The sequence below is a fragment of the Numida meleagris genome, chromosome 2 (assembly GCF_002078875.1).
Source record: "Numida meleagris isolate 19003 breed g44 Domestic line chromosome 2, NumMel1.0, whole genome shotgun sequence".
NCBI lineage: Eukaryota > Metazoa > Chordata > Aves > Galliformes > Numididae > Numida > Numida meleagris.
In genome coordinates this window covers 13,681,334-13,825,512 of record NC_034410.1, presented here as the reverse complement: position 1 = coordinate 13,825,512, position 144,179 = coordinate 13,681,334, and the positions used below count along the sequence as shown (strand labels likewise).

Here is a 144,179-nt window from a genome sequence, read left to right as displayed (position 1 = left end):
GGTACTTACATACAAATTTATTCACTTTTTTCCTCAACAGAATGGCTTGTTTGATTCTCACTATAAAAGTCTCTGCAATGCAAAAAGAAATTTCAGTATTAGAGTATCTGTCCTTTTGGGCTGTATCTTATCATTTATTCTTTGTGTTTCTCATGGGTGATTGTTCTCATATTCAAACGGTTTGAAAACGAATACAACAGGATTATGGTGATGGAAATAACTTGAATGTGAACAAATATTTACTACTTCTGCTTTACCCCTCTGCTCCTTCATGATGTCTGTCGCACGGTATTCTTTATTGTGTTCATTAGGTCTCTCATACACATTGTATGGATGTTGTCTCTGGGGGAAACAATGCATTATGATATATTTCATTGTTTCACCAAAAATAACCTTCTTTAAAACTGTGATTAGAAACTAAACTTGCGGTTGGGATTCTACAAGAAATGCACTGACACAAGGAGCCCCTGGCCAGGCTCGCTCTCGTAGCGTGCTGTAGCATGCCGACTGTGAGCATCAGGTGGTGCTCGTCCACACCTGGGTAACGTTCTCGAAGGCTTGAGATCCCCCAGGAGCTCTTTAAAGATGATGGGCACAACAGGATATAATATATATACAAAATAAACAAAATGAGTACTCTAACAACTCCATTTTGGACTTTTCTGTTTCTGAGGAGTCTTAAATTCCGATTCAGCTTTTAGATTTCAACCTTTCTGTAATGTCCTTGTCTTTTTCTCATCGTTGTGTCAACTGGGATTTGTGTTATAATTACAAGCTTTGCATCACATGTTAATTCAGGAATTAAAGGGATAAATGAGTTAAATCCTTTAAAAATGAAATAATCCTACAGTGATTTTGTGTCATTCCTCAGGAGTTTCTGTGCCTCTTCTACCCGGAATGCTGCTCGCATGTACCACGGCCTGGCCCACAGGCAGGCCCGCGTGACGGGTGGTGGTGTCCCTGGCACCCTTGAATTCGGTGAAGCTGGGGCTGATGAAGCACTTGCCTGAGTTTTAATTACGTGTAAGTTAAGTTATTGTGGAGGTCTAGAGGGAAAATTTTGCTTATTCAGTGCGCAGGAATGAAATCTGTTGGACCAAATTGTTCAAGAAATAAATTCACTGGAAATCTGTGCAAAATTCTGAAAGTTAAGATGGCTTCAAATAGCTTGGAGAATCACACTTCTATGCACAAAATGAAACTTGGATTATTGTTTTTCCCACCCTCTCAGTGGGATTAGCCCAGTTACGGTAGAACGTTGATGTGGACAGCAGTCCTTCGTTCCTTTTGCTGAGGATGAGCATTGTGCTGTATCGGTCTCAATTGCTGAGGATGAGTGTTGTGCTGTATTGGTCTCCTCCAAAGCAGGAGCTGCCCAGCTGTCTCACTGTACAAGCTTCATTTGGAGTCCCTGTGAGCAGCAAGTGGTGGGTGAGGGATAGGAAGGATGCACCTCAGTGGCTCAGGCCATGCTGCACCTTTCTGCTCACCGGCTGCTGGCTGGACTTACAGCCTGAGAAGGTCAAATGATCTCAGCTGTGGTTGCAGAGATAACAGGGCTTTCAATCAAGACGAACTGACCTCGAGGCAGCTCTTTTCCTCTTTCAGGCAACGTCAAGGAGTTCCTTCCGTAGGAGCCAGCCTCCATGCTTTGGAGGAGCTGCCAGCTCCTGTTACGTGGGCCAGGAGAGCAGCCACCCCTTGGACCGTGCATTACGAATTCCTGAAATGAGTGGCTCATGTGCCCCAAAACTTGGCATTGCCTTTTTGTTTAATTATTATTCATTTATTTGCTTTTGTATCAGGCATTTTGATCTCCAAGGCAATCTAACGTGTCAAGTGCTCTTAAAATGTCCTGCAGCTTAGTGAGGGGCACTCTGTAAACCAAGGAGCAAGTGATTCTAGCATATGCACTTGTGATGAGTGTTGTTAGTTTCTTTACCCCAGCACTTATTATGAGGACAACTTTCCGGGTTTCAGGAAAAACAGAGCATTGATGATGAATGATGCTAAGAGCTTGCACAAGGCTATTTGGGCATGTTTGGGAACAGCACAGGGTCTTGAACCTGACCAAGGTGTCTGCCTTCAACCTTAGCATGCAGTTTTTTCAGTAGGATTATGAGAAGTGCATCATTTCTGGGATTTTTTTGTGGCACAATGGAGCCCACCCTCAGGCAGCTGTACTGAAACTTATCCTGTTACAATACCGTCGTGAGGCGGTTCTGCTGCTCAAGCAGCAGAGGCTCTGGCTCTGTATACAGTAAGAGAGTATGACTCAGGGCCATCAGATGCCAAAAACATAGTGGTGGGACACTTGGCTAGATGGTTGGCTGCCACCAGCAATTCCCTTCCAGAAGTGCTTACAGAAAGCAGCAATCCTCGTGCTCTGTTACTCCCTGCATGGGCTGACGGGGGATTGCTGTGAGAAGCAAAGTGGCAAGCGTGCTGTCAGGCTGTGGGGCGCTCCAGCTCTACCACTGACTCTTACAGAGGGGAAAGAACAAAAGTGCTGCTGATTCTCTGCATGCTCCTGCTGGCCCAGCACATCCTCTTGTCCCTCACAGTTTTTTTCCTGAAGGTCTCACGTCAGGGACACACTGCCTGGGTCCTGGTGGCTCCCAACCAGCTGCAGCCCCTGGGGGGAGGGAAATTCCTGTTTTAATGTACCTTACTAGAGCAGTTCATCTAGTTCCTGGCTGTATCCCGACCGTTTCTGCCTGAGAGCAGCAGTACTGCTTTGCTTGCCTGTGTGTGCTTCAGTGATATCTGAACCTGTTCAGCTCACCGTATCTGAAACTAATTGAAAATTGCTGGAGAATCTGATGCCAAAAAATGTGGATATTTCATGACCAGAACCATATACAGGTCAAAGACCATTTACGCTTCTGACTTCTTAAGCTGTGTATTGAAAAGCACTGCTCAAGTCTGTCCTCTGCTCCTTCTGCTCCCAACGTTTCTATGCAGCTTTTGTCCTGTAGGCCCAGTGCACCCAGCCGCACATGTACCCTTTGTCATGGCTGGAGATAAATCAGGTTACACACGTGGAGCAGCCACGCTCCAGTGCAGAGCTCTGCTGCTGCTCCTTGACAGCTCCCAAGCAGGAGGCAGCCCGACTTTGTTGTCACAGCATAACTGGCTTTTGCAGTCAACCAGATAATTGCATCTAATTGAACACCACATTATCATACACTTCCTTCTAAACACAAATTTTAATCTCCTGTGGGATTTCTGATGTTTAATACCTTTCACAATTTTTTTCTTGTAATTCAACTAAATGAGCACTCTCTGTATCTTCCGACGTGCGTTGTGCTCACCTTTCTGGCCAGCCCTGTTCAGAGGTGTGATGTTATCCGTGTTGGAGTTTCTGAGTATGTGCAGGTGCCCAGCTGTTCTTGTGGAAAGCGAAGTCTGTGTTCCCCTCCGAGGGTGCTTTGGGGGCATTATCTGCAGCTGATGGAGAAGCTCTACTGAACCACCAACAGTGGCAAGGGCTGAAAAAATGCTACTGCATAACCTCTTGGGTGCTCTGAATTTGTAATAATGATGTATTCGTTAGGTTTGTTTTTTTTTTTTTTAAAAAAAAGGCAGTAATAAATTAAGCGTCCTTGAAAAATACTGCTCCCTTGCCATCTGTATCTTGTAACCATGTACCTTGGTGCTGGCCTTCGTCTCCAGGCAAATGGGATTTGTGAGCCTGCGCTCTGTGCTCCTTTCCACCATCGCACAGTTTGCAGTCATTACTATTCCAGGCCAAAACTGGCAGAAAAGGTTCCATGTCAAAGAAGATGGGAAGTCCTTGTGTGACTTGTGAAAACTGGCCACCTTGCAAAGAGGACCAAACGAGCACCGTCACTGGGCAGGGGCAGGTAGTGTCCAATACTTGCTATGCTCAGTGCGGTTCTAACCTACCTCCAGCGTGCTTCTTGATTAATGCGTCACCTTTGGAAAGGAGACCTGAAATATGGTCCTGGCTACAGTATCTGGCCACCGTTCACCAGGGACGTTGGCAGCAGGACTGACACCCTCACCTCCATCACAGGCCAAGCATAGCATTTACTTGTTCACTAACCAGCCAAACAAATACGTATGGAATTCTGACATGCAAAATAGACATAACCCAACAATAGTCTTTGTCATCCAGGAGGGCCAGAACAGAGCGCACTGATTTTGAACCTTTTTGCATAGATGGAAAAGCTGAGTGCAAGTTTCACATACCCCTGCCGAGTGCTTTAACATGGACCTATTTTATCCTGTTATTCCTGCATCATTGTGCAACTTAGCCCAAGCAGTGTCCGTGGGGGTGAGCCTGTTTCACTGTGCTCCCCAGGTGATGCAAGTGAAAGGAGACCTGGTGGTGGGCTCTGTGGATTAGCCATCATGTCAGCGCTGGTGGGCTCCCAGGAATGTCCAGCAGCAAATGTTTAGTTCTCCTGAGGGCTGTATTCCCAAACACTGGATCTGCAGTTAACAACCACTTGCAGTCAGTGTTAACAAGCGCTGCAGCAGAGGAGAACCCAGCTTTGGCCGTGCAAGGGAAAGCAGTTTGGGTAGTGACACTGAGTGTGTGCTGGCCTGCAGCCTGAGCTGCTCCGGGCATCGCTGCCCTGGGGGAAGGCCGTGATCGTGTTCGTGGATCTAGCCAGAACGTTCTGTAAAGCTGTTTTATGCTGACTGGGAAGAGTCATCAGCTTCTACTTGCCTTTTATTCTGTCCTCCTGAAATGTTCTCTGCTTCAATTTGAAGCCGGTTTGACAAACCACTCTGTGGCATTAACAGCTCACAGGTAAATCCCAAACCTTGTTCTCTGCTCTTAGTTCTGCACCACCACCTGTTGTTCTGATGCTCACTGTAACCAGTGTCTTTGTTCCCTGTATGTGTGGCTGCATGGGTTTTCATCTATTGCAAAGAGCTTCTTCATCATTTATTTTGTAAGCTAAGCAGGTCATTTTGGTCTGGAGCTAAGAGCCATTCCTCTGCTGGGTAACTGAAAGCAGTGCTTCCCCACTCTCCTATGTCAGTGCTCTGCATGCTGCTGCTTTTGGTGACAATAGTGAGCAAGAGGAGGTGAATTGCAGACATTGTCCTCCTCTGGTTTTACTTCACGGGGTTTCTGTGTGTGCTGGTGAGGTACAAAAGTGAAGTCAAGGGCTTGTAGTTAAGATTATACCAACAGGCAAAAACTGAAGTATATCACGAACATAAGCAAGAACGGAGCGGCCTGCTGGCAGCGCAGCGCTCTGTGTCAGAGCTCTCTGCAAATCCAGCAGGCAGCATTAGTCTGGTCTGAGTGACTGTCAGAGCTAGAGAAGGCCCTTTGCCCTATTGCATCCCCTCTGCCTTACTTTCAAGCTGTTAGAAGAGTAGAGGCCACAATTAGCTCTGTTACTCACTTAGCATATTCAAAATGAGAATAGGCTGGTGTTCCCTTGCTTACAGATGAGCCACTGGCAGCAGGACAGCACTGTGTGAGGTGGCAGAGTCTGTATAATGAGGGACTTGGGGACTTGAGCCTGGAATAAAGTCTGAGGATCCTTGCTGGGGGGCTCCAGAGTGCAGAGGGACAGTTGGGTGCGGCAGAAGACCAGCACTGCCTTGGCTCAGGGGTGTGCTTGCAGCCCTTTGGGCACGCATGCTCCAAAACATATCTTTCTCCCTGAGAATCTGTATTTTTTTTCCCAGACCTGCTGACCCCTCTGCTGCCCACATCCAAAAGGCAAAGTTATTTGTGTCAGGAGGAGGAAACTCACACTACATTTAAACCGTCCATCTCTTCATGTGGTGAAAACAAAATACAGTAGGAACAGGCTGCTTTAGGGCAGGGCTGATGTGCTTTCCTTTCCTTGGGAAAGATTTGTCTCTCTAGGCACCAGTTCAGGGCCTGGGTGAGAAGAGAGGATGGGGAATGTATATGCAAGTAGTGCACCAGAGAGAACCTTCGTCTGATCCCATGGGCAGAGCAGTCCCTGCGCACTCTGCCCCAAGGACCGGACCATGGACGTTCAGAAACCACAATGCAGCAGGAGATGACAAGAACCAGAGCTGTGCCACAAAGCAGAACTGTAAAGCAGGCCCTGTAAGCACGCATCCCCAAGTAACACATGTTGCAGCCGTCTGCCATATTACCTGGGCAAACAAAATAAAATCCAGTGTATTGCACGAAACCACCATGACTCTGTGTCAGCTGGATTGTGGACGAACGCCAAAGCAGGCAGGAAGGATGCTCTCAGATGAACTGAGGTTTTTGAGTGGGCAGCCCTGAAAAAGTTAACTCCTTACAACCATGGCTTCCTCATAGCTTCATCTAAGCATTCATGCCTTCCTTGTCCCTTGTTTTCAAAGCAGGGGACAGCGAGGTGGCTGTCTTCTACTCAAGTGCAGGATTAATGGGGGGAGGCAGAAACCCTGCATCAGAAAAGACACATTCAAGGGTGAAAAAATAGAAACGTCTCTCCAGCAGGAAAAGTCTGTCTTTGTTCCAACTTCCCTGTCTACAGAGGAAGGATAAATATAAATCACTATCCACAGGCATGCTGCGGGCCTGGATTTCAGTACTGCATGGCCAGTGAAGCATAGGGGCAGTAGGAGAGCAGAGCTCTCACGGTGCAGATGGGGCTGGAGCATCGCCCGTGGTACAGAGGTCACCTGGCACTCAGCTGACAGATGCCCTGTGCAATGCCAACTCTCCTATACTCGCTGCTCACATCCCTGGCCCTGAAGGGAGCACAGGGCATGGCTTTCCTGCAGCATGTTAAATCCCACATGCATTGCAACTCTAACACACGGATACAGCAAGGCAGAGGCATCAGACTGGAAGGGCTGGCACAAAACCAGTTGTACATCTCTGGGCCAGGGCAGTGCCTACAGCCCGACAGCCCTCCTTGACTCTCCCCTAGCAAGATAAGTTTGGAGATGTTTGTTGTTTTTTTATAAATGCCATATGTTCTACGTGGAGACTTGTCTCTGGACCAGGTTTTCATCTGACTTGTTCCAAAAAACAAGTTAGGGAGAGAAGAAAACTGTGTTGCCCTTTGAGGAGACGTGAGGAAGGCATTAGAGGAGTGTCCTCAGAACTATGTGACTAGAGGAAAATCATCCCTTTTCTTGCAAAGGCTACCATGGCTCCTTCCTTTTCTAAAAAAGGGCAGCACATTGGCTCTCTCCAGTCTCTTGGGTCAGCAGTAAGGTAGAGACCATGAGGGTGGAAAAGGGCCACTCTAAACCTTGTTGCCCCTGTGCAAGAAGGGGTGACAGGTGAACCAGGGAGAGGTACAGCAGAGGGGGACATTTGCAGGCCCACCACTGGGCCGTGGTGGCCACCCATGCTGGTTTCCCGCGGAATTGCTCATGCTGTCCACATGCGAGATAGGAAGAGAACATTCTGCCATTTTACTCTCCGAAATATAGTCTTTACTCCTGTTTATTAGTGCAATTAGCTCAATATTTATTTTCAAAACTAAAAAGCTCACTTCAATTTCAAGTGTTATGAGATAAAACATCATAAAGAATTACTTTAATATGTACTTCATATGCCTGTATGCACACAGATTGCAGCGCTGGAAGGCTTTTATGCTTCATAACTAACCTTTTTGAGAAGCAATGAGCTAAGGGGAAAAATTACAGCAGATAAAACTGGAGGCAGTCATACTTCAGCATTATTTAAGCTTGTTGTGCAATATGTCAGGGTAATGCCACTGGTCACAGAGCAGCAGTAATTTACCTTCCTTTCACAGATGAAAATCTCCCCTGGAATCAACCTGGTGTTTCTTTTTTCTTCCAGTGTTTCCCAGTGAGTCACTGCTGGACAACATGTTCTAGAGGCAGGAAACTGCATCTGAGAGTGATGGAGCACCCTTGTGATCGCCTCGGCAAACGAGCGTCACGCTCTTTGCGCAGCTGTTTCCTTAACTGATTCATGAAGAAAAATTCTCACTCCTTACAGCCTTTGCTCCTCAGTGCCGGTAGCTACAATTTTGCTCTGTGAAGACCTTTGCCACTGGAGTAGCATGCTTGCTAGAAGAGCTGCCACCAAGACCTCCGCTCGTTGGCACACGATGGCCTCAGCGCAGTGACACTGGGGCTGGGCACCATCCTTTACCTCCAGCGCTGGGTGCTGTCCCACTCGTCAAGCTGTGTTTCCTTACTCTGACTCCAAGAGGGAGACAAAATACAGCAATAACAAGTGTGATAACTACGGAGACCCACAGGAGAATAAACTTCCCTGAAATCTTGCACAAGAAACTGAGGCAGAGGTTCGCTGAGGTTCTGGAAGTTGCCCACGTTGCCTTGTAGATTGCTGCCAGTGTCCACATCTGTGCACCATATGAGTAAGTGAGAAAGTGTCTTTGAGAAGGGTGTAATGTTGGTCCTGTGTCAATAATGGACCTAGTCCAAGGTACTGAAGCATCTGCTATATATTTCAGCATTTTATTTCTTACACTTGTAAGGATATTCAAGTAGGTGTGCACCTACACCTAAAAGACTGCATTTGAAAGAGAAGCTCAGATGTGGTCAGCACCAGCCAAAATACTGGCTATTCCAGGAGGCACTTTGGACTGTCCTTCAGGTAACATGTCAGCATTGAAATCAAATGATCACCACATGTACGTCTATAAAGCTGCTAAATTAGCTGTGCAGAGAGCAGCTCTGCAACAGTTATTGCTGGATGGTTAAGTGCCAGTGCAGGTGAATTAAATTATTATTGGGTCCAAGCACGACACCATATGCTGCTAATTCATTACCTGCAGATGAATTGCCAGCAGTGGTGCAAATCTCTTTCTCATCTCAGGGAATATCACCAAAAAAAAGAGGTGATTCATCAGCGGATCATCAGCAGGGAGGCCCAGAGGCCATCTTGGACGTGGGATCACATGAGAAGGCAGGTTTGGAAAGCAAAAGCTTCATCCCTGTCCTATGTGTTCAGTCCAAACGAGAGCAGAAACTACAGACTCTTACTCTATGTGACATGGAAGGAAATGAATCTAAGACACAGTCATTCCTTCATCTCTACATCTCCTATTGACCTGAAGAGGGGAGTTTCCTTTTCTTACTTTTACAACATAATTCGCTGCACCCTGGGGAGGGGCAAGATGCTCCTTTGTGCTGGGGTCTCCCCAGAGCAGCACCAGCGGAAGGCAGTCATGATGCTGGCAATGCTCTCTCCATCCCTGAAAAGTTAACTAATTCTGTTCCCTTATTGTTGCTCAGCTGGGCTTTCCCCGGGACTCACGGCGGGGCAGGGCTTGCCGTGCTCTGAAAGGGGTTTGCTTCCTGGTAACAGAGCCATCCATTAGCTCTCATAGCAGTTGTGCTTGAACTGAAAGCTCTGTGCTCTAAAGCCCAGCAGGAAGAGATAATTAGCACTAGATTGCGTATTCTGGGCAATATCCATCCACTTCTGCCAAGACTACACAAGGCCCTTGAGTACAGTGGAAATATATGTGGGGTGGATGCTTTTTGCATAAATGTGGAAGGAAGTGTGCATGATTGCACTCTTGGTCAGCACGACCCAGAAACAGGATCTGAGCTCAAAGCGATTCTGTGCCAGCTCGATGCTCTGGGTAGGCAGAGGGCTTGGGAGCAATGGATCTAGCAAGGGAAAGACATGCAGGGCCTGCAGAATATGTGGATGCAGCAACGTGCTGGGGTAATAGCCCATGTAGCACCTCTTGTCCTGCCGCCTTCCCTGGCTTTCCCACTGCCAGCCCCACTCTGCACCACGTTGCACCTGGGTTTTGCCCAAGCTGTGTTTGTGAGTGCTCCAGGCCTTGCGTTGGGAGACTCTGCACCCCTGGTATAAGTGACTTAAAAACTCACTGCTATTCCAGTGCTTCTTTTCCTGCTTAGACAGTGGGCACAATTCAGCTGTGAGTCCAGACTAGTTACCGTTTCTCCTAGGAAGTGCCACCTAAGACATGCGGGTCCAGAAACATGAGTGCCTTCTGTATGTCCTATGTCCTGCCTGCCAGTCCCAGTAGATGCACCACTGGAGGTGCCCATGTAGGAAATAACGCAAGCCCTGTGTGTCCAGTTTGGGTTTCCTGAAGCAAGAAGTCATTAGCTGTCCTGACGCAGTAAGAAGCACAGCGTCCCAGAGCTTGTCTCAGCTTCATCGCAGCATACTGTGCAGTCTCCTAGGCAATCGGTGTGTTTAAAAGGAGTTGGTTGTGATGAATGTCTGCTGCAAAAGCTGATCCTGAGGGGAATCTTGAGACACTTTGATCTGAGGAAGATCTGGTTCCTCTAAGGGCATATTAAAGGTGAAAATGCTCTGACAGGTGATCTAAGTTTGCACCACATAAGCTGTCCTGGTGTGCCCGGCCCATCAAAGGAGTGCAGAGTGGAAGACAGCACACTTCACATCTCCAGTTTATAATGGGCAGAAAGAGGTCGGGTTTCTGTCTTACAGTAAATGTTGTTAGGTTTCCTCATCTTCCCATTACCACACTGAAGACACTCACTCCATCAGCATTTTGTCTCAGGCTGCATCTTCAAAACCTCTTGCCTTTCTTATGAGCTCCTCTGGACCTTGTCCAGCTTCCATTTTCCTTAAAGCACGGTGCCTCGAACAGGACACCGAACACCAGCTGAGACTGCACTGGCGCCAAGCAGAGCGCGGTAATTTCTTCTGTGTCGCACATAAAACACTCTTGCAGGTGTGTCCCAGGATTACGTTTTCCTTTTCCTGTGTTGTGGACACAGCATACCGAGGACTTCCACCATTTCTGGATCTCTGCGGGCTGTGGGTCCACCTCTGTCCACTGCTGCCTGGCAGGTTGATGAGGGCCACAGGTTGGGCTTGTTCGCTAGGGACATTTTGCATTTGATGTTTCTTTCTGAAGTGCTTTCCACTGTCATCCATTTGATGTCTGTTTGTTCCTTGGGCTTTTCAGGATCAGTTTGAATTCAGCCCTTGCCTTCCTAAGGGAAACAGTATGGATGACTCATGGACAAGATGATCATTTATCTTAGTTTGGGTACTAAAAGAGTTGCCAAACTGCACGAGCTTGTGCTTGAGAGGCAGGGAGAATCAGTTTACCCAAAAGACCATAATACTTTAGCTAAATCACTCTTGGTTTCCCTTACCTATTAGAAGTCGTAATGATTTGGATGTACCACTGTTATATCGGAGTTGTGCTGTGAGAATTCTTGTTTTCTTAGCTGATGCACGATGTTCAGTGCCAGCTTTGGTTTTTATAACAGCATTTGGCCACTGCGTCTGCCTACTTTGCGCCAGATTTGTAACAAACCTTGCTGGGACATTACTTAATCCTCTTGATATGACACTGAAGTGATGATTTAAGAAAAAGGCAGTCTGTTTTCCAATTAATTTTGCACCTTTTTAATATAAATCTAGACCTTTTCCTCCCAGTTTCCATGTGTGATTGTTTTCCAGCCTGCACTGGAATTAAAAGAAATTAAAGCAAGAGGATGTGCAAACATGAGCCTCCAGCAACTGGTTGCTGCTTCAGTCCTGGAAGGATTGTTTGTATAACATTCCAACAAAGTTAGACATTGATTTTATTGTGGAACAAATTTTTTTCTATTAAAAACAATTATTTTTTTAAAAAAAGTTCTTACTGCTTGGGAAAAGCAGTAACAAACAAGCAAAGAAGCTCGATGACAAGAGCTCTCAGGTGCTGTGAGGGTGGGAGGCAGTGTTTGTTTGAAGAATCTGAGTGGTATCACACAGATGGGCTTTCAGCAACATAAGAGCCAACACAGCTCTTCAGAGCTATTATTGTGGCAGTGTTGTCACTGACTTCAAAGGTGCTGACTGGGCTTGCAGAGGGTTATCAGGGCTTTCTGAGGAGTGTCAGCTACAGGACTGTTACGTCCATCTTGACTAGGCACCTCACATCCCTGTGAAGGTATAACCTCAAGTGCATCACCTGGTATGATTGCTGAGTATCTACCTCTCCAGTTACTGCTTGCTTATGGTACTTGAAGGCTTCAGGTGCCTGAAAAATAGAAATATGTTATGAGAGGGTTTTTTAGTTTATTCCTGTACCCATGTGCCACTTCCCTCCCCTCCACTGTTTCAGGCAGGATTAACAGCACCCTTCTGCTGGACCTTCAGCATCTACCTTCAGATGGGTTTTAAGCATGTCCTGCAACAAAAGACATGGCTGCAGCAGAAAAAGGATGGAAGAAGCGACTTAACTGGGTCCATCTGGGCTTTCAGAGAAACCTTTGGCCTCAAGGTAATCCACGAGTGAAGAACTTCCTCACTATGGTAGTGCTACCAGTGTGATCAGTAAATAAGACCTTTCTCCAGCAATGCAATTTGTCATCATTTGAAAGACAAATCCTCGTGAATTAACGCTTCAGTAAGGGAACTGGCAGCTCACTTTAACACCTCTTCTGTGTTCTGATTCCTCAGTGAAAAGCAAAGACACTGGTGTTTGCCTGGCTCCCTGGGACACGTCACTGAACCAGCTGAGCTCTCCCCACAAGGGAGCCCATGTGAGAATGACGTGCCATGATGTTGCTGTTGGCAGCTGTAGCTTTTCGTGCAGTGTACATTTAAAGGAATATTTCTTGAAAATACAGAGAGTTCTGCAGAGCTCCACCATCACCTACACCTGTAGTGCTAAGAGAAGGAGAATCAGCAGCTTGGGTGCAGCAGCCTCTCCCCGGAGCTGTCATCCAGCCCTCTCTGTGCCACCTTGGACCATACTGTCTGTACTATGTGGTGAGAGCTTCCTGCACTGCTGCGGCATTGTGTCCACAGCCCTGTCAGAGCCCCAGTAGTTAGAGATTAGAGGACCACAGCTTGGTTTGTGCTTTTCATATTTTCCTTCTTGTTGCTCTGAGGCTATCAGTGTTGTAGAGATGTGGCCTTCCCTTGCCAGATCCAAGCTCCCAGGCACAGCTCTGACTGTTGGGCTGCAGCTCAGGACCCCCCTTCCCATCCATCCCTCCTCCCCTCCCTCCCATCAGCTCCTTCCAGCCCCACTGGGGTTTGGAGCTCTTGGAAGGAGATGCTTTGTTTAACCCTCATCGCCCTTTCTGCCTGGAAATTAAAAATGAAGAAAAAAAGTTAATGTTTTGAGTAAACACGTGAAACAGTTTTGAACCCCCTGGAGCTAAGCCGTGGCTCACAATTAATTATATTTCTCTACAAAGAAATGCGAGGGGTCAAAGGGCAGGGTGAAGTAATACATTACAGGGAAGCTGACAGGAGAACAGTAAGTTTGGGCTTAAGTGAAAAAATTTTTGCTTTGCTGGCTCTTGGTACAAAGCCAACAACAACAGAGCAGGAGCTGGCTTGAAATGTCCACACGAACAGGTGTGCTGCAGACATCACTGCGACTACTGAAATAATGCTGTGAGTTAGTGCACGTCTGCTCAGTGTCTTTAGATAAAAACAATGTTAGGACAGTCTTGTAGTGAAGATTTGCCCTTTGTGGGATTCACAAGCACTGAAATGCTCTCCTATTAGCGATCGCTTTGCATCCCTGGGAGGGGTCGTGTTGGGCAGCACATGGAAACAAAGAGGTCCCTTTTGTTGAAGTTCTATTCCGTACACTGAGCAATTTGCTGGGGAGCCAGAAGCCCAGTGCCACCTGAATGAAGAGACCTGCTGCCCTCCATAGAGCCAGGCAGTGGCCACTCCCCCCGCGCATGTGTGGCAATGGGAGCCCAGGAAGCACCTCTGTGGCCGGGGCAGTGGCTGCTGCTGCAGTGAACCCCAATCCCTGCTGCACACATCCACTTTGTGGGCTGCGGTATCTTGCATTCTCCACCCAGACGACCTATTTGTTAAGTAAAAGCCTTGTGGGCAGATCCTGAGGAATGACGAGCAACTGAAGCCCTCCTGAAGCCAACAGGAATTGCTTGTGAAGGCTTAGGACCTCTCTGGATTTGGCTGTGTGGGCTTAGCAGCCGACCCACCAACATGCTTTTATTTCCCCCTAGTGTCTACTATTCCAGACCCTGTACTTGCCGCAGCATATGTTTCTCCTCCGGAGTCACGGCACACAAAACCACTTTGATTCCTGATACAGTCCCAGCTGGTCCCTCAGCACCGCACTGCTGACAGATGCCTTCAGAACGCCTGCTCTGTGCTCCTGCTTCAGCTTCTGCTGCGCCAGGACAACACTGCAGGAGCCACGGGGAGAGCTGCGTGTTGGGAGAAGGCCTCAGCGGCCTGTGCGGCCATCAGAGCGGAATGGTGGAGTCCTGTGCCGGTAACGAGGAGGTTTGTGTCTGTAGTTAGGCCGGGGACTGGAAAACGACATGAATAGCAATCCTTCTCCTTAGCACACTGCTTCATTGCCAGGTCAAGAAAGGAAAAAATTGCCTTATTTCAAGCAAGCAAAGCTTGGAAGTACTTCCGACATGTCCAACTCCGCATGCACCAGAGAAACACTCCTGGACGGGGCACTCTGTTCCAACTCAATGCAGCTCACACGTGGGCTGGCCGCTGGGGCCACACAGCAGCAGGGGCTGAACGACGGGGAGGTGAGCTGCTGTCCTGCCGGTCACTGCCGGGCGGCTCTGATGGCTTTGCTTGATGTCATGGCAATCACCATCAAATAAGATTACTAAATGAGCACAGTGCCAATTGCATGACGGTGCTGTATTTGTCACCACGGCACTTCATATCTTTCTTGAAGCGTTCTGCAGGAGGAAACTACAAATATGTAAAAGGAAACAAGCCAAGTGATTTGGTTTCATTTCAGCTCTGTTTTCTTTAGGCTGGAAAGAAAAGCGCAATGCCAGAGGCTTAAGAAGAAATATAATTTTTGCTAAGAAATGAGTGATCTGCTGATATGGGGGCAAGGGAGCGGGCATGGGAGGAGAGATGTGGTCGGTATCAGGAATAAAAGGGTGAGCGTGGATCGCGCTTGGGATAAAGAGTAACCCCGGGGAGACGCGGTGAAGGAATAATTACATCAAGCCTGGCCGCCTCCAAGTGCGTGTCACAGCTGAAGCAGGGCCAGAAGGCAGGTGGGGAGCCGCGGTTTCCCGGGCAATAGATAAATCTGTTACAACATCACTAAGACTCATCTAAATATGGCTTTGAGCACAGGATGCAAGGGGGAGGAATAAAGAGAGGGAGGAGTCCCCAGAGAGGCAGGCCCAGGGGCAGGCAGAAGAGCAAGGAATGGAGCGAGAGGAGAAGGTTTCTAACGGGCACAGAAGTTCCTGAGAAAACAACATGTGTCTGGATCAAGAAGAGGACGGAACTGCGACCACTCAGATTGGACTGAAAAATCAAAGTGGGGCATGCTGACACATAAAATCTGTGACAGAGTGAGGGGAGGTGGGGAAGAAGGAGTGGAAAGCCTGGCAGGCAGAAGGTCGGCTGGGACCAGGGACAAGTCCATCCCCATTTTCCTGGCAGTGTCCTTCCACCCTAACCAGGAATGTTGCATTGACCAGCAAAGCAAGCGAAGCGCTGAGGTCAGAGCCTTCTCCTATGGATCTCCCACTACTGCCATTTCTTACAGCACTTGGTGACACCTCTGGGAATGGAGCCTACAAGACCAGATTTCCCCCTGACAGCCTCAGCTAGAAGCCTGCTTATCCATATCTGAGCAACGCTCTGGGTTTTCTTCCTTGTGCCCTCTCTCACCTATGTGCAATTCCACTGCCCTGCCCAGATCCCCCTCACTTGGACAGTGCTGAACATGCCAGGATGCCAGCTGGGAGAGCGGTGCTGCTGCTCCCTGTCTGCCCCATGGAGAAGCACAGATGGTCCTGAGACAGGGAAAGGGGGGAGGAAGCTGGGGACTTCTGCCCAGAAATGCTGGCAGTTACAGGAGTGAGAGATTTGGGCATCCTTCAGCCTTGCTTTTGAGGGGCATTGTGGCCAGTGTGAGTCAGAGTGACAGCGGGAGGCAGATGTGTGCATCAGGTATGGGTGATGCTGGCAGGTGCAGAGGACATTCATGTCACAGCGCGTGACCGAGAGGCGGGGGTGCTGCTGATGCCTTTATCATCAGAGCACGTGGACATCCCCAGGGACTGTCAGCAGGGGACGGCTGGGAGCTGGAGGGACAATGGGAGAGAACTTGAAAAACCACAAGCAAAGAGAAGAGCTGAAAAGTAGGAGGAGGAAGCAGCCAGGAGGCAAAGCCGTTTCTGCTAGGGGAGTGGCCAGAGTCCGTGGCTGAAGGCTGAGGGCTCCTCACAGGCCAAGCTAAGAAGCTCCTTCCAATTCCCGGCAGGAAAGAGGTGCTCTGCCTGTGCCGTGGGCTCACGCGTGGGGCAGGGAGAGGCCACCTTCAGCCACCACCAGTGACCACCAAATGAGAGAGGCTTTACCCCACTCCATTTTTCACCATCAGCTGTAACACTGGCAGTGGCAAAACAGACTTCAACGGGCCTTCAGGATAGAGGAACCTCTTTCTCCCAGCTCTTTGTGCAGGGCGGGCTGGGGAGCAGCAGTTTCATTTCTTCTTTCTGGCTCTTGTAGCTCTGTGCATGTCAGCCCTCAGTCCCTGACAGGCTGCAGGGGAAGCTCAGCCCTCGCAGACAGTTCGTGGGCAGCACTCTTACCGGAATGAAATTATGCTCCTGTCTTGTGACACTGCCCCATCATTTAAAAGTAAAAGTCACTTCAAGTTGAGCTGCTCCTGCTCAGGTGCCATCTACTCCCTAACAGCCTGCTCTGGCAGTACAGCATCTGCAGCCCCGTGCTCCAGGGCTGCGCCTTCCAGCAGGAGTAAAATCATTAGCCAGAAAAAGCAAATACAAGCTGAAATGGCAGCTTCTTGAGGCAGGGAAGAAGGGAGAAGAAAAGAAAATACAACAAATGGAATGGCTTTAAGGGTCTACATCATCTTACATAGAAGTTCTTTCTCAGCAGTCTCAATTTAAAAGCGTGGGTGAGGATTTAGTCAGGCTTTAAAACTGGCATTTAATTTTGTCACACTGCTAAAATGAGTCTCAACGATCGTTGGAAGGAGACGCTGATAGTGATTGGGGCCCAGATAACGGTAACAGAAAAGATGAAAGATTAAAAAACTCCAGCCAACAGCCAGTAGCCAGAATCACTATTTCAAACAATAAAGGTTTGCATGGCAAGACATTTTATTGAAGGTCATTATGTTAAGGAAAATGAACAGTACCACATCCAGAGTGCTTTTTTGTACTTCGGGGGTAACTGCTGCACGGTGCCCATCCCCAGACACCGCAGACTGCAGCCATCCAGCTCCCACGGGCTGTGTCCATGCAGCGGATGGACTCGGTGCGGGACCATCAGTGACCAAGGCACATCAGTCAGATCGTGCAGCCATCAGTTGGATCATGGTGCCAGCCATGGTGGGACACCAGAGGCACTGCCTGCTTCCAGCAAGGCTCTGCCCCTCCCTCACTCCCCTGGCCACGGCACAGGCAGTGCAGCATTCCCCACAGCACTTGTCACAGGGACGGGGCAGCTCTTCTGCACTGGCTCATGATGGAGACAGAGCAGGAAATACAGCCTGCAGCAGACTGCTCTCCTGGGCTTAAAACACCCGAAAACCCAAAAGAGAAGTGAAACCACCCTTTCTAGAACATGGAAATGCTGAGGGTGTGTTTTATGCTCCAGCAGCCGATGAGACACAAAGGGCAGCAGAAATCCCCCATGCTGCGCTAACCAGAGCGGTAGGTGTGGGAGCAGGGGCAGCATCTCAGATGTCAGAAAGGAGCACCTGGTTCCTGGGGGTGAGCAGCTGAGGAGTGTGAGGGGCCATTCAGGCCCTTCTGGCACTATGGAGGGTGCCCCAGGCCCTGGAAAGAGCAGTGCAGTGGTGAAGTGTGAGTAGAAATTGATGCACTGCTGGGTCCCCTGCAGCAGTTTTCCCCTATTTCTCCTTGCAGCCTCCCTGCAAAAGGGATTCCAAACAATAGTGCAGGATAGGTCCATGAGGAAAAGTTTTCAACATTGGTTCTTTAATCTGTGGATCCTAACTGCCCCAGATTTGTGTATTGTAACATAGCATAACATTTAGAAGCAAAGAAGTGTCTAAGACAGAACAAATTTTTTGTGTAATGATCAAATTACAATGTCTGCAAGGGTGTGTGCCTGAGATCATAAAAGAAAACAACATGCAATAAATCATAAATGTATATATATTTAAATAAATAAAAGGAAAGAAAAGGAGAAGGATCTATGGAAGGAATACTTTTTGCATTAAGAGATTATAAGTAATAACAACCAGCTGTAGAATGAAAGATCTCAAATTTATGTAGAGGTTGTCAAGCTACCCAGACACAGCATGCCAAGAAGATAAACCTCTCTCTTCCAGGTCAAGTTACTGCCAGGTAAATTATGCTTAAGCCATATTTTCAAGAAGCAATAGTGACCTCACATGGCTTACTAAGTTATTCCAGCAGACTGTGATCCTAGACCTTGTTATTACCTTGGTAGAATAAACTGAATTCAAACCAGAGTCTGATCTGAATGCCAGAGCAGCCCTGCTCTCCTAGAAATGAACCTCCACTACATTATGGGATTGCTGGTGACACAGGGCTGCAGATTGGAACTACTCTCCAGCCCCTGAAGTATGCTGACTGGCCACGGGTGAGGACTGATCCAAGAATCCAATATTCATTTTGCATGGAAGATCTCATGAGCAGTGATCCTTGTGGCTCAGCTGGGACAGGGAGGAGCAGTGTCCAGGCTCTGAGGGTTCTCTACCGAAAAAAACTTTTGGGCAGCGTTTGGGGAATGTCTATTCAGAGGCAAGCAATTCTCATCACAGCTCTTTTGGTGTAACTCTATTTCCAAGCCATCGCTTACCATGCAGCTCGAGGCATGAAATCCAGGAACTGGGGAAAACTCCCATTCTGCTCCACATGGCCTTCTGTGGATCAAAGCTCTGACAGAGACTGGGCTGGGATCGTTCCAAATGGGGAGCAGTGCTCTCCAGCACCTTGTCCCACTGCAGTCAGTAGCATTTTTCTAGGGAAAATGTGAGTTTCAGTTTCCTACTAATGCCATATAACACCGCTACAGCCTTGGGGCTGAGGTTTTCTAGCCATCCAAGACCAAGATGTGAGCAATGAGACTTTTTGCACCTGAGTCCCCACTCTGAGAGAGAAGGATTGTGATGGATGGAGAGCAGACAGCTCTCCAGTGTACTCAGAGCTCACCATCAGAGTTACTCATAATGATGGAGGTGATGGTGATGATGCAGTCAGTGCTTTGTCCTCTGGCCAGGAGACTTTGAGGTGTGACTGCAGCTATTTCACGCTTAGCGCTAAGCCCTGCTCCAGCTTCAGTTGGGTTTGTACAGGGGATGTTGCCCAGTGGGTCTCTGTATTGCATCCCACATCAGCAGTTGACAACAAAGAGGGGGATCAGAAGCCAGGCGGGATTTGCAGATGCTCAGACCTGTTCAAAGCCTTCTGGCAGATCCACGCATTGGAGCCACAACTCCGCCCTGAGCTGGGCTCCTGCCTGAGGTATCGCCTGCTGAAAGCCGCTCACATTGCAGCGAGCGTGCACAGGGTTCAGACCGGGAGATCTGTGCATGACAGTCTGCGGAGGAAGAGGAGAGGTGCCAAGGTCATCCCTTGTGCTGAAAGGAAGATGCTGGAGAAAGCCTGTGCCACATGTGCAGCTCCCCACCACCTCTGCCCGTACATTCCTGAAAGCTGACACCGCCAGTCATTTTTCGTTTGGTTCCAAGGTGCTCATACTTCAGATGGCGGCATCTTGACATCCCCATCCATTATGTGAAGGGATTGCGGAAATAACTCGGCTCTCCCTCTCGCTGTGACATCCATCCTGAAGCACGGAGCCTGCCTTCCTCCACCTCAGGCACCAGGCACCCCGAGCTCCCTGCTGTGCTGAGCCCTGAGGAAGGCAGAGCTTCCAAAGTCTGGCTTGTCCTGCCACAAAATCCAAGTCCAGCTGCCACATCAGAGCTTCTCTGCTTGCACAGCAGCCACAGGTGTTTGGGGTGAAGTATAAAGCCTTTAACAAGAGCGTGGAGATAATATAGTATCACATTATGGGACCCAAGTGTCCTTCGTTAGCCAATAGCTGAAAATTGTACAGTTGAGAAAGGAGTCAGAAAATTAAGATCCACAGCTCTTATACATACAGCAAAATATCATTAACTTTGAGGTGGAGTACTGTGTTACCTTCTACACCCTGTTGATTTTTAGCATTTATGTTCTTAAGACGCATACAGCAGGCTGGGTCAGGAAACACAAACTATGGTAATTGCTCCAAATTGTCTCATCATTCCTGGTAACAGATGTCACCAGGGAAGGGACCTGCAGAAGGAGGAGGGGAGGAGCAATGGGAAGGCCTGGAGAGAAGAGAAGAAAATCAGAGTACTTTCGCATTAGTGAAATGGGATACCCATCTGGACACACAGAGAGGGCTGGTAGCGCGCTGTTACTGCACAGGATCTGGCCATGACATCTTGTAGTTGCTTTTACCAGTGGGCATTTGTGTGATCAACAGTAATTAGAAGAAAACACGTCAGATGGGAGACACACCAAAGGGTGAAAAACAAACACTTCCTTTGCTTAAGCACTGCTGGAGTTTAAACCTTTGCCTAGCCATAAAAAGCAGAGGGGATTCGTTTTCTTTCTGTCCTTCTTTCTTGGAGCGGGGGGGCGGGGGCTCTGGAGAGGAGGGAAGGAAGACCTGAAGTGGAAAAACAAAACTAAAAAAAAAGCAGCTGCAGAGCCACATGTGCGAATGTTGCAGAGGAAAGCAAAGGCACACTGACAAAACAAGCCAGGAATGCTGGGGCCCGAGCTCTGAAACGCATACGGTTTATGTTGTTCTTACCACAAACCAAAAATATGTTCCCATTTGAAATGGTTGAATCCACAGCTGTTTTAAAATCCCTTGGTACTTCTGAGACAAATGATCCAAGTCAGACTGTGCTAACAGGGTCAGTTTGAGAGCCAAGCAAGAGCTGTGACTGATGCAGAATCACTGCAGCTCCATCCCTTTCCACATCAATCATCTCCCAGTGAAAATCCTGTGGGGCTGTCGGACTCTCTTACAATATTGTTTACATTAGGAGATGATGTAAAGCTCCTCCAGCGAAACCGTGCTGCTGGATGATGATCCTCACTAACAGCAAACGGGCTTGAGCTGCAGCTGCAGGACAGCACGGAGAGATGCAGGAACATACCCCGGAATTTACATCTACAAAAGCAGTCATTAATGTTTCATAAAATACACTCATTGATTCATCTCTGCAGGCAAATTCTCTCCCTTTAAACAGATGATTATAAAGCACCTTGGGGCAAGTCTACATCCTAGGCGCTCCGTAAAGTAGCCGCGTTGATATTGTCATAAAAGCTGAAATGGCTTTAATACATTTCCTCACAATAGCAGTTTTAATTCACTCGGAGAGAACTGGCTGTCAGGAAAATAATATTTTTCTCAGATTCACACCTGAGGTCAAAACCTTGCCCTCCACGCCAGAGCTAATAAATCATGCTTCTTTTCTCCTGCTCCCTGTGAATTGCCTGGACGGTGTCTTGCGGGAAGACAAAAAAGGGCCTTTGAGGGAGCGCGCGGCACGGAGGGGGAGGGCATGGAAAGGCCCCCGCGATGTACTGTAATCACGTATGAGAAGGGGAGGCTCACAGCTGTTCCCAGCCTTGAAAAGAAAGCCTTGGCACCTGTTTAATCTTGACTGAAAGGTCTTAAGTTATGGCCGTTATGCTCTAATACACCCCATTAAATAATTGCATATTAAACGTGCAGAAAAGAAACTCTGCTCGAAGCGGTGGGGAGAGAGCAGCATGGCAGCCTCCCTCTCTCGCCCCATGTGCCCCCACTCAGGCCCTCCTTTCCTCTTTCTCTGCTGCTCATCAAGATGCCAGAATGCCCATGGTGCACAGTGCCCTGAGGCTGTCAACAGGGAGGGCGGTTACTGCTGAACTGCTCCACTTCTTGGCCCATTTTGGACCATCCCTCCCCACCTCCCATCTCATGAGCCAGCCAGGTGCCCTACGCAGCCCGGAACACCCCTGAGGAGCAGCCGCCTGCAGGGGAGGCCTCACAGCAATGAGAGCATTTGGAGGTGCCCGAGGCTGCTCCGTCCTCCAGACAGATGAATGCTCTGCTTCATGGCACCGCAGCACCCTGGTCCCAGGGACAACAGGAAATGAGGTCACATGAGCCATTTGGCCATGCACTTTTGGCAGATTCAGTTTAAAATCAGGTTTTACATGTGGTTTTAGAGGTAACCAATGTCTGGTTTGATATTCTGTTGACACAGTCTGTTTTTAGATGTGGTTTCAAGCACAGGCCTCACAAGTGTTCCTCTCCTGACAGCGCACTGTTCATCTGGGGAGGAGCAGCAGGAGGAGCTCCCTCAGCTCACGAGATGGACTGGTGTCAGAACATTTGAGTGGACTTGCAGTGTTGGCCCCAGAGGTGCTGGGAGAAGGAGTTACAGGCTCCCAGTGTCCCAGCCATGCCTGGCGTCCTTGCCAGAAGGCCCCAGGACACCTCTGGATATGCAACTGCAGTTCCCAGCCTCACATGGCCCTTCCACTTTCAGAGATGAACACGCATCACCAGGTATCACCACATCTTTCATCACGTGCCACCAACTGTGGGGAAGGGCAGGTGACACAGTTTGAAGGTCTCCTCTCCAGCAGTGTCCCGACCGGAGGAGATGGAGGCTCCCTCGCCGTGCCTTGGCAGAAGGAGCAGGTGCATGAGAAGGCCTCATTTGGTAGCTTGGTTCTCCAGCCTTAGTGCAGCTCTGTGTTTAGTGTAGAGGAAGCAATGTCAGAGAAAAACTCCTCACAGTGGGAAAAGGAGATGGTGAAAGCCTGATGCTGCCTGGTGTCCAGGGCTGTTCCCTCCACCACGGCACGCTGGCCCCTGAAAATGCTCTGCTGTCCGCACAAAGGAGCTTTATGCTGATGAGAGAGACTTTTATTGTGCCGAAGGAGCTTGTCAATACAACAGCCCTCTTTGTGTGGCTGCTTCACCCATCAGCCATATGCAGTCCCAAGGCAAGGCTTGCATACTGTAGAGGGCATTACATGATCCCTCTGCACAGAGATACATTCAGCTCAAACACTGCTATTTTTGTCTTATTTTTTAATGCCTGCTGAGGAGGGGGCAGATGGAGACAATGGCAGGGAAAGTGAGCATGAGCCCTACAGATATTTTATGTATTTCACTTACAAACATGGATAGAACAAAAAAAATCAGCGAGGTCCTGATGTGCCTAATTGCCCAGCAGTGGCAGAAAGTGAGTTGGCAGAGTTTGCTTCAACCTGCACAGACTGGTGCTTCACCTCACCATATGTCTGCTCAGCCGCGCACTACTCTCCCAAACAAGCCACATGGCAGCTTGGACACTCCAACAGGGCTGTGCACGCTGCTCTGGAGGAGTAATCAGAAATAATTCCAAGTGTTCAGGGTTTCTGTCCTTGCTGGAGACTAGAACTGGGCAGTTATGGTGCTTTCCTATTCCCTTCTTCATTGTAAGCATTGCAGACGTTGGGAGTGTCACCCTGCCCTCTCACCAGTCACAACTTTGAACAAGAAGTTTGCTTACAGTGACCAACTAGATTGGCATTTCCTAATGCTCTTTACTGACTGGATTATCTTTCAGCCTCAGAGCATCTGCAGCCACGCGTTAGCTGGTCAGGAACGCCCTCTGTGTCAGGCCTTATTGCTAAATTACCCTGAGCTGGAATGGTCATGGGCTGTCAGAGAGCTACAAGGTTCATCTATCACTGACACTCAGCTGCAGGGGGATTTTCTGGAACAACACAGCCTGCAGATCCTTGCTTCCAGCTGGCTCCTGCCCCTGTTCCACCAGCAGCAAACTGCACTGCTGGCTGTTACAACAGATCCTCCACCAAACTGACTCATTTCAGCATCACACTCAGCAGTACTCTGAGCACATAGCACAGAAGGACGTCTTTACCAGGATATATGTATTTTCACAATCCATGCAGAAGGCTCGGCTTCTTGATTCTTGCTGCTAGGGGAAGGAGAATACCTGCAAAATCTTCTGTCATTAGCTTGTTGTTATCAGCGTATCACCATTAGACATTCCAGGATGGTTATTTCTGCCTGATGCAGTGCTAGCAGTGGCAAGAGTTAATAAATGTCCTGGAGTAAGTGTTGCATACCACTATATCTTTTGGCATTTACCTTCCTTGCAGCAAAAAAGTTGAAAAGTGCTTTTTTCTAAATGTGCTGTCCTGTTAGGGGCTCAACCAGGCAAAATCTCAATTTGTTTTCTTAAGACAATGAAACAAAAAAAACTTCACTGGAAAATAAGACCCTCAGGTACAATCTTGGACATTTCCGTTATTCACTGAAGGTTCAACATTTTTTCTTTTCCTCCTATTTTATATCACACCATTGTCACCCATCCTCGCCTGCCAGGATGTGGGTGAGGAGCCTCCCAGGGATGGCAGGTGGTGGAGGCTGGTTGCCCCCAGGAAGCCCAAATCCTGGCTACAGCTGAGGAAGTGAGTGCTGTGGCTGTCTGCAGAGCTTTGGGTCTACTTCTAGCACTTTAGTTTGCCGTTTCAGCCTGCCTTCTCTCCTAATCCTCTCACAGCTATCAGTAGTGCAAGAGCTGTTCTGACTGAGCTGCATTTCTTTAATCTTTTCAGGCTGCTAAAATCCAAGCTGTCAAATACAAGTTAGCAGACTGAAAACACAGATGTCCATTCTTGACTGAGTTTTCCACGTGGGCTGGACATGCTCAGAACAGCTTTTAAGGGCAAAGCACCAGTCCCTTTCATGATGCCCATCCTCTGCAGCCAGTCACTTGCTGCCTATAGCATTCACTGCACTCCTCTGCAAGCATTGCTTTTCACTCCCACCAGTTTCATGCAGTTCTGGCACATGACATGCATGGTTGCAATTGATTACAGATGAAAGCAAGAGCTTTGTGAAACATCTATCATGTCACAATGCATGGAGACCAAAGATTTCCCAGATGAAGTGTTTGAGACTGGCCTGAAGCAGGGGGCATTCAGAATACAAAGAATAGAAAGTGTGTCTAACACCATTGTTCCTCACCTAGAAACAGAGATCCCGCTTGCTCACAGACCTGAAGAGACCTGACCTGCGCATGTGCAGCCAAGGATGCAGCATACTTGTGCTCATCGTGTGCTGCCCATGAAGAAGAAACCATTGGATGTCCCGAAGACTCCATAAGAGCCTTTATTTGCCACCCAAGCCTGTCTGCAGACTGCTTTCTACATCAGCATGCCCTAGACCTGCTCCAGAGGGCAATACATCTCATATACAATGAGCAGATTATGCCGGCCATTCCTCGAGTATGGGAGAAGCCTGTAAATTTTATCCTGATGAATATACTACTACACCTCCCATCTTCCCTGCTAGCTTATGAGTTTTCTTCGCTTGCCACAATTTCTATTCCGTGCTGTAAAGTGCTTGAGGGCAAGGACTGTCATATCTGAGCCAGGCTTGCACATGGACCTGCACAGTGAGTCCTGAGGGGTGGCACAGAGAAGCCTTAATACTGGATAAGCAAAGGTAATAAAAGCAGAGTCTAGATGCTGGAATCAGACTAAGCCTACCAATCCATTTCTGCCAAGGCCATCTGAGGTACTGACTTCAGGGCACTGCCTAGCTCACTTGGATTTAGGCTGCTGAGATACAAGAGAAGGGCTGGTTTAGCATGTCAACCTGCCAGAGCCAAATCTGATTGATTCCTCAGTCACCCACCGGAATTACCCCTGAGAAGCAGCAGCTCATTTTCAAAGGTTTCAGGGAAACTCAGGAGCTGAATAAATATTAAAGCAAAGTCTCTCCTAATTAGGTGATCAATAAAGTGAAGTTGAAATTATGTGAATACAATTATTCCTAGCAATGCTTTATGCAGTTAGTTTGTTCTCAGCAAGTCTATCACCAGCTATGTTGAGATGAGGTAATAAGGCTGAGTGAAGTATCCACATTTGCAGACAGGTGCACTACTCTGCTGGGTTTTTGTTGTTGTTTATTTGTATTGGAGGAGGTTTGGGCCCTTTTTTTTTTTTGCCTTTGTCTGAAGCATAAAGAATGGGCCACTGCCAGAGGGAGGGTACCGGGCTTGACAGACCAATGGTCTGATCAGGTCTGGCATATCCTTTGTTCCTCTGTTCCAATTTAATGCCTGCTGGGAGTGAATTCCAGTCATGTGGGGATGCTTTCACCAATGAATATTTACCAACATCCTGATTACCCTGGAAATACAGTTAAAAAAAACAACTCCAGGTGAACACATGCTAGAATTAGCGCTCAGAAATAAGTCATGAGCATTTTTCTTTAACAGTGAAATAAACAACAAGAACATACTGCTTTGATTCATGCATACATTCAGGACTAAAGCAACCCAAGGCAGCATTCTCCATGACTTAGTGGTACAAGATCTAGATTTCTGACTATTGATAAACCTATCATGTTGTAATAATACATTATTTTAATGATGCACTGCAGTAGTCAAATAGGCAAGTGGTAATCTGATTTCTTTAACTGCAGAGAAACTGATGCAGTAATAGTACCAGGAACACCTCAGTCACACTGAGGCCATGCGTATGTCATTATGCCACCTTTATCAGTGGCTTTCCCTGTTACGGTTTGAAGATCACTTGGTGCTCATCTGCAGGAACTGGCTGACAATGCAGTGCTTGTCGTCCCTTCCTCCTAGCTGCTAAACTCCACTAAAACAAGCAAGGAATCAATGATCCTCTTCCCAGGTGTCACATAGATGAGTAAGTAATTGCAGCAGCTATGGGAATGGCATGACAGTAGCTGAAGACAAGGAGGTGGGTTCTGTGACTGTGTGTGGAGGTGGAGGACATGGCCACTGGGTGATCTCTGCTCCAACCTGTTAATGAGTCTCAGCCCCCACACTGGGTTGTTTCAGCTATTGAAGCAGTGGCAGGAGGAGACAAACAAGAGCTGTTCCTTGCCTCAAACACATCGAGTGGGACCTCTGAGGACAGAGGGCAAGCAAGGTCCTCAGCTTTCTCTTCTTTAAATGAGGTCTACAAGAAAGAAGCACATCTGGAGAGGAACTTTGCAGCACAGCACTATTAATGCAGTGGTGGAAGGGACAGACTCATCCTCATGGACCAGCAGAGGCCATGGGTTATTCATAGTAAGGGGTTGTTCTGCTTTGTAGACTGGGTCAATTCCACCTCTACATTCTGAAGTACAGAATTGCTCTGGCCTACACAGTACTCAACAAGAGTGCAGCCACAAGACCGGCAGCCACAACATTCAAAGGCCTATTTGCCTAAAAATCACAAGATTTTACAATGGCACATGACAAGAATGTGAGATCTCAGTTTTAAGGCTTTTACATTGCATTTCATTGTCTTTTCTGGTATCTTTCTTTAAGAAGAAGGGTTATAGATTTGATAGGGAGATTTTGTGTGTATTTTTGTCCGAAAATATTGTATAAACCCTTAATTCCAGAGTCTATGACTTGGGGGAAAAAAGAAATCTGTGTGAAAGCTCTGTGCTGGCAATGCAAATACTCTGTTCCACTCTGTGATGCTGATTTGCTGTCCTGCATGCAAATCCCCAGCCTCTAGAGGGGAGAGAGTTTCTCCTTCCATGTGCAAAATGATGACAGGGTCAGGATTTTCTCAGCTGGCTGAAGTTCTGGGCTGGGAGTCAGGCAGGAATCCGGAATTGCCAGTTTCACTTTGCCTTATATACAGCTCTGGAACTTTAACAAAACCCAGGCTCTTGGAAGGGTGTGCCTCTTGCCATCCATGCCCTCGCTGGTGCTGCCCTTCTCCCTTCCCATGCAGAGACCTCACTGCAGGTCAGCAAAGAGGAACAGCTATGTGGGGTTTCTCCTTCTTCCTCCACCTCATTTGGATCCAGTGTGCATGACCGGAGAACACCTGCATCCCATCAGCAAGAGCAAGTGAGCGGCACAAGTGAGTTGTGAGCAGGCAACACCACACAGGGATGAAAATTTACACCTCCTCCAGTCCTAGCTTATTTGGGGGTTGTGAATGTGACTTGCAGAATGGAATGGGGCAGAGCTCAAACATTTATACAGGTCACCATATAATTGCAGGAAATGTAGGACAGACATTTTTGCATTAATCTGTAATGTTAAGCACTTAATCAACAACTTAAATATTCTTCAAATTCCTGGCTTGAGTGACAGCACCTGAATAGTTTTCTATAAATTAAGTGGGCTTAAATTTAAGCACATTAGGGTTCCCTAATTAGTACTGACAGTCATAACCAGGCTTTCAGAAATGCATATTTATGTTGCAACACGGATAAGGTGTTCAATCTAGATTTGGAGGATTTGAGAGTATAAAGAATTCCAAAAATATATGTAATGGACCAAAGCATCAGAGATATGACATCTGCTCCAGTGCATGAAAGAGACTATGCTCTGATCCTCTGAGAGCAGTACAATTGCTAGAAAATATTAACTCCAAATAAAAGTGTCAACTGTTATTTGCAAGCACGGAGCCACATTCCTTACTCGGGGCTTTCCAGGCCAGCCTGTCTCCTTAGTATCTGTTTAGGATGCTTCTCTGTTTTTAGTGTCAGATAGTCTCACAGTCTCTACTGTACGTATCTTCACTAACCTTGCAGGGTAGCAGAGTGCTGTCACTGGTCTTTAAAGATGGGGATCAAGAGATTTTGGCTTGCTCAAAGTCTCCGAAGTAAAGCAGAGATTAGAAAGGCCATCTTCAGAATCCCAGCTTCTCTTCTGTGCTTCCTGCTGGGTGGCTTGTGCTGTTCAGCGGCAGCTCCATAACACGTAGGTCTGCTGGTGACAAGTGCATGAAAGCAGTGGCTGGCTCTACGGCCACAGCCATCTGGGTGCGTACTTCTGGTTTAAAAACAAGGGCCATAAGGTTGTTGGAACTGTCAGTGTCTCTGTTTTTATACAGTGCTCAGCAAATAACAGACAACTTGCAACTCATTAGTATTTTAAATGTGTTGTTCATAACTCTGCTTGTCACTTACTTGGGTGCCCTAAGTGTTATTGCTATTTTTTCATTCCCAAAGTGATCAAATCTGAAGTCCTATTTACAGGGATACAGCTTTTGGCACAGCTTCCACACTGTTAACAACCAGGCTTATAACCAGCAGCAGAAAGGAACCACACAGAGGGCTTTGCAGAGCTTGGGAAGGCTGTTGTTAATGCCTCTCACCACTCTCCAGCTTGCCAGAAGATACAGACCCAGTTAAACACATTAAACATTGCCTCCACAGTGCCTTTCAAAGACTTTTTTTTCCATGGTTTTTACCAGCACCTAAATGATAAACATTTTCATGGTCTTTCTCTCCTCCTCCTACCCTAAAGTCTTATCAAATATTTGACATTTGTTACTTCTCAAAGCCTAAACTCTACCATACAGGACATGTATGCTGATAGACCCTGAATAGAGCTGAATGAATAATGGATTTTTTTAAATCTGGCAGCTAAAACTGTTACAAAAGTGTTAACCCTCAAATAATTCCCTCAGATCAGTGTTGAAGTTGTTTTATTTTCTGAATTATCTGTCCTTCCTGTTCCAATAAGTGAATGTTAAAATAAAAAGTTCCTCTTTTTTCCCCCAAATACAGAAATGAATTATCCAGGCTTTCTTCCTGCTCAGGGGAGACGGTTTGGCTTGGCTTTGGCCCAGGCTGCTCATGGAGCTGATTGCCCCACACATTTTTGGACCCCAGAACTGTGGGGCCAAACTGTACAGAGTTGGCGCAGGACAAGCTCAGGACAGGGCCACGAAAGGCCCAGGACAGGCTCAGAGTTGAGGGGTGACACTTGGATGGCAGACCTTGTGCCTGTGAAGGGCAGGGGCAGAGTGCATCCCTGCCTGCAGCTGGGCGGCCTCCCTGCTGCGCACCCAGAAGCACCCGGCTTTGCTGTCGCTCCCTGATGTCGCTGCTAGCTGCCACCAGCAGGGAGCCAGGGCCTGTGGCCTGTAGGCCTGTGAATGTTTTAAGTCTAATTGAATTTAGCACTTGGATGAAGTGCATGCTAGTTGGAATTCAGCAACACCCATGATTGCCGGAGTCCAGTAGCAGGCAGAAGTCTGTAGGGCAAAGCTTGGAGCCCTGCGTGGCCAGCGCTGCCAGGACCCAGTGTGCAAAGAGGAGGTTTACGTTGTCTAACCAGTGGAACGTTTATTAACAGGCAGTGAGAGCGTGTCTGCTTGGCTTTGTAATCACATCCCTGGGAAACATCATAACCTTTTGTGATGAATAACATTTGCATGAGTAAGGAGCAGTGGTTTGCTCTTGCTCGGCGGTTCCCTCAGGACACAAAAAGCCCTTCCCACTGCCCACACAGAAGGACATGGCAGGATCCACACCGTGCTCTGTGGGCTTCTGTGTGTTACTGGCTTCCCTGTCTAGACACTGAGACTCTTATTAGATCAAATTCAGATCAGAGACATGGCTCTGGCCAGGATACCTGAGCAGACATTGTCAGGGACAGGAACAGACGGAGCCTGAGGATTTGCACCCACACAGATCTTGTCAGAGGAGAGCTGGTCTTACAAAAGACGTTTAACATCAGGATGAAATGTAAGATAGAGAAGTGCCAAACTCAGGGGGAACCACCAGCTCAGTTAGAGTCTCAGCTACTCTGACACATTTGGTTATTAAAAATTTGGCAGTGCAGGCTGATGGCAAAAGGACTGATAACAAACATAACGACTTTCTGTCTCCTGCTTACTGTCATAGTGTTAGCATTATTGCAACAATATATTCTCTGGATATAGCAGAGCATACCCTAGGCATTCAGTCACAGCAGTCCTATACTTGTGGCTATCTAAAACAGGACAGGCTACGGGAAAGACTTATCAGTGGTGCACAGCAACAGGGCAAAGGTCTAAAAGCATGAGATGGAACATGGGAAATTCCAACCAGACACTGGGAAAACAGTTTTCACTGGTGTGTGAGGGTGGAGGTCCTGACACTGCAGCTGGTTTCCTAGGGAGATTGTCGAGTCTCCGTCCTTGCAGATGTTCAAAATCCAACTCATCAAGTCAGTGAATAGCTTGCCGTGGGTGACCTTCACAGGGGAAGGCTGGACAAGATGACCTCCAGAGGTCCTCCCTGACCCAAATCATCCTGTGGCTGTATGGCACTGTCCTGCCTAACCAGGCCAGCTCAAATCTCTTTGCCATCAGGGCAGAGAAGCGAGTGCTCCAGAGCAATGAGGTCCTTTGGTCTGATCGCTCAAGAAGCCATCCACTCTTTCCCAAGACCTTCAGGAGGTTAGGCAGGTAAACAGATGTGCATTATTGGAATGTTGGAATCTGCTCCCTAATTATATTTTATGACAGAAATACATCTGTGAACAGGTAATTCTGCCAGAATGCTAGTTCTACGTTTCCTTGAAATCACAACTTAAATCTGAATATTTTTATTACAAAATGATTACCTGTTTATTTTTCAGCTTTCCAAAAGCCTGAGTTAAATAGTATCAGTGTTGCAAAGCTTTTGATCACGTGGTCAGCTTCATTAATATGGACATAATAGGTGAGACCAAAGCATTTGTATCTGCCATCTTCAGTAAAGTCAGAAGTGTGGAGTACTTCATTTTTCATAGGGATTTTTTGTCAATAGCTTTTTTTCACTCTCCAAATTGAGTGTTTGATGCATGGAGAATGACGAGATGTGGAAATTGTGCTAGTTTCAAAACTGCAGAAAAAGGCAGCAAATGCTGGAGTTAAAAACTGTTTGGGATATCCTAACTTTTTTTTCTTGATCTAGCTCAATTTAATTTACTAGGAATTTTGAATTACTTGTAATGTAACTACCACTGCTTAAACTATCTACTGGCCAGTCCACATTGCTAGTTAGCTGAAGGCTGAACTAGGAGCGTTCTTCTCCTGTGCTCCTCTAAAGGTCAGCCTGGAGTTGCAGTGTCACTGACTATGAGGATCAGGATCTTTCTAGAGCTCCGGGTTCACTGGCAAGTGGGCTTGCTGAGAAAACCAAACTTTTCCCCTAGGCACCATTTAAAAGAGGGTATTCTTCCTTCCTGCAGAAGAGAACAGTCAAAGTCTGGAACATTCAGATACCTGAAGTTATCATGAGTATATAAAAGCTCTGGCAAATTCCCGTGACTGTTTATCCTCAGAGATAAAGACACTTTGTTGTACAACAAATATGTTTTAAGGCTTCATCCTATCACTGCCCTGCACAAGAGCAGTCCCAAGAGCCATGCTTTGCAGGACGTGTCTGCAGGCTCATAGCACGAAGTTACAGAAACCACTCTCCTGTGCATGTTCAGCTTCACCTGTGTCATGGTTTTGTGATTTTCGGTTATTGGTATTCCACATCATAACATCATGTAGTGGACATACCTAGTTCTCAGAAGAGAAGGACTACTACAGTCCCCACGGTACTTTGCTCCTTTGTTACCATTTTCCAGCCGGAGGGAAAAGATAGAAGCTCGCAGTATAAAAACTTGCAGATCACGAGACCTCGTCCCTTTTTCCGCCGTCTCTCGTCTTGGCAGCACCTCGCTCTCCAGCCGTCTTATCGTCGGTAGTAGAGTAAGGCCTACCTTGACTTTGGGACATTCTCTCTCTCTGTGTTGGATTTATCAGCTTAAATTGTAATTATATTGTATTATAGTGTGTTGTTTTGCATTCCGATATTTTATTTAGTAAATTAGTTTGTTTCTCCTCAGATTGTTGCCGCTGTTCTTTGCTCTCAGGGCCATCTCCCTACCCTTTTCCCCTTTCCCCTTTTCCCGGGACGTGGGCCCTTGGGTCCCCCGTCCCCTTTGTCACGGAATCGGGCCTAACGCCCGTAAACCGTCAACAACCTGAAATTGATAGCGGCTGGCAGGTTTTGCCCCAAATCAGGACCCAGTCTCCTTCTGGAATGTAAGTAGGTGCAGGAATTCACAGCTGCAGTCAGGTGGTGAAAAAGGAAGAGAGGAAGCATCTCCAGAAGCAACCTAAATATCAGTTCATGGCCTGGCTCTGATTGTCTTGAAAAACAGAAAATAGCTTCCTTGTCCATTAGCTTTCAAAGAGCAAAAGCTGCAGTTAAGTACTGAGGTACCTCATGTGCTAAGGGTGTTCTGAGCAGTGCTTTCATTCTTCCAGAGGTGAGTTTGCCTATCATTAGAAAATTATAAACCATAAAGGCCTGTTAGGTCTTCCTACAATTTCCCACTGATGAAAGGTAAGGAATGGAGTGAAAGAGCAGCACTATTTCATCGCTTTAGCCTAGACAGGACTGATTGCAGCACAGAAAGTCTCTTCTTTGGGCTACCCTGCATGCAGATGCTGGATGCACACGAGGTGGGAAGACGTGTCAGCTCTTCAGAGACACTTTCTGTACAGCAGAGAGCTCTTTACCAAAGCATTTGACACACGCAGGGAGGAAGGTGTTAATCTGCTCACATCCCAGGCACAGGCTGCAGGCTGGCTGCTGGTAATTGCTGCCCCATAAATGTGCCTGTCATGCCTCCTTAGTCTTTAAATATCCAAACTCAAAATAGATGTCTGTGCAACATGTTGAGCCCGGCACTATTGTTTGGCGAGGCAGTGTTATTCATTTAGCTCCAGCCAGCTGCTCTCTATATTCAGCCCGGAGGAGCAGACTCGAATTTGTAACCAGACAGGCAGGCTGGGAAGCCATAACTTATTCCCCGTGCTGATAAACCTGTGCATCAAAAGTACAGTAAACGAACGCCCGCTGGGAGCCCGTTCCAGCACTGCATCCTCTCCTTTCCCCTGCCACAAATAGCAACGACTGCAAGGGAAGCCGCCTTCACAAACAAATGCCCTGGCCCTCAATTCTCTACCAGCTGCATGACATAGCGCGGCCGGTATGTCGAACACGGCGCAGAACAGCAGGATACGCCGTTAGGTCACACGCGGCAACGTACCACACGCGGCTGGGGCCTGCGCCTTCTGCTGGGCGGGGACGTGGGGCGGTCCGTTAGTTGTAACCATATTGCCCTCTGCTGACACATGCACACGGAGGCTGAGCCCGGGTCCCGCCGAGCGCAGCCGGGGACAGGCGTCCATCGCTGCGGTCCGGGCCTGCAGGCACGTGCTGGGCCTCGAGCTGATGCTCTCTGCTGAGAGCTCTTTCTTTTCCTTCCTTAACACAAACAAGCAATTGTCTGAGATGTTTTCTCTGCATTCTTCAACCCCTCGCAGGCATGGTGCGCAGCCACGAGCGCAGCCCAGCTGCGGGCTTGCAGCTGCGGTGTGTGGGAGCGCCTGCTGCTGTGGGAGGCCCAGCGCTGCACAGCCCTGCGCCCGCGGCACTGCTGCTGGGGGAGCCGGGCTCCTCGGATGACCACGAGAAACTCGGCCTGCTTCCCCGTGCCCTGTGTGAAACATCAAAGCACCTGATGACTTCTCCCAGGACAACAGCGGTGGCTGTGGCTGCAGTGGGGATTGCTAAGCGGGCTGAGTAAGTCTCGACTTCGTCTGTAAATCACAGTCACCATCCTTTGGCTGTTTCCTGCCTTCAGAAGCGCTGCTGTCCTCTCCTTGTGACGGGCTCTCACTCCCCATATGTCTTTGAACCACCTCCAGCACCATGTGGGTTGCAGGGAGATGGCAGTCGACTGTGGGGCTGTAGTTCAAAAGGCTGAGTGCTGGCATATGTTCCCCTTCTCTGGGTTCCATCTCACTGGGGTGGAAGGAGAGCTTTAGAGAAGGCAAGTGCAATTCCACAGCAAGGAAGTCAGGACAGCAAGGAGAGTTGTGCTGAATACTCACAATTTGCACTTCATGCAATCAAGACACATTTTTGATACTTTCATTCACATGGGGGAAACTAGGTGCTATGCATTTTCCCAAGGAAATTTTTCATCTGTAGCTTTGCTCTAACGATCCAAAGAACACAGACCTTGTTGGTGATACTTTCTATCTCAAAAGATATTGCTTTATATCGTGAGTTATCATTAGGAAAAATGTATTACTTGCATGAGAAAACATGCATACATGCATTTGTGTGAAAAGTGTGTTTGTGTTCCCTCTTTAACAGGATGCTCTGAACTGGACAGAAAGTGACATTTTAGTACTTTAACAGAGTCTGGTGCTTATAAAGATGCTAGGCAGAGGAAATGATGCTACTAGTTATATATGTGTTATAGTAGTTACATAAGTCCCTGCATGTCTTCAGTGAGCACACTGGGTGCACAGTAAGGGGTTTCCCTTCAAGGGCAAACAATGGTTAAAATCAGCACCATTCCTTGGGGCCTGGATTATTTTCATCCAACTGTTGATGGTTTCAAAATGTTTTCAAATCTCCTATGAAAACAAAAGAAGCGGGAACATCTGTGAAGCTGAAGCAGCACAGTGCATGCGGGATGGGACGAGAGAAAAGGAAACCAGCCACGGGCCAGCTCACTGTCAGGTGTCATCTCTGTCGCTGGAAGTGCTGGCAAGGAGGGAAGCTGGGACGGGAAGGAACTGAAGAATCAAGCACTGAATGAAGCCTGTGAATGAAAAGAATAAAAATAATGAAGCTTTGGTATTGGGAGAACTCCTGCCATGTAGGAAAAGGAGCAGGCTGTGACTCATCTATCCCAGCCTGGTCACTCCAGGGCAAGTGTGCGAATCACATGAGCGTGCACCGAGGTGCTATTTATAGCCAGTAGGTGAAGCACCAGTTATTTATTGTTGTGTTTGTGCAGAAGGAAACTCCCCAGCACAGGAAAGATGCTACTCGAAGTCTCCGGTGTTTCCTGCTGCTTTTATGTATCTACTTTCCCCAGCTTTATTTATGCTCATGTTCTTTACTTAAAAGCATATGTACTAACGATAGCAGTGTTGATAAATAATTACCAGCACCGGTTTGATCCCCTCCAGGTGCTCTATGAATGCAGTGGTGTGGGGGTCCTCTCCAGCAGCACCCCCCAAGGGTGCAGGGCTGGCTGGAAAGCAGGACCCCCTTTGGGGCAGCCCTGCTGCTCCTATCCCCTCTCCTGCACTGGGGAGCTCTGCTGAATCCGTCTTGAAGCAGACATGTCAGCTCTGTCCTTCCTGAAAGCATCACATGGGTCTTAGCTATTGGCTGAAGGTGTCCACAGTACAGTGTCGTGCACCTGTACTAATTTCAAACTGTTTGGCCAGTTAGTGCACACAGGTGAGTTTGATTTCCACAAGTATAACCTCTCTGGAAGCTGAGGCCTGGCTGGCCCAGCCGTGCTGTGGTAAGTACAGACTGACCATGCTCACCTGTTCAGCACTCGGTCCAGGTGGCCTTCACGTTGCTGCAGCTGAAGAGCACTTTATTTTGGCCTGCCCAGATGAACTTCCCCGGATAGAGTCAAATACTTAAATAGATGTGGATCTTTTATATGATTTTTCTCCCTTACTTTGCCTTTTCCATCAAAACCAAAGTGTGAAGAAGGTGGGCTGCTCCTCAGTGGGAGAACACTCCCTTTCAGAATCACACAATAAGGTGGTTTAGAAGGCATGGGGGGAGATCTCATGCAAGCCCCGCTCCCAGCAGATAACTTCCAGCTTACCAGCTAATGGGTTCCCCACGTTCCAGCCTGTGAGCTCCTGGGAGTCCCTCTTCAGTGGCCAAAACCTGCCTGGGAGCCTCCATTTCCAGGAGAGGATGCAGTACAAGGGCAGAGGAAAACAGCCCCTTCTGACTTTCTTTTCTACACCTGACTTGCCTGCAGAAGCCAAAGCAAGACTCTTGTTTGATTTCCTGTGAAGAGGACCAGGTGCTCTATTCTCTGTACACAATTTTAAATTGCTTGCATTAATAACTTCATGTTAATAAAGTGTAGTTTGTGCAAAGAAGAAGTTCAATCTGCTTTGCTCTCCCCTGAAGTGAAAACATTTCTCTCTCTGCTGGGTGCACTTCCCAGCATTTCACCAACATATGGTCCTGTAGGTTTAAGTGATGCTCACCTGCATTGCTGTCTTTAGCAGAAAAGAACTAGATGTGTAACAGATGCTTAAGTACCTGGAAATTAATGTATAGTGGAAAAGGAACTGTCACCACGCACCTTGCAGACACTTTTTTCACCTGTTGCATTGTTGTTTACCTGCAGCTTATTTTGATAATGTATTATATGGGTTTTTTAAATCATTGGGAGTGCTCTCAGGTTCAGCACTGGGCTGGTAGCTCATTCCCTCATACCTGGCATTTTCAATTCCAGACTATTCATTCATTACTTACAAATCAGATAAATGCATTCCACTTACCTCTCTTTAAAAAACTAATAAACAAATGTGTAAGCATATGCTTGGTAACAATTTGGCAGATAAAAGTGACTGATCTTCAGACAGAAGAGAATTTGACTCTCTGGGGTTTTACTTGGGGTGGATCCAGATACAACGTCCGGACCTGAATTTGAATGTCCTGCATTTCAGAAGCTTTCAGATCAGAGGTCAGGTGTAGACCATCACAAAACTCAATCCAAAGCACACATTCTGGGCTCAGACTCACGTTTGATTTCCTTTCTCCTATCCCCATCAGTTTCAGCACGTGAGGCTTGGATTTGCATTTCCCTGCTCTCCTACTGCTCTTTGCTAAACTTAACCTATGTCTTGTCAGCAAGTGAGCAAGGTCCTCAGCACAAGGGCTTCAGAGGGTTCGCTTACAATGAATATTCCCTGTTTGTGAAATAAATACATACTATATATGTCCTTCTGTGGATCACTTTCCAAGGACGTTACTGCTGCTGGGATGGTGGTGTAACAGCTGGATCCAGGCTCTTCTCCTCATCTGTTTCATGACTGCTCTGTGTTCTACTTGTGATGCATGGCAGGTGTACTGCAGGGCCTATCCATCCTGTTTCTCTTGTGGAAATGGGGAGGTAAGAGGTTCATTTCCTCTCTGTATAAAGCTATGGTGGAAATGATGGGCAGAACTCTGCAATCTTTGATACGCTGGTAAAGTATATAATATTCTGCCTGAATACAATTTCCAAAGAGCGCTTCTAAATTTGAGTAACCATGACCTAAGTTAAGCTGACCCTTAATCTCCTGCATTTTTCCAAACACAGATTTCTCTGGCTGTAGCTTAACAATAAATCAGTGCCATTACTGATCAACATAGGCACGGATACCAGCAAAAGTACACCTGATTGTAACTCTCTGATAACCCAGAGGAGCTGCAGTTTAGAAGCGCTTTGCCTTGTGGGCCTGCTGTGATTTACTGGCCTGAGAACAAGTTCATGAAGGAATTAAGCCTGCTTGTACAGCACCGGTGCAGATGGGAACAGAGCCAGGCCAGGGCACGGGCAGCACCCACACATGGAAACTTGCCCTGCTCTTCTGCTCCCTCCCACAGCAGCACAACAATCATTTTCTTTGCAAATCCGGAGTATGATTTTTCAACCAAAGCATGTCTTATTTCCAAAGTCCATTATGGTGCACCTGCAGATGTCAGTATAGCCTAAAAAATATATCCTAAAAAGAGGACTCCCAATTAGTGAAGGTTAAGGCTGTGCTTTGGTGCCTCTGCACAAAGCTTGTGGCTCTGCTCAAGGTCTGGGTGTTTTATGAGGGAAAATGTTCCTGTGGTAAGTTGCTCAGGGTTTCAGCAGTATCTGCTACCAGGTTTGCAAAGGAGCCCACGGAATCAAGGCAACTGAAAGGAGAGAAATGGGAGGCAGGCTGTGCCCAGCACAGGCAGGAAGGGCTCTTGCCTTGAGGTTTGTTCAGCAGCGGCGGGTGGCTCTGCGGAGCACAGGCTTGGCTTCTCCTGGCGGTGCAGCTGTTGTCCATTGGTGCACCTGGTACTTCTCTTTTGACCATACTTCCAATAGGAGCTCATGCTGAAATAGTGTTTCAGGAGATGTAACGTGCTTCAGAGCCTGTGCCCCGCTGGGTCAGCATGTGCTGTCTCAGCCCGATGCAACTTTTGCAGATTAGAAGAAGGGCTTTGGGCACTGTCTTCATGTGTTTGTAAGAAGTTAAAAAATGTGTCTTTGGGTGAGAACCGGCCTCCTTTTATTTCGTATGGTTTCTTCCTTGACGGAGAAAGCAAGGGCTGAGGGCAGGGCAAGGAGGATGTACGAAGCAGCCCTGCGATGGAGCAGGGTGATGAAAAGCAAAGGTGATGGCCATATCACAGCGCCCTCAGGATGCAGCTCTCTTGGAGGGAGGTGTCTGCAAAGCACGAGGCACAAGGAGTGATGGTCATCCAAAACGCAGCCCTGCTTCTGCCAGGAGAGCAGGCACACTGGGTGCTGAGCTGCAGGTCCTGAGGCAGAGCTGAGGCGGGTCTGTAATGTAAAACCTCATTTAATTACATCCTAGCCCTGTAGCCTTCCTGGAAGAAGGCAAACCACTTTTCTAAGAGGGACTGCACACTGAGCCCTTTAGGAGCCTGGCTTATAGCAAATGCCACCAGGATGTCAGGCAGCAGCAAGCAGCGAGGGGCTGGAACAGCTCAAGCGTGGTTCCCCAGAGAAGAAAGCTTAGAGGAGAAAGAAAAAGCTCATGTGTGTCTGAGCCCATACCTGGGCAAGAAAGAGTGTGCATACGTGAGTGTGTGCATGCACGTGTGTATGTGTTGCTCTCCTTTCCACTCTTTGTGCCCCCTCCTGCAGCCCGGAGCTTGGCACAGGCCTGTGTGGGGCCCTGGGTGCAGGCAGCCACAGCAGCACACACTCCTTAGTCGGGGCTCGAGTTGGGCAGGCAGCTGGCTGCAGCATCTTCTATAATGCATAAAGGCTTTTATAATGCTTTCCCTACTTAGAGTAACCTGCTGCCATTAGTGCAAGAGGGAGCACTACGGCCATGCCATCCACAAACCAAATCAATAAGTAACCACTGAGCAAAATACAAGATTTTTTTGTTGTCTTTTGTTCTGGTTAAGGGTTAGGAGGTATAAAAATGAGTGTCCCCCGACACCCCCAATCCTGCCAGTTACCCACTCACTAGCAAACAATTGTCATGCTGGTATGACATGCCCAGGGCTGTCTTAGATGTAAGATCTGTCCTGTGCCAGTTATCCGCTGGCTGAATAAGGCCCCAGGAAAAAATGTGAACAAAAGCCTGCATGTCCTATTTATAGTTGCTTTGTGTCCCAGGCCCCGGGCTGGGTTCTCCTGAAGCTTTGGCCAGGTCAGACATTGCAGGTATGCTGGGATGGGCTCCGGGACAATGCCTGCGCAAACACTGACCAACAGGACCACGCAGGACAAGGCTCTGGACGAAGGGGACGTGGCTCTCGCTTGGCGACCTGCGGGTACCCCGAGGTGGCTGAGGCACAGCCACCTGCCCCAGTGCGGGCTGTGCTGGCAGCGAGCACTATGCAGCCATCTGCTGCAGCCCCACGCAGCCCGTGGCCAGCGTGCCAATTAGCCTAGTCCCTAATCAGTGTGCCTTAATCCAATAAGCCGGGACATGAGGAGCCAGAGGCAGTGGCGGAGTAGAACAAAAGCTGTTTATCTGCCCCAAACGGTCCCACCGAGCAGTTTAAAGCTGATGGTGTCACAGTAAACAGGCAGCATCTTGGTTCTGAGAACATGCTCTCAGCCGAGGGAACCCCCCCCCCCCCAGGACGGGATTTGCTTTCTGCCTCAGCTGTCACCTGTTCGTGGGACAGAGAGGAGAACCCTCGGATTTCTTCCCACCAGCCTCCCTCCTCCTGCTGCGTGGGAGCAAACTGCCTGCTGCTCCCGCTTTGAGATGAAGGGTAAAGAAATGACTGCAGGAGCAGGAACCTGAGTGACTCTTGACTTCCTGGCCTTGCCTATGAGTAATGTCAAGGTGTGCATTAGATCCAGCTCATACCCTGAGCCCCAAGTCATCTAGATCTGCTTGTGCTGTAAGCCCCTGACCCTTTTCCCTGCCCATTCTTCCCTGCATTCCCTCCCTGATGTCCCCAAAACTCTCCAGCTGAAGTCGAGTCCCTACCAGCCTTGAAATCAGCATTTGTCCCAGTCCCCGTCGCTCAGTGTGTGTAGTGGATCTGTCCCCCATTGCCCCCTGGGCCCAGCTGAGCACTGTGCTGCTGCTGCGGTGCTCCTGCAGACCCTCAGCCACCCGAGCTGAGCAGAGGGGCAGAGACCCAGGGCAGCACTTCTCCACATGGAAAAAATGCACCAAAAAGACACTTCAAACTGCTTTCCTCTTATGAGGTTTATGGATACCAGGTGTTTCCCTCTGACATTTCACAAAACCTCCTCTATGAGGCTTTTGTTGCTTTCAAGCCAGTTTCCAGTTAAAAGAAACTTATAAAATTGCCTACCATTTAGCACCTGTTTAATATCAAGGAGAGGGGAAGATCCCGGAGGCCGTGCTCGTGCTAAATGACCGCTCCCTCAGCACATCGCTCCTGCGGAGCTGGGAACCAGGGCATGGAACGGTCCTGGTCTGGGCACAGTGCTGGCGTGTGTGCTGGGTGGGAGCGCTTGCAGCAGGCAGAGCTCGGGCATGGGCTGTGCCTAGCAGGCAGCCAAGAGCACTGGAGGAATTTTGCAGCAGGTAATTACAGAACAACCTCACTGAGCCTTGTCACTCAAAACCTTCCTGGAACTTCAAATGCATAGGCTTAAATACAGTGAATGATGTGGCCTCTTGTTGCTTTAATGATATAAATATATAGCATGTTAACTTGGAGGCTTTGGGCACATCAAGCCCGTAACTTTGTGGGCTGTGCTGCAGAGAGCAGAAAAACACTGTGTTTTCCACCACCAGTGCTGCAGTAAGAGCAACATGACAAAGTAATTGCTGTTGTCTGCTGCGACTGCTTCCAGCTCCGCTTGTACTCATTGACCCTTTCCAGCTCCATTTGGCTTTTGCCTTTTTCTTTCTATGTAACCAATTCTTGCCCACTTTGATCTCCTTCTATTGCTGCATTTTAGGTACTAATCTCTAAGGAAGAAGTATGTCAAAACCTTTCTTTAAAACCCTTTCTGTCAAGTTCCAGCATACTTCCAAAGAGCACCAGCACACGGGAGGAGACTGAACTGCTCTTAGCTAGGCAGAATCTGAACAGCTTCGTGTTAGCAGCCCTGTTCTTCCTGCAGGATCGTTTCCTACCAAAACTGTTGAATCCATGGCCCTACAACACATCCTCCCCCTTTTCCTTGCAGTCCTCTTTCCTGAGGTTTGTTTTGATGTACGTGGAGGGGTTTGTGGTGTTAAACCACAGTAAAAGCAAACTTGCACAGGCTTTGTATTGTCCTTAAGCTGACATATAGCTGTCTTCTTTCTGTAAAGGAGGTGATGGTCAGTGAGGTCTCACCAGCTGGCCCTCTCTTCTTCAGACCCTTCCAAGTGCCCGGAGGAGGCATGAGAGGGAAAGAAGTCTCATGCCTTAATGTGTAAGACTTGTGATGTTGGCTTTGCTTTCAAATTCAACACTGCATTTCAACACTTCAGGAGACCAAAAAATGCAGGCTTAAATCCATCCATGCAAGCTGAACTGTGCTGGCACGACATTGCAGCATTAAACTCTGAAGGAAAGACCACTTTAGGGCTTGAAGTGCTTTCAGAGATGTTCCCACCAGCATCTGTGAATGGCTCCAGTAGCCTGCGAAAGGGAGGTAGGACGGGCAGCAGTGGACTCACCACGAGCCAGACACAGGGACACCCAGCTGCTTGGGTTTAGTTCCCTCTGTTGCTGCTTTTTTTTGCAAGAACCTAGAGCCAGTGTGCCCAAATGGCAGTCATTTCAGCACCAGGACTTTAGCCATCTTTAAGGTAAAGTCCAACTCTTGTCAGCATTGCTTTCCCTATGAGGGAAAGCTTATGCTCCCCATAGAAAATATTCCCAGATGGATTGCATGCCATGGTGCCCAGGAAGTACACTGCTCAGGGCCAGAGATGTCCACGGGCTGATGGACAGGTTTGGGGCACAGGTCCTCCATAATGCCTTGGTGGCACTGTAGAGGGTTTGAGGTTTGTTCTCTTCCCTTTTGAAGATTTTCCTTCCATTAATTTTTTTTTAATTAAGTAGAAATTAATTAGGAAAGGCTGCTTGTTACAAGAGGCACAACGGGATTTTTTCCCTTGTAGCTTCCCATAAATGACGTTTTGTCAGTCGTGTCCCACCGCCTCATGTCACCCACTGGCTCAGCTCTCACCTGGTGTGCAGCTCAGTGCCGGGGGGTGCTCCTGGATGCCCCCAGCTTCATTCCCACCACTGACCCACGTGGACGTGCTTGGCTCTGCAGACAGCGCCTTCTGTCAATTTTGGTTTGCTTCTGCAGGTCAGTCTCTGCCACCTCCATTACTTCTGCAAGCTGTAAAAGCAACGCAGCACCCTCCTGTCACCTTAGTTAGCTGCAGCAGATATGACAGTGAAATCCTCCCACAATCAATGCACAAGCAGTTCTTTTCTTTTTTTAGTTTATTTTTTTTAACCAAGCTGTCTTATCTGCAGAAACATTTCCTGAGTGACTCTCACAACTGGCTGTGGAGATACTCTCATTTCCTGGTGCGGGTATTTTGGTTTTGTGTTCATTTCATGCCTTGCTATTTCTATCCCTCCCTTCCCTTTTATACTGACTTTTACTGAGCCCCAGTCCCAGAGCACTCACTGTGAGCAGTCTGTACCCACTGCCGGCCCAGCCAGCCCAGCCCACCATTGCCTCCTCTTTGCTACATATAATGGTCTTAAGTTGTGCCAAGGGAGGTTCACGCTGGATATTAGGAAAAACTTCTCAGGAGGAGTGGTGGGGCACTGGCACAGGCTGCCCAGGGAGGTGGTGGAGTCACTGTCCCGGGAAGTGTTCAAGAACATGAGGATGTGGCACTGAGGGACATGGTCAGTGGGCATGGTGGGGTTGGACTGGATGGTTTTAGCGGTCTTTTCCAACCTTAATGATTCTGTGCTTCTATGCCCCATGATTTCACAGTACAACCACACAGCCCAGCCAATGTGAGGCTGAGCCAAGTATGGGGCGTTCTCTAGAAGGACGTCCTCCTGCTCCTTTAGCAGCTCTGTCATGTGAAGAGGTGTGTAAATCTCAGCAATGCAGTGCAGAGTTACAAATTATTTTGATGAAGAATACATTTGATTCTTCTGATATTTTGGTGACTTGAATGTGCTTTTCACAGAAGCTTTGATTTTTGCACATTTTGGATGCATTTAATATTGACATCTTCACTGGCCTGGCTGCAGTGGAAATCTCTGTCTGTTCTGCACACAAAGCTTCCAGAGGGGTTGTCGGGCTGAGCACTGAAAGAAAGGGATTCCTAAGATGAAGGTTGTTTAACTGTAAATCAGCCCCTTTCTGGGCTCATGTCTTTGCAGAGGCCCATCGCAGACACGGAGGGAGCTCTTGTCAGGCTTCTGAGGCGCTCCCCGAAGAGAGGCGTGGATGCTGCCTTGGGAAGATCCCACAGAGGGGTTCCCTGCTCCCTGGGGACAGAGTACCATGGCTGCATGCAAAGATTGCGACCCAAAGCAAATTCCTCTCAGAAAACCTTGCCAAGCTTTTCAGCTGTGGGTGGTTTTATAACCCTTTGGAAACTAGGCTTGTGCTGAAGGATTCTGGGTGGCCTGCAGTGCTGCTGCTAATAACCACCGAGATGCCTTGGGAGGTGAGTGTTTCCTGCTGAGGGCTGGGAAACACAGACTGAGGAGTGAGGACAAAGAGATGGAAGGAGATGGAGCAAAATGAGAACAGTTAAAGAGAGCTGAAAATGAAAGCAAACTGTAGCCTTCTCCACGCCTGCAAAGCCCCAGCCTCACGACAGGATTTTAAAGAGCTCTGGAGCCACTGCACACACTTCCAGGTAACCATTTGTTGTCTCTGTTCATTGCTGTGGACCAGATGACCTTTAAGGGTCCCTTCCAACTCAAATAATTCCATGGTTCTGTGATTTGGTCGTTTGTGGCAGCAATGACAGCTGTGCAGGGCCAAATCTGTCCCATGTGCCAATAGGAGAAGGGGGCTGATTTTAAAGGTAAGGGACTAATCCTTCACATTAACCATGTTCTTCTGCCAGCTTTGGTTCTGAGAACACGGTCTCCAGATTGTGGAGCCTGCAAATAACAGCCATGACTGCCACATTGCTTTGCCCTTTGGAATTGTCTCCAGCACGGCCTGTCCTTCCGAATGCCCAGAGGTGGGGTGGGCTGTGAGCACGTGGGGCAGTGGAGCCAGGCCATCACACCGAGCTGCCCCACCGCCACGTGGTGCCGTCACAGTGCGCTGCGGTCCCGAGGCTGAAGCTCAAGTGCCAAGGAATGCTCTCCGTAGCTGTGACTCCCCCAGAGGAGCAGGACTCAGCCACGATTCGGTGCTGCTCAGCCTTCTGTAGCGAAGAAAAAGTACAGAAATAGTAACTTTTTTTTTTTTAAAGAGTAAGGAAGGGGCTACCATTTAAAAACAAACAAAAACACATCTGTAAAAAATCACCTTGACGTATAGAATGATTGATAGGTTTTATTTGCTTTCTTTCCGCCCTTTAGGGACACTAAAATGATTCTTTGTTGAGCAGTGGGGGCAGATCACAGAGCTGCTCACTGCATCACCTGAGCTCCCTTTCTTCAGGGTGACAAGGGCTTTATTAAATGCTTTCACTGCAGCGTGGGAGTGCAGTGGCACAAAAAGTGCCGTAACTCCATCCACAAGTGAGGAGAGTGCTTAGAAGCAATGTTCTCTGTCCAAGCAAGATGGAATTCTGGATGTGGTCTGCTCCAGGGCATACTGCTGCATTGAAAATATTTCGTCTGGAGAAGAAGTGGATTTTCAACCCAAAATGTGTACAATAAATAAGCAACATAAAGGGCCACAGGAACCCAGAGTTATGGATAAATAAATACACATCCATTCTGTACATGAATGTGTACCTGAAACAGGGTTTGAGCCTTGGGTGGCTCTGTGTGGGGCCAGGAGCTGGATTCCATGATCCCTTTGGTCCCTCCCAGCCTGGGATATTCCATGGTTCTATGCTGAAATCCATGCTGATGATTTTCCAGTGGCAGGAGCCGAGCGCAGGCCCAGCAGCAGGGTAGCAGGGCATAATTAATGTTTACTTATAATCAGCATCTTTCTGTGCCAGCAATCACGGCAGGCTAAAACCAAGCAGGGGAAGCAGGAGCCCCGCTGCTTTCAGCTGTCTGGAGCAATAATTGCGCAGTGCCACAGCACCTCTGGGAGTCTGGCACCATCCGTCCCCGCTGGTGACCGCCACGCAGCCCGGCCCCAGCACATCTCCAAACAAAAAGTGGGGGAATATAATGGTCGTGCTATCGCTCTGCCTTCGGAAAGCGGGGCTGATGGCTTAATTGAGGTTAAAATAAGCTCCAATCAGAGGGGTAAAAACCTAACAGGGCTACCTAATCTTATATAAATACAAGAGAGACGCAAGTGCATGACGAGAGAATAATGACTGACTCCAGTAGGGTTTCTATGGAGAGCAGCCATTCGCCAGGCAGCCAACAGATTGGGCCGGAGCGGGCTGCTTAGCATTCACGCCCGGCGGTGCAGGCCGTGAGCTGGAGCCTGATTTGAATTTTAGGGCTGGATTAAAAAAAATGCCTGGCCTGAAGCAAAGCATTGCCAAGCTCATCGCTTTTGCCTGAGTCTGTGGGCAGACCTTTGCCCCAGTCTGGGCAGCCTGATCTGGTGGGTGGCAACCTGCCCGGGGCAGGGGCTGGAACAGAAAGGTCTTTAAGGTCCTGTGCAGCCCAAACCATCCTACCACCCTCTGATTCCACAGCCCTGCAAGCTACAGCAACTGCTAGCAGGAACTCACAAGGCAAGGGATGAGGTTGGCATAGGGAGCATCACGGGGCGAAGAGGAAACAGGGAGCGTGCTGCAGGTTGTCTCATACGCGAGCGCCAAGGGCACGGCCTTAAGGGGAGCATAACTGCCATTGCCCCAGCTCACACTCTGGTCAGCACGCTGCGGGACAGCCAGGGGAAGATTAAAAGGATTGGGATTGCTTAGTCTGGAGAAGGGAAAACAGAAACACAGAAGCCTTTAATAGCTTCGTAGGCTGCTACTGGGTGTGCAGAGATGAAGGGGGAAATGGCTGCGTGTGCACGCTACGTGGAATAGACAGAATAGGGAAGATGTAAGCGAATTGCAGTCACAACTGCTCAGATATGCAAGAAGAAAAACTTTCTAAATGAGAACAGAGTTATGTGCTAGAAAGGAGTGCCTGCAAGTTTGTACCCCCTCCATTGGTGGGGTCTGGAGAATGAATGGCTTCTGGGACACGGCCCTGTGCTCCAAACCACTGCTGGGATGCAGCAGCGCTGGGATGCCTATTAACACCGACAATGCTCACTCGTGGAGCAGGGCAGGGGCTGCGCAGAGTGAAGCACACCGAGTGTCAGGGCCGTACAACGCAGCAGACATAACGGGGTGCAGGTAGGAAAGGGAGAGCTGAGCGGTGTAAGGACAAGGCAGAGGTGAGGCAGACTGCAGGAGGGATGAGGCAGCTCTCGCCGCTGAGTCCAAGCACAGGGCTGCAGCACACGATGAACTAGCAGAGGAGGAGAGGTGCTCAGCTTCCAGCGCCTGGTGCAAAAAATGAAAGCCTTTCCTTACAGAATTTATTATTACAGAAGACAGCTGTTTCTTTTTGCACTATCAATTAACATGAAGAAAAAAAAGGAAAAAGAAAACCACCCCAGTTCCTAGCAGCCTGGCTTCCTCCCAGCTCTGCCTGTGCTCCTGCAGATTTTCTAAGCAACAGTTCCTCTGCTGTGCCGGCTGTCCATCACACCTGCTTTGTCCTGTTGCCTGCCCTGCTTTGCATTTGCCCATTCCCACACTCAGGACCAGCTCTCCCCTTCCCTGTGAGTGACAACTCAGTGCAGTAAGCCGCAAAATTCAGTCACCCCCGTGCTATCCCATAACTGTTCCCATTTGCAGTTCTGAGCGTGCTGAACGCAACGTAATTTTCTTCTTTTGAAAGCAAGCAGCAGCTAAGCACCTTAACAAACCCGGTGCATCTGGGGAAGTCCTAGGAAACTCTAATATTAGAGCTGCCATTTAAGTCTCAAGGAAATAAAAGGGTCCAGGAGGCCAAGCTCCCTCTGCACGTCTTTCATGTTGGTTTGCTACACAGCGTGATCTTGTTTTACAAGTGCTCTGTTTACAAGAATGCTATGGAAAAAAAAAGTTCATTTAAGTCGCACAATCGCATAGGGCTACTTTTGAAAAAGGGCCGATCCAGCCCTACCAGCTGCTGGCCCACAGAACTTGGCAATTGTGGAGGCTAATTAAGATTCCTCAGAGGAGCTCTCCTCTCCTCATCAGACATGCTGAGCCTCCCCCCGCGCCCCAGCAGAATGCCCAGTGCGCGGCCCGCTCATGAATTAACCGATTGATTCTGAAAATATCAGTCCTCTGGGGCTAAATAAAGCCGTTCCCTTTAAGAGGAAAACGTCAGCGCTCCCCATAAGAATGAAGCAATAGTACGGTACCCGCAGCCTGCCTTCATGCTGCGAGATCCAAGGAGTGCCAGAGGGCTCGGCGCACAGGGAATCCGTGCTGGCTGTCCGTGAGGGTGGGTGCTGGCAGCGAGCACAGCCAGCAGCCCGCACTGAGCACACTGGCTTACCTGCATCTTTGACTGAAAAACAGCCCATTCTGCAAAGCAAAGCATTAGAGCTCCAGTCCCTCCCCACAGTTATTACTGCTGTAAAATAGGTTTTATGCTAGAATCCAATCTGGTTCATACTTTCCTCAGTTCAAGCTTTGTTTCATCTGACACAAATAGCTTTCCCTCCCTGCGTTTGTGCAGAACTCTGGGTTTGATTTTTACAGGAAAGCTAACTGTAGGAACGAGAAGACAAGGCAGTTCAGGTAGTGAGCAATCCCCGTGTGCTGCCACGCAGAATCTCAAGCATGCCCTCAGGCCGGACAGCCGACGGGCTGAGTGTTTAGCTGCACCTCTTTCAGTTAAGAAGTACTTTCCCCTTCCCAATTGAGACAATTAAAAAAGGTCGATTTCACTGCACAAAACCATACTATATATTGTAATAACAAAATGCTTTATTTTCTGGGAATACAAGGAAAAATGCGATGTTCATCCCTGTTATCAAATGGTTCTAAGGAGGAATTCTTTCTCTGAATACAGAAACACCGATACAGCTTATCTATCTCCTTTAGCAATGGGAATTCTTAATTTTACAGCTGAAGTTGGGATTTCAAAAATCTACAACAACAGATTTCAGCGTTGCTTGTATTTTGTAGTCGATGGGGCACATCTGCCACTCGGCACTGCTCTCATTTGAAAGCCTAACAGGAGGCTGAAAAGACAACACAGATGTAGCTATCACAATTCTCACCCAGGTTGCTTTGCAACAAACCACAGAACTTCACCATTACCACAATAAAACAGTGAGAAAGCCGCAAGGTAAGCTGCCTTCTCCTTTATCTACAAAGACTTCTCATTCAAGCTTTATGCTTGTGAAATTCTCGTACCATTCATCTGATTACATCTCAGCACTTCGCCAAACATCCCCTCTGCTGGAATCTGGAACTTTGTTGTGAGAAGAATACAACAGATTAAAAGTGAAGGTGACTTATTTCCCAGTGTATCTGCTATCTGTACAGTAGGAAGAGAGCTGAGATGTTTGAAAGACTGCAACCCTGTATCCATAAATTACTTCTGTCTTCTGCGAATCTTATGTTAAGAGTTTAGCTTGTTAAAGAAAGGGACTGGGAGATTCCTAAAATTGTCAGATTATAAAGTAAGCTTGCACCTTTTAATGTGGCGGGACAACTCCTTGCTGCAAGCAGTGTCCATGCTAAGCAACAAGACGCATCGGTCTTACTCTGTGAAGGGGTTCACGTTGTCTGAAGCGGGAATGGCAGACTCCAAAATAACTAATGGTTTTCTTTATTCAGGTTAGACATAACAAATATGTCAGATACAGCAGTTAGTCTAGAAAAATACATTTAAAAAAATCTTCAGCAGACCACGCTCCCTGTAACAAAATCTTTCAAAACCAATTTTACAAATTATTCTACATTAATGTAAAAAGAAATTCTTAAATTTAGCATCATGGATTCCATCAAACTTCTATCTGTCAGAACATGAGTTTCACTATTTGTAGATGTTAGAATTTGCAATACATTTTTCTAACGTATCCTGTACACATTAAATAACCTAAAAGGCTCCTCTTGTAGTGCATTAATTTAGCAAGCACACTCTGTATTTTTCCAGTACCATTCGCGTTACAGTTATTTGCCCGCAAATGTAATTAATATCTAAAAGTGCACACAGTTAGGTTCCCCCCTCCCTCTCCATAACCTGCTTCGCTGCTGAAACCCAGACGTCAACTGGAAACATTATGCTACTGCAGCTACTCTACCCATCGTTAGAAATGTGTGACTAGAACGTTCTTAAACTATACAAGAACTGAATTATATACAAGAACCAACAGGACAGTCTGTATTTACATAAGAAACTTCCACTACCACAGCATTACACCAAGAACTCAATACAGTGTTACAGTCGGAATTTACTTCGGTTTTAGCTGTAAATCAGTATAACACAAAACCTAGCTCAGGAGACACCCTGAAAAAACAAACATGTGTATTAAATATGACTTTTGTTATGCCACAAGACAAATATCCATTGCTGGATACTCTTACAAGTTCAGTGTTCACAATAGTATGCTGTTCTATAAAGCGACTAAGAAGTTCCAGAAATGTCGCTGGGGGAGAAAAAGACAAAAAAGGAAAAAGGATAGCAGGTGTCAAGTGAGGAATCAGACCTGAATAACTAAACCAAACTGTTAGCGTAAGACAGTCACTGCATGCAGAAACCCCTCAGAAAAGCGTCACTCCGACCTGCATAGCTTGCTTGTAACACACAAGCCTAAGATGTAACTTCACTGATTATTTTCATAGAACTTTTCCATACCAAGTGGGAACGTTTTAAGATTAAATTCCAGATTATCCAGTTTGAGATTAATAGCTTTACTCTCCAAGAAATCCAGTGTATGAACCTATACTGTAATTTGCAAATGCTACTTAAAAAAAAAAAAGGCAAACTATAAACTTTTAAATTCACTTTTTACAATGAATTTTTCAAAGAAATCCAAACAATGAAAGTGTTGTCTTTAATCTGCATTAAAGTGGTAAAACATTTCTCCTGTTTCTCCCCTCCCCCGAAAGTGCAAAAATCAAGTTGCTTCTTGGTCCACAAACATAATACATCACGTACAATGGGAGATTTTCCTCCTGATGGAATACTGCTGCCAACCCATCACTTCCAGTTTCCACTCCAAGAAAAATGTCAGCGTCCAAAGATGGCATTCAATTCCAGTAGGATTAATTCTACAATCTGGTTCTGGTACACCGTGTGGACTGCTATGTTACCAGTCTCTTTCTCTGGTTTTAATAAGGTTGGACCAAAAACTATTGCTACACTCTGATAGGTCATTCGGTTCTTTTCTCCATTTTCTACAACTCTGAAAGGAGAAAAAATACACAAAAAGAAGATCTATCAGTGCTAGAGTAATGGGATGACAGAAAAGAAGTCCAAAGCAAATGACTATACATAATATTTCCTTAATGACTAGTCTTGTCATTAGCACAAAGCCGCTGTGATTCCCTTCTCTACAAAAAAGTTTGGTTCTGGGATACTATTCTCGAAGTCCTAACAATTTCTGTAACATAAGACAAGCATCACAATTATGCCACATACTGTCCGCTTGCTGCTCTGCAAGCTTGTATAAATACAGACTGATATATTGCTTTTATCAAGTCCAATATATGCAAGAAAAGCACAACAGGCACTGCCACCTCCTCTTTTTAACTTGATTATTTGGCTTTAAGGGAGTATCAGCAGTACAAAGCCTTTCCTTCCTTCTGATTCTTACCTCTTCAGGTGTCTAAAGAGTACTTGCATAGTGTCCTGATTTGGTTTTGGCAACTGTTTGATTAGATCTTTAACAGCATGGACACGCTGTCTCGGTTCTTGCTCTGCAGAAGGAAGAAGTGTAGAAACAAAACCTCAGTATTTCTGTACAAAACTTCATGATAAAAATTAACAGACTGGGGCTAAAAGCTTAGATTTCTCAGGGCTGATATCAGAGAGCATGCTGCCACCTCCCGGGCAGCCTGCATATTACCGACAGCGACACGCAAGCCTTGCAGACACTCACAGCCAAAACATTCTACAACAACCAAAGTGCTCACATTGAGCAGAACTTGTACCAAAAGCACAGCACTGCTTCCCATACTTACTAATCGCATTGACAAAGTCATTGAAGTGGTTATAAGTGAACAGCGGCTCCGGCAGTTCTCTGAAAAACATCTTTAGAGCTCCTGTGATGACATGTATATCTTCCCATTTACTGTCATTCAAGTCAAGTTTCTCATCTGAGAGAAAAAATTGAATAATTAATATTAATAAGTTAACTATAAAAGGTTACTTAAAAAAGTTAATTCCTTTTCTTTCCTGTGTTTATTGTTTTTAATGTACGGAAGACTGGTAACCTGCTTCAGCCTCTTCGCTGCTGGGTGCAACAGTGTAAAACCTTTTACATTTGTAGGTGGCTGGGAGAATACTTTTCAGAACAAATACACTGTGTGAGATGCTCATAAGGCTGCATTACGACAACCTTGCATGCTCTCTGAGCTAAAACACTATCAACAATCCAGTCCTCGGGAGAGCTGCAGCAATGCAGAGTGCCCCAAACTACTCCAAAAGGAAACAGCAAGAGAAAATTCAACAGTAATTCCACCTCAGCCTGGAAGCAGGATCTTTTCTGAACTCCTATGGACAGAGGTGGCCAAACTTTGCCTAGTGCACTACATGCAGCTTTCCTGCCAAGGAGGCTTTCCAGAGGAGAATCCCAACTCTAGACGTAACACAGAATTTACTTTTAGACCTGATTAATTGGGAAATGAGTGATGAGATCATAGGGCTCAGATAAGCCACTGTTCTCTTCCCAGCTTCAGTCTACCTACTGATTCCCACTGAACCAAACACTATGGTACAGATACATGAAGAGGTTTTGTACACCACAGTGCTGTAAAGACAAGCTAGCAATCCCCATACTAATCTTGCTAAAAAGCATCAACTTACAAGTTTAACACTAGCAGAAGCTCGATACTCTTACTGTTTCCCCATAAGGTACGCAGTTTGGGGGTTCTTTGGTCATTTTTTCCTCTTGAATTCTATTACCACCTTTCTTTAAGAAAAATGCTCTAGCGATGCCTCCATGTAAGACCAAACCAGCAGGCTGTTAGGGTGGTGGTTTTTTGATTACTTTGTTAGGGTTTGGTGGTTTCATTGTTTTGGATTTTTTTATGGGTGTGTTTTTACACACTAAATTCTGCAATTTTGAAGTAACTTTAAGGATGGCAATCATTTCTCAAGAAAAGCTGCGTTATGCACTAAGAAATCTTTTCTCATGAGTTCTCTACAAACTTCAAGCAATCTGAAAAGCTATGCAACTGTAATGTAGTTGATGAAAACTTACCATGATTGACTGCAAATCTTAGCTTCTGTATCACTGCAAGATTACCACTAACTCGGTATAAGCCATCAACATCTAATCCTAAAATAAAGGGATAAATCAATTTTAATATCTTTCATGCATACAGGTTCTGAAATCATTAGGCTCCTTGCTCATAGGTCTATTCTGCAAAATTAAAACCAAAAGCAGCCCTCCTAATCTTGTGCTAACAATCACTTGGTTCAGCAAAAAAAACCATTTCACTAGCTTTTTGATGGGCAGGGCACATCAGAGAAGGCTTAGTTTGCTGAAAAAGATTTTGTAGTGTCAAGTTCAAAGTAACCTTTAAAGCTTCCTATGCAGAAGAACAGGAGTAAATGAGGTAACAGCTTCAAGTTTTCCCAGTGAGACTCAGGATGCCATTTAAAATGCTGTTAGTGGGTAGATGGATGGATATATGCAGAGTCCAACATGCAAGAACCAAGTATTTCGTCGATGTTCCATTTTTTAATGATGGTCAAGAAAACTCAAGTCAGGCATAAGAGGGCACCTCAAAGTTGCCAAGTGACCAGGTTTGCAAGAAATAATGATGTGCCTGCGCACTCACTATCCAACAGCCTTCAGAAGTTAACAGGTAGCCCCTGCCCTTACAGTACTGTAACACACAGCCAGGCAAAGAAGAAAACTGTCTCTGTGGAAGCTAATGCAATTCCTCATTAGCAGGTAAAGAATTTAACTGAAATGGCACTTGAATGCAGCGTGCAAGTCAGTACCCCCAAGAGGGTGAGTGTTGCCAGAATACCTTCAGTCCCTGCAGCTCCTGGAGTAGCCTGATGCAACACAGCACAGTTACCAGCACCATCTGACACATCCCTTTTCCCCATAATCCACTAGTCATTCCTTTACAGAAAGAACTGATTTGACGTGTGCTGGCAGAAAGAAGAGTTGAGGAAGTGGGGAAAAAACCTGCTCGTTTCTGTCAGCTTCCCCTCAGGTATTTAAAAAGGGAAAACTTCACCACTATCTTCACTGCAGTCCTGTCTTTAAAATACAAAAAAATTAAAAAGGAAAAATAGCCCCTTTCTATCAAACTGCAGATCACAAATGGGACAAAGCCTGCCAGGACGGTACTACAGGACGGTAGTTTGTTGACCAAGAGTAACGCAGTGGAAGCAGTTATTTTTCCCCTCCTGGGACACAAGGCAACAGCATTGAGAAAGAAGACAACATGCTGCAAAAAATCCTCAGAAATGCCCATGGAAAATGCCTTAAAATTCACTTATGGTACTCCCTTGTAAACACCCTGATCTCAAGATTATGTTCTCAAATTAACAGACCATCTCAGCAACGGTTATGGAGATTCTATAAATCACTCTCAGTTGATATGGCAATGGCAAGAGACAAGCTAGAAGCCCAACCCAGAGTACAGACAAATCAGGAATCTCAACCAAGAAATTTCTTACAAAGAAAAAAAGTGAAGAAGTCCTTTGTATCAGACAACCCATGATGTCACATGTAACTTCTGAAAGTCTCTCTTCACCTGAAGTAAAACTTCAATAAAATAAGCTCTTCTATGACTTCTTGTAATTTCTCCTCCAAAAAGCTGTTCAGCCTTCTCCTCCTCTTGAAAGATACTGAAGTAGATCAATTCCTCCAATGTAAGACTTCCTTCCTTCTCCCCACACTGGATTCCACCTACCTTACCACCCTCAAAATCTCATTGCTAACTACAGACACATGTCAGATTATTTTCTCTAACAATCAACAGCACATTAAGGATTAAAACATTCAAAATTAGACAGCATGATGAGCAAGAGGGATTTAAAAACAAACAAAAAATTCACCATACCATGTTCCTCAACATGCTCAATGCACAGCTTCACGAACTTTGGCACCGTGCTGTTTTCTCTTTGACACAAGCTGGTGAGATTGGAACCAAACACTTGATCTGGAACCAAGTAAAGAGACTGATTTACAGTGGAACAGGACTCGAGTGACAGAACTAGTGCAGGTTAAAACAAACCTCTACAAAGAGCAAAAAGTACCGGATACAATTGTTGCATTATTAGAGCGAAAGGGGGGAAAGTTCTGAAAAGAGTTCTCAACAGCTCCCAGCAAGAAAAAGTGTCAGCAGTTACCCAAACATGAGTCTTTGAGGGAGGAACTTTTGGTACTGAAATCATTTTAATCCATCAGAAGAAAACTCAGAAGAATCATGCAGTCATTACTGCAGTGAGAAATTGAGCCTGTTAAGATTCGTATGTTCTGTTGTACTTCATTCCTATTCGGAGTTCAAAATACATTTATCTTAATCTTTGATAAAAAAAATCTGAATGGAAACATTTTAACCCAAATGAAAGCATGCGGGGAGAAAAAAACGTTATTCTCCATTGCATCTGTTTAAACCAGCATTACATGTTCATTTACAGAGAAAGGTTTTAATACAGAGTTTAGCTTCTCACAGGTCTAAGTTCTGAAATGACTTCATAAATGATAGACCTTTACATCACAGAGCTCTGACTGCATATGTGACTATGCATAGGCAACATGGCCGCAAGGCTGGAATTTAAATACAAGTACTTATGGACAAAGTCCATCTTCTTTGATATTTTATGTCTTGCCCTCAAAATTACACAAAAGCCAGTGGGAGTGCTCTCTGTCATAAACTAGAGCAAAATGAAAATCAGCTTCGGCAGAGAACACGTTCTTGTAAAGTCTTAGTGTATTTCATCAGCATGTTAATTCCTCTTGTTCAGATCAGATGTTAGCACTGAAACGTTCCCCAGACTCATGGTTTCATCGTATGCCCACATAACAGATGACATCGCAAGTTCAGATGCATGAGACTGAAACAAGTCTTGAAATAGAGAAGCAAAGCTCACACTCCAAGGGAAGAAAGTTTTATTTTATCTTTTAAAGGCAGCATGTAAGTGACCATCTTTGCAGTATTTAATACATTTTATTTCAGAGCTTATGCGAGAGAGAAACTGCTCTTGCATTTGCATCATGCATAGCATCTAGCCCATTTTTCATGTTTAGTGACAACACTTGCATTTGATAACTGCTTTGGGAAATCCAAACAGCACACCAAACCAATTATACAGTGAGAAAATTGGTAAACAACGGTATTATTAGCTGTATGCATAAAGGCCAGTGCCCCAAAACATCTCATTCCTGCTGCTCCTACTCACACAGCCAGCTGTATAAGCAGAATCAGTAGCAAAGGGTTGAAAAAGGCCACGCAGCAGAAAGCCAGACTAGCAAGCAGCTGTAGCAGGTAAAATAATGCAGATTAGATAGGACAAGAAAATATTGGTATGTAACAAAATTATTTGCTGCAACTGCTTCTGACCATAACTATTTCCACATAAAGGAGAACCGTATTTGTTTCTCCCATTTTAAAGTAGCTTTTGTAATTCTGTTTTTCCATGTAACAGAAGTTTAGCACAGTTACTTCTCAGCTTGATGCATGCTGTTTCAAGGGTGTTTTATAATTTTTTTTTCATTTTTTTCAGCTGATATTGCATTTGCCAAGTTTTCATTTACTAAGCTTAGTAGCAGCCACAAAGTACACTGAGCTTCAGAAAGACTTCTGTATTTTTCACTCATACAGTAAATGTAAAACTGTACAGCACGGATCCAACTTTTAAAGTTTACATCATGCTTTTAAATAAAAACAAACTCTTTGTTCCTTAGCGTCTTTATTAAAAATCCAATCATCAGCATGCACGTGTACAAGTTAAACTTGGCTTAGCATTTACTGTTGCTCATGTCAGAAGTTACGTCATTGAGAATTCACACGAATTCTAAGCTGTAAAGCAGGGCAAAACATCAAAGTCTGGGAAAAATGCCTACTTGCTTCAAACAAAAAATTCATAGTTTACAGTTAAATGATATTTGCAGATACACAAATATATCAAATGCTACATGCAACAGAAGCACATCTGTTAAAGTATGCAGTTAGGCAAATCACAGTCAGATTTGGTCTGATATTTGCCTACCCATATGCTATTTTGACCCTAGTAGAGCACCACCTATGAATCCTGCTAAAGCATACAAACAAATAAATTAACTTTTACAGTGAGTACCAGGAATTACCAAAAAATTTACATAATCACATTAATTTAGACCTGTGCAAAAACCGTTCTCTTTCAGAGTTTCTACAAGTGTGACAGATGGAAGTATATATTAAGCTATCAATTGTTTCATAAGTTGGCTTCAAGAGTATCTGTAAAACTCATTCTTTGTGGAAAAAATCTCCAAAAAAATGTCTACATTCAAAAAAAAAGAAGGTTAGGGAAAAAGGATGTTGGAGTTTAGATTCCTTCAGCCTCATCCTTTTTCTGCCTAAACATTTTGTTTCTAATGAGATGGCACACAGTTCTCCAGTTCCATTCAGATTAAAAACACCCCTGTGAAACATGAGCACGTGTTCAGCTCTGTAACAAAAGGACAGCTTTCCTTTCCCTTGTTTGCACAAACGATTACTTGGCTATACAAAATTTCCAGCTCAGAGCAGCAGACCAAATGGACTTTCTAGCTCAGAAGCACTCCAAGTCCATAGAGGCTCCTGTGCTCTCATTTTCCACTTCAGTTTTGCCAATAATGAGCTGAAGAGGACATCCTTGGCAAAGTTTAGTAGCTAACAGCATTGCTCAGAAGACTCAGAAGAACGACAAACAATCACCAATTTCACTATCCATCCAAGATACTGTTAAGCAAGCTACATTCATGTTTTACTCTAAAACTAGACAACATGAACCCCATTGTACACCTGAATTATCAAATTCAGTTTCTCAAATTATTTCCTTTGTTAAAAAGGTTCATTTACCCTTAATGTAGCCTTTTTCACGGACAGCTTGTAATGTAGGTCGTCGTGTGAGAAACTTCTTGAGCTTCGTTTTGGTCTTTTTCTGATCTGTGGCATCTATGTTGCTAGGTACTTTCACTGCTGGAAATAAAAATATGCTTAGCATCAATATGCACAAAAACAACTTTTGAAGATTAACTATTCAAATTCACATTGCATCCATATTCTCTCTTTTTTTTTTTTTTTTAATTTCTTGTACATAGCATCCATTTTTCAAACTGCCAGAACACTAACCTGTCACCAAGTGCTGTATGCAAAAATATCTAAATAGTAACTTAAAGTAAGCATGGAATTTAAAACATATAGCTATGTTTCAAAACTAGCTCTGGCTCTCACTAACCATCTTAACTGAAATAAATACTTTCTTGCAAATTACTTAAGGCCCAGAAGTAAAGGACAAAACAGTCTGCCTGATTGATATATTTCTTCCACAGAAAAAAAATTCTGTGGCTAAAAGAAATTTCTTTCAAATTTGAGAGTGTGATTAAAAATGTTTGGTTTCTGTAAAGGAGCCAATATAGCATTAGCAACTTAGTGAAACTGAAGTTTTCGTTAACAGTGAAAATATTTACAGATGTTGTACCGTGGACAAAAAAGTAAAACCATCCAAGTCAGTTTTGAACAGGGACAGAGATTCTTATTCAAAATAATTTATAAGTCAGAGAAAACATCCAATTACTTCCACACTTTTGACAAAACCTTGAAAACAGATTATTTCACTACTGCCTGTTTTCTCCTACTTTTTAAGTAGGATTAAGAAAACATAGATAAAAGTTAGTAACTGGCAGCAAGATGGAAGATGTCCTCTTGAATTCTGTCTTGTTTACACGAGTGAAGAAGAGGTAATTTTTTTTTTTTTTTTTTTGCATTCCTAAAATCAATTATTGGAATATTTTCTACTCACAACGAAGTTTCTTAGAGTCTTTATTCTCTTTCTCTTTTTCTTTGTCTTGTTTTTCCACCCCAGGAGAATCTGGTACCTCATCTTCTAATGCTTCATCAGATTCTATTACCTATTAGATTTAAGAAGATAAAGGTAAGTTTACCAATTCACAGAACACAGCACTAAGAAATACATTTCATGCAGACTGCTCTACAATATACTTTTATTTTCTCTTTCACTTGATTCTTTCCTGAACTTGAGATGCTAACATTATCTTCAGAGATGATACCATTCTTGCTGGCAGTAACTTTGAGAAGTAGTATTTGGTCATAAGACCCAATACAGACAAAAACTTAATTACATCAACTTTTTTTTCTTCCTCCCAAATCCAGTAGACAAACATCAGCTATTTCATCCAGATGATCTGCTACAGAAGCACCTGAATGATAAGGTCAAAACCAATTTCTAGAACATTTATCCTGTTTCTAATCTCTGTAATTTAAGTTTTCTGTGATAGAAAACAGACCATCAGTTGGAGAACTTGATCGCTGTCGAAGTATACTGAATTCAGGCCAACAGAGTAACTATACCAGGGTCTAAAAGCATATTCTCAAAAAGAATAAGAAACCCACATTGAAATGAAAATGCAAATCATGTTGTTATGTGACAGCAGATGCTGAAGTCTGAGAAATTATCTGCAGCCTCACACGTATGCTGCATATGACCTCAGACACACCGAGGAATAAGAAAAAAACTTCTTTTGGTCTTAATGCAACATACTGCATTCTGTAACTGCACACATCTTACTTCTACTAACACAGACTTGGTTTCTATGCAATTACAAAAATAGCAGTGTCTTTTCTTACAAGGAAAGGTATTTTAAACATAACACAAGGCTGTGTACTCCAGAACACTGAATGAGCAGAAACAAGACTACGCATAAAATCAATTAATTTGCACTTTAACTTGGAGGGCAGATGTGAGCTTTTAACAACCCTCATTTTGTACTGGCTTTCAAAAGCTTCAGACAGACTTTTTTATACATCAACAGTCAAAATATTCAGCCATTCAATTAATGTCCCTGCTAAGGATCCCACTGTCACTAACATCATTTGGACAGGATTCTCTTCCTCAAAGCTTTTCAGGATTGTTAAATTTCGAAACTATGAATTGCTCTGGAGATATCACCTAGAATTTACGTTTGCATAACGGACCAAGTCTAATCCAACAACTTCAAAATTTGTGTGTGAAAAGACAACTTTCACAGATACTCCTTCTATACAACATATTGATGTAATAGTTTCCTGAAGGAGCAGAGAGACTTGAATCTAACCTGGAGCATTCTTCTGGGAAAGGCCTCACATTTGAGCAAGCCATAGCCATCACAGGAAAAATATTCACAGCTACTATTACCATGGAGGTTTTTTTTCCAAACTTAAGTTTGCTTCAGATCTGACAGATTTTTGTACTCAAAAGTTTCAGTGCTCGAAATTATCAGGTGGTCTAAACAAGGTACACTTTGCCCTGCACAGTCTTAGGTCTCTTGGCTTTTGATTTACGCCTTAATTTAGTCTGAAGGGAATAGCAATAACAGATGCTGACTAAGGTAAGCATTCCTTTGTCAGTTGTTCTCCCTTCCGCTTCCTCCTGCCAGAGCCTTTCAGCTTGCTGAGACAGAACAAGTATGTGGGGGCAGAAAGAAGCTCATTGCTGAGCAGGAGATCACTCCACACCTCCTGATTCTTAGCCCAGCAGATCATCCTTCTTCCCTTGGCACAATTTCATTTCATGCCACATCACCAGGAATCACCATATCCTCAGCCCATGCTCAAGAAAATGAGGAAATGAAGAGGTATATGAACTACTCGGAGTAATTACGTAATTAATTCTGCTAAATAATACTACCTTGAAATCAGAGCCTTCGTGGTTCAGATACCTACCTGATTGTTGATGGTGTAGTTAAGAACCTTATACCATTCATTAATGAAGCTGTCATTATCAGACTGAATTAAAAGCTCAGTTCCTTGGCGGGTTTTTAGCTTTAAAGAAACAAGAACAGATATTATCAGAATTGAGAAACATACTAGAATTCCAAAATTAAATTACATCAAGTTAAACTTCTCTCTGGCACGACTTTCAGATGATAAATAGCTACTCCAAGATCAGTAAAAGCAGAAAATAAGTCTTTGTAAAATTTAAAAGCATGTCCTGTACAGACATTAAGAATGGACATTTCTTACAGGTACCAGAACAAACATACATGTTTGATCTAGAGAGAAGAAATGCAAAAAACCTGAACTAAGTTTAGAGATAATTTTTGAAGTGCTTAAAGTTTTGCATTTAAATAAAATAATTTACCTCAATAACATTCTTTTTGCTGGATTTGTCCTTTGAAGCCCAGTCAATCAATGCCCCTTTGAGATCCACTGTAAATTCTGGCTTGGACTGATTGACGCCAAACTTCTGGAAAAAAAAAGGAACAATGATGATGAACTTAAAATAAAAATAATAAAAGCTTCCAACATATATGGTCTTGCAATCCCTAAACGTAAGCACTGTCACACTTGATTCACAGCCTACACAACATAACAGAAATACAGTATCCTGCCACAAATAAACTGACATAATATCAGGAAAACTGAAACAAACGAAAAGCACCAAAAACTCTTTACACATGCCTATCAGAAACTGCTCGGCCTAAAGACTTTAAAATTCCAGCAGTTTTAAATGCTGATCAGATTTCAGCAGAGACTTGTTCCTATTGAAAATGGTAGAAGTCTATAGAGAATTTGATTATAGCTTGATTCTTGTCAAAATAGTCTCAAGCACCTTCAGTTTTTATATTCTCAGAACAACTTTTCGTTTTAAATGTTGCCAGTGATGCTTTTCATACTAAATCTATTTAGTACTTTCCTTTAGTGTCTCTAATGCAATACTGGAGAATACCCTAGTAAATAAACAGAAATCAATTTCACTGTCTATCTACTAAAAAACAAGTAACCGAAGCGATAAAGAAGCATTTAACCCACAATCAATCCTTCAAGTAATCTGGAGGAACACAGCAGGAAGAAGGGCTATTTTTCCTTCCTACTTTCACAATTATGCTGGGTATAACCACTTCTGCCAGGGTCACAGTCTACATCCCCTAGCTTTAAAATATAATTTCTCAAGGAAGACAATTCGCAAACAAAAAGCTCTAACCGTTAATAAGTTGTTGGCTGCTTGGTTTTTTTTTTTAATGTATAGAGAAAGCTTTAAGTCAACTAGCTGCAGAACAGAAGACCGATGTACATTTGGGGACAGTCTGCAGCATCGGATCCATCACAAAAATTCTTTTCTAGTTCTTAAATATTAATAATTTAAAAATATAAATTTTGTGCTCATGTGATGACTCAGGATGACCCAAGTCTCAGGACAGCTTCCTTGCTGCAAACACCACAAGGCTTCCAGCCTGTACTACAACAACTGTACCTGAGGTGAGAAAACACAGTTCAGAAAACAGAACTAATCTGCTGCTTCTGATTAAATTCACAGCAAGGATGTTAACTAATGCTAATTGCATTTTAGAAAGGCTGTTTACCGCTAGAAAATCTTCCTGCCTGATTCCTAAGGGCAATTAAATGATGATCAGAATGAAACAAACTAACCTGTGAAATATGAATTTGAAAGAATACTTCTAATTTACCCAATGCCAACTAACATCCGAAAAAACCTTCTGCTTTCTATCTTGATTCTCAGATTTCTCATCTACGAATGTGTCTTAATAGCTTTTGGTAGAGACCCAGTTCAGAAATGGAGTTCACAACAACCTTGGTGCACGTTGAAAAACATTTAAGGTTTGCCACTGGAGAGAGCATGAGACTAGTGCTGAAGTCCTCTGCAAGATGAAGGATTTGTTACAAATGCCTTCCCCATGATGCTGACCAGCAAAGGAGATGACCTGCAATGGGTGAAGTCAGTTAACAACAGCCATTGTTTAGACCACAAGGAGCACTGCCCTCCTGCCCTCTGGTATGCCCCAGTTTGCAGAACTCCAGGTGGCAGCTCCCACTGCTATCTCAAACACCACTGTACTTTATCCTTTTTTTTTTATTATTATTATTTTTTTTATTATTTTTAAAGCCTGGCTACCTTCAGAATGTCTGAGAAACACAGGACAGTCCCCCCAGAAAGAGGAAAAAAGCCAGATATTGCTAGTGGCAGGAGGGAACAGCAAAGCACTCTAAGCTTCTCTACAAAGCACCTCTAATATACCAATGTATCATAGACTTGTCACAAACTAAGAATTTCCTCGAACGAAAAAGTTCTGCCTTCTGTCCCTCCTATGAGCTTCTCTGCCACAGTTCTTTTCTGTGCCTGGCTATGCGGAAATGAGAGGTCAGCAGCCATTTCCCTCTGCAAATGCTTCCAGGAGTAAATTCTGTGCAGGGCTGCTCAGGTGCTCAGCTTACAAGGGTTTGCAAGAGGCAACTGAATCCTCCTGAAGCACACAGGTTTTCTTGAGTGCAGTAAGAAAAGTTGTCCCTTTAGCATCTGCTTCCACCTAGACGAAGTCTGCTTCCTGAAAACAGAGCGCATTGCTAGGCCAGCACTGGTCAGGGTACATTCAGTCCTTACTCTCAATTCTGACTGGAGTTCTCTTTTCAGCTGTCAGGGAAGTTTCAGACAGCAGAAATGAAAGAGGGAAGAGGTCTAGAACATGGTGCTGAGAAATGCCCTAACACAGTAAGATGTCCTAGAGTCTCTTCTGACAGATTTTTCTAGGAAAAAGAAGTAGTCATGGGATGTGCTTGTGCAATTTTCAAAGCAGAGAAAACTTCCCCTTTTTGGAAAGCATAACATTTTTTTTCTTCATTCAGACACAGATGCTGAGTTGCCAGAAGACTGCCTTGAAGGTGTGTGCTGACATCAGAATCACACTTTCCAGTGTTTTCAGGAGTTGTCTCCACATCATGGGAGCCTGCACAGGACAAACCACACAGTCTGTAGCGGGATATATTCCAGCTTGTTTTGGAAACAGAACTGGGTATTATGTATAGGAAGGCTTTAGGATATACAAATGACATCTGCCTTTCTAATAATTCTGTTCCTAATCAGTTTAATAGAACTTTCTAATCCCACGTCTCCTTCAGAAATAGTACTGAGGGAAAGATGCTTCTTTGGGACTGGTAACGGACCTTCAGAACTTACAGCTTGGACAAGAAAAACACGAAGATATTCTATTTTACCATAGCAGAATTATGGAGCTTTTTTGAAATGTACCTCCAATAGAAGTATTTACATTTCAAACATTTCTCATGATTATCAGCTGAGCCCTGTATACTCAGCTGTGCAATACTGGTGAACTGTGGCAATATACACACAGCACTCTTGTACGCTATAAGGAGTGGAATGACACAGTAAACAGAGCTTGCCCACATCAACCATGCACTTATTCCCTTGATCTTTAAATGGGAAGTTTACGCACTTCTGGTTTACCACCACCATACCCTACACTGAGGAAATGCAGCTATGTAATAATAGGGTTGACAAACAAATCTTTTAAGTAATTGCTATTTGCTGTGCTTGTTTTTCTTTCTGATGCCCCATCACTAATACCTGTCAGTAGCTATTACAACTCATTCACAACAAAAGAGAAAAGCTTTCAACATACAGAAAGAACTGCAAGAAAGGGGAGTGAAATCCACTATTTCCTTTATGGAAAGTAGCATTTTGAAGAATATAATAACACATAAAAATTATGCGGCTTCAACACACACAGGTTCACTGGACAGAAACAGAAAAGGCAGCTGCATCATTCTTAGCACAAGCTTAACTGAAAAAGCCTACCGTTACTGCCTCCTTACAGATAATAATAATAACAGAGCCATGGTAATCAAAAAGGTCTAATATTTTCAAGAGTCTTAACTGAACCCAAAATATTTAGCACTCTCTCCACTCTGCAGAGAACACAGGAGAGATAGCAACGTAGTTTTAGTGATCACCATTATTACAGTCCTCAAAAAGTCAAAGAAATTATACATTGCTTTTAATGTTATATATATATATATATATTATGTATATATTATACTTTTTTTCTTTTCTGTGAAAGCTTTAGTTTGATTCTGGTTAAATTAATAATCAGCACTAAGACATTACAAACTGCTTATATATTAAGCTTATATAGCCAGTCAGGCCTTTTTCTTTCTTCTAACAAGAGCCTTAACTAATTTCTTCTCTTCTACCTTGAAACTACCATATTAGCTACCAACATTTTATCAGTTTCCAATAAAGAGTTCTTCCAAGCTTCAAAATATGACCAATACAGATGCTTAAATTATACTTAAAAGGAGTCCTACAAATTTACATCAGCTTTCTGTATGTAGTATATAGCCAGAACATCCTTGAGCGTTTTTCTTTTCAGGTTTTTTTTTTCTGAATGTGTAACATTTACATTTTTATTTCAGTTACAGTTGAGATTAACTTATATCATGTACATCATTGTATCAAAGGCACCATAGAGACCTTAAAAACAGTCTGAATTAGTTCTGTTAGAAAGAATTAGACACTGTACCTATTTAAAAAAACCCAACCATACCATGCTGTTTATTAGTTAAGACACTAGCGATTCAAACATTAGGCAAATTTGGGATTATAATTCTGGCACTGATGAACCAGATGATCTTTGTACTTTGCTCCATTAAAACAACTACAGCATTATTGCAATACACTTTTGTTAATTTGTATCTTAAAAAAAAGGAAAAAAAATTGAAAAAAGCAAACTGGATACATAAGGTGTTATTTGAAGTGATAAAACTTAACAAACCTTGGGAAAGTTTAGATTTACTTTCAATATTAGTGGCAAATAGCCTTACAGGGACAAGAGGCATGCAACAAGAACACATACACTGATAGCTGAAACTTGGGCAGAGTTTACATAGGTGACAGCAGGTCGACGACTGAGAGCATTTTTCCAAGAAGAAAGCAGCGAGAGCAAGAGCTCAGGGATTGAGCCCCCTTGGCAAAATGACTTGATGAGAAAAAGGAAGAAAAGTGATGAAGTCACAAAACAATGCACAAAAAATGATATGGTTATATCAATTACTAGACCACTGCTGAACAAATATTCTTCCGTTAAGATGAATAGGCAAAGAGGAAACGTAGTTCTTCTCTCATGTCAGACAGACTTGACTTTACTCAACTAAAACACTGATAAAGATCAAAGCTTCTGACAAGAGAGTTGGAATTTTCAATGTCCTCCAAAAATCTTGTGCGCAAAGATCAAAAAGAGTTGAGCAGGCCAAATGCAAACACACACACTTTTGATGCCCTCCCTTGACATTCTCAACTTAATTATAAATACAAGTAGGACCAACAGAATAAAGTTGTGTGTACCGTCAGGTACTCAACAATTTCACACAGAAATATTCTATATAGTGACCACGACACTTTGGCTGCAATTAAATTATAAGGATTTGGTAACTTTTTTTTCCCGACTGAACAACTGTTTGAAAGGTGTAACACAACTAACACTAGTCTCCCTACACAAGCAGAGTTACATGACTGTCTTTTTACAGATCGTTCAGTCTGACATACATCCATTTATAACCGTATCATACATTCAGAAACAGTGATATAATAAGCATAGTTAAAATAATGCGTTGGGCTTTTGTTTTGCTTTTTTTCCATCAATTGTTAAATTTGGATTAAGAGTATTAAGAAGTTTTTTGGTTAAAAAAGAAATAGTATTCTTTGTGCACAAAGACCAAATATCAAACCTCATCCCTGAATGGCTGGGAATTTTCCAGTTCATGAAGTAGGACAACGAAAATGAACTTGACTGAACAATAGACAGTGACCAAAGGGCAAGAAGGAAAACAAAAGAGCAAGTTTTAAAGCCTTCCAAATCCTAGCACTTCCTGCTTTGAAACTCACCTTTTAAGATTCTCCAATATTTCTTCAACATATTTTGTTTCTGAAGTTGATGTATGAAAAGTAGTGCACAAGTTTTTGGTTTTTTTTATTATTATTTCTCTCATTTGTGCATAATACTAACTATATTTACCTAGTGTCCCAATGTATACAGGTGGGAAAGCCAGTAACTTTCAGATGTACATGTTTCTGTTCATTTTTCTGCGCTTGACCCTCTGATGTGCATCATATTCCCTTCCTCTTCCCACACTCAGTATGGGCATATCTCCTTAGGTCATAAAATCCACTTTCTACAACAACAGTGCAATTCACCTTATCTCATGCTTCTAATCCTTATTCTTTTTTCCTTCCTGTTTTCCATGTGTTTGACCACCTTGTCCAACTTCACCATTTCCATTCTCTGCTACCCTCAATGTTGATATTTGTGCAACTTTACCCACTTTCCTGCAACGACCCCTTCTACAAAATGGCAGAAAAAAACAAACTCAGTGCTTTAGAAAAAAATGGTCAATATCAATTCGCTGCCCAAAAAGAACTGCAGCAGAAGAAAGTGGGTCAAGTAAGAAGGACCAGCAAAGCACAGCAGTGCAGTGTACATCAGTAAGATGAAATTTTGTTGAAATCAGCATGATAATATCCTAGAATAACCAACACCATATCTGACCTCTCTTTAGCTATTATAGGAGATCTACATTCATTTTTAATATCAGACCTCCAAAAGTGGGTAAGTAAGCCATAGATAATTAACCATTTTTATACCGACTAATGTAGGAATGTAGCATGATAAACATAGCCAATTTAACTATAATGCTATTAAACTAGAAATTAAAAATTGAATAATCATCACCAGCATGACATTTTTCTTTCAAAATAGATGCAAATACATATCACACATTATGTGGATATAACACAAAGTTTGAAGCCATCACTAAACAATAATACAGCAATACTACGTGAGCATTTTCTCTTGCAACTTAAACATTCTGCTGCCTACCAGCTATAGGAGTCCTTTTCATTTATATTATTATTTAAATATTCCCATGCAACAAGCTAAGCCTCCAAGTGTCAGATTATTTGTTTTAAAGTTACATCTGGTTATTACCTCATTCTGTATTAAAATTATTTTTCTGTATCCTTCCCTGACTGCCCATCCCATACATAAATGCTTTTTTTTTTTTTTTTAATTGTGCATACATATTGGTACTTAAGACCAATAAACAACAAGACTTTAATTTGTTGTGCTTTATGACGTTAACACTGAGAAGAAGGTGAGGCCTTGTTCCAGAGCTTACCCAGCCAGTTCCACTTCCTTGCGTTTTAGTGAACAGCAGCGATGAACCTTGTAACACCGCCCAGGATGACATCCAATTCTTTCTGTAAATATTTGTAAACAAAACATAATACATTGACTTCAAAAGCAGATATTAAAGCTGTCTATAGTTGTTGCCCAGCTGACTTGCATGTTAATATACTTAACCATATATATTGTCATTAGTGCCACCAGTAAGTCTTAATTGCTCGCATACTTGCAGAAGGGAACATATGTTAATTGTCCCAGCCTGACCATCAAAATCTAAATCAAACCTAATTAGTAATGGAAGCAGTTCACCAGAAGGAATGCCATACAATTATAATTTCAAAAGGGCTAATCTGGAATGCTCAGCCTACTGTGTTCTAAGGAGATTATGCCAAAGTACTGCATAATTCTGAAATTGACTGATCACATCCAACTGGGATCTAAGTGTCCCACTTTTATGCAGTAAGCTCATTTACACTAGCAACAAAATATTTGTTACACATCCAAAAAAAATACAGAAAAGGAACAGATCAGTTCTTTAGCTGACAGTTTTTGTGCCCGAATATCTGCCCCGAGGTTAAAAAAAAAAATAAAATAAAAAGCTTTATAAGCCCTAACAATCCATTCACACTGCCTAAACATGAATTATTATTGAACTGCTCTCAAAGTGACAGGACAGTCACGTTGCATCTTTCTGTAAAGCAGTCCAATAACCCAGATCAATGATTCCAAACAGATTTGACCTAAGTGATGAGAGTGTAGTGCACCAGCAGCAGCTTGCATGAGCCACCATCTACCCCTTCCTACCAGGCTCCTAGGAGCAGCTCTGGGGAACTAAGCTGGAGATCAGATCTGCTGCCCACCTGCCCTGGAGTAGGCCAGAGAGTCTCTGGAAGATCAGCTGTGTGCTAACAATTTACTCCTCAAGAAAATAATGCTCCATGTATCAGAAATGTGGGGATGTTGATCTAGACATATACAATTCTAGACTTAAGAAAATCCCTTTAAAAAAATTAAAGGTAAAAAAGCAAACCTAAATTAAATCTGAGGAAAAACCACATTTAGACAGTATTTGGTACTAACTCCGCAAACACTAGAATTAAGTTAGACAGTATTAGTTGGTTTTACGTTAGCATTTATAATGCAGGTACCTGCCTGTGAAGCAAAGAAAAGAAATTAGAAATGAGGCCATTCATCATGTACAGGTAGACTAGCATTTACAGATATAAAATATCTTGCCCACTCATATGTACATGGACTTCTAAAAGTTCAAGACCTACCGAACTTTCTTTCCATTTTCTGTAATTTTCGTCACATTCAATAATCCATACTTCTCTTGACCCTGCAAGATGGAGTAAGGCAAATTAAAAAGAAAATTTGTTTTTATTGCCATCACATCACTGAATTCAATCCCCTCAAAGAGTCAATTTCTGGCAACAAGCCATCTTTGCCAGTGTTACAACTTCAAGAAACTGCTATAAGTATATTTAAACATGCAGGATCGGTAAAATTAAGATTTTCCTGGGAAAATATTACAGTATACCAATTACTGTTAAGAAGGTATAAAGCTTTCCTTCTTTAGGGCCTATGTTCTTTTCAAAGAAAACTTAAAACTTTTGTGGTACAATACAGTGGAAATTTTAAACAAGGAAATATTGATTTGTATAATAGTAATTTTGTGTTTGTGTCTTTTACTAAAAAAGGAAATATTTGACAAACAAACAACCTAAATTCTTCAACAGAATTCTTCCAACTCACGTTAAAGTAATTGTATATTTTAAATAAATCATGCCTGAACTGCATAAGACATTAATATGAGTTTTCAAAACAGATGAGCAAAACATTCGATGTCCTATCTTTTCTTAACCCCCAGTAAAAGATTAGAATTTTAAGCTACTTAATTATGCACCGTTGATGAAAATCATTTATGTTTGTATGCCACTGTATAAATTTGGAGATCAAGCAGTGAATGGCATAAAAAGAACACTGAACAAGAAGGGTACGTTTAACGAACAGGTGAATATTTCTAGTTTCTGTGCAAGAATAAGAAAATAAGGGATATTCGGAAAAAAAAATAGTGCAGGATAAAAAAATTGTCACTTGTACTACACTCAAAACAAGCTAACAAATCCTACCATCTCCAGTCACTCCAGCTTTGTCCCATCAGTTCTTGTGTTTTTCTTTATCAATTCCTTTCAGTTACACCTCTTAACAATTCCCATTTCAGTAGTAATCTATTAGTTGAAATAGTCAACTAGGGCAAAGATCTAAGTTAACTTTATCATAACACAAATGTCCTCAATTTTAGATCCAATGAAAATAGAAGATATTTAGAGGAGAATGCTAGAGGAAATATCTCAAATTTAAGTGGACCACAGAGTAACTGCAGAATACAGTACAGAGAGGAAAACTTGACTCTGACAGCATCTTCATCAGACACACAGATCTGTATTTCACGAACCTTACAGGTTTTTATTCTTGTGTTTCATGCAGTCCACATTAAACACAAGAGATGCGTTTTCAAAGATAGCATTTATCTGGTGGTTCACATGCTGTTTTGGTCCATTAGTAATTGCTTGTCTTAATCTAATATCTCTCTTGGGTCAGAGTGCTTTCCTAAGCCAGTGAAAATAGACATTATTTTCCAAAACTAGGATTTCACTGACTGAGTAATCCACGCTCACTTTGTGAAACATTCTGTGATATTAAAAAATTACACATGGAACTGGTAGCAATGTTCCAAAAAAGAACTACTTGGAAAGCCTATCATAATGCCTTACCCAACAGCAACACTAGAGGGTACTAACGAGAAAATAACAGTAATATTTGACTAGGGGGAAAAGGAGGAGGGATGTCTAAATAGCAAAACAAAAATTCAATTTTTTTCTGGTAATATTAAGTTCCGGAGACAGCTAAAGAAAACGGATTTTTTTTTCCTATTGTTTAAAACCAGTAGTGAGTTCTGCTACAAAATCCAATGTTTCAAGATCAAGCAAATGTTCACATTTCAAACTTCAACTGAGGCAAAAAAAAAATCTGTTTAGCATTCGTAACAAGTCTTTATCAAGCTTAAGTTTCCCTCCTGTTAGTTATTCTATGAAAGCAAAAAGACAAGTACTACATCTTTTCAAGGAGATGAAAACAAGTGAAAAATAAAGATATCAGATCATACGAACTACTAGTGACTAATGACGACGATAAACACTGTGGATACAGAAAGTTTATTTCTGCTTCTAACGTTCCAGGTTGCTAGGCGTGAAGGCATGACTTGGAGGAAAAAGTCAATCCTACATGATTTGACATAATTAAGCTAAACATTCACTGTGGAATAATCCACTCACACAAAGCTGTTTTTAAATCAAATATATCTATCCTTTTTTTTTTTTTAAAGCACAGTTGGATGCAATACATTCCTTTTATAGAGTTATCAGTTTAATCCCATTATTTTTCCTCAATAACAAGCAAGTTTACTATCAACTATCTAAACATGAATAGCATGTTTCTACAACATCTATTTATTTATTTAAAGAATTTCCATACTGACTGTGGCTTGATGCTTCGGTGAAGAAGGAGAGGACTCATTTTCAGGAAAACTGGCCTTAGAAGAACTTGATGATTCCTACAGAATTTAAATAATCAGTGTAAGTTATCCTTTCTCACAATTCTTTTTTTTTTTTTCCCAATTAAAAAATAAAACCTTTTCCACCGCTTAAAGGCACACTCTCCAACTCCCTCCCCACTCTCACAAAAACAGGTTTTTTTAAGCATTCATGATATTCTGAAATACTTGTATTATAAACCTGCTTAACTAAACAGTGTTCTTACAATACTTACAGACCAATAAAACCAGATTACTAAGTACGTACCCATTTGAAAAAAGAAGTTAATACATACTTTATAAGCTTAAATCAAAGCTTTCACCCATATTAAGGAGCAGACTTTTTTGTATGACTGCAATCAAATAATGAAGCATGGTGCCTGTAAGGGCATCACGTGAAAAACAAAATTTGAAGAACAGACTGCTTCTGTGTGGTCAATAAATTTAAGATCAGCACAATAAATAGTTAAACATGCAGAAAAGCATATACCAGCTCTGTTAACTTTTCTGAGTCGTGACAGTTAATTTCCTTACAGTAAAGGATGAAAAACTTCTAGAGATTCGCGTTCTTCTTTTAAACTAGACATTAACGATGGATCAAAAGAAAATTACCATGCCTGAAAACTAGAAAAAATGCTGGAACCAAAAAGGCATGTGTGTTTCCTCTGAAGTACTGCCTGCTTTGCAGAAATATACCCCATGAAAATCTGGTAAAGAATTTCAAATAGAAGAAAAACAGCATTTGGTCTTCATTACTTCCTGTGTGTTTCTCACCCTCCCCCCTTTTAATTCCCTTGATAGCTCTCCCAAATTCTGAGCTTCCATTTGAAGAGAAGTGTTTCTTTTTTCCCTGCACACCTGCACTGTAAAATCCACTTAATACATCTGCCTACAGAAGCGGCACTCTGACTCTACCACTATCTCTTTGACTGTTGCACTGACAAACAACACTAGCATTCTTAAGAACAGACTAAACGTTCCACATTTTCAGATGCTCACAGGACAAAAATGTTCAAATTCAGGAAAGACAACAGGGAAAACATTAAAAAAGTAGCTTCCCTAGGTGACAGCTAAAAAGCTAAGTACGGGTTGATGAAACTACCTATCCGAAAACCAGTTGCTGTTTTTACATTTATTTCATTCCATACTTTTCATACACTAAGCAGCTCTGGAAGAAGACAGACATTAACTAACGCTTTATCACACACTGCCTCTAAGCAGTACATGTAATACTGGTAATAGAATGGGTGCATCGATGCACGAAACAAATGAATGGTCTCCCTTTCCTTACGCAATATTACATCTTTAATTTTCTTGAAGCATTAATCTTGTGCTTTATATAAATTTACATACAGATTCTTTATCATTAACAAATGCACGCCGCCTGCATATTTTGAAGCTGTTAGAATTGCAGTAACTTTAAGCTACTGACTTAAGACTTCAGAAATGTGGTTTATACACAGTTTCTCTTGGTTACTACACTAGACATTTGGACAGTTGCACATTTGTTTCACTGGGCTTAAGGTCTTGGAACTTGACCACTGGGTATTGAAGTAAACAGCTCCACCAATTCAAGGCTTTACACGAGCATCTTCATTCAGTGCTGAGCTACATAAAGGCCAATCCAAAGCAAATGTAAAACTTGTAAAAAAAAAAGTCTTCCTTTAAAAGCATGGCTAAAATTTTAATTTATTGCCAGCAGAAGCGTTCATATCTGTGAAATGTAAACTTTACATGAAGCTAGGAGATTCCCCTCAGCTTTGATTTTGCAGGACTCCATCTAGCCATTCAAACACATGCAACAACACATTTGATACAGAAAGATGCATAAGAGGAGCAGGGAGGATGAAGGAGGGAAAAGACACCATGGAATTGCTAAAACTAAACTGATGCATCTAGATGCAGAGTGGGCAGCTGTCAGCCAAGCATAATCTCTGGGTCCTCAGCACTACATAAGACATATTCTAAACTGACCGCTCCAACGCTTGAAATCAAATCCAATAAATTCTGTTCTGAAGAACTAAGTCAACACATGGTAACTCACTTGCCTCCTTTTCCACAACACTCCATTCCTACAAGAACTACTGAGATATCCCAGAAGTAACAAGTCAGGCATGCAACATTCTGCGCAGTAGATCATTTTCATTACTACTACTGTGTTTTGTCCATTTGTCTTTGACGTGTGCAATTATAAATGCCCACTTCGTTCTCCATACTCCTAAAGCTACACTAATGACATTTAATTTCTCCATGTATCTTTGCAAAAAGGAAGTTTACAAGCCAGTTCGCTGGCATTTTACTGTCAGTAGCCAGTGCAAACACTTCAGCATTAAGATGCATTTCTGTTTCCATGAATCTTGGGTCTGACTGCTGCGAATTTACAGAAATCAGCAAGTCATTCATTCCCCCCCACAACACCAATTTCAGTTCCTCTCTGCTTACATCAGCTCTCCTCATGCACTGGCAGAATGTCACAGTGCAAGCAGGAATGGCTGTGACAGAAATCAGAAGAGAGACAGGCAGAGGAGGAACAACGGAGAGGCTCTGTCCCCATGTTTGCTCAAACAGAATCTGTTAGCTGATAGTCCTGAACAGACTACAAAGAATGTGCCACAGAGAATGCATAGAAAACAGCTTCTGTTATTACTGACTCAGCTCTGTTCTAACAAAACTCCCAGCTCAACTCTGAAGACGAGTTAAAAACCAAGCATTTTAGCACTTTCAGTACTGTGCTCTGCCCTTTAACAACAATATTACAACCCTGCTGTAATCAAGCACAACTTTTCCTCTTTGCATATTACAATGGACATTTGAACTGTCATTAAAGGGATTCGCTCACTACATAACACCACTAATTGTATCTTTAATCTATGAATACCTCAGCTAATATTCTGCCACGTTTAAGGTGGATTTAATATCAATATACCTTACAAGGGAACCTTGCCCACATTCACATTTCTTGAATTTAAAACCTGACTACATTCCCAGCCTAAACTGAATTACAGGAAATTCCCAGTTTTAAGTAAAATGACTATAAACATCAAGCTCCAAATTAACACCAGTTAAGATATTTCAAGGTTAACAAGAACAAGGCTACCACTAACAAAGAAACAGTACTAAAATTATCAAACAGTTCTTGGATTTTCAGAATGTTACCAAACAGTGATACAACAGAACATAAAAATGAGATTTCAGAAATTCATGCATGGCAGTTTCTTTTAAATACTTCACAAATTGAAAACAGTTCACTTTGCAGCATGCTGTTTAACTTGCTCCTACCTTATCGTTGGTGTCCAACACAATTGTGCTGTGCCTCCATTTTGTTAAAACTATTGGTTCTTGTAGCCTCCTGTCCAGACTCCTACTCTTTATTATATCTCTTTGCTGCTGTGGTGAAGCATTATACTAAAGAAAAGAAAAATTGAGCTATAAGTAGGATCTAATTCACACAAAAAAAGGCCTACATCTTTACAGTACAAACTTTCAGATTCCTGATTTCATCCAGGCGTGTGAAAATAGCCTTTTTCAAACTTTGCTTTTAGTCTTCAGAACTGTCCTGTCTATAGTAGTCCTCTCTACAGACAGATGTTTGATAAAAGCTTACTGCAACCACCTGGCATATCAAGAACTAGCAGGCATCAGAATAAACATAAGAGTTAAACATTCAAATCTTCATATTGCATTGACAGTAAAAACTGCCTGTCAAGTCTTACATAAGATGAGGATAACCCTGCTATTCTACAGTAAGCCATGCAGATTAGGAGCATTTAACTGAATATAACTCTATTTGGCCCAAAGGTTTCCTATGCTTAAGAGAGTAGACACTAAAAGGTGAGGACTTCCTTTTTCAGAAAAACTACACCAACTACTGTTAAGGGGATTTGCTATTGCGCAACATATCTAAGTGTAGAAAACAAGCATTTAGTAGGAAATAATTTTAAGACTTGGCAGAGTTTTAAGAGCAAGGGAGACAGACAGAAGATCGATGATCCGATAAATCCAACTCAACAACATCCAGAGATGAACAGGTTGAGAAAACATGAAGGCCATGAGAAAGATCCAGCATTTAACTTTGATTCAGCTTTGCAGCATACATACAAGTAGCAGAGCCATTTACGATCATCACCAACACCACTGAGGTAGCATTATTAAGAACTATAAGAATATATCAAGTGAAGTTTAACACTGAAAGTACAAGGAAGAAAAGACTACATAAGATTTATTTGCTTTTTACAAAGTCAATAACAATCTCATTCTCTCTATTCAGTGTTAGTAGACTGAAATCGATACACAGAAACATAAGGAAGTATGCGTGACATGTAAAGGACTAGAATCCAGTGGGTAAAATGTAACATAGGAAAGTCAAATATTCCTTTTACTGAAAAAAGGCAAAAACTATCCTTGACATCACACTGAATTCTACAGTTTCACTACTGATTTACTACTGTAAACCCAGAGCCTCAGGTCTTCAAAGATGGTAACAGATACTGACAAAGTACAGCAAAATTAAAGTTGAATAACATAAATGCCAAATTCAAGCTGATTAACATAATGAACTTAAACTTAGTGTCAAAATAACTAACATTACTACCACCATGGCAGAGACTGAGATAGAAGCTTTGTATTTTAAAAGGAATAGAGTTCATGCTCCAATAAGTCAACAGATACTAACACGGTAATGACAACTTCAGCATTTAAATTATTTCAACATGCACTACAGTGTTAAAACACTCCCAGCTGAATAAATGTTGTAGTACAGAGAAGAAAATTCAGTACACCACGCACAAACAGACGTGTGTTGGTTGGCACTGTAGAGATTTGCAACTGAGATTGCACTGACTTTGTACTGGTTTCAGCACATTTACATTCATACGTCAACTGTTACCTTACAATGGTGAGGTTTAAGCAATTCTGAGTTTGTTCCTGCATTAAATCAAAGATGAACAACCATTCACGCTGCAAGAAATCTAACGCCAGCTTACTTTCTTTACTATCCATACAGATCCTCCTACAACTCAAACTGTGTCAGCAAGATAAGCAATATGCAGCAAAATTGCCCACATTGCAACTAAAATGTAAGCAAGTTTCACTGAAACTATGCCTAAACAGCAGAAGGCTGCTACAGTGTTCCTCGCAACAGTTCTAAAGCACTGAAATAGACAGTTCAAATATGTTTTTGCTATGAAGTGAACCATTTATTTAATATATATTAAATACTTAATATTGACTAAAGTCAAAGACAGACTTTAAAGTATCTTGAATTAAAATCTGTCTTAAGAGCTAGAATATAGTCACAGCCTGTTTACAGCTGATCAATATTTAAAAAGTGCCTTTGATAGCATCACAAGCCATTGGGAGCAGGTAACTCCATCCCAAGGGAAAAAGGGCCTGTAAGGCAAGGCTGACACTCCAGTTTTATAAAACATACTGCACAAGAAAGCAACAGTATATAGATCTAACTAACAAAGAACTGCTAACAGTTCAGGAACACTGAGCTGTGCATCTTAGCAGCTTCAGTACTTTGTGCTGGTGATACAACCAGTGTTAATAAACTGACAAATCTTAAAAAAGAATGTTTGACATCTTTTCCTGCATTTTCTCACAACAAAGGTGTCAGTTTTCACTCAAGTGAACAACTGAAAGTTCAAGTGAAAGGAAACAATTTTCACTCAAGTGTTCATGGTTTGTCAGGTATTTTTTCTTCTCTGTGAACAGCAGAATAAACTACTAGGGGAAAAAAGAGAAAGCTAAGTACTTCTGGGCTCATTACGAGCTTCTGCTTCTAAAATAAAGGGACTGATTTGTGATTTCCAAAACAAATTACAGTGAGATATAGATACTGCTTCGGACACTGGATTATCCAGGTGAACTAACCATGCACCACAATGGATAGATGCCACTGGTCAGAGAGAAGCAGCCAGGATGCCAGTTATGCAGTCAGATATCTCCTTGGTGTCATCTTGAAGACCAAGACCAGGCAAGGGCCATACAGAAATTACCCTATGACACCACATGCTTTAGCATCACATCTTAAGAAGATGCTATCATTTTCTTAATTCTCAAATTCTTAATAATGCAGCAGAGAATTCCAAATATGCAGACTACTGCTCCTTGAGAAATTTCCCCAGAACTCTAGCTCGTCCCAGTAAGTCACCCCCTCTCTAACACTCCCAGTTTGCTCCTCATTTGACTGCCAGTTCCTCTTATCAGTAAGTGAGGACATCAGCAAACTGGTCATACTCCTACAGCAACCATGGCTTCTTGTTACACCAGCTCTTGGTACAGGGTGAGGACACTGATGATATTAATTTAGTTAACACAGAGTTATTTTCATTGTAAAAGTCATTCAGTGCTTTCACTAGCTAATTGAAAGCTTTCTTTGCCTCACTGTAAATTTTTCTAACCCTCTCAACTGGCTGAATAATTTATATTTAATCTTAAACTGATAATGTGGCATGGCTCAAGGCTCTGTCCTAGCCTAATTGTGACTGAAATAAATGCAACACCTCCAAGCTATTTGTAGCAGTTGTCCTCATTCTTAGGGAGATGACACAGATCTGTCAGCTTCAAGACAGAGAACAAAGATTCTTCTTTGTTTGTGCTAATAACAGCCACAGCCAAAGACAAGGAATTAGGTGGGTGACGGGAGAAAAGGGTGGGAAGCAGCTGACAGCTGACAGTGAAACTTGGTTAAGACCCAGTGATAGAAACAGGTCAGGGATTAAAACAGGAACATTTAAGAATATTCTGATATCCCATTATCCATTACTACCTTATATACTCTACAATATTATTTGAAGTTTTCCCCAGTAAATAGTCTGAAATTAAGTTTTTTTTTTTTATTACAATGTTGCTTCAGAACAAAAGGATTTCTCCAATGCTGCAACTGTGTTTGGCTTTGAATAAACTTTTCAGTGCTGTGACTGAACTAACATCAAAGCAAACATTTTGCTATTCCTTATGAACTAAATAAAATGCTTTTCTTACCTTACATAAATAGAAATGAAACATTTCTTCGCTGCCTTTTAAGGACCTTGTCCCACCGCTTCCTTTCTTTCCTTGGAGAATTAAGGCTCCTCATGTTCCATCTGTACAGCAGCAGAGCTTGAGGCACCAGCTGTACTGAAGGAACAGTGGCTGTGCAGGGCAGGAGGCTCCTGCAGAACACAGCTCCACTTGGAGCAGAACTGATCGGAAACCCCTCCGGAGCCAGCCTACTGACTTGACTGTCCTGGGTGTTCTTTGTTTCACCTTCTAATCTGCTGGGTTGCTTGTCTTTTTTTTTGCTCTGTGGTTTTGTTATTTTTTTTTTTAAATAATCGTCAAGAACAATTGAATGTAGCAGAATCCGCAGGAGAAAAGACAAAGTCTTTTGGAAGATGTATTACAAGATATAAGTAAAGATTATTATCCAATTTAAAGAATAATTCAGCTGTCAGTAAACTTCAGGCAGAAAATAGAAAAGGTCTGTGCATTGCCTGGGTGTGGTGAGGGAAGGGACTGTCCTGCCCTGCTCCACACTGTGCAGCCTCGCCTCAAGCACTGCATGCAGTTTGGCCACCACAATAGCTGAAGGACATAATACTATTTGAAAGTGTCCAAAGGAGGGCTGCGAAGATGAGGAAAGGTCCAGAAGGCATGACTGAGTGGCTGAGGGTCCTGGGTTTGCTCAGCCCAGAGCAGAGGAGCTGAGGGCAGGCCTCGTGGCAGCTACAACTCCTCACAGGGAGCCTCAGAGGGGCAGCGCTGAGCTCTGCTCTCTGTGACAGAGACAGGGCCCGAGGGAACGGCATGGAGCTGTGTCAGGGGAGGGACAAGTGGGGGGTCGGGGAATGGTTCTGCACCAGAGGGCGGTGGGCATGGAACAGGCTGCCCAGGGCACTGGGCATGGCCCCGAGTTCCGGAGTTCTAGCAGTGTCTGGACAGCAGTCTCAGACACTGGGTTTAAACTGTAGGTAAGTTTTACGTAGTGTGGAGCCAGGAGTTGGATTTGATGATCCTTGTTGGGTCCCTTCCAACTCATGCTGTTCTATGATCCTATGTTCTTCTGTTCCACTACAAAAAGTTGGGTCACACTCATCATAGCATTAACAGAATTTTTCAGCAGTTGTCAAAGCTACTCCATCCAGATGTTATTTTAGCCAGAAGCATTCAGCTCTTCCTAGATGTTATATAAATGTATACGACTGGAGGGCTTTCTGCAAGACTGTCTGAAGTAATTTGTATTGTAACTCACCGTCCTCCCCTAACACCATCAGATACTTGTTTTTATACACACACTGCAGCACTACTCCAGAGCACGTTCGCATTTCCAGCTAATGCTATAAAAGTGAATTTTTTTTAATATTGGATCTCAGTACTGTATCCAAAAACCTCCTGGTTCTTGTTTTAATGATGTGCAGATTACCAACAAGCATCTAAAATGAAAAGCATTATCTTTCTTCTTTCATGGTTTAACAGCACCACGTGACCATACTATTCCATACATTTATTTTACAATTAATTTCAAATGGCAACACAGGAACTAAATATGTCGGGGGGAAAAAATGATCCTGAGTATTACTGTAGATTACACCTAACTTCTTTTTAAAGATCTTTTTCCAAATAACTTTATTTTTATTTAAACAAGAGTGGCAGTGCTGATGCCTTTCTATGGTCTTTTCTCTGAGCATTCACAAGAGTTTTCAACAGAGATCATTTTTCTTCAAAGCCATTCTGCACTCTATGCTGTGTTTCCAGTTCATTTGTCCTAAAGCACTTTTGGAACCCACTTCAGTAAGCTTTTCAGGAGACTGATCTTCAATCACGCCTCAACTACTCACATCTTTGTAACATTTTTCCTATCTATTCATCAGATACAGTTATATAGGCTGGCTAAATATTTTGCTGAAATGTTTAATATATTCCACACCATTTAAAGCTAAAGGTAGGAATTTCTGTTAAAACATAGGACTGTCAATTGAGAAGTAAACTGCTAATTTACTTCTGTTAATCGTATATTTGCTGCCACTCAAGATTTAGTACTTTCAAAGATCACTCAGTAAGGAATTAAGAATACTCAGATAGCTCAAGAGAAATAATTTAAGGAAAGCTCCTAACAGCAATATTTGATAATTCTTGAATAAACAAGAGACAAAGCGTATCAGACCACAAACTCTGAAAAACAGAGGCTAGTTTTCATTTTGTAGGAGGTTAATAATAGGAGGGAGCTCAGAGGCTTGCACAGAACCACTAGAATATCATGTACTAACACACTAAACCTCATCTCTTTGTATTAATGTGTCTCACACAACAGCTCTGGATTATCTTTGTGACTTCTTATAGTCAAATTAGAGCCAACTCAATTTGCTATCTAGTTCAAATCCAAAACCAACCTATTTTAGCAGAAAGCAACTTCTTCATTGTCAACTTTGTGCAGGAGGCAAAGAACAATGCGCCAAAGAAATTATTACCCTAAATTACTTCAAATTATAAATACCTAACTATCAATTGCTTCTGCTAAAACCTGTTCTAGCAGATTTTCACACTTTTACTTAATCTAACAACCAATCAATTGCTAAGTAGTTTTTAAAAACTATAGTTACAGATTAATTAGCTTTATTTATATATTAGGAAATTTACAATATTTAACACATCAGATCAACATAGGAGAATTCATGAAAATAACTCAGCTCTTCAGCAACTTGGACAAATTCTTTAGCTGATCTAACAGAAGTGTCTAGCATTTAGCTACATTCCTATGTTTAAATACTTTTCCACAAGCACTATATATAAATGTTGCTCCTTTCTAAGTAAAAAGGACACAGGCTTTTGGAAAATAACAGCTGAGAAACACACTCTTTGAAATACTTATGGATGCAATTCTCTGAATATTTATTATGATCACCTTAATGTGAAAGATTGAATAAACGTCCTAAGAGCCCAAAAGACATATAAAAGCATAATTATGACAAACATTCTGAAAATGAGAATTAAATTATTAGGTACATCCTCGGGCTACCTAAATCTGTCAATTTCCTACAAAATTTTATTTTTACTCCAATATTATTAACTACCAGAATATACTTCAGTTGAAACTCTTAAGTGTCATCCTAGAGACACCATAAACTGTTGAAACTTCTGTTTTTCAGTATTTGTGTGTAAATATGAATCATCATGTGTACAAATACGTGGCAAAAATAATGTGTTTTGGAGTGTAGTAAAAAATAGAGTACAATTTTTCAGGAACATTCTGTAGTTTAGAAAAATCATCTTTTTTTCCCTACAAATTCTTTCTATTTCACAGAAATGTAACGGATACTACTTTGCAGTCTCACGTGAAAAGGTGGGTTCAGCAAAGACACAGTATCTTTTCTGATATTTGAATAGCTACATCATCCATTTTTATTATGTCTATCACTGTGTTTTTCCTCTTCACAATTTGAAATTCCACAAAAATGACAGAAATAACAAAGCGAAACACCTAAGTCCTCTTGTTGTGTATAACTCCCACTAAAAGCCTCACAGAACACCTCCTGGGGGGGGAGTGGAACAGTCCAAGCCAAGTTGTCAGCATTTCTTTTTCAGGTCACTCACCTTTGGTAACTCCCATTCTGATCGGGAACCATCAGCACTGTAGTAGTATGGTCTACCTTGCTCATCTGCATGCTTTAACCACTGTAGAAAGAAGTGTGATAACGGGAAATGTAATTAGTATGACAGTCATAACATAGCTAGACTCTGATAATTGGGATTTAAAGTGAATTTTTAATAAAGTTCCATCCACTTCAGCAGGGTCTAGTAAGTAACCTCCGTTAACTAACTTATTCAGTAATGAGAACATTACAGTTTTCAGCTTCCTGCATTCAGCTCTCTATCATTTTTTCCTTCTGAAACTACTCAGGAAAAAACCCTGCAATAACACAGATACTGAACTCCTGATGACTCACGTAATCTACCAAGAGATTGTGATAAACAGATATTTTGAAGATTACGCATCTCACTCTTATCATCATTATGATGTCATTTTAAGGAGGTACGATCTTTACACCAGATCTGTGTAAGGATTTTATACATAAGATTACAAAGTTACAAGAAGCACAACTAGCAACTGTTGATAATTTAACAAATTACTACACAACTTGAACTCCACTTTCGTTGCATCAACAGCAGCATGAGTTGTAGTCTAAGAAGATAATATAAATTCTGTAACCTCTATCAGCAACTCTGAGAATCAAAGAGGTAAAACCATGGTGACTATGTCTAATGGTGCAGAACAGACAGAAATGTAAAGACCAAAATTCTACAGGACGTTTGCACAAAAATATGCATAGAAAAACTCACACCAACATTCTCAGTCAAGTAGGTTTCACAAGATTACCTACCAGTAAGTTGTTTGTCATCAAAACAATAGGTCCTGATGTATTTTTTTTAATGTTTGCATATTTGCCAAAACAGAGCATGCACTACAGATTTTTAATAGAAATAGGTTTAAGAAGGACAAAAACACAAAACTCACATAAAACTCAATTATTTAAGAGCTTCTTTAAAAGAACTTGCATACCTTAAGTGGAGAACGGGTGATGCTACAATAAATACTTGTTGAAAGTGAAAGAAATCAAAACACAACTGCAGTGAACAACTAGAAAAATGGACTGCTTTACAAATATAAACAAATATTGTCATTTTTCCTGCATGGGAGAAAATTCTAGGATATATCCAGAATCATGCTAGGTTGTCAGTAGCAATTAGGTAATTAGAATAGAACATAAATCTGTTGATACAGCCATGGTTTAAGTACAAAGTTTGTCTACATCTGAAAGCAGTACTAAAAAGTTAAAATAAAGGATGAAACTGAGAAAGAAGCATTTTCAGTTTGAAACCATCCCATCTGGAAGACATATGTAGACAAGAACAACACTTAAAGGATAATAAGAAGAACATTATATTGGTAGGAAGTTCATTTCTGAAACATAAGCATGAGGATGGGAGGTAGGGAAAAAACATACAGATGATATACTCATTTAAAATAATGTGATACCAATGAAAATAAGAAAACCTTCCCTGAATGGTGAAGTACATATGTGAGGGAAAAAAAAATAGTTCATTTGAGAAAGTTTCATGCATATTTAAAAACAAAAAGGTAGATACCACTAAGGAATGCTATTCACTTCTAGAAATGAAATCTGCATTTCTACTAGTGAATTAGCTGAAGAGATTTAGAGCATGTGATGAGAAGAAGGAAAAAAGTACCTTTTCATTAGTATAGTCATTGGTATATAAGGTTTGACCATGTTCATCCAACTCTTCTGACCAACCCTTTGGAGGAGAACCATACTGACTATCTGACTGGCTGTAACAAGAACTGTGGTCGTTTTCTTCTGATGAAAGATGCTACAAGTAGTCAGAAACATACAAGGCAGTTTTGAGAATGAAAATGCTTTAAAATCTGAAAGATCAAAGATTATTTGACTAGAAAGAGAATAGTAATAAGCGCAGGAAGTTCACATTTTTATATCTTACATAAGAAAATGAGCTCATAAATGATCAATAATTGCTTGTTAATTTAAAAAAAAAAATTCAGAACACAGTTTATATCATTATCTTTTCTTTACTGAACCAGATTCCAACTTCTCAAATTCAAGCAATGTCATATGACAGATTCAAACCTAATTTACACTCCAAATCTGTTGTGAATGTAAATTTTATTCCCACCAATCTGTATTACTGAATGATGAAGGAAGCTAGCTTTAGTTACCTCTACTGCCCCAGAATACCTGGAAGATGTACTACCTCGTTTTTTCTGCATCATTCCAGCCTTCATACTTAAATTCCCTCCTTCTCAAATAGTACATGGAAACTGAATGATCATTCAGGATAACTTGAAACTTCAGTTGAATCTGTCTATGTGTACAGTGCATCCTACAATGTTAGCAATTTCCAGTCTTTACCTTCCAGTGACACATGAGAGAGTTCCAAAGCAAGACATTTTTACCAGCTCAAGACACAGCTAACTGAACTGTAAGATTAGCTTCTAAAGGTAAGGGTGAATTATAACATGAAGAACAAGTTTGATGTGTGAAGCAGAAGAAAGGTTTTGCACACACATCAAAACTTTTGCTCCCCAGTACCCTTTGTTCATCCCTTTCCTAAGTTAACATAGTTACTATAGTAGGTATCAATTCCATGTACAAAGAAAAAAAAAAAAAACACCCTCTCTCTGCATTGGTCTCCCACAGCAGCATCTCTAGACTTGAGTCTCCTGAGGATTTCAGTGAGGAATTCATTTTGCACAATCTTGGATCATAGGCTAGTAGAAGGCATAACTCTTTAAGAGAAAGCACATCTTGCTATTTGAAAATTATGGTTAAATATCTACTAAGGTCCAGCAACACAATGTAATGGTTTGGGAGAAAACAAAGCAAGAGGAAGGCAGAATTTCAGTTTGAAACTAGAAAAGAAAAAACCTCTCTCTCCTGAAAACCTCAATGCTTACAAAAAAAAAAGTCTGTATCAGAAATTCAGCAGTTTCCAAGTGTCAGCGTTTTTAGAGACTGCATATTTAGTGACATTTTGAAGTGATTATTATTTAGGCTTTTGGCATCACGTGAGTAACTTACCACGTGCATGAAGGAAACTCCCTAAGCTGACACAAGCTCGTTACTACGCACAGTAAAATCCATAGATTAATTGGTCATTAATAAAGCAACACAAGAAGTGTCCTCTGCAGCCTACAGAGAGTGAGCATTTAAACTAAGCATGAAACAATCTCATCTCTCACATATAACGCAAAAATCTGACTTGCTGATTTCTATCTACTGAGGCAAAAAGAAGTCTTCAGTCACATTTTTACACTTGGACTTGAGTCTAGCAAGTTGATAACGCTGCTACAGGCCACATTTGAATAATTGTTTTATAATATAGCTGTAGTGTGTACACATATTTAAGTTTTCATTATATTTCATGTTCAAATACTGATTAGAGAAATGTCAGTGCACTTAAGGTAGCAGACTTTGGAGTTTTTTGTTTTTTTAATAAGAATTATGGCCAAGCAAGATAATGTTTCTTCCAAGTAATTCCTGATGCTAAGGAAAGCACCATACAAATTAAAACTAAGTAGAAGACTTAAAAATGAAAATTCTCCTAAGAGAAAAATAAAAACCAGCCTGTTGCTCTGTAAGAATGACTTACATGGCTGTCTGTAACACACCTGTAACAGAACAGTCCTGACGCTCCAAGGCTTGGCTAATCCCACCAGCACACTATCTGGGAGTTTAACTTTGGCTGAAACGCTTAAATGAAATTCCTGAGCTGTTACAAAGTTCATCAAACCAAAGGCATTCTTTTTGCAGGAAAAAAAAAAATGCTGAAGTTGCTTAAATGGGAATTAAAAATAACACTGGACAAACCACACTCTACAACTTCCAGTTCCTCTTCCAACACCTTTCCAGTACTAACTGCCTATATGCTTTCTAATTCACTGTCTTCACTTAGCCTACGTATTTCTACTTGTGTCCCATCCCCAGTCATATTCTACCATAATCAACTAAAAACGTCTCAAGCAGACAACTACCAAATCTGTCACCTCATAACTTTGCTGTGACATTAAAGAACAAATTACTGTATGGTCCACTGCATCATCATTTCTACTTTGCCTTTTTTTCCCCCTCTTATGCGGAAAACTCTTCAGAGCACAGACCAGTGCATCACCGCACATATAGCATTTAGAAGAAAAATGAACGTTAATTTTTTTTTCTCTTCTATCCAACCTAGTTTTAAAAGTTACTACCACTTCCAAAAATAGAAATGATAGAAAAAAATACTGAGTCATTAGGGAAGCTAGCATTTCTTTATTACTCAGTTTATTCTGAAACAAAATAGGCTATGAAATTGCATCTCTGCCACATGTTTTAAATTTAAATGAAATCACATTGCTTTTCTGCAGAACCTTGGTTAATTCATTGGTCTTCATTTCATGTTCAGGTCTCCTATGTATTTGAGGTTTCCCCTTTTTGATGCGCTATCATGTTTCATTCCATTTACAGTCCACTTTACTGAAATCAGCTTATAGTTCGACCATTTCTCCCAATTACCATTTAGTGCTTTTCACTCAAATATATCAACAAGTTACTACCTCTGCTAAGTTTTACATGTGCTTAACCTTACTTACTTTCCTAGAGGTCCTACCTTAAGGATTTAGAATCACAGAATTGCTCGGGCTGGAAAAGACCTTAAAGATCATCAAGTCCAACCTCATTTCTCTGTTCTATTCCCTCCTCAAGTCCAAATAACTGCCGTAACTTAAATCTGTTTGCTTTGAATCACAGAATCATTTGAGTTGGAAGAGACCCTTAAAGGCCACCTGATCCAGCTGCCTTGCAATGAACAGGGACACCTACAGCTCAATCAGGGTGCTCAGAGCCTTGCCCAGCCTGACCTTCAATGTCTCTAAGGAAAGGGCAACCACCACATCTCTGGGCAGCCTGTGCCAGTGCCTCACCACCCTTACTATAAAAAACTTCTTCCTTATATCCAATCTAAACAACCCCTCACCCTGTTACAGCAGACCCTGCTACAGAGTCTGTCCCCTTCTTTCTTATAAATCCTCTTTAGACACTGAAAGGCTGCTCTCGGGCCTCCCCAGAGACCTCTCTTCTCCAGGCTGAACAGCCCCAGCTCTCTCAGTGTATCCTCACAGGAGAGGTGTTCCATCTCTTGGATCACTTTCGTGGCCCTCCTCTGGACTTGCTCCAATGGGTCTAGGTCTCTCCTGTTCTGAGGACTCTACATCTGGGTGCAGTACTCCAGGTGAGGTCTCATCAGCGCAGAGTAGAAGGGCAGGATCACCTCCCTGACCTGTTGGCCATGCTTCTTTTGATGCAGCCCAGGATACAGCTGGCTTTCTGGGCTGTGAGAGCACATTGCTGCTCATGTCCAGCTGCCATCCACCACCACTCCCAGGTCCTTTTTGGCAGGTCTGTGCTCCACCCTTATATCCCCCAGCTTGTACTGACAGTGGAGGTTGCCACAACTTAGGGGCAAGATCTTGCACCTGGATTTGTTGAACCTCATGAGGGTCACCCGGGCTCGCTGCTCAAGCCTGTCTAGATCCCTCTGGACGGCATCCCATCCCTCGGGCGTGTCAATTGCACCACACAGCTTGCTGTCATCTGCAAACTTCCTTAGGGCGCACTTGACCCCCACTGTTACTGTCATTGATGAAGATGTTAAAAAGCAGTGGTCCCAGTACTGACCCCTGAGGGACACCACTCATCACTGATCTCGATCTGGACACTGAGCCATATCTTTGTGCCATATCTGTTATCAGCTTCAACACATTAAGTACAATTTTGCCTGTTCTTAATTAGCCAATTAAAAATAAGCTATTTTACATTCTAATACATTAAATATGAATATACATAAGCCACACACAGTCCTTATATCACCTTGCCATTTTGCTGCGTAATGACGCAAGCTCCTCTGAGGATAGATCATTAGAGATGCAACTAGCCTTTAGCCTTTCTGCATATGCTTCTTTATTACTAAATCTGAAGGGAATGAAAATAACTCTGACTATTGTGTAAAAGCCAATTTAATTATAAATTAAATTCAGTTTTGCTAATTATGAAGACATTTGCTCTAACAGCAATCACAGAATCACTTGGGTTGGAAGGGATCTCAAGGATCAAGTTCCAATCCCCCGCTGCAATCTAAGTCCTCATAGTCTGACAAAATCTAGGATGTTCTATATTTTACTGTAGCTTAGCCAGGTATCTCTATCTTTACGGATCTTGGTAAAAGTCGTAAAGGTCATAAACGAAATGCTGAACACAAACAGTGGGCTGTGAAACACACTCCCAAATGAAGAACTGAAAAGAAGAAAAAAGTGGTTTCAAAAACAACAACTAACAGCATAGCCATAGCGGACAAATTATGGAAGAATCTTACGCTACTTGAAATTTTTCAGCTAGATAAGTTTACATTAAACAAAGCACATATCAACATCCCATCCACTGATCTTGAAAAAAAAAAAGAAATTTTGATGGATAAGATTGTTTGATGGATAGAACTGGTAAAGTTAACACAGACTGGCATTCAAACATCATAAAAAAGTGAATGAACTGAGCTATCTGATATAACACAGAAAAAACAAAGCAGTAAAGCAGTTGAGCTTTCTGAACATGCAACTACATGGTGAAGTGGTGGTACAGAGGTATGAGTCAGAGGAATCATCTGCAGATGGTGGGGGAAAGAATGTTTGGAAGTACTTCCATGAGAAGAAGGAATAACGATGACACTAGGAAACCAGTTACACTTATTGCTAGGTGAGTTACTACTCGAAAAAAAAAAAAGTTGCCTTCTCCAAAGAAGAAAATAGTATCTAGCAAAAGAACAGCGAAGTGTAAAATTAATAGATAATTGTCAAAGACTGACAAACTGACAGTTTCACCAGTTTACCTGTTGCAGCCGCTAGCTGGTGGCAAGAAGATAAGACTCTAACTGCTTGCAAACATCACTGCTGCTCAGAAGGCCATTCCCAGTAGCAGTGAAGTGGTTCCCTTTTCCCTGTCTTTCCCATTTCTGGCACTAGTGGCCCAGAGGCAGACTTCCACAACAGGACTCTTAGCAATCCAACATTTCTGAGCAGTATACAATTAAATTTTAAAACTAAGCATATATCGCTCATGAGGAAATCCACCTAAACTACACATACTTGAAAAAGGTAAATGGAAGATTTCTTGATAAATGTTTGCTTTTTCTTTCAAGCTTGACACTGACTAACCTCAGTACTGTTTGAACACAAGAGCACTATTTTAACCATATTTAAACAGTAATATTCACCTTCCAATTATTCCTTTTCATTATTTGAATCACAGCAAGCTAAGATGGACTAACGCCACTGTTTGGTTTTCCCTCGCGATCAGCTATACATAACATATTAGCAACTCAAATATTATCCTAAATAATCTTTTAATGTAAATAACTTCACGGTAAGCTTCAACTCTAAGCAAAATCTGTGGGAAAGCCGAACAGCAGAAAACAGCTTTAAAAGGTGATGGATTTGCATAATGAGAAAAATAACATTTATAGCTGGAATGTAACCAAGTCAAAAGTTCCTACAGCCAATTGCCAAAAGTTGGGAAGGATCTTCACCACCCCAAGGATTTTCCACCATGAGACCTAGACACTTGATTAGACAAACATTTCAGCACTGTAATTTATGTTCTCTTCTTCTCTAGGATATCTAGTTATCACTCACAGAATTAAGAAAACAATTTTCTCAAAGTTCACAATTTTCCCTAATGAAGCATTGCTCTTTTAACTGCCTTTTCACGTAGTTTGCTCTACAACTATCCAAGGCTCCACAAAGAAATCATTGACAAGTGTGTAAATTAATTTCACCTAAGCAAACAGTTAGATAAAATGAATGGATTTGAGCAGATGCCTCAATTACATCAGTGTTTTTGACGCTGGTGGAACATGCTACAAAACATCATTAAGTCTAGTTATGGCTCTCAAACTCTCCTGTGTACATGTACTGCCACAGCATTAACCAAGCATGAGCAAATACCTGCATGTCCCTTTTCTTTGTTTTACTGTGTATTTATCTGATACTGATAACTCCCCACTATATTTTATCCCCCTTTCCTGTTTCTAGAAATGCTGCCTCACTTCCTCTCCTTCCCCTACTCCCTTAACCACTCCAGAAATGTGCAGAATACACTGAAAAAGAGAACATATTCCATCTCAGAAAAGTTCCAATGGTTTTCTTACTCCACTGTCATTTGAAGTCCTGCTAGTTACAAGTTTTCCTTTATTTTTAGAAGTAAACCTGCAACACCTGATGAGGGACTGCCAGGTACTTCGACAACTAGTACTCAGTCTCATGACCCATCTTGTACACATTTCATGTACACATCTTCAAACACAAAATTGACTGAAGTGAAATTCTTGATGGTTACTACATCCCACCAAGCCACGTGACCGAAAAGACAAATCAAGACAGTCCTTGATACCTCAAAATTCAGAGATATCAAGTTCCATAACAAAACAGTATTCATATGCATTACAATCTCATTGTTTGTGATCTCAGAACAAACTACCTCATGATCTGCATGGCTCTGGGAATCCCCTTTATTAATGCTTGCATCTCGGGCCCAACGTGGAGGTTTCCAGGTTCGTTCCTGTGATCCTCTGTTGTAGTAATAACAGCGTCCTGTTGTATCTTTATGGGTTTCCCATTCCCCATTTATTTGGACTGGAGCACTTGTAGGTAGTGGTGGAAGTGCAGACTGAGATATTTTCAGTTCTTGTAAATTAGCATAAACTGGTGAATCAGGCCTCCCTTGACTTGGTGGAGTAGTTGGCTATTGAGAGAAGAGATGTATTATTACAGAGCAAATGAATTTTATAATGCTCCCTTACAAATAAGCATATGTTACAAGAGTGAAATTAACCAACAAACTCCTTTTTTTGTTGTTAATTACAAAAGCACAAAGGAAAGCCACAAGATGCTGAAAACATTAGATTTTTTTCAATATTAAGCAGATATTCTGTGATATTAACTTTATAGTTAATGTTTCAGCATTTCTCCAAATGACAGTCGATAAATGCCTTGCAATGGATTTGAAATACACTGAAATCTTCATCAAAATAATTATATATTTTAAAACTTCAGCTATACAATTCAAGGATTGTTCAGTAGTTGTAATTAACATGATCTTGTTTAAGACAAAACATAGTATTTCTTACATGTTACTTATCAATTAAAGATGGTTTCCCAGTCTTTTTCCTCCCCTACTACTACTATATAAATGATGGTGAATATAAAACAGCACTTTTGCTTTCCAGTGAGGCCTAAACAGACAGTTCAGCTTGAAAGACGAGTACAATGTTGTGATGCAGGAACTCCAGAAAGCACCTAGGCGGTTTACCTGTATGCGTTTCCAAATAAATGCTTACTTAAACTCTTTTATGTAGTAACACTGAGAGCATTCTGATTACCACTCCCTTTTTAAAGAAATTATGTGGATACTTTAAATCACCCAATTTTATTCATATGTGCAAATAAGGAAAACAACAATAGTCCACAAGGAAATAAAAATTAAGGACAATTTCACATTCATAGTTTGTGGATATGAAGACCTGCAAAAAGCATAGTTAAAAGTCTGCGGTACTTACTGAAACCATGAGTACTTTCCATTAAGTCACAGAAGTGGTTAGAAGAAAAATATACTTTTTGATGTTCAATTTTTAAAGAGCAATAGAAGTGCAGAAAACACACCATGCAAAGGATAAGAGTGCGTGTTTTCAAGAGAACTGTGACTATGAGATGGTGGAAGCAGCTTGCTATTAAGCGAAACTGAATGACTGCCTGTTAAGGCAGAGTCACCTCTCTACACCAGGGCATTTATTTAGACACTCTAAAGAAAGTAAAAATACCATGCAAAGCATCCCTCCCCTCTGCTTGGTTTTAATTTAGAAGCTTTGCTGGAAGCAAGCCCTTGTGCCTCTTGCTGAATCTTTCAAAGGAAAAAAGAACGTACTGTATTACATAAAAGATTCTTTATGATGTGCTTTTAAACACTAAAATCTTAGACTGCTAATCATGGCCACATCTAATCATAAATTATTGGGGTTTGCTCAGGCAAGACAGGATATTGTACCACACCATCAGATATAAACTGCTTGCACCACAGCTGGAACCAAATATGGGCAATATCCACAACCAGAAGGGGAAATAGCTAGAGAGGAACTTAATGAGATTAAAACAAGCACAGACCTGTTTTGTGAGTCTTTAAAAGTGAAAAGACAACTTACTAGATACAGCAACTACAGTGTGCTTAACAGGAATATACAGCAAGCTTAGGGAAAAAAGGGTATCTGCAGCACTTGCAAAATCAGCCGAAAGCACTTAGCATCTCCTCCATCACTTCAAAGGAAAGAAAACTACTACAAAACTTTATGAAAACACTATTTTTCTACTACCCAAGTCTGTCCTTTTTAAGGGGGTGTGGGCGGAACAGCTGGATTTGGTAAAGTTCTGTTTCTTGAGGACATTAATAGCACAAGGAGCACAGCCATAAGTACTCTCAGGAACGTCCCTTGACTCCACCAAATGCTGAGAGTGACTGGTCAGCTCCCAAAGAGACAGTGCCCCAGCCCCCACCAGGCCCTCTTGCTCCGAACTGTCCCTCCACCTGCGTCCTGGCAGACCCGGGGAGCAGCGTGCCCAATCCCCTGCAACTTGCACTGCCAGCCCATGTGAAGCAGCAGCAGCAGGCCCAGGCAGCAGCACACAGAGCCGCTGGCTCTGCCTCCCCTCAGGGCAGTGGCACCCTGAAGTGCCCTGCCTGCTGCCGTGCAGGCCTCGGCCTTGCACAACACTCCTTGACTTTTGCTTCCATGAAAGACTAGAAGAATTAATTTCAGCACTGTAACTAGAACAACTCTGGATGAAGCTGCAGGACCCACATTACACTAGAATGATATTGGAAGCTCAGGCTCAGTGTGCCACCACACAGCTCAAACAACACATCAATTATGTTTCATACACTAATTGTGTAATGAAAGTATGTGTTTTTCTTCTGACTGCCTAATATTTCTAAACTTAAATTTCTGGTTTACAAGTGGAGAAGTCAGAATTTCTACCCAGAACAGCACACAAGGCAGCTAACTACCCTTCCAGCCAGTCACCTTCGTTCCCTGCCACTCTCCCTGAGAGACCTTTTTGGTAGAATTACAAGATTTAAAAGATGCCCTCTAAGTTATTGTTTTCAGCAAAGCATGAAAAATGCAAACCCATAAATCTACCTTCAGCACGCAGCTTAGCTTTTAAGTGTGACTATGGGGATCTGACATTCTTATCAGGAACCGCCCTGAACAACCACGCCGCACGCAGCAGCACTTCCCCATACCTCAGGGCACGCAACGAGGTGCGCTGCTGTCGGCACTGCTGAGTTCAACAGCACCCAATGTTACCAATGCTAATTTCACCTGGTAAGAATTTCTTGTTTATTGATAAAGCAACTTGTAAAAGCCCGATGTTCCCTGAAGCGACCTCTGTGCACTGCCCCGCGGATGCCAGCAGGAAGGCCTGTCCCTCCCCTGGGCAGCTCCCACCAGGTGGCCCTGCAGAGCTCCCAGGCCGCCCACACCCTTGCCATTGTGATGAAGGTGACTGCCGCCAGTTCACGTCTGTGCTCTGCAAAAACCCTCACTAGTTTCAAGTCAAAAAGCACGTTTAAATAATTTAACTGTGCTCCTTTCATTTACTAAACTCATTGCTAACATGTAAATAGAAGTAGATAAAGCATTACCTAGATCAAAATCATTTACAACAACTTCCATGGCTGTTTTCCCAAATCCAGACATAGACAAGTTTGCCAAAAACCAAACATTTCTGTACATACATGTGGACTTCCAGTTAGAACTTTCCTCCTTGACTCTTTTTTTGCCCTAAAGAACTCCTAATGCTCATACAGGCAGAATTAAATCTACTGAAAGAGACTACTTGTTCTTGCAACTCTGATAGTGAGAAAATATGTAAAACACGTCCTTCAGCATGCACACGCACGTACATATAAGGTGCCTTAAAACATTTCAAGCTTCATCTGTCTCTTGGTATGATTTCAAGCTTCTTCCTGCTACTTTCTCCAAGTAAAAGCAGCTAAGAACCCTTGCTAGGTAGAGAGCGACAAGGAAAACTGAGAAAGGAGAAGTACTTCTGCAATGCCACAATGTGAGAGAAAATCACACAGTCCTGTAAGCACAGTGACAACCTTATGAATACAAGGACCTCTCTCTGAACTCAGTAATGCTCGACAGTTTAACACATTCAAGGTCTGCTGTATTTAATTCAGTAGAGTTGCAGTATCTGCAGATGAAGTCCGTGCAAATTGATAATGAAGACTTCATGCAGGACAAAGTCTCCAGGATCAACTCAAAACGTTCTTCAAAAACAGACAGGACGCGTGGCTTTTTTGGAACTTAGTTATTACACTGGCACAGTAGGAATCAGACACATGCCTTGAAATAAATCAACTTCTTAATCGTTCATGAATGAGCAGTCAATATTTTCAAATGCCAGCTATGCGATCAGGCCTCTGAACACATACTTGAACTCAGTGCAGTGGAAAGCAATCTTACTACACTGCACAAGGTACTTTTTCATTATCAAAATGCATAGGAGCTTCTCAGAGAATACCTTTGGTTTTAAAGTTACTTTAAACAAATGGCTTTCTTCAGATGGCAATATTTGTTCAAGCATTCAATATTAAAGCAAACAAAGAGGTTCAATGCACTGCAGCAGTCTAAGACTGCAGTTCTGGTAGAAGCAAGGGCAACAGATCTCTTCCTATCCGCTAAAAATATGTTGTGGGTTTTGGTATTGTTTGTTTTAAAAGCAATGAGAACAGACTGTATCAAGGATGCGAGCAGTTCAGAGATGAAAAAAATACCCTGAATCTGACAGTCACCTTTTACAGCACTCAAATCCAAGACAAAAGCTTTTAGAGCATAACTGCTTCCAGAACAAGTCATACGCAATTTTCCCTCCATTACAAATGATTGCTTTGTCCTGCTTCTGTTCACAGCTCTTCTGAATGCTACAACCTTGAAATTAAGAGCCTCCATTTCAGTATCAGCATTCAGATTGCTAAAATTCACCGTTAAAGAGACAAAAAAGATCACATAAACCTTATCATAATGCACTAGATTACACTCAGCAGATCACCCATACTCATATGTAAGAGCAGCGGAGGGAGAACGAAGAATCCCAGTTCCCTCAACAACCGAGCTTCTTGCCAAGGAATTGCCACTGTCCTTTTAGTAAGGCCTGAGACTTCAATACCAGCTTTATTCCACAAGAATGACATAAAAGAAATCTCAGAACCTCTACATTTTCATTTTCAAGAAGTGACAGCTTCAACTGGAATCACCAGCTTATCTCCTCCTTCCTCTTCCTGCTCAAGGCCCGGGTTTCTACAAACACGCTCGGAATCCTACTTTCTTCCTAACACGTTTGGGCACATCCAAAACTTCCTGTATTGTTAGGTGTTACATGAGGGAGATTTTCAGCAAGTTCCTATTTCACAGGTAAAGATAAACTCATTTAAATAGCAAAGTTAAAACAGGAACCCAAACAATTCTGTGTGCGCTGACTTCCCCTGGCTAAATATTTAACTGTGTAATACCTTAGACTGTAAGCCTACGATATGCATAGAAAGAAAAAATATTACAGGCCTGTTAATACCTGACCATGGATTTTCAGCAAGCCACAGTAGTGCAAATATCATTTAACAGTATTGAAGTTCTCCCACTGATTTATCATTATAAAGTGATAAAAAATAAAAGACTTAGTGAAGCAATATAGAATTAAAAACATCCTGTAGAAATTTCTCAAATATATTTGGTAATTAAAGGCCAATCAATAGTTAAATGTTTAAAGCATCCCACTTACAGTGCTTGGGGCACTCTCAAGGAAGTACTTTTTTTTTTTTTTTTTTTAACAAATGGCTGGACAATAACATCCCAACAAATTGATAATAATAAAGCATGTCATTTATTTTTCCTTGTTACATTTTTGATCAACTTTTGTATTTTAATATAAACATCTATGTACAAAACTAGATTAGGAAATAAAGCATCTTAGAGCACAGGCCATCATGCTCTGCCAAAAAGACATCTGTTATTTAAGCCATTTGAAATATATGTTTTTCCCAAATTCTTTATCCAGTGATATCATAATGCCTTTCAGCAAAAAAAACTCCAACACTCTGAGAACAGCAGTAAATAGAAAATAAAATTTATATATATATATCTCACACTTGATAAGGATTATTTGTGCATTATTTGACTAATATCCAAATACATACATTCCCTTCACTTGGTAGCCCAGAATAACAGCTTCATTTTTTTTCTCATTAAATTGTACTGCAAAAGCGCTGCGGCACAGGCAGCCAGGAGGCCCATGCCCAGCACACTCACACCCCGCTGGGAGCAGAAGCACAGAGCCTCTGCAGCAGGGCAGCTCCAGCACGACTCTGGCTGCTGCTGACAGCGCTCGGCTGCTCCCAGCCCATCCGTCATCATTGGCCGATCACAGCAAACTGGTGGAAAACCTTCCCACTCCTGCTCTCCCTTTACATTGTACGCAGTTATCATTCGCATTTCTATAGCACTCGTGTGTTCCTCACTGAGACGAGCATATGTAAGCTTACGAATTCCATAGCAAGAAAAGACAGTATATAATTGACCAAAGGATGCGACAGTGATGTCAAATATTTTATAAAAAACGGAAATAGGATTTTACAATGGGATCCTTTGTATAATACGGACAAAGATGACAGTGTTTACCGTACTTGTTCTCTGCCACTTGCACAATGTAGCTTGTCCCTTTAATAAGAAAGCTTTTGTCCCAGGCTACAGACAAAGCTGCTTCTCCTATAGTAGGAAATTTAAATACCATACAAAACACTTCACACACGCTTACAGAGAAAGTTTACACCAATTAAGACAGAGCTGGGAAATGTAATGTGTTACAGAGTCAGCCAGTAACTTTCTCTCTCTGCAGCAGGGGGAGGTGCTTTCTTTTTCTTTTTTTTATTCTGTCCATCCACCATAACAAACTTTCAACAGACATAATGTAGTATCTATAACATATTTCCAAAGTTCAGCATCTTCAACAACCTGGACGTGTCATGCAGCGGTAACTTTACACATTTATTTTTCTTCCAAGTTTCATAAAAGTGACAAAGTTGGTTCCCTAGGAAGGATGTTTCAACAACTCTAACAGAAACACAAAATGTATTCTGCTTTAGTTTAACTGCTGCCAATTCCTGACCTCTGGGGAACCTGAAGTGCAAGGCTGAAAGCTGGTTTGTGAGGAACAAAGCTGCTGGGAACCATTTGTGATGTCTCCTGAGGATCATTTTCTGTAAAATCGAATCACACTAAGAGAACAGCACAGAAACCTAACTCCAGCAGAACACTGGTGTGTACCATGCTGACAGCTACTGCTTTTTCAGCAGGGCAGGATCACAAGAGCTCACGTTCACAAGTGCTGCAGCAAAGCAATTGCCACAGTAGAACAATCTCTAAACAATGGATTCAGGAATACTGGAAAGTTCTCCCTTCACAAGCCATTTACTATTCTGTTTAATGAATTTAATGTATAGCCCTATATCTTATTTGCTTTATAGAGGTCAAAGTTTACAGATTATCAGCTTCCCTGGACGACTTCTATGCTGTCACCATTGCAGTACCGCAGCACCTCTAAAGAGTTTCCTCCTGTGAAGTATAAATGGGGGCTGGAATGGTGTTATTTGAACTCACGGCAGCTTAAAGGTCAAAAAAATGTTTCCATTAGTTTACGTCATTTTACGTTGAATAGCAATACTTCCCACAGTTTACATTTTTCAGAAGTACAGATCCCGCAGCATTTAAGTGTACTTTTGAGGGTTCGATGCTTACACAAAGCAGCGTAAAGCTGCATACCCTCAGAAAGGGCAGATGGGAAAGTAAACATCACCTCTGGTAAGGTGCCCGAGCTACTGAAGTTGTATTAATGGGCATGCTCAGAAAGGCTGAAAGATCACTCAAGTACCACTTGACAAACACACAGAGAAATCTAATACCACACAGGATACCAAAGAACAGGCTTCTTGTTCAAATGAATCATATCTTACTATTTTTAAGAGAAAGAAAAAGCCAGAGGCATTCAAGTTTTCTTATATGTATTTATTAATGACGTGGTTATCAACTTCTTTTTTAAATGAACAATCTGCAAGACACTGTTCTAGAACACAGCAGTCATCAAAACTGTGTTCTTCAAAAAGAGCATTCATTTCCAAAGGCTTTACAAGAAAATGCAGAACTCCCACACAATTTATTTACAGCTGTTGGCCTTTTACACTGCTTTTGCAGCAGATTTCGCTTGTGTGAAACTACTTCAGAGAATGTTGCTTGTAGCAGCAAATTCTGCAAGCACTTGTTAAGCTAGTATTTCTTTGTTAGGTGTTGGAATAATTTCAAAATATCTTTTTGAGCTTATGAACTGCAGCATCTATAAGGTTTTAAATAACACACACAGCTGCAGGACACCACCAGTTTTCAAACAGCATGAAAAATGCTGTGGTATCAGTACACTTAATGGTATAAAGAAAGCAAAACCCTCTTCGAAACACAGCTAACCAGTCTAGAAAGCAAACGCAGTACAGTATGAAATCAGACACTAGGATAAATCCGTTGGCTTACCTTCCTAATATACTAACAAGAGTATATTCTGTTGGGTAAGCAGCAGGCTTGATCCCTTCCTGAACAAGCAGGCAGCTGCCTCCTGCCTGGCTTCACACAGCTGCTGCTCCCAGCTCCCCAGCGGGCAGGTGACTTGGGCAGCATCCCACTTGGGCAGGAATGGAGGAAGTCACTTCAAAAAACAGCTACTGTGGGTACTTGCGTTAATTTCCATTGACAATCACATCAAAAACTGGAGGAACAAGTTTGAGTACTGCACAATGTATTAGCTGAGAGCAATGTCCAAGCAGCACGCTCTGAGTGTTTTGCAGAACTATACAGTTTCAGATATATGGTGACATGCCACATTTTACATAATGCCATGCTAGGTCTGTATCTCTACAAACCTAAAAATCAAGTTACACACCCAAAGTCTGGAAAAGTTATGACGAATCCTCTACATCAAGTAATTAAGCCACACTGTAACATAAAACAGAGAATCTTAGGGTACAACTGTTCTCAATTCTGTACATTGTATATGCAAAGTCCTGACTACCTCCACACTTCCATTTGCAGGCAAATTTTTCAGGTGTCCTTTTAAACACATCAGAATAAAGAAAAAAAGGTTTCTGTCCTTTTTTCCTTTTTAAAAACTGGTTTGTTTGCTCATCTTAACAGAAAGAGAAGCCACGAGAAAAGTAATTTGCTGCTTTAAATGAGTGAGTTACCCTAACTCCCCGTGCACGCACAAGAAGAATTTCCTTTGTGCACAAAGGCAGAAGCTACACTGACACTTCTGCTTATACCGAAAGCTCAGCAAATACTTTTGCTAATTCAGTTCGTGTCACCAGATTAACACAGTACACAGCTCAGAGGGCTCAGCCAACACTTTAAAGTTTAGAAAACAAGAAAAAACCCAATTAATTTATAATCAGAAAATAAGAGACTAGCAAGTAGGGTTCCAGACAGAGCCAGGCCAGCTGGCCGGCTCACCGCTACCCGGAGCGAGCCCCTCCCAGCCCAGGGGCCGGTGCCCACATGCCCCACAGCGCGATGGGGGCAGGAACCAGCCTGGCAGTCAGTCACCCCTCTGCTGATTGCTCCTGCCCAAGGACATGGGTACAAGGTAGCTGAAGGAGGTGCTCAAGGCCGGGTTGGACGGGACGCTGGGCAGCCTGAGCCGCTGGGTGGGAAACAGCCCACGGCATGGGGACAGAAGTGATGGTCTTTAAGGTCCCTTCCAATCCAAACCATTCTGTGATTCCATGTTCTTAGCTATGCCAACTGCTGTGTTTGTCAACTTTTTATATTTAAGAAAAAAAAAGAAACCACAATGTTTATATAGTCATTCTTGTAAAATTAACAAAACTCCTGTTACTAATATTAGTAAAAAAAAAAAAAAAAACACTGGGTCAGGTATGCTGGGAACATCTTCATCAATCTAAACAAGAAAAGTTGCTATATTTTCATCTCTTCTCCAAACCTCCGGAGTATATCTATACCTAAAATAGTTTATAACCCAGAAGAGTTTCAAAGCATTTGGAAATATCCATAGGGAAAGGGGATACATATATATATATTTTTTTCTTAAGCAGAAGACAATTTTCTTCAGCTTGTAGCAAGACTTCCACTGGTAGAGGAACAAGCTCCCACTGGGTCTGGTCAGGCTGATGACTCTGGCCATTACGTGAGGCTACAGAGCACAGTTCTGGAGAACCAGGCTGCTCAAATTTCAGACAAATAACAACATCTGCTCCATCAGTCACACCAACTCTGCAGTGGTTCCTGTTCTGTTCACCAAGGTGTTTAACAAAAAAAAAATGAGTAAGATGATAGCAAAACAAAGCAAACAGGAAAATAAACACAACACTGTACTTCGGAATTGATAGGTAGGTTTTTCAGAGCAGGTAGAGCTCACCCATGGACAAAGACACCTCTGTGTTCTACAACGATCACAAAGGCACTACAATCACATATATTAGAAAGCTTTTTAGCATGGAATTTTAGTCACCTATACTGATATCCTGTAATATGCCAGACAACTGGAAGCTCAAGTTACTCGTCAGTAACTACAAATTATCACTTCGCAGCCACCAGATATAGAGGTTGTAAGACAATCCTCAGATACAATTAGTAAAAAAAAAATCTTAGAAGTTAGATGGCCAAACCACCCATTTCATGACCAGGAGCTTCCCTGAGACCTGCAGCATCTTATTTCCCCTCCGCTGGCTCTCACAGCTGCAGCGCTGACAGGAAGCTTCAAGTGGCTGTTCTTCCTCAAGATGTTACAAAACACAACTTGTTTCATCATTTGCTTATTTGTAATACAAATAGAGGTCTTGCAAACTACGTGAACTTGGGGTTTTTAGAGTGCAGGGGAGCCTAGTCTCAAATATTTATCTTTTCAGAAGCAGTTAGTCATATTTTTCCAGTTCCAATATAATTTTAATACATCCATTAAGATAAACGGGTTTGAAAATTGTATACTACGGTAATCAAGAAAGAACCACAAAACAGCATCAGCGCGTACAGCCTGTAGCATGTCTATAGCATCCTAGCTACAGCAACCGGCAAGGGGACAAGGCAGTGCCACAGTCTAGACATTTACTTTTTGAGAATACGAAGGCATATGCTGAAATACTCCAAGAATAACACATCTGTCTACTCCTCTAACCTTAACATTCAGCTAAACTTCATGACCAAAACAAACACTGAGAACAGTACGCTAGTATGACAGCTCGTGAATATGCAGCCACACGGTTCGGTGGTCAAGCACCACGAGAATCAAGACACTACAGGCCCACTCCACAAAAAAGCTAATGCCTTTTTTAAAATGAAGTGCTTTGAGAATTAGCATCTCATTGAGTTCTCAGCAATCAAATCTAAATGCTGATTTTCTACTCCTCAGATCTACTGTAACAGGAAACAGCTCCACTTCAGTATTTCCAACTGTATGCTAGGAAGAAAACTGAAACGGAAGTTCAAAAGCTCAATGTCAGCTAAGTTTCTCATAGAATATCTCTACACACTTTTTTTTTTTAAGCACTATTTTAAAGGGTATATGGAGGTGAAAATAGATTAGACGTACAATTAATATAGTCAACAAAAATATATTGTTTCACTGTGACTATCTGTACAACATTAGTGAGAAATCAGACTATGAAGTTAATACAAGCATTACTGACTGCTATCTTGAGTTATTTAATAACTCAAAGAAAATAAAAAAGCCTACTACCTAAGGTTTTTTTTCCCCTACGCTGAACTTTCTCATGTAAAGTCTTGGAACTACTTGTTCATCACAGAAGCAAACCGTTGAGTATCAGCACACAAAAGCAGAATAATGTTTTTGAAATTTGTATCTTTCTGTGCTGATTTCATTTCCTCATACAAGTATCAGCAACTATTCATAGCTAAATGTTTTAACAAATCCTCCTGTCAGCAAGTCCTTCCCAAGCAGAGCTTTCATACAATAAAAGATATCTTAAGAAAATCAGTAACAAAGAGAGACAGCCAGCCAGAAATACTAAAGCAAAGGAAAAAAATTAAAAACCCACAGATATTTTGATATTTCTAGTAAAAGCTCCATCTCTGAAGTCCTGCTGTGCCAGCTGGATCAATCCAGCAGGTCTGTTACTGACGCGTGGATCAGAAAGTTGGCACTTTGTCCTCCCACTTCTGGTACTGCATTCACACTGGGGAACTGCAGTGCAGGATTCAGATTGTAGAACTCTCAATGTCTGACTCCAGAAGCTAGATAAGACTCCAACTGAAGACATAAATGGGTTAATGTAGCTGTAAACAAAGCAGATCTTGCAATAAAAATCAGAAGCTTCATTCCTTGCCACGCTTCTGACCACAACACAGGAGTCACGGTGCATATCCAGTACTAAGCTGGCAAGGGTGGGGAAAAACGTGGCCTTTCCAGTTTCTGCCATGATTACAAGCGATCGATTTCACAAATTATTAAAAGAAGCAAAATAAACCAACATAATTAAATTGGCTGTCTGACGTAACAGTTTTTCCACTGTTGACAACTAGAACCAAAAACTGGTCCTCGTCTCTAGATGTCAGAGATCCATTCTGATCGATCAGTAAGAGGAAGCCAGGACTGAACCGCCACCCAACCTAAAAATGAATGCAGTCTCAACAGCAAAAGGCAGAGCAGAGGCAAAAGACAAAGACAGATCAAGACAAGTGGCCCCAGCCCTCTCTGAAATTGCTGATGATGGGGGTGGAAAAGGCAACCCCAGTCCTATGCACTGCACACCCCAGCTTACAGAGAGCTCCCTAAAATACTGGGGATGGGAGGGAGCTCAACTGAAAAAAAGAAACCCCAGAATTTATAACATCTTCAGACAAAACCTGGTCAAAATTAAGAGACTGCTTTAAAATGAACTAATTATACATAGTTTTTTGTTGCCAAGAAGCTATGCAATACATTGTAAGTTACATAGAAAGTTTTTACTTAGTAACTTGTATCTTTTCTTAGGAAAAGTTCTATCAGCATTTTGTATACCAAGAGTACAAAAAACTCATTTCATGCATTAAGTGAGGGAGTTCAGAAAATGCTGTCAGAAGTCATTAAGTGGCATGTTGTTGCTATTTCACATTACTAAAACATTCCAGACTTTTGACTGGACCACGCAATAATACAAACCTATTAGCACTGCATTATAGCTGAGATAGGAAGAATTTGCTAACAGCTTCATGCTGATTAAGCGATGGGCAGCAAACGTGGCCCTCCCCCAGGTGAGCAAATGGCAGCCCCATGCTCAACAGTGGCATAGGCAGAACGTTCCCATGGAAAGCATAAGGGTAACAGAGTGCTGCAGCACTGTCTGCCAAGCTACGAGGAAAAATGCTGTTAAGGATGGCATGCAATCCAATCTATACGTACAACAAAGCTCAGCACGTACAACTTTTCTTGAAAGCTGACAGAAAGCAGCTGCCCAGTTGCAGAGAACAGGTTAAATGAAGGCTGAGCTTTCTGGGAGTCTCCAAGAAAAACAGAAGGCAGTGTAAAGGGCACGGTAGTTCTCTCCTATAGACACCAGTAAGGGATGCACCTTCCCAAGGTCATCACACATTGGAAAATTCATCTAAAGCAGAGCATCACGAGTGTCATTCACAGCATTAGCACGTCTAGAAAACTGAAAATTTGCCATCAATTAAGGCAGACAGAAAAACAAGCTCTTCAATGTATTTAAAACTACTGAATATAAAACTACTGTAAAAGTTTTCACAATAATACTTTGCCATTGACTTCAGTGCTGTTTTCTAGAGACATTTTCAGTATTTCCATGGAACTCCCCTAGAAAGGCAAACCCCACCCCAGGCACTGTGAGAGGCCACGGCTCCATCCAGGGTGCAAGTGGGTGTGCAAAAGCAGCAGCGGTGCTGTGTGCTGGTGAGCCAGAAAGCCAGAACACTGCTGTCATTCCATAACACGTGGCTTGCTGCTCGGTCATATTCAACAGCAGCTTTATTACAATATACGGCTTGTTTGGAAACGTTAAAAACCTGAGCGTGCTTTAGATCAGCACTGCTCCAAAGTCCTCCATCTTCACAAGAGGGTGGTCAGCTCTATCTGGTAAGGAATTCTTAATGAGATCCAATCACGGAGATCGAATTGCAATTCAGTCGCTGGCATCAGCATTAACAGTTGTAGCAACAGAATGCCATTGAAATCAAAGGACTGGAGGATGGACAAATCCAGCACAATGACAGCACAGCAGTCCTAACGAAAGCTGCAGTGAGGCTGCTCTGTTGACGCAGGGGGACCTTGCAGCCACCACCCCTCCTGCATTTCTCTGTGGTACAAGAGTCAGAGGAAGGCTTTAGATTGCTCACTTCTGCCAAGAACACCTGTGCATACTTCACACTGGCCTATCAACTCATCTAGGAGCAAAAATAATGTTTCCTGCTGCCTTCAGCCAAGGCAGCACAGAGGCTTTGGCCTCTCTGGCACATAACAAGATAGGTCTAGGAGCAGCAATGTTGTAAATACCATATTGAAAAAACATACACAACACATTCACATCACTACTAGAAAGCATGACTTCATTGAGTGGGTTAATACAACTAGTTAGTGTAAGAAGAGTTCTCTGCTTGAGAAGATTTGGGAACATGAAGTTGCTGGACACCTTTGTGACTGCCTGTTTCCATCGGCTTCTCTCCCCACAAACACCTTCTGCCAAGCACCACTGAAGCACACAGGCTCGTATTTACACACACACACACTTCATTTTTCACACATGTAAACAGTATTTCAACTAATGTTTAATTTTTCATGCCATTATAAATATTAATTTAGAATTAGATGCTAAGCTCCCCCTTAAACACATCATATTTCTGTATTTAAACATTAAAATTCATTTTTACTAGCAGGTTCCAACCAACAGCAAACAGGCTGGACTCGGTCTTTAAGCACCACTCGCCTTATGCCAGTCCCTGTACTGGATCATCCTTTCCCAAACCTGCGTTCTTACACAACAATCTCTCACACTTTTACTGGGTAACACTGAGTGCAATTAGTGGGTTCCATGACAGACAGCAAAATTTTAGATGGTACAAGACAAAAATCACCATGCAACTAAGAGCAGAGATTGCAATTTAACTTTCAAGGGAGCTTAGCACTGAATGACATTTGCCATCTGCAGTGCCGAGGAGTACTTATGAGAGGAACACCTATCAGCCCACGTGAAGCAAACTTTAAGGCAAAAAAGCAAACGATGGCAAGAATGTTTGGCATTGAAACAGGTTTTAGATGTGTTTTCTGCTTAAAACCCTCTCCGACTGGGAAAAATACTTCTCATTTTGACGTGTGCAGAAATGAAGTTCTCAGTAAACCATAAAAACCCCACATATAGAAGCATTCATCAGGAAGAGGGGGGGAAGGAAGGGAAACTATGAATGAAGAGCTGATTTAAGACAGAGTGCCACAACCCTCCTAAATTCAGCAGGCGCTGCCTACACAACATATTTGCTCCAGCACACAACTGAAACTGCAGTTTTGTTGGGGCTGTTGGAACCCCCTCAAACTCATTTATTCGAGAGGCTTAAGACAAAGAACATCTGCTGTTGCAGCAGGGGGAACTTTTTTCTGTTTATGAAGTAGGAAGGCAAGTCTCATGACAGAGAAGACATGCACCCACCATTTCACATCAAGATTTCAGTTTCAAATTCTGTCTTAAAAGACAACAAGATGAACAAACGCTGTTAAAATCACACAAAAAAAGCCTATGAGAAGTTGTGCCACATTGATTGTATTTTTTTAATTCCTCATTTTTAATTAAGCGAGAACGGGCTCTCTCTGGTTTTAATATTCTGATTCCATTCCACAGAAGCATACAAAACACAACAAATATTTTCATAAATACACCCAACACACAGCATGCAACTTCAAGAGCTTCAGAGATTTCCAAGAACCATTTCCAGGTGTTTTTAAGTGCTAAAATCAAGCACACAACTGCACTGTTAAAAGCCACTCTGAAATCCCATTGAGGACTCAGCAACAGACTGCAGTTACAGCAGAATGAAGAACAGGAGGAAAATTCTCACGGGAACCTCAACCAGGTTGCAGCTTTCTTCCCCTCGCAACAACTAAAAATACACATATTTGTCCCTTGACTGTATTTCTGACTGCTTTGCTCTACTTGCAGACAGTTTGTTGGCACTTGGATTTGGGGCAGAAATGCAACACTCTGCCACGCTTTTCTGTACTCTTTCTTCCCCTTTATTTTCCTTATACAAGCAAGAATTTCTTTTGTTTTTAAAAATGGTTATTTCTGTAATTCAGCATTCAGAATAAATACACTTGTTGATGTTCCATTTTTTTGTTCCAACTTTAAAACTTTAAAGACTTTCAAATAAGCCAAGTCTGGAGCTACCACGTTTCTTAGTTCTAGCTGGCCTCTGCATCCGCCTTTATCACCCAGTTGCTCTGAGACTGAGGAGGCAGGTAAGTTTCTAATCCAAAGGGAAACTTAATAACAGCCTTGATAGATAGGTGAGAACGAGACCAGCACTGCAGGGCTAGGAGCTGCAGCATCACACCACAGTAGTGTAACTGGATACTTTAAGCACAGCCACAACCAGGCAAGAGTAAAGAGAAAGCTGATGGAAGCGAGAAGAGCGGTATGATTTTGCTGTCCTCACTACTATGACTGTCCATATAACGCCAGTACGCAGAACTAAAGATGTGAAGTCCTGCATCTTTTTCTCCCACTAGGAAAAAGACAACGTGCCATAAAGAAGTCCACAAGTTCTTGCCTGGCTCACTATACAGTGCTGAAAGAATAAAACTGGGAATACCTCATTAATGTTTTCTGTTCGTTACAGGAAGCGATGTTACAAGAAGGCAAGGGAAGCACCAGAAAATGGACAGTGAAAGGAACAAGACAGGGAGAGTTAACTGGAGACTTAACCAAAGGGTTAGCTGAAGGGTAGGAGAGGAAAAAAAATCTCTTTTGCAATCAATTGCAAAAAAAAAGAAATCGCCAGTGTAACATCTTTCCCCATAATGCTCCTGTTATTTGTTTTAACAAACAGCATGCCAAAGACTGGCAGCTGCTGGAGGGCCCTGTCTTGCAGCCTTCATCCATGCCAAACAGAGTTTCATCAGACCCTACGTTTGGGCCAAATCTGCCGAGGCTTTACAGCTTTACAAAGCAAGAAAGATTTTAGCAGAGCACTTGGGATTTGGCTTTTTCTGGTTCTCCATAAAAGAAAGAAAACTTGAGCACAAGCGCATGCTCAAGTTTTGTTCAATTGATGGTGCAACAGCAACTTGTAAACTTGGAACAAGGGACGCAACACAGTTTTAACACACACGTGAACTGAAAACAAAATTAAAGGAAAATATTCCACTTCGGTACATCGCAGCCCACATCCCGTGATATGAACAAGTGCTCTAAAGCTTGGGGAGAGAAGGAACAGAGACAGGTCTCTGCTGGGGAGAGGGACATAGACGAATACCAAGAAAAAGTTTCTCCTAAGTATTATTTCCCCCACAGTAAATGCCCTCTGTTTTCAGAGAGGGCTCCTGAAGAACACAGCTCTCCAAGCTGGCAGAGATGAGAGGACGAAGCGGGTGGCTGCTGAGGACCTCCCCTGGCACAAGCACGAGCAGCTGAGTGTTGAGAGGCCGAAGGACCACGCTACATGACAGCTGTGCCACAGTCCTGCCATGCTGCCCTTCGCAGGGCACATCAGGCTCCAGCTCCCAGCCAGAGCCCAGCTGCAGGAAGCTGGCCAGGCAGCAGGTGGTTATGAGCTCCCAGCAGCATCAGCATGGGCAGAAGCACAGGGACCAAAGAACAGCACGGGCTGCGTGCAACATGGCAGGACAGCATCCTGACAATATATCAAGCCGCCTAGAAAAGAAGTTTATATACTACACTGTTACATGCATGGAACAACCAGCTGAGAAAATTTGCTGTGAGTAGTTTTTTTTTTTTTTTAAATCAGTGTTTTGTTAGGGTATTCTTTTACATTACTCCACTTGTTGCAGAAGTCTCATCCCATTAGCCACACCGAAAAGGCAAGTGTGCCCTTCATCCATCAGACCTGCAAACTTTGCATGAGGCTATTTATAGCTACTCAAGGTACCACAGAGGAACACGCATGGCCTTTGGTCCTGCTGCACCAGTATTTACACACCAGAACGCAGACTCAGCCAGCACCACTCCTTCTCTGTGCTATTCCAGCAATTAGTATTGATAAAGCCATGCAGCTCCTAAGGCAGCCAAGTCCTTCAGCTGAATGGTAATCCACAAAAGTAAGGCAAAGAGGGCATCTGCTTACACCGCTACACCAGGAAACATGCATAGCACTCTGCTCTGCAGCACTGCCTTGAAAGAGAGCACAGGGAAGCTGCTCAGTTTAACTGGGTGCTGTGAAGACCATACGGAAGCCTCAGGCAAACCATTTAAAAAAAGGGAAGAATTGAACTATTAGATTCATAAGTCATACGTAATTTATTAATGAGGCGTGCCAGAAAATTTTATTCAAGAACCTTGCTTACGAAGAGTAACTGAAGCCAGATAATGTAACATCAAAAATCAACAGCAGCAACAAGCTCAGTCCATTCAGACAGGTCCCTAACTTTCAGATCTCATTCACAAAGCTATTTATCAGAAGAACTAGAATTCATTGAAGTTTAGGCTCAGAATATGCACACCAATCTTCAGAACATCATTGTACACAATCTTTCATCTGTATAGAGCTTACAACAGAAAAGACATACAGATAAAGACTAGTGAAAGAAAAAAATAATCAAAATTAAGGTTACTTTTCTTCTCAATCATCTTTCAGCATTAATAGCAATACCTACTCAAAAGCGAGAAGTTCTCTGCATTCAGTACTAAATGCACACCTAGAGAGAAAAGGTTTTGTCAGGATTTCGCATGGGAACAACTCCATGCTTCTGCTCATGCCCTTCTGTATGCTGTTTTCAGCAGTGCTCATTTTCAGGAAGAGAGGCCTTCAAATTGCGCAGTAAATAAGATCCAGAAATACCATGGATTTAGCTACAAACTTCTGCATTTTTGTTCTGCTCCATTTCCTATAACAGAAATTCTCTACACTACTCTGATTGCTTCTTTGCACTAACCTATCATTTTCATAATACCCTCTCCTAAAAAGTTCCTTCTGATCTTTCCCCAGAAGTAGCTCAGAAGCCACACTAACATAGATCAAACTCAAAATTGATAAATGTATTCTAGCAGTATTCTGCCCAATCACTCACCACCACAAGGCTTTTGAAATTCATCATCCGTTCTTATTATTTTGCTTAAGGGTATTGTCCCTCAGTATTAGAATAAAAATCCATGTAGGAACAAACCCCATTTCTCTCTATCATTTTTAAATCCCACACCTCTGCCAAGAGGCAGAGAAATAGCAGCTGCCTGGGTACCAGATACGCACAGATTTTACTTTTCTTTTTCAAGCACAAATGCCTACTATTCCAGAGAGAGCTGCCTATCTGAAAACAAGCGTTCTGCATTTTATTCTATCCAGTCATACATTCCCTACTGTTTTGTCACACTGCTGTGAAACAAGTGGTATTTTCTTTAGAATTCTACAAAATAACAGCACATTTATTTAATACATGAGCCCTGCAGTATTAAACAACTGTCTAGATAGCAGCTAGGTAAAGATATACAGAATGCAATTGTTTATTCTGAGAGTTATGCAATGTGCAAGAACAAGATATGATCAAACATTCTCAAGTAGGGTTTGTTTATTACAAAGCAATTTGAAGTTTGTTCTATGTCTGGAAGTTCCTAAGCTAAAAACCGACAGAACCGCTGCCAATGGAGAAGCAGCAAGGCCCTGGTATTGCCTGATGCTTTAGGTTTAGACAGCACCCGGACAAAACATCAGTTCATTTTCCTGGTGCTGCTTCTTCATATAAGCACTTACTCACTTACACCATCCACAAAGACTCTGCTGTTTGAGTAAGCCAGTCAGCTAAACCCAGCTAGTCCCCCAGGCTATGACTTTTCCATAGTTGCTTCCTATGGTTTGTTTTGTTTTTTTAATATTATAATCTTATTTTTTTTTAATGAAGATCGCCCCGATTTGCAGCAGAGAAGTTCAGAAGGGTACAAGAGCTGTCAGCAGTGTCAGGGGGACATGGTACCACTCATCCCAGAGCACCTGAACCCAGAACTGCTCATGCAGACAGAGAGGGATAACTATCTGCTAGCTGACTTACAACTGTTGCACGTTAACATTCACACAGAGCTGCTCACAAACAGCCCTCAGAAATTCACACTAGGATAGGAGAGGAAAAAGAAACAGTTTCTTCCGTAGACCCTTGAGGGGTCTTAACAGACAACGTTCAGAGTTACTGCTACAACACGAGAACATTTCAGGCTGGTTACAAACTTCTAACAGCAGCTACTGCAATGGAGTAACACTAAAAAATGTTCTAATACTTATCAAAATTCCTCTGCTTGCAAAGCTTTTGGTTCCTCGTCATTAGAAGTTGTTCTTCACCTCGTTATATCGCGTATAGCTCAGTATATCCTAACTCAGAATCACCAATGCCGATTTTAAGAAGAGATGAAGATGACGGTACTTAAAGCTAATTCAAAATGCTGCATTATAAATGCCATCGTGAATCTGATGGGATGTGCAGTCTCACCATGAGTACCTTTGGCATGCTTTCTTCATCCTGGCAACTTACTTAATGTGCACAAGCAATGAATAAGTAAAAAAAGGCATCAAACTTCTTACCACAAAAGCAAGCTGAACCCGGTCCACAAAACCAGTAACAGCCTCCTATTTAGAGGGTTAGTATCTGTCCAGTGCAGTAGCCTAACACTACTGATGTGCTGCTGGCCCTTCAGTAAAGTGACAGAGTAGTTGAGAATGCCAAGATCCACTCTCACACTGCCTATGGAGACATAAAAAACTTACGAATTCAATTTAAAGAGTTACAGCAATTTCCATAGAAGCAGCAGACGTAAAACAGAGATCTCTTTGCAAGATCTTTACTACTTAGAATCAAAGCAAAACAGCCATCCTAGCAATAATCCCCTTTAGCACTTGACAGTTTATGCAATAGTCAATTACTAAAGAGGATGAAAGACAGAACAGTCTTTGCAAATGGGTCACTGTCTATATTTATAAATGATTAAAAACAGCCTGCTACTAAAAGTAACTTTTAACGAGCATACAAAGTAACATTAAGTGGAAGCCAATCTTCTGCTCACGCACATGTATATTCCGTGTCTCCCAGGACAGAAGAGAAGGTAACGCTAACGCTCGTTCTCATAGGAGAAAGTTTTTCAAGCAGGTTATGCATTAGCATGGCTGAAAGCAGATTTTAATTTCTGTCTGCAACTATTTCATCCCCAAGTTGCATCTGCATATAAAGCTTACCCCAACCATCCTCAAAGCGATCTCTAAACACACCCACCTCTTCCATGTCTGCACATCTTATCTCAAGACTTGTTAGCAGAATTTACCTGCAAACACTAACCAAAAAGCCTTTCCAAAACCACTTTTAAACACCTTCCCCTTTTGCTTCAACTCTTTGTTCCTAAGAAATTAGGTGTGCCTATATATGTATGTTTTAGATAGGCCATTTCCTTTCCCCACCTCGCTTCAGAAGAATTACTCAGGACTCCTAAGGCACATCACTCAATCCTTTCAATTGCTCAAGTACTGCGCATCCTCTGCTACAAAGTCCTCTTCTCTGTTTCCCTCTTTCCCATCGCTGGCCTCTCAAAGGATTATTTTCTGCCCTTCTGCCAGGACCATGACATCACACTTGATATGACTGTCCTAAAGTTTCATTGAGCAATCTCACTGACTCTCACTGAAGCACCATTAGCACACCTGTGATTCCATCTGTGCCCTCCTGATCGACTTCATTCAATTCCAGTTCTGCTGGCACTTACCATCTCCACCAGAGATTTAAATCTGGTGCAGCTGGAATGTTTCCTCTCAGGCCCTGCTTTCTCTAATTACCTCCAGCCTTCCTACAGCTCAAGCCCACAAGCAAACTGAGTGATACCCAATACTTCGGATAAAGGGTCGAGAATTACTTTGTACAAAGGATCAAGAGCATGCCATTGCCCTTTTTTTTTTTTCTTCTCTTGATGAGATCATTTGCCTACATCTTCAATAGCAAATTTCTCTGCTCACATTGTCACCACTCTATCCTTCACCTCCTATCAGATTGCAGCCATTCAAGAAATCCTTCCTTTATACTGTACGTAGGAGACTGGATCTTCCAGCATTTCCACAGCCCACAGACGTCTGAGCAGAAGACTGTTCAGCTACGGAACCTGCACTTTGCTGGAAAGGACAAGTAGGACTATCCTGTGAGAATGAGGAACCTATCTCTCAGAAGAATCTCATTATAAGCAACTCCTCTGCATCTCATAGACTTGTACTCAGTGTACTGAGAAAACACTGAAGGTTGGGCTAACAACGAGTAATTGCCATCACCTCCAGCTAAGCCATCCCTCATTCCAACAGCTGGATGGAAAGCTTGAGCTCGTGAACCCAAGGAAAAAAAAATCCCCCCTCACAAAGACATTATCATGAAAGCCAATCCAGTCTCTAGCCTTACAAATTAAAAAGAAAACACCCGCAGATTAGAATTTACTGTAACTCAGCATAAAACTGAATTTCACAGCAGCAGAGGGAAGGAAGAGCCCCAGTCACGCTGCCTTGGGAAGCAGAACCCTGTTTGTGTGCAAAAGCTGGGAACTTGATGTTCTCACTACAGACTAAAAGCAATAAAAACAGCTTTCTGAGCCATTAATTTCTGCACAGCTGATTTCTACTAAACAATGCTCATTATTGAAAGAATTATTAAAAAAAACCATGGGGCTGTTCCAGAAGAGAAGGCTGGCACTCATATCTATACTGAGCTAACAGTGACATCAGCATTACTACTGCTTTCATCTCTATGGCTACTAAATGTCAAAAATTTTCTCTGTCTTTCAAGAGCCTGTGATTCCACACAAGATGAAGTGACTTCACAGCTGTAAGATACGATGACTCCAAGGCCTATCCAGCACCCACTCTCTTGCTGCCCGAGACAATGATCACAACAAGCTCTCCAGTGACAGAAGTCAAACTCTTCATGATTTTCCTACAGCTGAAACTTAACATCTTCAGGATCTGAAACTTCAAGCATTGTGAAAACCTCCATCTTCAGATCTCCCACGCAACTCAGTGAAGGCTGCACATACGTACATACCTGTCCTGCTGAAGTCCACACTTACAAATAGGTTTTCGTGTTGAGGCAGCACATTTGCAGGGTGGGATGGAGGTGGAAGATGAAGAGATTATGTGTCACCACATCAATAGCCACAAAAAAAATCACACGGAAACTGAACAGCTGGCCTGGATGGTTATTACTGTTTGCCAGAAGACACCCATGTAAAGTGAATTTCATCTACTTTAATTACAGAAGGTAATGCATATACACCACAGTAGAGGAGACTGCCTTAACGCACCATATAAATATGTGGTAAACTATTTGAAGTAAAATATATTTTCAAAATATTCCTTAGTATTTTGTCATTCACCCGGAAATCAACGAATATGACAGCAGACGAGCTACTGTACATGCTTCTGAAGCAAATATCTAAGCATTATTTTATCCTAACAAGTTCTAAGGAGCTTCTATCAGCTACAGTGAATATTTGTTGGTCTTCTCCACTTTCTTTATCACAACCTTTATATTAATGAATTGAGAAATGTTTTTATCAATGAAGAAATTAAATTCAGTAATCTCATTTTTTCCTTATTATTTGCAGGAAAAAAAGAATATGTGAAAGTGAAACTGTTATAAAAATAACAAATATTAGAGGTGTGAAGTTCCATAACTATAGAAACTGACTTTCAAGAAAGGGGTCAAGAATAGAGTACAATATTTAAGAACTACTGATTCTGGCTACTTCAATAACTGATATAAACATATATGAGTTCATGACTGCATTAATCACTCAATCTTTAGGATCTTCCCATACTCACTCATAATGGCTAAGCAGCTTTGTTTTAATTGTGTCTTATCAGAAAGCTGGTGCTGAAGCACATCTCTCTGTAGGAAGATTTTTATTTCTGAAGTTAGCATCAACTTCCATTTGCGCACCACCCTTAAGTGAGTTCTGACTGCGGCAAGCGAGTGACCAATTGGCACTCCATCTATCTATTCAGACACAGTACAGCTGACAACTAGCACAACTATCTTCCTCTGGTTTCAAAAAGCCAAGAAGTGAGTTACTGCAGTAGGCTCCCTTCCTCTAGAAGACAATATAACCCAAACTCAGTGTTATCTCAGAACAACAAGGCAATGTTTCTGTAACACTCACTCACAGGATGATGAGAATGGAAATAATCCCCAAACTTCTGAGAGCATTAGAGCCGTTCACACCAACTGTTTAGACTTCCATCTCTAGCTGATGTTGAGACAAGACACTGGTACTTACAACCTCAGTTTATCAGGAAATAAAAATAAAACTTAAGACAAACAATTATGGTAATTAGGAGAAGGAAGAATTAAAAAAAAAAAAGAAAAAACCCACAAGTCTACAGAAACTGTTTTTTAAGCTTACCTGTGCTTGCTCTGTGGAGCTGCTACTGAGCTCATCTCCAGATTCTGAATCCTGGTGAATTTTTTCTGAGCCTTCTCCTGCTGAATCACAAGATTGTTCATGCAAAAAGCTGGTCTTCTCTATTTCCAAGAACTCTGGACATGGGAAATGACCCATGGAGATGGTTCGAAACTGATTGGAAATCTTGGGAGACTGCAACTCATTAAGTTTTCCATTGTTCTGAGTAAGGTCCAGACTCAAACCAAGAGTTTGACCAGGGCTATTGTTTGGTCCCAGATTTTGATTGGCATCTCGAACTAAGCAAGACACTTGAACTGGAGAAGATTTCCCAAAACTAGAAAGCTCTGGTGACTTATTCACATTTTCTGTCGACCTCTGTAATCCATGTGTCAACTTTAAAGCATTATTTGGCAGCACGCCTGCCTGCTTAACAGGTGGCATCAGTGCTTTCCGTGGTATTTCTTTCACATACTGTGCCGGCACGTAGAAGGGTTTGGAATTTTCATCCCTTTTCACTTGCCACCAATCGTCATTAGTCTTCTTCACTAAGATGTATTTCTCCCCCTGTTTAATCACAATTTTCTTGTCCTTGGCCTCATATTCATAGTCATACTCCACTTCAATGTACAACTGTCCTGGAAGGATCTTTGCACTCCTATCAGCCATCTCCACCCGAAGAAATTTCACCTCTTCCGGCAAACACTTAGCCACATTCTGCTTCGGAAGTGTTAGTTTCCTGTTAATAATCAGAGCTGTAGGACAAAAAGAAAATGATGTCTGTATAAAGAAGTAATTGCCCAAGAGCACTTCAGAGGAAAATAATGTCAAAAATAATGCTGCAAACTCCACTTGTGTCAACCTCAGTCAAATAAATTAATTAAGGACTTTCAGATACTCTTCACAGCAATAAAACAAAGCGAACACAACACCAGAATCACTGATTTAAGTCCCATATTCTCACAAGCCTCTTGCTATCAAGTTCCCCACTAAGCCTGCTGTTGCTACAACTAAGCAATGTTAATTACCATTGAGGGCTTGGTGGGAGGACTAGTCTGAGTCTCTCTTGCTTACATACAGGCTTAATTTCTTAAGAAACTGTGCCATTATTCTGGTTTTAATCAAAATATTTAAAAGGAGAAGATTAGGATTTGTTTACTTTGAGTTATCCTTCAGTTCAACAGTTGCTTTAAAGCACTGAGAATTCCTTACAAAATCCTTCATTCTTCCTCCAGTGCTGCATCCCAGCTCAGCACAGGCTGGCTATCCTGGACCCATGCATTGTACAGCCCCTGCCGACCTGCGCCCAGATGCAAGAGCTTGGGAGCTGTGCAATCTGCAAGCTTTATGCCTAATGCATCTGGCCAGGCATTAGGACTTCTGAGTTGCTTCTAGAAATTGCTAGCAAAATACAACATTAAAAGTATTTTAAGTTTCCAAGATACTTTGGCTTTAGTGGTTTAAATTCCACTTGTTTACTTTGCTCTTAAAAGACCTTTTAGCAATATTTACATCATATAAAACCCGATATGCACCTGATAAGTGTTAAAATTAGAAGAATACATTGGAAACAACAATAATTAGACAGGATGATGAATCAAAACCAAAAAAGGATAATCTATAAAACAGTATTATACAGAATCATAGAAACCTTTAACGGTCCCCTCCACCTCAAACAATTCTATCACTCTTTAAAGGCCATCTGGCCCAACTCCTCTGCAACAAGCAGGGACATCCACAGCCATATCTGGGTGCTCACAGCCCTGTCCAGCCTGGCCTTCAGTGTCTCTAAGGCTTGGGCTTCCACCACATCTCTGGGCAACATGTTCCAGTGCCTCACTACCCTTATTGCTATTGTTAAAAAAAAAGACAACTTCTCCCTTATATCCAATCTAAATATCCCCTCTTTTAGTTTGAAGCCATTTTCCCTTGTTCTATCACAGCAGACCCTGCTTAAGTGTCCCCTCCTTTCTTACAGCCCCCCTTTACACACTGACAGGCTGCTCTCAGGTCTCCCTGGAGCCTTCTCTTCCCCAGCTCGCACAGCCCCAGCTCTCCCAGGCCGTCCTTGCAGGGAAGGTGTTCCGTCCCTTGGGTCATTTTTGTGGCCCTTCCCTGGATGCACTCTAACAGGTCCATGTCTCTCCTGCACTGAGGACTCCACACCTGGACACAGTGCTCCAGGAGAGGTCTCAAAACAAGAATATATGAAAACGTAGCATTCAGACTTACAGCACCTAATACCCTAGCCAACTACCACTGTACCCATATTCATGAGTTAGTTTCTCCTCTACTTAATCACCTAACATCACAACTGGTGAGTCGGTAAGCACCAGTCTTAGCAACTTACAATAAAAACAGCTTAATAAAGGAATAAGGAAAATACAATTTCTTAACCTTGAAAAAAAAAATCAGAACTGATAAGAGTGAGATCTCTAACATTCAAATAGCATACAGAAGAATCCATGTAACAAGCTGCTGTATTAACCTCGAAGACTAACAAATAAGTAAAAAAAAAAACTTTCATGAATGACAAAAACAGAGATTTGCTGCTCTGCAAGTTGAGACTTCACAATGAGATCGTCAGTGTTTACCCTGCAACTCAGTGGAACTAATGCAATTCCATGCAGGCACACAGATGCAGACCATAATAGGGACTAAGTGCAGAAACAACAACAAAGGAGACTTGTGCCGAGAGCTGAAGCAAAAACCCCTAACAGTTCTGCAGTTTTCCTTCCACCATTTTGGAAGCTGATCCTTGAAGATAATATATTTCCCACTTAACTCTGTTGAAGACAACACCTGAAAGTTCAACTATGAAGCTTAGAAACAACCACCTTGTTTAAATCATGTCTTTCTTTCTCCCATAGACCGCTTCTACACCCAGGACACATTTCCTACAGGTAGCCTTAAAGCCACAGTTGTTTACAAGACTCTAAATGGAGTCACAAGATCAGGCTTACAATTTATTAAAGGACTTGGCAGAAAGAAAGATGGTGCCACATGCAAACAAAGCTGGCAACAAGAGGAACACAAAGAGTAGAAAATAATGCTCAGATTGTCTGGGCTGGATTTCTTACCCCCCCCCCCCCCTTATTATTCTCTCCCCCATAAAACAGCACCCTGACATTTGCAGCATTAGAGGCTGTTTACAGTCTCAGCACAAAACAACCAGCCCACCTGCCGTTCAGCACAAGCAGGTATTTTTAAGCGCAGCTCTGCATCTGCTCCAGCAGCAGGTAAACGTGCCCACACTGCAGCCTTCCCCACTCCCATACAAAATGTTATTTTCTTCCTTGTAACTAAATCCGACTCCTCCCAACACTTCCCCAGAGCAGATACCAATCCCTCTCACAGCTTCAAGGTCACAGACCAGAAAAACATAAGCGACTCTGAGTTACAGGCTACCACGGAGGTATGCCGCCTTGGAAATGAAAATTTAAGCAGACAACCCACTCGCGCTGCCTTTCCTTCTTCCATACAGAAGTAAAACAAAAGAACGCATAGCCATGGCTTCCCACAGGGCTACCATGTGCTTAAAAGCTTGACGTTTTCATTCTCTTGACTATTTAATGTAACTATTTAGTGAAAATGCATGCTAAATATCTTTTCACTATAGATATGCTCAAAATAAGTTTTATTTTATGCTTTAAAAAGTTAACAGGATTTTAAGAAATAGAAGTTAAATAAGATACAATAGCTACGAAAACAGTTTTGTAACCTCAGCCCTTTCCCCCTAAGAGAAAAGGGGCATTTTTTTTTTTCTTTCAGCCAAGCTGCAAAATTATGAAGTCAATAGTAAATATTTGGTAACATTGAACGTGATCAAAAAGAAACCAGTTGCGTTCTGTGGCAGGCCAGAACACTAAGACAGTTGTATAAACAGATCACATCATCAGGATCAAGCAAGGCTCTGCTCCTCCGCCTCCACAGAGCAAAACACCAATGGCACAGGTGGGAAACCTTCCTCACTGTTCAGCTAACATTAACACTTTAGGTTTGCAGCCAACTATCGGCGTGGCCCCTGCAGCCCAGGGGTCAGCAGCCAGGCTGTCCTCCCACAGGCTCAGTGCCAAGCGGCAGCGGGCACGCAGTAACTGGGACACGAGTGCACAGTAACGCCATTGGGGCCTGTGACTTTGGTGCTACAAATCAACAACTGCAGTCACACAGCAGGTCAGGCCTTGTAGCCCCTTTGTGCTTTCTGTTTTACTATTACTGGTAAGGCTGGATGACACTCAGTTTGGAAACGAAGGTTAAGAAACCCTAACTGGAGAATGATGGACACAAAATAGTGATTTACTTCCACAGAGGACATCTGCAACCTTTAATACCTTAAATGAAGTCTTCATTCAATCCTCAACAGGATTGAAAAGGGGGCCCATGTGAACCTAACGAGGTTCAACAAGGGCAAGAGCAAGGTGCTATATCTGGGATTGCTCTAACCCAGGTATGCGTGCAGACTGGGAGAAGAACTCACTGAGAGCAGCCTTGTGAAGGACTTGGGGGCTTGGGTGGATGAAAAGCTGGACATGAGCCAGCAGTGTGTGCTTGCTGCCCAGAATGCCCACTGCACCCGGGGCTGCATCAAAAGATGCAGGGCAAGGGAGGGGTCTGTTCCCCTCCACTCTGCACTTATGAGGCCCCATCTGCAGAACTGTGTCCAGGTTTGGGGCCCTCAGCACAAGAAAGACATGGAGCTGTTGGAGTGGGTCCAGAGGAGGGCCGCAAAGATGATCAGAGGGCTGTAGCACCTCTCCTAGGAAGAGAGGCTGAGGGAGTCGGGCTTGTTCAGCTTGGAGAAGGCTCCACAGAAACCTCACTGTGGTCTTCCAGCACCTGAAGAGAACTTATATTCAGGAAGGAAATCAACATTTATGATAGTGACAAGACACAAGGGAAAGGCTTTAAACTAAAAGAGGGGAGATCTAGATTAGATGTTAGGAGGAAATTCTTTACTCAAAAAGAAGTGAGGCCCTTGCACAGGCTGCCCAGAGAAGCTGTGGGTGCCCCATGCCTGGAGGTGCTCAAGGCCAGGTTGGATGGGGCCCTGGGCAGCCTGAGCTGCTGGGGAGGCAGCCCTGCCCATGGCAGGGGGATGGAACTGATGGTCTTTAAGGTCCCTTCCAGCCCAAGCCATTCTATGATTCTAAGAATGTCTCCTTAACAGATTAATAACAATGAATGAACCCCTGTGACAACAAAAACACGGGAAAATGTTTTCATGAATACCAAAAAAAAGGATTCAGACCACATTTTTAGAAGTGAAACCCAAATGGTCCAGGGTGACTAATTTAAGGTGGGCCACGTGTCCACGAGGAAACACACTCACACAGAACACGTTTGCTGTAACACACACACACACACCCCAGCTGCCTACCAGCACAGAGACCGGCACCAACCCAGCCCCAGCCATGCTGACAGAGGCACTGGGTCAGGGATCTCCCACTCGATCCCCTGGCACAGAGCTTCCAGGCTCCGCTTCCGATGGGACCAGCTCCCAGTGGAACCGTTCCCAGCCCTTACTCAGCAAAGGCCACACAGGGCCCAGCAGCCACTGTTTGCTAAGGTCAGCCCCACCCTGCCCGCTGCCCACACCCCTCCAACACCTCCTCGGGGTGGGAGCTACGTGCAAAGCTCAGCAGTCCTCCATGCCAGCCTCAGCCTAGCTTTGTTACTAATACAAAATTCTATTTGCACACTTCCAAACAAACTGGGATCTTTTCTAATCAAACCTGAATAACTGCAACAGCAGCTTCAGCCCTTCTTGGAGTGGTTTGCTTTAGGTATCTTCCCACTTCAGCAGCTGGCCTTTCTAGTGCAACTGAAACCCTACAGCATCACCCAGTGAAAGCACCCAGCCCTCGCTGATCCCAAAGCACATGTGAATAAGAAGAGAAAGAAGTGTGGCCCATGAATAAGAGCCTATATAATCATACTATATACACACCGTATTAGCTATGGTCACTACCTATTCCAGCATTATCTCATAAATCAATAGGAAATAAAAATCAGGAGGTACACAACAGGAGTTCCCCACCTCCCCTCAATTTGTCATCCACAGTATTTTCTTCTGATCTCCTATAACCAGGTAATTAAGAAAAAAAGTCTTTGGGATTTATCTCTTTTTTGTTTACATTCTGACTGAGGAAAAAAAATCCCTTACTCGCCATGGCTCAGAAATTATTTACTTAATAATACAAACAGATCTCAGTTATTAAATGCAGAGCGCTGAGGATCTCAGATCTCTCCTGTGACCTTGGTCCCATGTCCTACAAAGGAGCAGCAGTTGCCTTGTGCAGTCTTTTTTCCATTTTCAGCATCAAACTTCACCCGCTACTGACAGGGAGCCTTCTGTGGTGCTGCTACAGAAATAAACTCAATTACCAGCGCTAAATCGGGATAATTTCTTATTGGTTCGGGCCGACAGCTCGCCAGGTTCCACGAGCGCTCCCCCAGGGGCAGCGTTCTCAGCAGCTCAGTGCATACACACGGCCCCTGCTCAGCAGCACAGCAGCAGCGTGTCGGGCCGCCCCTCCTGCCCAGCACACCTCCACCTCGCGCCGCGGCTGCCCTCGCCGAGCCGGTGCCTGGACGCCCGTAGGCACCGCGTGTGCGTGCAGCAGTTGTACGGAAATAGGTGCAAAGATGCAAACGCGAGCAACAAATCAGACAGAACAGGCGAGTTAGGAGCTTTTAAAAGCAAGCTTAATCCCTGTTTGCTCGGGTTAGCAATCCACTGCTACTGCAACGTAAAGTGGCTTCCCGGAGCTCGGACTTCCTTAAAAATTAAAGGCTTAATCAGTAACCACGCAGCGCTGCTCGCTGCTCCCTGACTCACGGCGGCCGGTGCCCGGCCAGCGACTGTCAGCGCACCTCGCGGAGCCGCTCCGCGCCGCTCCCGTCCCGCGGAGCTCACCCCCGGCCCCGCTCCCCCCTACGAACAGCCCCGCAACCCCGCCGGCGCCGCCCGAGTTATTGAAAGGCAGCCACAGCCCCGAAGCGGAGGGGGCGGGCGGGGGGCGCGGCGGCGGCTCCAGAGGCGCTGCCCGGGGCCCCTTTGTTCGCGGCGCGGCCGCGCAGGTGAGGCGGTTGCATAAGGCGCTCGGCCCGGGCCGCCCCCGGCGCCGCGCAGCCCCCGGCAGAGCCCAGGTGCGCGGCCGCCCCGAGCCCGCCCCGCCCGGGGGATGGCGGCGGGGGCCGGGGAGGGGGCGCGGCCGCGTGCTCGGCCCGCCTCAGAGGAGCCGCCCGCAGTGCCGCCGGCGCCGCGCTGCCCCCCGCCCCACTCACGGTCCGAGAGGCGCGGCCTCGCGGCCCCTCACCTGCCCCGGCGGCGCGGGCCCCGCTGCGGTGGCTGTGGTGGTGGCGGTGGCGGCCGCGCGCCCTGCCCTCCCCGCCGCTCGCGGCGCGACCCCTGCGTCGAGTGTCAGCTCCCGGGCACGGCGGCGTCACCCCGCGTCACGTGCCGGGGGCGGGGCCGGAGCGGAGGTAGGGGCGGAGCTCCCCCCCTCCGCGCGCGAGGCCGCCGTTCGGCCGGGCCCGGGAGCGCCGCAGGTGGCGGGGCTGGGGCTGGGGCCGAAGAGGCCGTCTGAGCTGGGGGAGCCGCGGTGCTGCCGGGTAAGCGGCGGTGCCCCGCGGGGTCACGGTCGTTTCCTGGTCCGACAGCAACGTGAATTAGCTGAGCCCTCTCCGTCGGTTATAGCGAGGACAGATGGAACACGGAATCCTTATCCCTTCCTCAAAGCGAGTGGGGACCCAAGTGCCGGTGAACAAGTGAAGAAATCGCGACACTTGAACAGCTTGACCAAAAATAAATAACAAACAACAGGCAAATTCACTTCTTCAGAGTTATGAGGACATCCCTTACTATAGCAGACAAAACTGCCAAACATCCCGGCTGGGAGCATCTATGTGACCTTCACAGCGTTGTCAAGCTGTCGGCAATCTTATCTTTCTCCTCAAAAGAAATAGTGCCTGCTCCTCGTGGTGGCAAAGGGAACCTTGGGAGCACGAACTGAATGAGCGGTGGTGTCCGGCTGAGCCTGCGGGCTGCCTGAAGCAATGCCCGCAGGGGTGTGTGCTCTCTGCACTCTGCTAACGCGATCAGGACTAACGCTGGCCTCGTGTTGAGTATTTTAGCACGTGGAGTAAGGAAGGAGGTGGTAAAATCCACAAAAAGTGGGAAAAAAGGGGTATGAAAGGGAAGGAAAAGGAGAAAAGTGGCATAAATACCTACAAATGAACGTGTGGCCAGGTTGTGTACAAAATAACATTTCTAATAATGATACTTCCTTGGTATTTTGTATCTGGTGATGTGTGATGACATGCTGGATGAGTGGCAAGCAGGACAAATACCTCAAAGCTCTGCTTCTGTGTATCTTGGCCTGAACACTTGTGTCTGTGTCCCCTTGACATAAGAACTTGGAGCCCTCTGTAGAACACCCTCACTGAATTCTGTGGGGCCCATTGATGCAGTAAGCCTGAAACCTCTGTCACACCTCCTTGTTCAAGCTCATTACTGAGCTCAGAAAAGCAGCAGACTGGTGTCTCTGTAGTAAAGGAAACATTTTTTAAATATAGATGTTCACTATTTACCCTTAAAAGGACAAAAAAAAAAAAAAAAAAAAACCACCTTTTCCATTCAGAGTATGATAGAATCATAGAATATCCTGAGTCGGAGGGAGCACACAAGGATCATTGACTCCAGCTCCTAGCTCCACACAGGACCACCCAAAAATCCAACCATTTGGGCCTCAATTTGTGTAAACATGTATGTGAAAAAGACGCAGAGTAATTCAGGATGCTGTGTTCAGCTGGATGTTTTTGTCCAATAGGATTCTGCTCGCATGCCCAGTTTTGTGGTAGAAAATAATATACTTCAGGCACTAGGGTGTTTCTAAGCAAGCTGACTACGTTTTACCTATTGACATGCCTGAGGTATGCATAAAAGCATCTAAAAAATCAGTCACAGTAACCACACTGTAATTAGCCTTTCTTACTGCCAAAGCTGCACCAGAATGCTGCAGGATATGGCATTAGTGATTCACTACGAGGCACTCTTCCCTCTGAGTCAGCGTTGAACCACTGGTCCCACACCATGTCAACGTGCATAATAGAGCTGAAGGTGCCAGAAGATATGTAATTCTGAGTCCCTGCCCAAGTGCAGTCATGAAAGATTCCACCCCACAACACTGCACACAAACTGTCCAGCTCAACTTCCAGTTTTAGTGTGTTACGTATCCTGCCTGTGAAGGATTTCTCTATAAATTTGCTGGAATAAGAAGAGCTGGAGGTCATAACCTGTTCCCACTGCGACTCATCTTTCCCAAAGACATATGCAAGTGTGGGCTGGCTGTCGCACTGACACCTCGGGGAGGGCTGTTTGTACACGCTAGGTGACAAGATCCTGTATATGTAGTGACCTCATGAACTTCAGATTGAAAGAACTGCCAAATACAATTGTTCTATGTACTGTGGCAGAAACTCCAGGGCTATTATTTATAGCTTTTGCATTTGAAATGTTTTTATATCATAACTTGCACATAAAACATCCATTTCTGCAGCTGTAAACCAATTCCTTATGCAAAGCCAGCATGCGGTCAGTGTCTGTCTGTCCTGCTGCCCTATATCTCTCAATACCACCGTCCAAATGTAACTGTTTGCCAAAAGGGAGTTGTCTCAAAGGCAGTTAGTTAAGCTCCTGGAAGTTCTGTGAAAATGGATGGCCATGTAGAAGGGCAGGAGCAGACGCCTAAGAAACTGACATTATTAATGCCACAGTCATGGAGAAAAAGGTTGACCCAATACTTTCAATCAGTAATAAAACACAAATCCACAGAAAAAAAAAGAAAAAAGAGTGTCATAGTTCTGAAAATCCAGTCTTGGAAAAACCATTTTTTGCTGTTTGAATTAGACATGGAAAGAATACTTATTCTCCTTAGGTTGAGAGTTCTGAAATAGCAGGGCCTTTAGTATGAGAGTCTGAGTCTACTAAATTCGAAGGGCAAAATCTCAATATTTTTCTTGTCTGAGTCTTCTCATTCCACTCTCTGTAAGTTCAGCTGCCCATTCTTTTGGGCATGACTCAGTTGCAGTAATTCTGGATGAACGTTGTGTTTTAATTCATTTGAAATGCATATCTGAGACGGGATGCTGCCATGCTGCTGCTCACGGTGCCTGAACTGCTGTTAAGTAACCAACAGAAATGTGCTGCCTAAAATGTGATCAGTCTTAAATCTGGGTTGTTTATTCATTGTTTGCCCTCCCCCTCACCAAACAGCCTAATCTCATTATGAACTACGTTGATTCCTTCTTTCGGAAGTGCACAAAGCTTTCTCACAACTACAGGCAGGTACTACAAATATCCACGTTACTCTTTCTGCTTTCTCCTCGGATTTTCAATTCATTTTTCCACCATTCTGTGTTTGGAACTGTAACCTCAATGGCAGTATGCAGAAGAGAAATCATTCTGAATTTAGATTTTTAAAAAATCTACTTAAATAAGCAACCAGTTCTAATATAGATGGAATGATGGATTTTTTTTTTTTTTTGCTTCCAATACTACTTACAAATTTGTTTTATAAAATAGTTCAGCTTGCTTCTTATAAAATACATCACCTGGGGCATCTCCTGTCTACTCTGCTCCTACTCTCTTTCTGACAGCTTCTACTCTCTCACCTCTAGCTAAAAATACTTCTACCACCTACACACGTCCATACAATCAATCTCCCCTTTCTGTTCCCTCTAACAACTACAAAAGCACTTTTAACAATGTGCAGATGCTGTGGGTTTTTTGCACGAACTTGTCAATTTACTCCCATCTCCTGCCTCAGCTCGTGGATGAGCCATCTTTATTTATATAACTGTATTATAGGGAAAATCAATTGAAAAGGGAATAAAGAAAGTCAGAAATATAGGAAAAGAAGGCAGATTTCTCAGAAGTTCAGCAAAGAAAGAACTTCTTTTGCTGTTACACTGCAGAGGAATGTTCTTTGCCTTAAGGAGGAGCTTCTATTCGCAGTTCAGAGAAAGTAATTTCTTCTACTGTGAAAATGTAGGGAGAAACGTGTAAGATTCTTCTGTCTTTCCAGGATATTTTTAAAAAATAATGTTAGAATAGACTGTGGGCTTCACGTGCTTCCTCTGCTCATCTGCCACGGGGTCATTGTGTGGTGTTTAATCTGGTGGAAGCTGTGACAAAAATTCCAGTATGACCACTGTTTGTATTAGCAGTCTATCAACTATCCGATTATCAGCATTACTAACAAACAAAGTAGCATTTGTTCTGGTCAAAAGGACCACTTATGTCTGCTCCTGCCATGAGCAGGCTCAGTGGTTACCTGTGACCTAACATTGTTTGTTGCTTTTATCTACTTGGGCATCTAGTGCCAAGGTATCACTTCTATGCTGAGCATGAAAATGCATCTCCAAGTCACAGCCTGGAATTAAAAATGAGGAAAGGAACCAAATCCTTCTCTGGTACACTCTTGAGAGCAAGCAGTGGGTGAAGAAGTGCATTTCTTCCTGCTGCCTTTGCTCAAGCACAGAAATACAAAGCTAGGACTTAGCCAGGCACAACCATTGTGTCCTGGTCTCACAGTGGCCTGAACTAACAGAAAGATAATACAAAAGGCACAGGCAATCCTTTAATAACATCTCTTTCCTGAGATAAAACCGTAATGAAAGGTAGTGACTGTGGTACTCAACAACGATCATTCTTGCAATTCAGAGTCTAAAACTGTGTCAGTGCTGGTAAGCAGACAGGGCCACCTGCAGTGTTGTTAACATGGTCCTTGTCATGGCTTTGGGACGTGGTTTTGGCCAGGTGTGATCTGGAAATGAGGAGGTGCTTTCTAACCAAAATTAGAAATAAGAACTGAACTAGGCTGTAGGAGCAAGCATAAAAAATACATAATACATATGTTTTTCATATTCAGCATGGTGTCTTGAAACGGGTGAGTCATGCTCTCTGTCTTTTAGGAGGCACTAACCATTTACATGCTCTCATATTTAACTGAACACAACAAAGGTGAAGAGGGATTTTGATTCCTCTATGTAAATATATCAGGGGAAAACACCAACAGAAGATTTTCTGTCTAAGCAAAATGGATGCAAATTGGCCTCTTTTTCTTTTTTTCTTTCTTTCTTTTTCTTCTTCTTCTTTTTTTTTTTTTTCCTAAGGAACAGCTTCCTGCAATCAAGAGAGTGGAGATTTTCAATGGCTTCAGAAGGAGCACCAGACTCAGGAAAGGTGTAACACTTTTCAAGATGCTACTGAATCCATTTGGAGAAATACCAATAAGACTTGGTAGCTTCTGTGAAAGGAAGAAGATACGTGATGTCCATGTGCCCTCTGTGGCTGTGGCTATACCTCTGCAATAAATACACTTTGCACAACGAGGCTGACTGTCCTGGGAGGGCCCACAGCCACACTGCTTAGTTCTCTGATTCCTCGCAATCTCACGTTCACATCCAAACCGCCTGGTGGGAAAAGCCTCGTGGCAGAAGATCTGTGGGACCCTCCAGCCAAATCATGGGACGGATGGTTCTGACAAGTTAACAAAATAAATGTGCACATTCCAGTGCCTGTGCGCACATTGTCTTTGCCAGTACAGATGTCATCTTTTATTCTTCCTCCCCCAGACCCTTTGTTCTGTTGTAGCCCCTGCATCAGCTCTTGTCTATATAATTCTCTATTTCATAGAAGACGAAAGCAAATTTCTGTGCTGATAGCTACTGCAGAAAGAGTTAGGTAGAAGGTTATGACATTTCCATGGCTTGCTGTGTTTCTTTCTTTCAATTCTGTATTTTGTTTCTGACAAAAAAGTTATTTCAAGTCCCTGAGTGGGCTGGTATGAAGGAAACTATGTGTTGGCTCGGAGTTCCCAGTAATTTCAGCACATCATAGCCATTCCTGAGGAGTCACTGGAGTTCAGGGAACAAACCCGTTCCAATCCTGTTGCTTCTTCTTCAAGTACAGAGATCTTCAGGAATCCAAAATTTCATTTTGTCTCATGTTTGCTTCTGTGCAAGTGTTTCTGCTGCTTTTCCTTGCTCTTCCTGCTTGCCCAATTGTTTTACACTGAAAAGGCAAAAGAAACCCTTACAAAATATTTCATTGCTCCAAGGCTGGTGCAGCAATAGTGCTGGTGGTGACGGCAGTCAGTGCTGCCATCCGCTCTGTTGTCTCAGCTGGCTTCAGCCAGAAGTGAGTCACTCACATTTTTCACTAGAGAGCAAATCATGAAAAAGCTCATAAAAAGGGATTGGCTGGGTCTGCCTTATTTGTGTATGTTTTTTATTAGTAAAACCCATTTGTCATTAGAACGAATGGAAAGTTACAGTATTTTGGCCAGGCCATCATCAGTTTACACCCCAAGCTGATGTGAAGGATTCCCTGGTGTGTTTGGGGTGGACATTAGCTTGACCGTAGGATTGCCCCATCCTAAACAAAGGGAGAAAAGAGCGGCTGTGACCCTGCACTGCGCATCGTCACCGCAGCCTCTGCTGAACTGCCTTCCCCCGGCCTCAGCGGTTCGCTGCTGGCACGTCCCAAAGCCTTCGTGGAAATGCCTGATCTGTATCACCATCATCGAGCTGCTCCCCAGTGCCTCCTCGTCAAAACCACCCGCTGGTGTCATCTCTGCACTTGAAAAGTCAAGTTTCAACTTAATAATTGCTAAACCTTTTTGTGAAAATGTTGATGGTGAATATAAACCTTTTCAGTTTGTATCTCGTCTGAAACCCATTCAATAGAATCAGCGTCCAAAATACAGACATTTTAGCCAGTTCCAGTCAGGTCAGTCCCCAGTTAGAAAGTCAGGAAACATTGTGCCTACCGGGCTGTGACTTTGGCAGCATGTAACATGTGAGCTCAGACTGCTGTGTTACACACAGAGGTCATGATTTTCTCCTGCACTGGGAGGAAACCCAGCAGCACCCGCCTGGCCCGGCCCAGAACGTGCTGTGCTGTGCTGGTTTCGGTTGTGGTGACACCATGGGCGGAGGAGTCTCAGGGCTGCAATCAGCTGGGCCCAGATAAGGGCAGGCGGCACCATGGCGGCACCTGCAAGCGAGAGCAGGGCTGCAGGGATCTATTATCCTGCTGATAAAAGAATACCTAGAAGGTGTGCTTGGTGATGAAATAGCTGCACCTTAGGGATGAATATACTCCAAAGCCAAGTGAGAGGTGTTCTCTGGCCTGGAGCTTTGTTAGCATTACATTTGCAATGAAAGAGAAGGGAAGGAAGGCTCTCAGGCATCCTGCTGAGACAAAAAACTAAGGGGGAAAACAAAATTAAAAATAGACCCCAGCTTGGGTGAAAACAAATTTAAATATGAGAGTTTTCATGGCAAAACAAAGAGCTTGTTGTTTGGTTCAAATGGAGCAGAAGCTGCCATCTCCCCCACATTAGTGTCCAGTTGGAAGGACCCATGCTTATCATCCAGTTCAACTCCTGGCTTTGCACTGGACCACCCAAACCTAAACCCAGTGTCTGAGAGCTTTGCCTGTTCCGTGCCCACCATCCTCTGGTGCAGAACCGTCCCCAAACCCCCACCTGCCCCTCCCTGACACAGCTCCATGCCGTTCCCTCGGGCCCTGTGGCTGTCACAGAGAGCAGAGCTCAGCGCTGCCCCTCTGCTCCCTGTGAGGAGCTGCAGCCACCATGAGGCCTGCCCTCGGCTCCTCTGCTGTGGGCTGAGCAAACCCAGGGCCCTCAGCCGCTCCTCATACATCTTGCCTTCTGGACCCTTCCCCATCTTTGTGCAGCAGAAGTTAAAACTCGCCCCATGATGTGGTGGTGGGTGAATGACACAAACTCACCATTCTCTAACACAGAGAGGTATTCAGCTGTTGTGCTTTTGGTTGGGCTGCTGTTAGGATCCCAATCACATCACCACCCAAAGCAGTTCTCTTTCTCAGCACATTTAGTTTCATTCTTGGAAGATGGCAAGGGAGACATGAGAAGGGAAGAACTGGCTTTTCTTATAAAGATGTTTCAGGATTGCTCTGTTGTTTTATGAGTCAGTATTACCCATTCTTCCCACTTTATTATGCCTTCTTTTTGAGAAACAAAAGAAATTAGTATGCTTTCCTTCTGGGAGAGATCTGTACAAAGAAAAGTGATAAGAAAAAATATAGCGTCGTGGTCAAAAGAGAGCAGATCAAAAGTTTCCAATTGCTCTCTTTCAAAAGAAAAGGAAAAAGAAGGGAACATTCAGTGACAGTGAAATGTTGCAAATTAGAAACAGAGACTGTTTTTCACACAGAATGAGGCACTCATTGCCAGAATCTTCCACCGCAGCCCTGAGTGCAGGAGCAGGAAACAAAGGAGCCTTGCACAGGTGGAACTGCAGGGGCTGTAAACCCTCTGGTTTTACAGCATAAACCGGTCTGCTGGACCTCCCGCAGTGAACAGGAAACCAGGGCAGGTCACCTCCAAAAGAACTTGAATGCTTTGGCTTTTAGAGAAGGGATTTTGGCACAGGCAGCCCTCTGCTCTTGCACCGCGTGTCTGTGTTTGTGTGGCCCTGTGTAACGCCAGTGAGATTTTCAGTTCCTGACTTACACAGAGTATGGGCTTATCACATAAAATCATTGCTTCAGGACACCAGCACGCTTTATTCCCAAGGAAATAATACTAATTTATAGGCTACAGGTTAGCCAACCTGTGGTGTACCCTCCTGGTTCCTTGTTTATTCCGGAGAAACATAGGACAGGTAAATAGGTCTCTATTTGTTGTGACAAAGAAGAATCTGACATAATGTAGATGGTTTGCAAAGTGAACAGGATGACCAGCAGTGAATCACAGGACAGGAATTCCTCAGCAGCGCTTCCAGGAGCCATGCAGAAGCCGGGGACAAGGCAGCAGCAGCGTTCTGCCCCTCTGCTCCTGGAGGCACATCCCCAGCTCTCACCATGCCTTCAGCACACTCCCAGCCCTGTACAACCTAGAAGAGAAACAAAGGGAATGTGTGACTTCTCTCTTCTCCTTATTTAAAATTCCCCCCAAAGCAATTACAGATGAATTATGCACTCTTCCTCTCTCCTGTGTACGTGCTTGCTGGCTGGCTGGATTTTAGCCATCTATTATTCATGGGCTCTCTCTCTCTCCTGCCTTGCCCCCCAGCCCTACTGCTGCCCCACAGCACATCCCACTGGTGCTCGGCTGCTGTGGGTTATTGCCATCTGCTGGAAAAACGGGATGGACAGCCAGATAACCTCACTCCAGTTCCTGAAAATGGAGTCAAGACACTTAAATTGTTAACAGCAGGCACTGACCGTCATCACTGCAGCTGCAAAATGTGGATGTTTCAGCTTTGCATGCTTCGGAGGAATCCAGCAAGCCAAGAGGTGAGCTGGGAGCAGGGACTGGGGCAGAGCAAACTGGCACCTTTAGGGCCTTCCTGAGCCTGAGTTGCCCTCGGGGCACTGGGAGAACCATAAAGCCACTGCAGTACTGCAACGACCAGGTTATCACATGGAGTTGGGCTGTCTTGCAGCTGGGAGGCTTTCTCTTAGATACAGATCATCCCAGGGCATTCATTTAGATATACAAGAAGGCAGGTTGGATATTAGAAAAAATTTCTTCCCAGAAAGAGTGGTGAGGTGCTGGCACAGGCTGCCCAGGGAAGCGGCGGTGGAGTCACTGTCCCTGGAGGTGTTCAAGAGCTGTGTGGATGTGACACTGAAGGACACAGTTAGTGGGCATGGTGGGGATGGGTCGATGGTTGGACACAATGGCCTTAGAGGTCTTTTCAAACTTTAATGATACTGTGCTTCTGCAAGACATTTTTCCTCCCACAGGCTAATTAATTCCAAGCACAATGAGAAGACTCTCATTTAAAATTCCCCTAAGCAACCAGATCTTTTATGAGCAATAAGATCTTTAACATCTTCCAAAAACAAAAGGCCTCTGACAAACCACCCCATGGTTCTACGAGGCCAAAAGTGAAAAAAGGCCTCAACTGATATCACTGTCAGAGGAAAATTAATTAATCTCTTAATGGGGGGTGAAATGACAGCTCCAATTTACTGCGTTACCTTTTTTCCTGACCATGTGCCGCAGTCATTAAGTATCCCAGAGATAGGTCCTTCTGTAGAATTAAGCAGGTTACTTTTTCTAGGTCTAAAATCTTCCTTTACTTTCAACTTCACACAGTTTTTTGATTGAGCTATCAGACAGCAAAAGGCTGAGTGAGGCACCCAGGGAAGCAACAATCTCAACCAAAGAAAATACAGTGTAATGGGAGACAACTGACATTACTAGACAAGCCTATGGTGTATCACAATTTTCTTTTTTAATATTGCAGGTAAAACTGCAAAATAATTCTGGATTATATCTTAAAAGAGGATGGTTTAATCAAAATTGTGTTTGAACATCCTCAATATAATATCCAGAATATTTGGTTGGTGTGAGTGCTGGCAGGCTCAGTAAAATTTCTGGGACACAGACAGTGCTCCGATCAGCTTCTGAGGCTGAGGGAATCTGACAGGCGTTCATCCCCAGACAGATCTGTCTGACAAGATGACGTGCTGATGACTGTCTATTTTCTGTAAATTCTGCACAGCAAGAGGAAGACAAATGAGCTGGTTAAAATCAATGCTCCCAAAAGCAAAAGAGCCTTTAATTTACTCAAGATCTTCTGTTGTTACCTGACACGTACATGTGACGGGCACGGAAACTTTACACTGATGTTTGAACTTCAGAAACAGAAAGAGGAAATTGGTTCCGCCGAGCTTGTGGGTCTTTGCCACAATGGGATTTCGTCATATTTTTGGTGACAATAAATTCACCCATTAATCTATTATTCTTAGTTGGCTCTAAAATGCAGATTGCTGCTTTATTATCTGCCTGTGTGCTGAAGGGTACGTCGGGAGTTCATAGAGGTATTCAAAACTGTTAGCATTACAATCTAGACTGCTGTGAGCAAGCAAGCAGCAGGTATAGCACGGTGAGCAGGTGGATCCTACGCTGTAGAATTTATGCTAAATAAAAGAAAAAAAGCAGTACGAGCAGAGAAGGTGATGCTGTGGGAGCTCCGCAGCCTTGCTGCCGCAGCTCTATTGCTTGGCAAGGAAATGTGGAGAAGGGATGGGAGCTGCAGTAGGGCATGGAACTTCCCCATTCCCTTTGCTGTTGTGTGGAGAAGCTTCAGCTGTGGGCACAACACAGAGCACTGTGGCTGAGTGACAGCATTGATCTCGCGGCTTGATCCAGGAGTGTCCTATTGAATTTGGTGAGAATGAATCACAAATCACAGCATGGGTGAAGTAGCACCGCACCTCTGGGTCCATCTGGCTCCTCAAGCAGAGCAGGGAGCCCAGGCCCATGCCCAGGCAGCTTCTGAAGATCTCCAAGGATGTGACCCCACTGCTCTGGGCAGCCTGTTCCTCTCTACGCTGCCAGTCCTGCTGCTGGTCTACTTAAAGCTGCACTTCGGTTTACTTTGAGTTAATGGTTTTAGAAATGCTTTAGAGTAGCAGGTAGGATGTAACCATTGTGGCTGGCTCTCAGAATGTTATCTGTGCTCATTCGATGCAGTGGTTGGCTTGATCTTGTGGACCCCGGCTGGATGCAGGTGGTTCCTCCCTTGATGCCAGGCCGGCCCGTAACCACCTCTCTGCAGGGATGAGGCAGCAGCCTGTGGGACCACAGTCACCTCCTGTTGGGGCAGCTTTCACCTCCTGGGGGACAGCAGTCACCTGCTGTGGGGCCGTGGTCACCTCCCGCTGGGGCTTTCTCTACTTCTAACCCAGGAGACCACACAGGTTTCAATTCACTCGGCATCGGAACCTCACACCGCCTTGGCTGCGCAAGGCTGACACAGGACACAGCATTACACCAGGGAAGAAGTTTTGATTAGACATTTCCACTCCCAAACCCGAAATGCTTTATACAGCAGGGCAGAGATTTTTCTGTTGAGTCTAATCCATGCCAGGTGGTAATCTCCTAATTACACTGTGCAGCAGGATCAGTCTTGCTAATCCTTAATTAGATCTTTGCTTAGAAAATGTTTTGTCTCACTGCTGTCTCTCACACATGGTCTCCACCTGCCCAAAGGCTCCCACCTCTGGCCCCAGATGTCTTAAATTCATTATTTCCATCTTCTCCAGCAGTGGTGCTGGGGCTGTGCACCCCAGGACCCCCACTCCAGCTGCACCAGTGGGCCACGTCCACTCCCACTCCCTCTGGGCCAGCCAAACCCATGGCAAACCCTGAAGCACTCAGTCCCACGTCTTCTGTGTGGTCCTGAGTCCCACCAACCCCAATGCAGCTACAGAAGCAGAGGTGAGCTGCTCACAGGTGTATTTGAATTATGGATTTAAGCTTCTGCAGGGGGACAGAGAAATGCAACTTCTCTTTTCCCCCTACTGCTGTGTGAGGCGCAGTTGCTGGTACAGATTTGTGTAGGAATCCTTTTCTCCTTTTTTACAATAAATGCAGAAAAAAAGAGTTCTGTGGGTCAGATGAATGGTTTAAGTGAATAAAGCTTTTTTAACCTAAAAGAAACACAACTCACTCTGACCTCATTTCCAAGCTACAGTGACCCTATCTGATATGATGTGAACTCTTAGTGAAGTCTTTCACTGCTAGTTGATACTCCCAGATATGAACCAAGGCTTTAGCTACCAATACTTTTACCATACCATACATTAAGTATTCCTTTCAGCTGTGCTCCTTCCCTTGATTTGTCTCACTGCTGTTGCTCACTTTCCCCTTGTGAGTGCCCCCTGACCAGGAAGGAGAAGATGGGCTGCATGCCGAGTCATCCCCTGGGATGTCCCTTCATAGTGCCCAAATAGCTGGTGGGACAGCACGTGGAAACATCCTCTATGTCTGAACACACCTGCAACAATTTTCCTTTTGTTCTACAGCAGAGGGTATTAGAAAGAGATCTGATTTTGATGCAGACACTTTTTACTGAGCTCATTCCTATGGTATTGAGCCTAGCTAATCCAGCCATGGAGACAACATTAACAACATCGACACCTTAAAATACGCAGTTTGGGGCATTTTTATTCTGCTGTCCACGATCTTCCATATGAAAGCAATACAGGGGGAGAAGTCCTTCATGGAGTTCCTTCTCTTCATTTGCTGAGGAGACTCTGTAAGCATCTCCTGTTTGTGTGAGTGATTACCCTGGAATTTTGGTCAGAATGTTTTGCTCCAGCACTAAGCTGTGGCTAGGTGAGGCGTACTGGGGAGAAAGGTTCTGGCGTGACCTGTGTCTATCCACCACATGGCCGTGGGTCCCACAAAGACCAGTCCAGAAGTTTCCCCATCACCCCATCCCTCTGTCCCTCCAGGGCTGGCTTTGTCCTGGCCTTGCCATGAGCAGGACACTCACAGCTTCCCACATCAGCAGAAACACAGGCAAAATTCAGATTTTTTTTGTGTTTGTGTTTTGTGTTTGTTTGTGTTTGAATAAGTATGTGGGAGTTTGAAAAGTTAGGTCCAAACAGCTGGGGTTTTCCTTTTTTTTTTAATAAATATTGACTACGATTTTTACAAGGTGTTCTCTAGGCCACTGACACAGTCCTAATGGACATGGATAGATCCTATCCAGCTGGGAGGTAGCAGAGACCCCTGACCTGGCCATGGTTTGGTTACCTTGAGACACTATTAGTATCCCATCGCCATGGCCTCCTGATGTCACAAGCCACCTCACCAGCTTCTCTACCAAGCCCAATAAATACAGGGATCCTGCTGTCAGAATGTCAGTCATTGAGTAGAAGCAGCCAGTGGCACTGCATTGTGAGACACATGGGAACCTTCTCCTCAAGGAAGGGTTTGTCCTCCCATCATGAAGAGCTTACAGGGGAGAAATGACATCAAGCCCATGGAGATGGACCTGCCTGAGAGATGGAGAGCCCAGGGAGGTGGATCGTCTGGAGGTGGAACTGATGGAAGTGGATCCACCTCCATCGGGACTGATCCATCTCCAGTCCATTGCTCTCAGGCAGCAAGCAAAGGAACTGTGCCTCAACCATGAAAGGGACACTGGGGTCCATCCACCTCCCCTGAAATAGCCACTTTGCTTCTGAAACTGAACAGCAATAACACCCAAGGGAATGGCATGGAACTGTGTCAGGGGAAGGGCAGGTGGGGGTCAGGGAATGGTTCTGCACCAGAGGGTGGTGGGCATGGAACAGGCTGCCCAGGGCAGTGGACATGGCCCTGAGTGTCGGAGTTCAAGGAGTGTTTGGAAAGTGCTCTCAGAAACTGGTTTTGGGTGGTTCTGTGTGGAGTCAGGAGTTAGATTGGTGTTCCTTGAGTGCACCTTTCAACTTGGTATATTTTATTGTTCTCTGAATTCACTAAAAACATGCATTGATGAAACAGTAGATATCAATATAAAGGCAGGTTTAATACTTCAAAGGTGATTGCTTTAGCTTCCGTGATGAATTATTTGATAAAAGTGAGAAATAACTTCTTAGGAAAAGATGAAGATGCTCCAACCTCCTGCACACATCATGCCTGAGAACAACCCAACACAGGGAAATGCCATCTTTCTTCTCAAACTGAGCCCATCTGGTAGCACCCTGGTGATGCCAAAGTCTTCAGTGGGACCAGAGTTCAGAGCCAGTGGCAGCAGCCAGGCAGAGCTGTTTTCCTGGGATTACTTTTGCAATGGCAAACACTGCTGGTGGGTGGCTCACGGAGCTTAGTCATCACTCAGGTGCCTCAGATAGGGATCACTGTTTTGGATGTGAGCCGAAGAAAGCAGGAAACCCGCAGACAAGCTGCGTGACCTGGTGATTTCTGCCTCACCGCCTCCTCCTCACACCCAGCTGGTGTGGCCAGGCAGGTCAGTCCTGCATCTGGTGGCACAGGCAAGCCTCAGATGTTCCTCAGAGGGGTAGGGATAAGAGCTCTAGAATCTGTGGAATTGGCTCATAGAGGAAGAACACTTGGTTTGGTGAAGATGCCAGGCTGAGTACCTCCAGCATAGCAAAGCAAAGGGAGATTTCAAGCCAGGAAGGGTGGGCAGGAGGACCTGCAGTGTTCAGTGTCTGAGTTTTGCAGAATGACTGCTCTGTTTTGGGCTCTGGGCTGACTTGGTCACCCACAGACGTGCTCCAGTGTGGGCGAATTTCATTCTCTTTGAAGATCACATTGCAAGAGAGTTATTGCGAGACGCGAACCGCCCCTCTGCCCAATGATGCGCCATGGATTATAATTGCCTGGGGATCATTTGTACAAGCAGGATTTGGGGGACAGCAATTTCTCTATAGCTCTGCAATTCCTAATTACCATCACAACCCTCTCATTGCACAGCTGACTCTTGGTGTGTGAAACAGCCGTAATTGTGCATTCCAATTCCAAAGCTGCAACTAATTGCTGCAGCACTTCCTCCTGCTCACACAAGGGCTGACAGGAATGTGTCACATACTTACTGCGTCCAAGTCCGTCACCCAAGAGGTGTAATGCTACAAGAATCCAAAGCAGCAAACAGGCAGGGGCTGGCTTCCGCTGCGGGAGTGAAATTCACCCGCGCTTTTGCCAGGAGAGAAGGTTTAGCCCCCAGCCTGGCTAACCTCACCCTTCCCAGGCACCACTCAGCCTCCAGGCCTGCCTGGCGGAGCAGGGCTGAGAGCACGCTGCTCCGTTTCGCACAGAGCGTGCCGCAGCGGGTAAGGGATACAGCAGGAGCGTGCCGGCACTGCCCTGGCATGGTGCCCCAGCAGCCGCTGCCTCCACCCCCCAGGCTGGCCGGCTAGTGAGTGTAATAATAATAATGCACATTACATTATATTTTGCATAGCAAGAATACGTATTAGTAATGTATAACAGGAGGGCACCTGCCCCTCTGTTCAAGGGGAGACAGACAGAGGGAGGCCTCCGCAAGCAGAGGTAAATCTGCAAGCTGGAGAAGCTCATCTCTGAGCTCCCAGGAAAGCAGCTTAACAGGAAGACATGGAGCAAGGTGCTTCCGTCTGAACATGGCCCTGTTGCCCTGCGGCCTCCACCAGATCTGAGCTGGTTATTAGCATTAATTATTTAATATCTAATTAATAAAGAATACTCTATCTCTGCTACTAATGTATGAAGAATGGTTTTAAACTAAAAGAGGGGAGATTTAGGTTAGGTGTTAGGAAGAAATTCTTTACTCAGAGGGAGGTGAGGCCCTGGCACAGGCTGCCCAGAGAAGCTGTGGGTGCCCCATGCCTGCAGACACTCAAGGCCAGGTTGGATGGGGCCCTGGGCAGCCTGAGCTGCTGGGGGGGGCAGCCCTGCCCATGGCAGGGGGATGGAACTGATGGTCTTTAAGGTCCCTTCCAGCCCAAGCCATTCTATGATTCTATAATTCTATGATTTCAGAAAATCTTTCTGTACCAACGTATGTGATCTTTAAACAGGAAAAATTATGACCTCTGTGAAAAGTTTCATAAACAGAGAGCAATAACTAGGTTTTCTCCCAGGAACCGTTTTCCCCATCTCAAGCAAGAGTTTCCCAATATTGGCTTGTTTGCTTTTCACTTTGAACAGAGAGATCGCCTAAAATTTGTAATATCACAAAGTGCCATTATAGAAATAAATGGTACAGGGTCTCCAGCATGTGACACTCTTGGGTAATCTCAATGACAGTATTGCACACCCATTACCACACACATCAAATGAAAATAACATTTTAGAAGGGAACATATTCCACATCACTCCCCCACAAGAATATTTTAGAGGGTGGGAGAGACCTGCAGCTGTTTGGAAAGCGTTAGTCTCACTGCAGAGTGAGTCAATGTGGAGTGACATATCTCTTTCCAAGGAAGTCAGAGGTCAGAACAAGATGTCCCGCTGTGCTGATGCTGTGCACTGATTGCCCATTCTGGAGTGGGCCTTCTCGGCCAGAGGGCACCTGCAAGGCTGCTTCTGCCCCAAAGGCTCAGCTGAGCAGTCTCAAAGAATAAGAATTGTAATCATACATCCACACAGATGTCTGTACACACAGATATAAGTAGAGCTAAACCTATGCATGTAGAACCTGGATAAATGCTGCATACACTGCATAGTGCTCTGAGTGATCTGAGTTCTTTAGGGTTTTAGACAGCAGCCAACGCCTATCTAACTTTGGTGAGTATTTGCTGGTGAATGTGTGAGTGAGCACTCACTGTGTCAAATATAAATGACTCTGTCAGTAATATATATGAACGTGAACCAAATGGCTCAGCTAAATGCACCACCCTGCTCTCCTCCCTCTCCGTCAGTTTCAGGCTCCAGGCCTGGAAATCAATCCCCCACACGTGGCTGGCCATGAATGCAGGCTAGTCACAGGGGTAACCTGGGCTGAGAGCACCTGTGGTACCCGACTCAGCTTCAGTGCACCCCAGTCACCCGACGGCCGCACAGGGGCAGCTACTGCTTGCAGGAGTAGCAGTCAGCGCGGTGAGGTCCCAGCCCCACCCACACCAGGGGTCAAACGCCTCTTTGCAAACACTTTCTAATCCTGTCTTTAAAAACAAAACAAAGCCAAACAAAACAGGCTGGTTTTTCAGCTCTTTGACGGCATAAAGGAAGTGGGAGCAGGGAATCAATCCTATCTGCGGACACACTCATGAATCACGATTTTGTGTTTCGGTTCACTTTGGTGCTGGGCTTTGTTTTCTTTGCTGCTACTTCTACCCTTGGCTTAGCGGTTTTCTCCCCTCCAGCCAAACCCGACACACACTTCTCTTTAGAAGTCCCCTTTGAGTTTCCCTTGCAGCTGTGTGGGGAGCAGAGCATCTCCCACCCCCTCCCCTTCCCCAGGAACGATCCTCGCCATGTTCCCACTCAGGGTCCCCTCAGGGATTAGCGCAGCTGAGTGCCTGCCCCATGGTGCCATCCCCACCACCTGCATGGGGAAGCATTGCAGGACAGGGCGCCTTCACCCCAACACTTATGCCCGCCCACAGCACTCTGCTGGGGTGGAAGGAGACTTGATGTAAAAATAATAGTAATAAATGGTTCTTGGGACAGTGTCTGTGAAGTGCCCTCTTGGGTGGAATGGACATTTGCAGTGAAAGCCTTACACTGATCAGTGGGGCTACGAGGAGGAGGATTACATTAGGAAAAAATTATTTTTAGAAAGAGTGGTGAGTATTGGCACGGGCTGCCCAGGGAAGCGGTGGAGTCCCCGCTCCTGGAGATGTTCAAGAACCGTGTGGACGCACCACTGAGGGACGTGGTTAGTGGGCATGGTGGCGATGGGCTGATGGTTGGACTGGATGATCTTAGTGGTCTTCTCCAACCACAATGATTCTATGATTCTATACATGGAAGTGGTGGTCAAATAGCTGATGGTTGGGTGTATTTAGAGTAGCGGTGCCCCTGGGTGATTTGCGTTCCAGCTGCCAGCCTGATTTCACTAACAACAATTATCAATATGGGCCCTTTGTGGGTGGTAGCCAAGAAGCTCAGCAGGAGCCTGCCCTTCACCTAAGCCATTCTATGATTCTATGATATGATTCTGTTGATTTTCTTGGGACTATGGTCTGCAGCACTTCTAAAGGACTCCATCAAGCCACTCCTGCATTCCCCCTCCTCAAGACAATAGGGGAAGAAAATATGGTGAAAAAAAGATCACTGGTTGAGATAAGGACAAGGAGATCACTCATCAGTTACTGTCATGGGCAGAACAGACTCAGCAGAAAGGAGAGTAATGTAATTTATTGCCTACTGCTAACAGAACAGAGCACTGAGAACTAAAAGCAAACTAAAACTAAAGCCACCTCCTCCCCCAGGCAGTGCAGGGGAAGGGGGGCTGCAGCCAGTCCACAACATTTCATCTCTGTCGCTCCTCCATGGTCACTCTGCTCCTTGTGGGGCCTCTCCCATGGATGCCATCCTTCCCAAACCCACTCTGTGTGCAATTCCCACAGGCTACAGCTCTGCAAGCACGGCTCCATACACGAGGCCCACCCTTCAGGAACTGCTCCAGCACGCAGCCCCCACAGCAGCAGCTCTGCCCAGCACACAGGGTCCATGTGCTCAGCCTGCTGTGTGTTTGCAGCCTGGCGGAGGAAGGGAGCACCACGTTCAGCAGAAAGGTCTCTTGAGACATAGCAACGTACATTCGTGTTACCCTCTCTGGTCAGCTTCCACAGCATGGGTGGCTGTAAAAAGATTTTGTCCCTATCTATTATTCAGTACATAAAATTAGAAAACTCTGACCCAGTTACAGAAATAAGACTTATTAGCTGCTCAATAATTTAAATGGCCTGCTCCTTCTTACTCCACTTTATATGCAGTTATGTCTACATTAGAAAAAAAAGTTCTGTTTCTATAGCTACCAAGATCAGCTCCAAGCCATGAGATTATGATCAATAAAACATTCCAGATGCGGCTCCAAGAGCTTTCGTTAATAATAATTTAAAAACAAGTGTGATGAGAATCTTCAGGATCATTGCAAGGGACAGAAATGAGATGCTTTTAAACAACTAATGTGATGAGAAGCAAACAGCAGCTAGCACACACAGGACTTCATCCCCAGCAGAAGCAGAGGCATGGCTCTCCCTGGGAGCGGGCGCTGGGCAGCAGCCTCTCAGAACTGCGCAGCGCTCAGCTGAGCAGAAGGGGAACCCTGTCTGTCCCCACTTTCCTAAGACACTGCTGAGCTGCAGAACAGAACCCTGCGGCAAGGTGAGATCGTGAAGGCTGAATTCCCTGTCCCGCAAGTCTGTTCTTACTTACAGGTTGTCTCAAGATCTCAGTATCTTGTTCCCTCCAGAGTATCTACCTGTATATGTCATAAAGCTAAAAGAAAGGCTGCGTTACTGTTGAATCTGATGAAACCCCATCACCAGCCATAGTTGAGCTGTGCGTCCAGCAGAAGGGGAGAAATGCAGCCAAGGAAAAGTAGAGGGGGAACCTCAGAGCTAGGCCTGCCCATCCAGCAGCCCTGCAGGGTCCGAAGGGCTCGGGGCACCCTCCTGGCTTCAGCCACCCCCAGGTTCTTCTGCACATTGTCTATACAAACTCTTTTTCCCAGCATTTCCCAAACACCTCTGGCTCTACACAGCCCTGCCTTGTCCCATGTTGCCCAAGGAGCTGAGGCAGACAGATGTCCGACCGAAGAACCCAACACAGCCAAGCTGCAGCTCGCTTCTCCACCAGCAGCTACAAAGGCCTGATCTCTGCCAGCTTCACTGACCAAACGTCCTCTTGTTCACCTGCCCGCACACTCCTGCCCCTGCACTCAGGGGATACAGTTCTCTCCTGACAGCTTCTGCAAAGCTTCTAGTTACAGCTGGATGAAAACTAGAAGGAAATGTTTTATTAAAATTGAGGCAGGCTTTTATGCCTATTTTCATGTGCTAAGCTCATTTGTTATGCACATTCTCTCATTTCCTGCTCCCCGGCTCGTTTTCACCACGGTGCCTCCAGGTTAATAAGCTCAACCAGAGCTATGTGGATCATTTCAGTGCAAGTCACGCGCTCTGCATCCCTGAGGAGCCCATAGGAGGAGAAGGGCTCGTTTGCTGCCACGTTGTCGTTGACTTACCCTGTGCTGGAACTGCGTTTGTCACCACGGGAATGAAACATTAATTTAATGCTATCTGCATTTATTACACAGCCCATTGTACGGGCTGCCAAGGGAAACTGACAGTCCTCTAAAATAACGAGCGTGGGGGGGGAAAACCATTTCTCATCAGGAATGACTCCTCCCGCCTCTCTCCCGCAGCTCACGTGCCTGCGGATCAGCAGAGATGGGAGAAAAACACCCAAATGTCTCCGAGCATCACCTGTGAGTGCATTTGTGGGCGCACCCGTGAGCGCACTTGGCAGTGACTCACCCATCGCACGCTGCAGAGCTCTGACTTTCCGCATCTTACGGCGCTGCTTTACAGTTCAAATAAAGACACCAAATTTCGTGACGTTTCCAAGTATCTTTTTGCAAAAAAAATTGCTTAAATAAAGAGCGTACAATGCCTAGACGAATATTAAGAAACATTACACGCAGCTTTTCACAGTATTTTAATGTCGAGACTCAATTCCATGCGCCTCTGTGGGGTAGAAGAGTTTTACAGTAACAGCGTTGAAAGGCGCACGCTGCTCCTGGTGCGCTTCCTTGTGACAAGCGGCGCCCGACCCGCACGACAGCAGCACAGTTGGCTGAAAAGAAAGCAGGCCAAGCACGAACCGCGCAGGTTTCGGTGGTTCTGCGCGGCCCCGCACCTCCAGAACGCCGGCAGCACTTCTCTGCGCGGAGCTGCGGCCCGGGAGGAGGCTGCCGCGGGCCCGCCGGCAAGGGTACGCGAGGAACGCAGCTCTGGTGGGAGCGGGAAGCAAAATCAAAGCGAACAACGCTAACTCTCAAGGCGCTCGGCAGCCCCGCGCTCCCAAGCCGGCACCCCGCGGCCGGGCACCGCGCGTCCCCTGGCGGCCCCGGGCTGCCGCTCCCTCGGCTTGCAGGCTCGAGCCGGGGCCTGAGGGAAGCAGCGGTTCCAAAGCCAACGAGAGAGCGGAGTGAATTTCTGACGAACGCAGAAATGAGGTCCACGCCGAGGGGAGAGCGGGTGGCTAACCTCCCTCCCTCCTCCCTCACAGCCCCGACATCCCGGGTTAGCGAGGCAGCACCAGAAGCGGGGTTAGGCTGCTGCTTAACGGTAACGGCACCTTAACCGCGGCAGGGAAGGAAGCTGCTCCCATGGCCCCGAGCGCGCTCTCCGAAGGGAGCGGGGCAGCGGGCAGGCCGCGTTGTGCCGGAGCTCCGCGCTGCGCGGACGGGGCACACCCACCTCCACAGCCGCCACACGGGCCTGTGCAGCCCTTCATTTTCGTCTTCTTGGTCATTAGCCTCTTACTTTCCATTCCAAAAGGTAAATAGACTAGGGATGGTCTATACAATAGCCCCATTCATGCACTTTTCTTCAGGTATTTCCTCCTTTTCTTCCTCTCCCCCTTACAGTGTGTAGCCCAGTTGACTAATACCTGCTGCATTTTCAACTTCCACAGTGAAAGTCTGAAAACAGGGAGAAGTTACAATTACTCTCTCTTCCCTGTGCACCTTCACTTGCCCTTATCCCCTAGGAAAGCTTGGGTTTGGGTGAGTGAACGTTGCCAGCGTTAACTGCAGCTTTCCCTTCTTGGA

The 144,179-nt window shown here is 43.8% G+C and overlaps 1 protein-coding gene across 11 annotated transcripts; it reads right to left on the bottom strand.

Annotated features, from left to right (window-relative positions):
• ARHGAP12 (Rho GTPase activating protein 12) lies at positions 49,663-122,585 on the bottom strand. Of its 11 annotated transcripts, none has more exons than XM_021386188.1 (18): positions 122,429-122,585; positions 115,110-115,861; positions 90,894-91,157; positions 84,043-84,183; positions 82,387-82,467; positions 75,091-75,216; positions 71,758-71,832; positions 69,494-69,555; positions 68,209-68,290; positions 61,364-61,468; positions 60,946-61,044; positions 59,027-59,135; positions 58,084-58,203; positions 55,102-55,200; positions 53,277-53,354; positions 52,036-52,170; positions 51,669-51,771; positions 49,663-51,257 (listed from the first exon to the last, which is right to left on the bottom strand). In XM_021386188.1, the coding sequence occupies exons 2-18, from the start codon at positions 115,773-115,775 to the stop codon at positions 51,083-51,085; spliced, it is 2,520 nt and encodes an 839-aa protein (XP_021241863.1). In that variant the 5' UTR covers positions 115,776-115,861; positions 122,429-122,585; the 3' UTR covers positions 49,663-51,082. The 11 variants fall into 11 exon arrangements, with proteins under 11 accessions (XP_021241863.1, XP_021241866.1, XP_021241867.1 ...); XM_021386191.1 differs by having other exon boundaries at positions 58,084-58,200; XM_021386192.1 differs by having other exon boundaries at positions 61,364-61,465.

Bases quoted from the DNA above. Each gene is read 5' to 3' on its own strand.
- ARHGAP12 (XM_021386188.1), bottom strand. From the start codon at position 115,775: ATGGCTGATAGGAGTGCAAAGATCCTTCCAGGACAGTTGTACATTGAA. The intron at 84,184-90,893 runs GTAGTTTGTTCT...GACTACTTGTAG, and splicing joins AGAGCCATGCAGATCATGAG to CATCTTTCATCAGAAGAAAA. The intron at 55,201-58,083 runs GTAAATGAACCT...ACTTGGTTCCAG, and splicing joins TGAAAAAGGCTACATTAAGG to ATCAAGTGTTTGGTTCCAAT.